The sequence below is a fragment of the Sorex fumeus genome, unplaced genomic scaffold, assembly GCF_029834395.1.
Source record: "Sorex fumeus unplaced genomic scaffold, SorFum_2.1 ptg000024l, whole genome shotgun sequence".
In the NCBI taxonomy this organism is placed as follows: domain Eukaryota; kingdom Metazoa; phylum Chordata; class Mammalia; order Eulipotyphla; family Soricidae; genus Sorex; species Sorex fumeus.
The window spans coordinates 42,502,742-42,624,637 of record NW_026606081.1 but is presented as its reverse complement, the minus strand read 5'-3'; the positions used below and the strand labels follow the sequence as shown (position 1 = coordinate 42,624,637).

Below are 121,896 nucleotides of genomic sequence, written 5' to 3'. Positions count from 1 at the left end.
AGTCTACCTGTGACGTATTCGATATGCCAAACACAGTAATAAGTCTCAAAATGTTACTGGGCCCGTTCGAGGAAATTGATGAACATCGGGAGGACAGTGACAGTGACTGCCTGGTCATTTGTTCAAGGTAAGTATTTTGCCACTGAGACACATCCTGGGCCCTAAATGGCCATTTTATCTTATTACCTTATTTATTTATTTGGCTCTTTGGGTCATACCCGACAGTTGTCACAGGCTACTCCTGGCTCTGCAGTAAGGATTTACTCCTGGCAATACTCTGGAGACCGTATGGGATTTGGGAATCAAACCCAGGTCTATTCCCTGCAAGGCAAACACCCTATCTGTTGTACTATGGCACTGGTCTCCTAGATGGCCATTTTAAAACGAGATTGGAGTTCATCTATGCCAATCAGTAATGCTGCTTGGTTCAAAACAACTGAGATATGCATATCACTAAGCTTGAAAATTTATTAATTATAAGCTAAAAATGATGTTTATTATGTATTTTATAAAGAACAAGATAGGTGTTAACTTAAGGTTTACTTGGATATTCCTAATATTTTGATATCCTGATATATTCATTCATTCAATCCATTCACTCAAATATTTGCTTATTTAGATATAACCATTCATTCAAATTTTCCCTAGATATGTACTGCATGTTAAGCATAATTCTAGGTGTTGCAGTCTTTTATATATTTCAAAGGTTAAAAAAATTACATCTTGGTATCTTTTATGATTTATTGAGTATTTTAGAATATTCAGTCTTTTAGAATTTAAATATTACCTTCCTTCCAAATAGAGCTACTAAATTTTATAAAGGAGACACATAATTTTCTTGAAATAATATAAATATTTTATTTCTTGAAGTTAATGAATAAAATCATGGGATATTCCCCACCTCCCTCCCTCCTTCTTCCAACCTTTGGCTTTAGGCAACAAAGGATAAGCGAATACTAACCCTTAAAAGTACTTCTTTACAAAAATAATTAAGCATGAAGGTGAAAAACTTCTATCAAAAAGGATTGAGTCGAACTCCAGTCCCTAAAGGTGAGAATGGATTCACCTTTGCCCACATCAAAGCATCATTCAGTGAGATAGCAGACTTCCCATCTTCAAGGAAAAATACAGGGCCCTGTAAACAGTGGGAGGTGAGGGAAAAATCAGATTATAGATTCACAGCATGCTTTTAAACTCCCAGAGAAACAATACAGTAAAGTGGTGCTATGTATGCAAAACAAATAGCAAATTTTAAAATGAGGAAAAACTATGCACTTTGAAAGACCACAGTTTGTAGAAACATTAAAGTGCGCCTTTATGTCTTTCAAGATAGAATTCAGTTTCATAAATTTAAAATACCAGTGCTATCCATGAGAACTGTTAATGCTCAACTATTAATTTCCACAGTTAATTCAACTTTAAGTCATTGATAACAGTAGGTATGACCTGAAATAGTCTAAATCACATGGTCTACGTCAATACAGCTAGGGAAGTTATTTAATTTTTTAAAAGCCAGAATCTGTTCTCCACGAGGTGAAAAATATACTACTGAATATGTGTATGCATGTAACTTAAAATCATATTAACCATATGACTTACTAGTGTATTTGTCATTTAATTATATCACTGTCACTGCCACTGTCCTCCCGTTGTTCATCGATTTTCTCGAGCGGGCCCAGTAATGTCTTCATTTTGAGACTTGTTACTGTGTTTGGCATATTGAATAGATCATGGGGAGCTTGCCAGGCTTTGCCGTGCAGGCAAGACACTCTCGGTAGCTTGCTGGGCTCTCTGAGAGGGGCAGAGGAATCAAAACTGGCTCGTCCGGGCTGGCTGCATGCAAGGCAAACACCCTACTGCTGTGCTACCGTTTCAGCCCTGGATAGGAGAACTAAAAGTAAAAACAAAACAAAAAACAAAACAAAAAAAACCCTTCCAACCTATATTTATATTTTTCTGGTGTTTGAAGGAATAACCAAGTTTAAAATGAAATAAAAATATTATTTAAATTTTCTATAAAGTTATTATGTTTCAATATACAGCTTTTTGATAGAAATTATTTCTATACATTGAAAACTGTCATGAAGTACATAGCTTCTGATTCATAGATATTTGAAATGGACATGGAGTTAGAACCAGAACACATTAAATTTCTGAACCAGAACACATTAAATTTCTGGTGAAATAAAAGTATCCAGGAAGGCTGGTACTTCCTCTTAATTATGCACTTTTAGTGTACATTAGAAAATTAGCAGATGCTTTTCTCCCTCTCTTTTTTGGGGTGTGGGGGCATGGTGGGGTTTGGGCAGCATCTGGCCTGCTCAGAGGCCTTGCTCTGTGATCAGGAGTGACCCCTTGTGGTGTCTGATGGACCATATGCGGTGCCGGGGATTCAAACCAGTGTCAGAAGGAAGCACTCGATACTAGCTCTAGCTCTGGATTATTTCTTCACCTCACTTTGGATGCTGAGAGGTTAAGTGCTAACAGATAGCACATCTTAACCATTTGACTATAACAGATGGAAGAAACTGGAAAAGAACAACAGAAAAAGAAGGGCCCAAGTGCTAGACATGTAGACGTGTGTCAGTGAGGTCAAAATGTTACTGCAGATAAATTCTTGAACTGAAAATGTGATTATTTTTTGTTTTGCATTTTTGTGTGTGTGCTATTATGTACAAGCTATTGAATTTCCTGCTTTGGTTCTTATTTTGAATACAAGTCAATAATAAACATAAATATAAGCATGTGCTCAGTCTGTATTTTGGAATGTATTGGTTTGCAACGTCAAATAAAGGTATAGTTAGGGTTTGCAATTTTGGGCAACTTATTTTTAGAACAAAACATATTACTTAGAAATATAAAAGTCAGCTCAGTAAAGGATGCACATTTTTGAAAGGTAGTCTTAGTCCAAATCTATAGTCTCAATGAGCATTTCATGGATATTCAACTTTATTAACTTCATGGGCACTCATATAACTGCTCTTGGCTCTGAGATAATGAAAGCTGCCTTATATTCTCCAGATAATGGAACCCCTGGGTCATATTGCAAGGTTCTAGCATCATTACTCATCATTATTACTTTGATTGTACATCAGAGAACAATTCTTGGGAATTATCCAGTCCTTAAGACTGATCTCAATAATTTTTAATAGCTGGAAAAGTTTAGTTAAGCCAATGCAAGAATATTCATAATACATTAATAACAAACATTTTTCAGGTTATAACTTTGTGTTTAAAGAACATAAAAGGGGGCTTTACAGTTAAATCAATCTATTGAGATAATTCATAACTTATTGAGTATTTATTTCTTTCACTTATTTAATTTCCCTCAGGATGTGATCTCTGTGTGACTTAAAGAATATTTGTTACCAATATTTGGACACAAAGTTGGTTACAAAGTACATCTATTACATGAATTACTTTATGATAATAGTAGAAGGACTATCATTCTACATTTAAAGGAGACTGACCTAGAGGCAGTATGGGCAATATGAACTAGAGGCAGTACGGGCAATAAGCTTCTCTATAAGGTACTTATTTTAATCAGATGATTCTTTGAAGAAAATATGAAAAGAAACATTTACAATTTGTTCCTGACATTAGGCTGTACCTGGATTTTTAATCCTGTAAGACAAGAGATGTGAATATCGGAATGACTTGGAAGATTCGACCCGGTGACATAGTCTGGTCCGACAATTTCCCTGAGTGGCTCTTCCTGCAGTCTCTTTAATAAAGTGGCATATAGCAATCTTTGTGAATTAGAAGGGGGTGTACCTGGAGAGTCTCCTGATGACCTATATTTTCAAGAGATGTCACAATTTTACTTTTATGAAATCACTGAATTATTAAGCTTTGGTTTAGAAATGTCCCCAGTGATTATTTAGGCAGAAATATTTACTCCCCTTAATAAATGGCAGCATATCAACTTTAAATTTGCAAAGGATTTTCCAAAGGCAGGGAATAATAACAATATAGTAAACTGTTATTGAATATATACTGAATAAGTAGATTCATTGTTCAACTGAAATCAATAATGACACATGGTACCTTTTCAATTTTATGTATAATATTAACACCTTCTGTACTCTAATTTTTTTTTATCAGAATCACTTACCTTTCAGGGGACTGTGTACAAGCTCTCCATGCATCCAATTCCTCAGAAAGATGTTCAATTTTTAATGGTACTGACACCTCCCGACGTTTTAATAACTGACTGAGATGAGAGGGAGAAATTAGTACCTGAAACAAAAGACTAACACATAAAACACGCAACATATTATGGATAGGTACAATTTTAGGTATAATAATTTTTGTTAAAAACTATATGTGTGCATGAACATGTGTACAGATGGGTTTATACTTTCATACATGTATGTGCGTGCACATACATACACATATGTGTGTGTATATCACTGTCCTCCCATTGTTCATCGATTTGCTCTAGCGGGCCCAGTAACATCTCCATTGGAGACTTTTTGTTGTTGTTGTTACTGTGTTTGGCATATCGAATACGTCACGGGTAGCTTGCCAGGCTCTGCCACTAGAGCGAGATACTCTCGGTAGCTTGCCAGCTCTCTGAGAGGGGCGGAGGAATCGAACTCGGGTCGGCCATGTTGACTGCGTGCAAGGCAAACACCCCACCACTGTGCTATTGCTCCAGCCCGTGTGTGTGTGTGTATGTATATATATATATATATATGTATGTATATACATACATATATATATATATACTCACCTGCATATTTAGCATTTAAATCTCTGAAAAGTCAATGATGCTTAATAAATAATGGTTTTTTTAACAGTCTGAGTGAGTGAACAGGTGAATAAACTACGTAGTGTATAAGGAATGGTCAGACAGGCCGAGCTAGGTTGACTAGTAGCTATATATGGTTACTGTCAGACATAAATAGTATCTATATTATAACTGCATATTAGGTATATTTTTCCTTCTAAAGAAGTCCTTGTATTCTCTATTTCTCTCCCCTTACATTTCTCTAAAAAATTTTCTTTCAATAAAACTATTTTACCTCATTAAGGGGCCAGAGTGATAGTACAGCAGGAAAGGCGTTTGCCTTGCACATGGCTGACCTGGGTTCGATCCTGGGTATCCCATATGGTCCCCTGAGTACTTCCAGGAGTAAATTCTGTGTGCAGAGCTAGGAGTAACCCCTGAGTGTCGCTGGGTATGATCCAAAAAGCCAAAAAAAAAAAAAATTAAAATAGCACAGTGGGTAGGGCATTTGCCTTGCACGCAGCCAACATGGCCAACACGAGTTCAATTCCTCCGCCCCTCTCGGAGAGCCCGGCAAGCTACCGAGAGTATCTCACCCGCACGGCAAAGCCTGGCAAGCTACCCGTGACGTATTTGATATGCCAAACACAGTAACAACAAAGTCTCACAATGGAGACGTTACTGGGCTTTCTCGAGAAAATTGATCAACAACAGGAGGACAGTGACAATGACAAAAGTCAAAAATAGAAAAAAATTTGGGCTGGAGCGATAGCACAGTGGGTAATGTGTTTGCCTTGCACACGGCCAACGGGGGTTCAATTCCTGAATCCCTCTCAGAGAACGGAGAGTATTCCACCTGCATAGCAAAGCCTGACAAGCTCCCTGTGGCATATTTGATATGCCAAAAATAGTAACAAGTCCAACAACAGAGACATTACTGGTGCCTGCTCAAGCAAATCGATGAACAATGGGAGGACAGTGCTACAGTGCTACCTCACTAAAAAAAAAAAAATTAAATTAAAATGCATGTTAAGGGTAAGAACGCAAGTGAGTGAACACTAAGAATGTACGCCAGCAGTAAACTATCAGAGTTGTGTGTAGAGAGTTGGAAACAAGATTCATGGGATTTAGATAAAAAGATACTAGTTCTCATTGCTATAAGACATTACAAATGTGGTTCACGTTAAGGAAGTTATTTGAAGTTTTGAAAAAGGCTGTTTAGAAATTAAAAAGTACCTAAGAACTTCAGGATAAATTAAAAGTAAAAGCATTTCTGTAAACTACTTCAAGTGGGGGTGGTGTTTGGGTCACTTCTTTTTTTTTTTTTTTTTTTTCCCTTTATTTTATTTTATTTTTTTTAAAGTTGTACATTTACAATTTTTTGTGCTTTGGTTTCAATTATACAATGATCAGATACCCATCCCTCCACCAGTGCCCATTTTCCACCACCATGGATAATATCCCTCCCACCCCCATCCCCCCATCCCCCCGTCTCTGTGGCAGGGCAATCCCCTGTGTTCTCTCTCTCCTTTTGGGTGTTGTGGTCTGCAAAAGAGGCATTGAGTGGCAAACATGTTCAGTCCATAGTCTACTTTCGACATGCATCTCCCCTCCTGGGAGGATCCTCCAAACATCCTTTATTTGGTGCTCCCTTCTCTATCTGAATAGCCCTTTCCTCTAGGATACACGGCTGGCCTCTAAGTTATGGAGTAATCCTCCTGGTGCTGATCTCAGCTATTCTTGTGTATTAATCTCATACTTTGTTACTTTATATCCCCCAGATGAATGCAATCTTTCTATGTCTATCCCTCTCTTTCTGACTCATTTCGCTTAGCATGATACTTTCCATATTGTACCACTTGTATGTAAATTTCATGACTTCATCTTTTCTAAGAGCTACATAGTACTCCATTGTGTAGATGTACCAAAGTTTCTTTAACCAGTCATCTGTTCTTGGGCATTCAGGTTTCTTCCAGTTTCTGGCTATTGTAAAGAGGGCTGCAATGAACAAACAAGTGCAGATGTCACTTCGACTATACATTTTTGCCTCTCTGGGATATATTCCCAGGAGTGGTATTGCTGGGTCAAATGGGAGCTCAATTTCTAATTTTTTGAGAATCGTCCATACTGTTTTCCAGAAGGGCTGAACCAGTGGACATTCCCACCAACAGTGAAGGAGTGTCCCTTTCTCGCCACATCCACGCCAGCATCGGTTGCTTTTGTTCTTTTGAATGTGGGCCAGTCTCTGAGGTGTGAGATGGTATCTTCTTATGGTGCTCACTCAGGTCTTACTACTGCCTGTGCTCAGGGATGACTCTGGATGCAGATAAGGGGACATATGTGCTGGGAACCAACTGGGTTCAGTCACGTGCAAAGCAAGCACCTTAATTCCTGTACAATCTCTCTGGCTTCTGTAGTTTATAACTATGGTCACTCTTGGTTTTAATTGTGCTGGGCTGTAAGAATTGGTGAGAATTCAGACCCTCCCTCCTTCACACAACCACATTTAAATTTGTTTCATACTATCCCAAATAATTATTACCTTTTAAAAAGAAGGCTTAAATAATAAATTTTAAAATTCTGTGTTAACTGTGTGGCCAGTGCCAAAGTGAAATCCTTAGATAATATGGCTTCCTTATCAACAAATTTGCAATTGGGAAGTAATTGATCTGTCTTACAGTTTTTGATGGCCTAGAAAGGATTAAAATTTGAGAGGAAATTAAAGAAAAATCAGTTGAGAGAGAACACCAAAAAAACTATAGCACTGTCCTCCCATTGTTCATCAATTTGCTTAAGTGGGCACCAGTAATATCTCCATTGTGAGACCTGTTGTTACTGTTTTTGGCATATGGAATATGCCACGGGGAGCTTGCCAGGCTCTGCCATGAGGGCGGAATACTCTTGGTAGTTTGCCGGGCTCTCCGAGAAGGATGGAGGAATCGAACCCAGGTAGGTCACGTGCAAGGCAAACACTCTACCCGCTGTGCTGTCACTCCAGCCCAGAAAAAATCCAGAAAAACATCCCCAGAAAAAACTCATGTATAACACAGATACTTAAATAATTCAGTTTGGCTGGAGTAGAGAAATAGAAAAAACTACGGGGAGTAATAAATGGGAAATGTTCACATTTGATTTTGGCTTCAGAATGTTGTCTGGTAGGTGACTAGGAGTCTGGAAAATATTTAGGAAGGGCAGTGTTTAAGAAATCCCAACACAAGGCTGTTTAGAATGGAGAATGCACTAACTGAGAGATAACAAAACAGAGAGATGGAGGACTCTGATGGGTGACAACCAAGCACCAGGGCTATTGAGGTTCTGGAAATGAAAAAAACATGGGATACAGGAATTTCCTAAAATAATTGGACGCTGATGCTGAGGACATCAACATGAAATAATGTCCCTGATCATTTAATTTTGGGTAACAGAAACATCATGATCCAAAACGCAAAGAAGTATCTTTGCAGATTTAAGGCACGAGTCTAGCAAGCTGGACAAGAGACACAACTGGGACTGAGAGCAGGCAATGCCTGAAGATTGAAGTTAGTTATCCCCAAAGAGGTGACAGTGAAGCTAGGAAAGAGGGGGAGCTTTCTGAAGGATGGAACAGAGAGGAGAGATGAGGACTAAAGAGGCAGGAAGTGCACTGTGGGAGTGGGGAAAAGAGAAAAATACACTTCAGGAATAACAAAACTTCAGGGAAATACAATATGTAAGGCAAGACAACAAGGATGTATTTCGTTGAGAAGCTTTTAAAATGAGGGAGTTCTTAAGTTGCTCAATCTAAATTCATATTTTCTTTAATTTAGACATTCTTTCATTTCTCTCACCTTAAGTCATTTATTCTCAATGATATTAAAAGTGACTATTTCTTCTCTCTTCTTCATTATTGCATATAGTCAAATAGGTCACTGAGTAATATTTTAATTCTATACACTAAGTCTGATTATTCTTTCATATCTCTTCATATTGCTAAAAGTTGCCTTTACATTTTGCTTACAATGTCTGCAGAGGAGATATCCCCTCGAGTGTTCTGCTGGTGTTAATTCTACTCTGATGTGACCCAGTTCTTCCTTCACCTCTGTAAAAGGCAGAAGTTTGGCATGAAAGTACTTTGTTTCTCTCAGAAATGTTACAGAATGGGGTAAAAGCTTATCCATCCATACACTCAGCATTTTTTGTCATTTACCTACAATATAACTTAGCACACTAGTAGACTTAGAAATGTGGTTGTTTTTTATTAAACAAAGAAACTAGATTTTATTAAAAAATATCATATTTTAATGACTGAAATTTGGCCAACTGTTAGATAATGTAGAAGTTCTGCGTGTAAGTTTAACCTGAAAGTAATATAGTGAGTTTTCTGCTATTCAAAAATCCCTTTTATTCTGTTTTTCTCTTACCCTAGACAGAAATACTCGGTTTCTCATCTACTAAAATCAGATTCTCACATATCTGCATAGTGAGGTGTAGGCATACAAGCCCTAAAAAATGAACTTTCTTTCTGGAATCACAAGGTCTTGTCAAGAAAAGCTCAGTAATGATCTCTACCACCCACTCTTCTCTGTCCATTCTGCTTAGAAATGGACATAATAGAAATTTCTAGGAACTATGGGTAACTCAAGCAAGAGGAAAAGATGCCAAGAATGTTAGAATCGTGGGAATAATCTAGACTTATGATGGAATAGTCCTGCAAAGCCCCATCCCAAGTGTATCCACATAAGAACAACAAACCCGCATTTAAGCTAGAATTGGGATTTCTATTATTAAGCCTAATTCACTTCTGCTTCACATAATTATCAATGCTTGAAAACATATGCTGAGAGAATAAGTGAATGCCTGCAATATCGACCCTGGTGCCTTCTGTGATACTTTAGTGACTAATCATGTTCACGACAGGAATTTCTCTAATTTCATAATGGAACAGAAATTGGTTTTACCTCGTGTACTCATAGAGAGCTGGGACAATGCTCTGGTACTGTCTTCTGATTGCCAGTAATGCACCAATATAACCACATAATATGAGCAATTCATTTCGCGCTCTAAAAGACAATATATAAATTTTGCAGTTGAAAATCTATGGCACAGAACATTATCCTCAGTTATTGTTATTACACTTGTATCTGCGTATTTGGATGGATATTTACGACAAAAAAATACAGAAATTTTTCTAAACTCAAAGAGAATTTTTTTCATTGCTTTCCATTCAGATATCTATGCTAACACACAAGTCGTCTTGATTTTCATCATTGTTTTTATTTGTTCTTTATATAATTTTTCTCTAACTTTCTCATTTCATAACATTTTAGCAATTTTCCCCTGGGAGATTGTGTAAACTGTAAGAGTGTCATAGGATGTCCATGTATTTTTCGAAGTTTCACAGCACTTTGTTTGCACCAGTGTTCCCACGGGGGCATTCCAGAGTCTCTATTAAAAAAGCATAAATATTCTCTGGGGGCTATAAATTATATGAGCAACCATGTCCTTAAACAGTACCTGAATTCAGGAATTATATCTACTTATTTCATTCTAGTATTTTCAGTTCTTCTGACAACCTAGTATACTTGGTATATAATATGTAGAGATTTGATCCCTCCTTTCTTAAAAGGTTCAAAGTATCTTCAAACTTGGCACTGGCTCTCATTGAATCATTGTGTATGTGTGCACATATTCATGTGCTAACACACATAATATTAAAAAGTGGGAAAACTGACTTGTTATTTATGTTTCAAGTTGAAATCCATATTTTTATTAAGACTAAAATATAAAGCTAATTTTAATAAGGCATCTACCTCTCCTTTCTTTTCTTTTCTGGAGGGGTCATAACTATGTGTTTAAGGATTACACTCCGCTTGTGTTCAGGGATCATGCTTGGTGGGGCCTGGGGACCATATGGACCATAACTGAACCAGACTTGGCTGTGTAAGACACAAGCATCTTGCCTGCTGTACAATCTCTCCAGACCCAACCTATCTTCTTTATTAATATAAACAAAAATAGAGCCATGGTAAAATATTACATAGATTTAGTTTCACATTTTGGAATTGAAATACTCACTCAGTACATGAATGCAAGACTAATTTTTCAGTACGAATATAACTCAGGAGATCCAGAACAGGGTAAATGGTATCCAAAGTCCAGCTCGAACTATTAATGTATTCTGGAAAATTAAAACCAGATAAAAGATCTTTTAAACAATAGTATTCAGCCTTGTTCATATAATCAGTTATTTATTTTTTTTTTTTGGTTTGAGGGCCACATCTAGTGTTGCACAGGGGATAGCCCTTATTCAGTGCTTCAGGGTATACCCTAGCAGTGCTCAAGCACCATGCGATACCAGAGATAGACTTTGATCTGCATGCAAAGCAACGTGTTCTAGCCTGTTGACTATCTTTCTTTCTGTTCCTTTCTTGTAGAGCAGACCCAATTCTATTTTTTTTCTTTAAGTTTATTTTTTTCTTCTTCTTTTTTTTATTGAATCACTGTGAGATAGAACCTTACATAGCTGTTCATGATTAGCTATCAGTCATACAGTGTTCCAACACCCATACCCCAACCTGTGTACACTTCCCAGAACCACCAGTGTCCCCAGGTTCCCTCCCATCAGCCCCCACCCCCCACTCCCTGCCTGCCTCTATGGCAGGCATCTCTCTCTCTCTCTCTCTCTCTCTCTCTCTCTCTCTCTCTGTCTCTCCTTTATGGCATTGTGGTTGGCAATACTGAAAGGTTATCATGTATATCCCCTTACCTACTTTTAACACTCAGTTCTTGACCAGAATAATCATTCCCAGCTATTATTGTCATATTGTCATACTGGTCTCTTCTCTACCTTACCTATCCTCTGCCCCCACACACTTGTGGTAGATTACAACCATTGGCCAGTCCTCCTAGCCCCTGTTTTCCCTGACCTTGGATATTAGTCTTCTACTAAATATATTTTTATATATCACAAATGAATGCAGTCATTCTCTATCTGTCCCTCTCCTTCTGACTCAGCATGTCCATCCATTTATGAGCAAATTAAATGACTTCATTTTTCCTATCCACTGCATAGTATTCAATCATGTAGATGTACCATAATTTCTTTATCCATTCGTCTGTTCTTGGTCACTCAGATTGTTTCCAGAATCTGACAATTGTGAATAGCGCTGAACATCGGAGTGCAGATATTATTTCTGCTGTGTGTTGGCTGAATTCTTAATATAGGTAATTCTTTTCTGGACAATTCTGTCTACTTGTGTGTTTTTTATGGGGTCAGAGCTAGCTTCTTGGAGATCACAAGAGCTCTCTACACCCATGAGTGATCAACACCTACCGGAGCTCAGTTAAATGACACCAGAGATTGACCTTGGGTTTTCACCCCTCTCTATCTTCCCTATCTCCTCCCTAGCTCTGCACTGAATCTTAATTTCTAGATCCCAATTATTTATCAATCTTTGTGCTCCTGGATCCCTACAGATAGTAATATCTCCTTTTTAAATTTATGATGCTGCGTGCTTGATCTTAAGACCTATTTCTAATATGAATGAAAAGATCAAATTAATGAATGGACTTTAAATGATTCAAGTCAAAACTTACCTTTTATGAAGTCAATACCAATTGGAAGAGCTTTTTCTGGTTCTTGACTTAATAAATAATACTTTACAGTTTCAAATATATTGCCATCTGCATGAGCTAACTCAGCTAACTTCATGCATTCTTCTACTGTGGGAAGCTTGCACTAAAAAGCAATTGGTTTAGTGAGGATATCAATAAAATATACAGGAATAAACATTATAACTAATTTATATTTTGATATGTATAGCAGTATGTTTTTCTTACTGAAGTTGCTCAAAATGAATGTAAATACAATAATCTGTATAAATATATAATTGTGGAAGTATTAATAATAATATTAGCTGCAGTGTTAGTAGCTTTTCATCACACAGCTACCATAGTGTCATACAAATAAAAGACAAGAAAGTAAAACATTTTGGTTATGAAATTAAAATTAGCTACAGTACATTTTGCTGAAAGTCAGTTTGCAAAATATGTTGGGATTTGTTGTTTTAGAATAAATAAAATTCACCAGTGTTAAAATTTATTAAATGATAAAATCATAAAAGCCATACACTTATATGTCCCCTACATCATATTTAATTTCCTCTGGCCTTTGAAATAATGCATTTATAATTCCAAGTACAGGCAAAAAAATGCACATACTTTTAAAACTTTAACTTTGGCATCTTGAAGTGTCAGCGCACTTCAAAAGTTTTATTTCTAGATATAGAAAGCAATGATTCCATTTATTTTCCAAAATTTTTTTTGTTATATCAACTTCTGAGGTGTTTCTGCTATTTCTAAAGTTTTAGTGTTAAAATTTATTGGTTTGTTTCAAATCAACCCTTAAAATAAATACTTTCATGCTCTGTCTTACCAGCATTTGAAAACTACTGGGACTTTTGCTTCTATTGTGAAAAAATATCAATGTGAATCTGGAAATGAGGTTTATCTACAATAACAGGATGAGACTTATCTACAATATATTGCAGTCATTTCTTCTTCTTTTTTTGTGTTTGGACCACACCTGTTGATCCATGTTTAGGGGTTATTCCTGACTCTGTTCTCCTGGCAGTGCTCAGGGGACCATATGGGATGCTGGGGATTCTGCACGCAAGGCAAATGCCCTACTGTACTCTCTCCGGCCCCTAAGGTCATCTATTTTCTTCTTTGACATTTCTCACTCTTGTTCCTTTTCTTTTACAAATAGCCCTGACGACTAAGATGGCTAATTTATTTATTAATTCATTTATTTGTTTCATACTTCCAGTTGTTTCATTATTATAAAAATCAAACACTGAGATCCCTCAATTTCTTTCTCTCTCTAAAAAAGTTACATCAGGGATGTGGGCCTTCATTTAGGGTCTTTTAATCACTGTCACTGTCACTGTCCTCCCGTTGTTCATCAATTTGCTCGAGCGGGCCCAGTAACATCTCCATTTTGAGACTTGTTGTTACTGTGTTTGGCATATTGAATACATCATGGGTAGCTTGCCAGGCTTTACCGCGCAGGCGAGATACTCTTGATAGCTTGCCAGGCTCTCCAAGAGGGGCGGAGGAATTGAACCTGGCTTGGCTGGGCTGGCTGCGCACAAGGCAAATGCCCTACTGCTGTGCTATCACTCCAGCCCAGGGTCTTTTAATAAATACAACAAATATATATCTCAATGTATTTAAAAAATATATTCTATGTATTCAGTGCCAAAAATATATTTAATAAACACAACAAAAGAAATGCATAGAATTTAGCATCTATAAATGCTTAAATCATTTTCGATTTAAATATCTATTTGTATTTCAATTGAGTAGAGGGCCTGCCTTGGAGAGATAAAAGCTAGGGAAGCACCAAGACGCACTGAGTCCACATCAAAAGGACACTGCGATCTTGGGCACAGCATATGGTGAAAAAAAGATGATCTCAGATATTCTGGGCTCCCTGCCAAAGTCTCAAAAGTCTTTTCTAGATTTTGACATGTGCTGTCCAGTGGGGGGGGATGGTGGGGGGGAGGGGGAGTGGGGGATCTTCCCTCAAAAGCAGCACTCCCCTTGCTGAGGCAGGGACACTGCAGGGGGAACTCCAGGGTCTGGAAGGACAGATCTCTCTACACTTAAATCTTGCATCATTTCCAAGCAGTTCATCACATTCCTCCTTTCACTGCCAAGTGAATTGTGTGCTTGGATCCTTGCAATGTGGATTTCCTCCCTGGTCAAGCTGGACTACAGTGATAGGTGACTGGCATCTTGACTCTCTACTCATTCATTGCTTTTGCGATATAAGCTCCTAGGACAGAATTGGCTGAAGTTCTCATACCATGAACTCATTCAGGCATGTTCTTACCTCTTCTGAATTTACTTTATGTGCAATATGGGCATAATAACCTTTGCCTTTATGGGTTTCATAAGAACTGAGTGAAATACACATAGATATTTAAATTGAAAATGATTTTGAGCATCTGTAGATGCTAAGTGCTATTTACTGCTTTTTGTTGTATTTATTAAATACATTTTTATTGCATTGAATACATAGAATATATTTTTAAATTGAAATATATGTTTATTGTATTTACTAAAATGAAACGTATTTGTCTCTCTGTGAGGGCTTCTATTTGTGCTACCTAAAATTAATTATAGCATATCATTGAATTCCAAACTGGAATATTCAGTATTGCCCACATACCTTCTCATGAAGATCATTAATCTCTTCTGTACATCCTGGATAAAAAGCACAAAGTTTTACTAACTGTAGTTCATTATTAGGAGTCATTAGAAGAAGATCAGCTGCCAAGTTCCTATTCATGGAACAAGGAGGAAACTTTAATTAAAATAATTTGAAACTAACATTTAGAACGATTTCAAAGAAAGACTGTTATACCTCCTACACTCTCCTATTTACATGAAAATTAGTAATTTCCTACTTAACAATGAAACTCACATAAATGTAAATTATAAAAAATAAAGGGCACGAATAAAAAATATATTCTAAAATTCCAAAAGTTTTAAAAGTCTATACTAAATCTTTGCATTCACAATTAGCTTTGTTATAAAATAATTTTGTCATCAAATGAAGTAATTTTAGATATTCTTTAGAATTATAACGCTTGCTTTCTGAAAGATAATTCTATTTATGTTACACTTGTTTGCCAATAACAGAAATTATATTAATCAGCTCATTATAATCTGTATACTAATAAAGTTCTAAATTTAAGCTTTGGGATAGTTTTCCCAGTTCTTAAACTTCATGTACAAATTAACACACAAATATGCAAATGTAAAATTTAGTTTTTAAGAATTTATTTTTTAAAAATTAAAATTTTTCAAAGTTTTGATAAATGTGACAAATTATTTCAAACGTTTGAAAAGAAGGCATTTAAAAAGAAATAAATTGGAGCCGAGACAGTATAGTATACATTATATAATGATACAGATAAACCGAACTAACTCTAAAATTTCTTTATCAAAACAAGAAGCTTCATTTAGCTGAGAATGCTATTGTTTTGCACCACACACAGTTTATTTAGGGGTGGAGAGATAGCACAGTGCGCAGGGTGCTTGCCATACATGTGGCCAAGCCAGGTTCAATTCAAGGCATTCCCATGTCCCTTGAGTCTAGCAGGATTTGAATACTGAAAATCACCGGGTGCCCCACCACCAAACAAACAAAAGCGACAGTTTATTATATGATTTTAACCTAAACATCATGAGTGATTTTTGTACATAGTCGATGATTTGCATGGCTGAAATTCTCATTATTTGTAGTTATGGTCTATGTGCTAGACCTTATATAATTCATTGGTATTATGTGAGTCTTATTTTGGGTGTGGAGAGCCACACGTGGCAGTGCTCAGGGCTTCCTCCTGGCTCTGTGCTCAGGGATCACTTCTAGTGGGACCCCAGGAACCATATATGGTGCCCAGAATCGTGCCCGGGATCAAACCCGGGTTAGCTGCGTCTGCGGCAAACTTGCCCTCTTGGCTATACGCTCTCTCCCCTCCCCAGTTGTGGACAGTTGTTATCCGGGCTCTGGACTCCCACGCATGCTCTGTCTGACTACTGCTACTGGTCAGTAAGGTACAGGCCTCTTGGGACCACAGCACAACCGCACACAAGTGAGGCAAGTGCCCGAGCCCTGGAGACATCCTCAGTGAAGTAGAAACAAAGAAAAATAGTTAATGAGCACGTCTAAGACTAGGTAAACTAATAATCAAAATATAAATTAAAAAATCAAACTATTTTTTAATAAAACTAGAGTGTACCTGTATCCAACAGATGGAAAGCTAAAAAAGAAATTAAATATAAATACCATGATTAGGCAAGAGGAAACAAGAAGCAAACTTTTACCAGTAACTGTGAAAGATGAGTGACACTCTTTCTTGGCTTATAAAATTATGAATACTCTATTGGGAGTATGTACCTCTTTTAGTACTGATTCTTTTAATTTGTGGAGTACTACTAATAGCTATGAAGTGGCAGATTTCCTGTACAAATCAACCTGATCAGTCCTGTGTTTTAAAATTCAAATTTCATCCGAGTGTCTGGCATACTCATCAATGGGTATTCAAAAAAGGAGCTCTGTAAGACTCCAGAATCCTCTTCCTTTCTTTGCAATGAAAGAGAAGTTTATTTTATATCAAAAGGAACTAAGATAGTTAATCAGATCCAAGATTTTATTTATTTCAGGCTGAAAGATTTTAAACCATCTTTCAAAATTAATGTCTTTTTTTTTTTTAAATGTCACTTTAAGAAAAAGAAATGATCTCATTTAATTTAGATGAAATGATGCTTTTAGCATATAGTTGGTCACCTTTGTAATTAATAGCTAGGTCACATCTCATGCTTTGGGATGGGTTGGAGACAAGTTATAGTAACTGCCATTATGATAATCCTTACAGGGAAAACTGGGTATTTTCAGAGGCTAGGCAGCATTAGATACAATGAAATCTAAGACTGATGGTAGGTCCCACTACATTTTCTTGGGGGGAAGGAACTTATTCACTAAGGCATGGTTAAAATTTAGAGGAAGTATTGGTTTCCCCCATGTTTATAAGACACCTCATTCCCAGTACAATGGTTTTTGGAGGTGGGGCTTTTGAGAAGGTGATTAGGCAGATCCTTTAAAAATGGGATTACTGAAGTCTTATAAACTAAAATTATCCTTATTCACTATATATACATTATGTATATGTATGTATTTTGTGTATAGCATAATTTTTGTTTGTTTTTATTTTCAGGTCACATACAACTGTACTCAGGGTTTATTACTGGTACTGAACTCATGGTGGGGCATAGGGTACTATATTTGGTGCCAGAGAACAAAACCGGGTCAGTTACATGCAACGTATTGCCCTACCTGCTGTACTAACACTCTGGTCTGACATATATCCTTTCTAAAGGTGTCTCAATGTGAAGGACTCTCTGCCCTATAAACAGTGCTCTTCAGAAGGGAACAGAATTGCATTGTTTACTCAGGAACTGTCCAGGGTCTGTTCCCAGAGTTGGGGCAAATGGCTCGCTACACATTCACAGTGAAATCTTTGTTATTACTATTTATTCAAAAAATGACTTTATTTTCCAAGTCTTAAACTAAGACATAAGACTAAACACAGTATACAGATCTATATGTGAAAATGTGTAATCTTGATAATCTGTGCTATATATTCAATGTTTTGATGAGTCCTTCTGTGCTTAATATTATGCAGTTACAACTGGGTAGCTTCAGAACGGATCACAGTAATTTCATTATAGAGCCATGTTAGTTCTCATCATTACTTCAGTCTCATATTGATATTTCCTCCCACAATTTTATCTTATATGCATCAATATGTATAAATAAGTCTATGTTCTCCCAACATATGTCTTTGAAAATCTCATTTATAATATTTAAAAAGTATACAACTCAGTATAAAATTTTCCTTTCCATTGAAGAATACTTACCATGTTGGAATCATCATGCATTTCCTTGCCAATAATTCTAGGGCATAGTGTGTTGCTGTTGCGGCAGAATCTCCTAGGACTGTGCCCACAGAGACGGCCAACTCCAGTTCATTCCCACGAATCAGGTATGCCATAGCAAGCTTGCTCAATAAGAAATATTTTTTTCAGTATTATACAATGATTATCATGATTCCTAAAACCAATCTATCTAAGGATAAATGAAAATAAGAATCTATACTTTAACTTAAAATGTACTTCATTAGTGTGCCAAATGGAAAATATCTTAAAACTATAATACATGTGCACATATTCACAAGCACTAAAAAAGGATTTCATTGGTCTTAGCTCTAATAAAAATCCTAACAACAATATGTAAAAAATAATGAAGGTATTCAGTTTTTAATTTTAGAGCTGAAGACATTTGAGTCTCAGTAGTTGAATGATGTACTCAAAGAAAATGTGAGAAATAAATGGCACTCAAGCTAAGTCTTCTTAATGCATATGACCTCACTGCTGCTTCTCACACATGATAGAATTACTTGTCATATTGTTACAAATATGTATCTTGTGTAAAAATAATAGGGGGAAGGAAGGAAGGCAAGAAGAAAGGAAGGCAAGAAGGAAGGAAGGAAGGAAGGAAGGAAGGAAGGAAGGAAGGAAGGAAGGAAGGAAGGAAGGAAGGAGGGAGGGAGGGAGGGAGGGAGGAAGAAAAGAAAGAAGGAAAGAAGAAAGGGAGGGAGGGAGGGAAGAAGGAAAGAAGGGAGGGAGGGAAGAAAGGAAAGAAGGAAAGAAGAAAGGGAGGGAGGGAGGGAAGAAGGAAAGAAGGGAGGGAGGGAAGAAAGGAAAGAAAGAAAAGAAGGAAGGGAGGGAGGGAAGGAGGAAGGAAGAAGAGAGGGAAGGAGGAAAAGAGGGAGGAAGAGACGAAAGGGTGTTTCAGGGGTGCTTATTAGATATTAAGTTTACTCAGACTTTCAATTAGGTCTGAAAACCAGACCTGATACAGAAAAGTGTTTTTTCTCCCACAAATATCTTAGCACATCTTAAGAGCTTTTCATTCATATCAAATATTTTCAAACGTACCTCAATATCATCTACAGCTAGGTGGCAACATGCGGCCATCACTGCCCGGCCGTCCTGAAAATACCATTCTGCCAGTTCTTTACTCACTTGGTGCAGGAGTCTTGGAAGAAAGAAAGGAGAAATCTTTCTTTATAAATTCTATTTTAAATTCTATATAAATTCTATTAAATTCTATATAAATTCTATATAAATACTATCCCATCCAAGAGTTAAACAGCATTCTATAAAGATCTGGTACCAAATAGGATTTACTTCGGTATCTCTGATTAGGGTCTCAAGTCTGATTTGGGAGGAAAGTCAAGAGAAGTTTTTCTTAGTGGATAAGCTGGTAAATCCCCCAAATGCATACTCCACTGACTGAAGTAAGGTCTTACTTTCAAACTTTGCACCCTTACATAGAGTAATTTATAACTAAGCTGTGAGGAAAGTAAATCTTAGAAGAAATACTGGTTAAAGTGGAACTTAAAAAAATTAGTATACATTTTTAAATGCCAAGTTTAGAAATGGCAGAGAATAGAAGATAAGAACCAAGGAGAAATACATTCGTCCCAAGAGAGATGTTTTTTAACTTGCTGATGGCTCTAAAATTTCCAACATCATAACAGGAGCCAAAAGAATAGCAAGAAGGTATATTAACAGATTTTTAAAAGGTATAAGCAATATGCAAATTTTCTCATTTTAGGCTTGGAAGATAGTGTGGGATTAAGGTGCTTACCTTGCATGCAGTTTACCCCATTCAATCCTTGGCACCACATATAATCCCCAGTGCATTGTCAGGTGTGGCCCCAACCCATTCCCCCAAAAATTCCCCAAATTTTCCATTTGAATTTATTTTTTAATATTATGGCCATGGGATTATGAATGATGTCATCGTGCTGTTATTATGCTATCTCAGAGTGAACCACCAATAGCAGCAGACCTTCTCTTCTCCAATCTTTTTCTGTAGATGATCATTTTTTAGAAATTTTTGTGCTTTATTAGTAAATTTTGACATTTCACCTAGAATCATTTTTAATAATTATTCAATTTTCTATTTATATAGAGAGAGCAGAATAAAAATTTTATGACATTTTTATACTTTAAATTAAGCTGGGGACTTTCACTTAGCTCCTCAAAGTTTTAATTCTGTAGTTTTATAAAGTCTACTACGATGAAAAATCTTTAAACTTTTTCAGTCCCAGGAAACACAGTGAGAGGGGGCTGGAGCAATAATATAGGGTATTTGTCTTACACGCAGCCGACCCGGGTTCGATCCCTGGTATTTCTACAATAATACTACAAAAAATGTTTAGCACTATAGCACTGTCGTCCCGCTGTTCATCAATTTGCTCAAGCGGGCACCAGTCACATCTCCATTGTGAGACTTGTTGTTACTGTTTTGGAATATTGAATACGTCACTAGTAGCTTGCCAGGCTTTGACACGGGGAGCTTGCCAGGCTCTGTCGTGCAGGCAGAATACTCTTGGTAGCTTGTCGGACTCTCCGAAAGGGGAGGAGAAATCAAGCACAGGTCAGCTGCATGCAAGGCAAAAGTCCTATCTGCTATGCTATCGCTCCGGCCCACAAAAAATATATAGTCTTGCACTTCTGAAATTTGTAGAAAGTGTCATAGGTTTTCAATAGAACCTGGGAAGTGGTCTAGGGAACTGAGATTTCTCAAGACTGGGGCCTTGGGGCAGATGGGAGGGACACTGAGGCAATGGATGGAGAGTGTTGTAGAAGACTGAAAATTCTTGTAGAAAATTCTTGTAGGATGATAAAGCATCGTACTTCAAATCAAAAGATGTATGGACTGTGTCTTGGTGCCTGCTGTTCACCCTGAGATACACACTGTAGTAAAAGTTGGACTGTGGTGAGAAACACACTTTGAGAGAAGAAACTTCTGTATGTAAGGATAAAACACACAGCCTTCCAAAGAAGGAAAGCAAACACAGAAAAATGTTGACTTTAAACAAGGACTAAATTGCTCACTCATTAAAATCTTCCTTGTAGGTCTCATCAGAACATGAAGGTCCTTTGGGTGTAGAGACATGTATGCTTTGCATGTTCCCCTCACAAGCAGCCTGGAATAAAGGGCAACCTTTAATTATTCTTTAGCTACTTGTTGGTACCTGGAAAATTCAGACTATTCTCAGTAAATTATACTTAAATCCTGCTTGGGGTTTCTACTGAAATTTGGAGGAAACCTGCAATTTTTAAAGAAATGGAAAACAGTAACTCCACTGTGTCAAAATGAAGCTTTACTAGAAAGAGTTCATCAAACAGATACAACGTTCTTATATAGATGCTCTTGTACTTAAAAAGAAAGCTAAAAGGCTGGAGAAAGAGAACAATGGCAAAAGGTCTTGTCTTGCAAGTGGACAGTACTTAGATGGATTCTATCCTCAGAACTCAGAACGACATATGGCCCCAGAGAACTTCCAGAAGTGACACCTGAGCACAGAGTCAGAAGTAAGCCTTAAGAACAGTCAGATGTGCCTTCCCACCAAAAAAAAAAAAAAAAAAATACCTGAAAATCAAGAAAAATATTTAAAACATATTCAGTTCAAAGCAAAAATTGAATAAAGATTATATTGAAATGTGGGGGTTGAAGGTAGGTAGATCATGGTGGTTATAAAACAAGGCACAGAGGATATTGTAAATAACAGATGGTGTCGTTGTTGGTAGTGAATCTTATCTGCTTTATGAATCTATCCACAAATGCATGCACCATCTACATTTAGTGGTTATACCTGTGCAACAAGCAAAGCTTCTTTAAGTTGACCTCTTGACATAAAAAAATTGACTAATTTTTTCACATCACCAACAGCTATGCAGTAAGGAATAACATCATCCTTATCTTCCTGGATTAATTGATCAGCTCTCCTAAGAAAATAAGAATTTTTTTTTTACAGTATACAAACTTCAGTGTTCCCAGATACATTGTATTTTTCTGAATGAGATCTAAAATTTACAGATTGCATAAAGTCACTTTTAAAAAGACATTTTATAATACAATCATAAATGCAATACCAAAGTTTTCTAAAATAATAAAAATAATAGCTGTTTTCCTTTAGAACACTATATAGTTTCATAGCCCAAATGTGTTGACCATTTCAGGTCTTAAAAATCAGTGTAATTTCCTCAGTTGAGTGAAATGTATTTAACTGAAAATAAGTTACAAACTAGGTCTGCATGATGGTTCAATACATATGTGGTATAAGTATGTCAATTAAAGACATAACACTTTTCAGTGTGTTAGCAAGCATAACAATGACTAGTCTCTAAGTTCAAATAGCTTAAAATCAACTTTTTAAAAATCATTTTTTTAGAACACAAGGATATAATAATAACAAAATGTAAACAATGTAGATGACCTTAAGAGTTTAAAAATAATGATGATGCAAGGTCTGTAAGAAAGGAAAAGAGGTTCCTGACTCAGTGGTTAGTTCTGTCCTTTCGTGACTAACATTATCTGCAACTGACCATGTTGCTTTTTCCCTTCCTAAGTCCCACGTAAGTTCCTAATGACCAACCTAGTGAATTCTAGCTTTAATGTTTAATTTTTGGTTCCTCTAAGAATAATCTATTAAATCTTTCAATTCAATCACTAATCTTTATATGAGTATATAAGACATTGTTTATACTTTGGCCCACTCATTGTTAAGAGTGTCCAGTTAGGAGGCTGGAGCAATAGCACAGTGGGTAGGGTGTTTGTCTTGCACACAGTCGACCCGGGTTCGATTCCCAGCATCCCATATGGTACCCTGAACACCACCAGGAGCAATTCCTGAGTGCAGAGCCAGGAATAACACCTGTGCAACACTGAGTGTGACCCAAAAAGCAAAAAAAAAAAAAAAGTGTTCATTTGGTTTCTTTCCTGTGTTCCTGGTTTTTGTTACAACTATTTAGTTGTAGTCTCATCCCTGTCATATACATAAAATGAAGGTCTAGAAACTTCCAATCTATTTCTCCAGATTTTCAGAACTCTAAAATAAAGTTAGAATTTACGTAGAAACCAACTGTGGAACAAAGGATAAGAGAAAATTGGGTTTTGATTTTTAATTGAGGATGAAACATAGTTTTGTGAAATAAATTATCCTTTACTAATTTAACATACTAAGGTTTCACTGGGATAATAACATTCCCAATTGTCCAGTGATGGTGTGTGGGATTCTTAGAGCTTAGCATAAGGATCCCATCATTTGGAGGTTGGGGTTTGCTGCTTGCATAACTTATCATTGGGAAAGTAGTTGCTGAGGACAGTCTTGATTCCATGCTTCAAATGTGACAAACTTTGATTTATTTTGATTTGTACATATGAATTGCAGCTGATTTTTTTCTAAACCATGTCCTATGAAAGAAAAAAGTCAAAGTGTTTCATTTTTATTGACAGAAGCAAGATTATTATTTATTAAATAGTATTTTATTGATTGAACAGTGGGTGTTACATAGGGAGCAATAACTAAATGTGTGCTTGATAAATAAAGAATTGTTTCGTATGGTGAGTTGTGCTTTATGTTTTTGTATCCTTCAAGAGATCAACTGAAGCATGATCAGATAGAATCTCTAAGTGTAAACTTATTTGGAAGTAAGATCTTTGCCACTGTCATTAGTTAAAATGGGATTAAACTGAATTAAGGTAAACCCTAAACCTCATGTTTTTGATGTCCTTATAAAGAGAGGAAAAGTGGACATAGAGACACACAGGGGACACTACAATGTGAAGGCGACACAGAGGATGGAGAGATGCAGCTAGCAGCCAAATGATTTTATAAGTTGCCATTAAGAATGAAAAATGTGGGGAGAAGCAAGGAGTCTTTTATGTTTTCTTAGAATCTTCAAAAGAAATCAATCCTGTCAAAAATTTTGCCTTAGAATGTGGCATCTAAATTTCTGATAGAATAAACTTCTGTTGTACTGAGTCACTTAGGTCACTTAGTTTTCAGTACTTTGCTATAACTGCTCTAGGAAACTACTACACCATAGGAAAAAATCTTGTTTCTTTAGGGGATTCTAGGGCAGTGGTCTTAGTTAAGCTTGTTCGATGGTAACCATTTTTTTTTTCGATCATCAGAACCTCATTTGTATACACAGAGAAGAAGTGGCAACAATTCAAGTCTTCATGAAAATTTTGAAGATTGCGTCATAGAGTTAGTATTCTATGAACTTCTAAGTCTTTAGAAAAAAAAAGCCTTATCACTTATATTTCAATAGCACATATGAACAGCATAAAATACTAATGACAGGGTGCTGATTTCCATTGTCAGGAGAAAGCTGCCTTCATCTATCTTTATCAGGCCAACTATTAGACTACCAAAAGAAATCAAAACTAATTTAGTTATCATATCACAAGATTTGCTCGAGATAGATTTTCAGTTATGATATAAGACAACCTAAGAATAAAAAGAAATCTCAAAACGTACCATCATATTTATTTCATTTCAGACATTTAAAAAACTCTATTTGGACACAAATGCTCTGTCTTACCTCTGCATTAATTTCTTCCAGTATTTCACAGAGACACCTGGTGCAATTGACAAGGCTTTGTCCCACTAGTAAGAAGGTAAGAGCAGAAACATGCTGATGTCATTGCACTATCTTGAGAAGTGAGTCACTGTCAACAGTACTAGGAGCACAGGGGCATATACTGCTGAGGATGAAATCTGGGCTTCCCAAGTGCAAAGCATGTGCTCCAGCTTTTTGAACCATCTCTCTAATGGCATTAACTCAATAAACTTATATTTTATACACATACACAAACACACACAATGTAAATTTTTAGAGTGCTTGAGTTTCTAAAAATATTTTTTTACTCCAGCTCATAAATTTTACAGGGTATAAATATTATACTTAAAGTAGAATAAGTAAATGTAAATTATATTAAAGAGTAAAGAAAATCCCAAAGCTAAAGATTGAAAGTGTAGTTGAAAGAGGACAAGAAAAAGAAAGAAGGTGGGCATGTGTGGAAAGGAGTTCAGCATATGGCTTGGAAAATATATAAACTCATTTACAACACACTAAAGTAATTTATTCTATGGTATTCTATGTTTTGTATTCAAATACAGAAAATTTACATCACTATTATATTTAATTAAGTAATATCTTCATTTTAATTAATGTGTTTGTTTTTTGCTAATCACTTTTGGAAATTTTCTTATTCTGATTTTCTTTAATAATTGATAATATCTCTCTTCATATTAAAATATTTAAAAATGGAGACGAGAGTGATAGCACAGTGGGTAGGGCACTTGCCTTGCACATGGCTGACCTAGTTTTAATTCCTGGTATCCCACAGGGTCCCCTTAGCCCACCAAAAGTGATTCCTGAATACAGAGCCACGAGTAAGCCCTGAGTACCACCAGGTATGATCCAACCCCCCCAAAATATGTATTAAAAGTTAGCAAAACATATTAAAGAAGTCAATTATTCAATCAAGAATGATTGTTACTGTCATTTCAATATACGGACCTCTCCAAACTAAAGTATTAAATGAAACTGAAAATACAACATTGTGAAATTCAATGAATCAAAATATCATCTTAATAAAAACTCTCCAAAAATGATAGAATTCTACTGCAATCAAGGCTAGAGAAATTGGCAATTAGAAGACATTAAGTCAAATTTCAACTAGATATATTTTAATATTTATTATTTAAATTTATGCCTTAAAAAAGCTAACCTAAAGTAAGTTGTGAGAATGTATTTGTCTAAATTTTAATAAAAACTAACATAAATGTAGATCAAATTAACTTGGAATCCCTCAAGCTCAGTTAAAGCATGGCTTATGAGTGAAAAGAGGAACAATTTTCTAATCTCTATGCATTACTGTTTTAGAAACAGAAACTATTTGTAAAAAAGCAATACACAATTGTTGGGTAACCATATTTCTAAAATATTGTAAACACCGCTTTTTGAACATTATTTAAATTCACTGATGAAACTACATAACTGTAAATGCACAAAGTTACTTATGTGTTACCTATTAAAGTAGATTTACCTTTTATTCCAACTAAAAGTGACTTTAAATTTTGTATGCAGGGGCTGGAGAGATAGCACAGCGGGTAGGGCGTTTGCCTTGCACGCGGCCAACCCGGGTTCGATTCCCAGCATCCCGTATGGTCCCCTGAGCACCGCCAGGAGTAACTCCTGAGGGCAGAGCCAGGAGTAACCCCTGTGCATTGCCGGGTGTGACCCAAAAAGAAAAAAAAAATTTTGTACGCACAAAGAAAGAATGTTCTATTAGAATGTGTTTATTCCTTTCCTCCTTGACTTCGTTTGATTTGGGGGCCATACCTCATGGTGCTAATACCTTCCTCCTGGCTCCGTGGTCAGGTCTCACTTCTGCCAGTGCTCAGGGACCCGATGCAGTGCTGGAAAGTGCACAAGGGACAGCCACAAGCTTATCCCCTTCTCTCTCTATGGCCCAGCTTTTTTGAAAGAGGCATGGGGAGTGTCAGGTGTGCATTCTAGGGATGCCCATCCCTGGCCTCTCCTAGAATTCTGATGTTCTTGATGTTCTTTAAAAATAGTAACATTTACCTCAAACCTTTACTTCTTTACAAGTAAAAATTTTACATTTCTCCTATATTACTTTTTAGTCTGCAATGCTGTATCAATTTTTAGTAAATCACACATTCTATTATTTTAGGTCAAGCAGTGACTCATTGTCTCTAATGGATGGGAAAATTAAAGGGAAAGTTAAATTTAAGTATGACATATTTTAATGTAACTTTTTAATTTTACTTTATAGTATCTGTGTGTTCTTAACATCATACTTTGGAATCATAAAATTATCCAGCCTAGTATTTTTGAATACTATTTTGAATAGTATTTTGGGCTGGAGCCATAGCACAGCGGGTAGGGAGTTTGCCTTGCACATGGTCAACCCGGGTTCGATTCCTGCATCCCTCTTGGAGAGCCAGGCAAGCTACTGAGAGTATCCCACCCTCATGGCAGAACCTGGCAAGCTACCATGGCGTATTCAATATGCCAAAAACAATAACGAGTCTCACAGTGGAGACGTTAACTAGTTCCCGCTTGAGCAAATCAATGAACAATGGGAGGACAGTGCTACAGTATTTTTTAAAGTAATCTATAAAATGAGTTCATGTGCATCTACAATTTACAGTGGTACAAAAAAGCTTTTGAACTAAAGTATGCATGCAGGAAAAATAAAAACTTAAATTTTTAAATTACTGAATATATCCAAGTAACCAGGATCTATCAGAATTCTCTCTGCAATTTTGTTCCATTTTGTTTACGATCCATCTCTCAACGGATACCACCATTCAGAATTATTTTAAAAGCACAGATTTACCCTAACCTACTTTCGGTAAAGTTTGTTATTATGATTCAGTCCTTATAAAAATCAGAATATGCCTTAAGAGTATCTTTTAACAGATGATCCTCAGTGGAAACCTTTCTTCTAGCCAATGTGAAATTTATTCGTGAGAAATAGTGTTAGTAAGTGAATTCTCTGTGGTTAAACTAGCCAGCATAATGATTTTTAAGGAATCACAGCTTCTAGGCTGGGGCAAGGGTTTTCAAACTTTGGCATGCAGGAGAATATCCTGGAGGGAGTATAAAAGCGCAGATGGTAGTGTTCTAGCCCTAGTACTTTTTTCCCCCAATTTACAAAAAATTCTTTACTTTCTTTTTTTTTTTAGACTTACAAGCTTCCGTGATTGCGTTCCAGTCAAACAATGTTCAAGTACCTACCCCTCCATCAGTGCCCATTCTCCACCACCAATGTTCCCAGTATCCCTCCCCCCACCCCCACCCCTTCCCACCCCCGTCTCTGAGGCAGGCACATTCCCTCTTACTCTCTCTGTCCTTTGGGTGTTACGGTTTGCAATACTGGTATCAAGTTAGCCCCAGTATTTCTGATTTTATAAATTTGGGATAGAAAATAGGTGCCTAGCAGGTTCGCAAGGAATTGTTGATGCCACCTGCCTGGAAATCTTTTCTAGTGTAATATATATTCCCAATAACTGTTGGCAACAGTTATTCCAGGTATAATTAGGCCTGGAAATTAAACAAGTTTCAAATCTAGCTCATATCAAATACTTAGACTACTTTGTAATTAAGTCACATTATCAGGGCTGGAGAGACAGCAGAGTGGGTAAGGGGCCCGCTGACCATGTTAGCTGCCTGACATCCCATATGGTTCCGAGAGCACCTCAGGAGTGATTCCTGAGTGCAGAACCAGGAGTGAACCCTGAGCAGAGTCAGGTGACCCCCCCAACACCAAATAAATAAATAAAAATTCACATTACCTCTCCCAGTTCAATCATAAGCTCGCAATATCTCTGAATTTGTCCTAGCCTCAAGTGTATTTCAGCAGCTTCCTTCAGTCTCTCCTCTTTAGTTGGGGCACCAATGCCACCACCAAATTTAGACATCTTGACAGTGGTTAGCTCTTGGGCTTCAGACTGGTTTAAAAGAAAACAGATATTCCTAAATTTTGTCATAAAAACAAATGATCAGAAAAGCATTGCAGCAAATCATGCTTTAACTGTATGTAATAATGGAAATTAAATATTCTTACAAATTATTACTATTTCTTAATAAACTATCATAGTTTTTAAAACATAATATTTTGGTATGGATGAGGAAGAGGGCACGGTCACGGTCACGGTCCTCCTGTTGTTCATCGATTTGCTCGAGCTGGCCCAGTAATGTCTCCATTCGAGACTTTGTTGTTACTGTGTTTGGCATATCGAATACATTACGGGTAGCTTGCCTGGCTCTGCCATGTGGGTGAGATACTCTCGGTAGCTTGCCGGGCTTTCGGAGAGGGGCGGAGGAATCGAACTCAGGTCGGCACGTTGGCTGCGTGCAAGGCAAACGCCCTACTGCTGTGCTATTGCTCGAGAGGCTGAAAATCACTGTCCTCAAAACTCTCAGGCACTGTGGATATACAGTTCAGGAGCCATGAGGTAATGAGTAACAAAGTGTAAAGAAGTAGTGAAAAAGATACATAAGGGGCTTGAGTAAAAATAAACTACTGTCTAACTCTTAAATATTGCCTGGAAACAGCTTTACATGGATGCCAGACAATATTTATAAATCATTATGTGTTCAGTTGGTGATTATACTTCTTTATGAAAGTAAGTTTCGGGGGCCGGAGAGATAGTAGTGTGGGCAGGCTCTTGCCTTGTATATAGTCAACCCAGGTTTGATCCCCAGCACCCTCTACTACAGAGGGTAAGGTGCCTGCCTTAACTATTAAAATATAGTTAAGATTAAATCGAATGCTATTAAATGTTAATGCCATTATTGAAATAGTTACTTCTGAGCACTATCAGAAGTTATCCTTGAAGGGCTGGAGCAATAGTACAGCAGGTAGGGTGTTTGCCTTGCATGTGGCCAACCCGGGTTCAATTCTCAGCATCCCATATGGTCCCTCTCACTCATTTTAACTCTAAGTTTAATCATGAAAACTTAAAAAAATTATTTTAATAGAGAAAAGTCATTTAAAAAAATTTTTGAGACATCACACTACATACTTACAGTTCTAAATTTAATCAGATGTTTCAAATGCATTATTCCTTTTCGGTAATTATGAGGAAGTAAGCTATCGTCTTGCCCTTTGATTACAGCAACTAAATTCCATAAATTGCCACTGACGCCTGGAGGCTGAGGAGACACAGATTTAATGAATACATACCTCAGAGTGGATTGTTACTTCAAAACTATGACATAGGAATATTTAAAGTTAAAAATCAGTGGTAAAAAATAACAATGGCATCATTAAAATATAAAATTATTTTAATAAAATAAACATGCCATTTCATGCTTTTGGTTACCAAAGTAGATTATGTTCAGAGTGACTTGTGAATTGGGATGAGGCAATTTAGTGGTAGGATGATAGTGGGTATAATGATTCATTTGGCTCAGAGAAAAATGTTCATGTTTAATTGCTATAATACTCACTGATAAACATTCTGAAAACCACCTTAGTTTCTTCACTCGAGAATTACCGGTTAACTTCTCTATTTCTTGTTTAATATCTCTTGACACTTTACCACACAGTAGAGGAGGCGTACCTTGTTCAATAGCATAGTCTGGAGAATTGACATAAGTCAGTGAGAAAAAATCACTTATAAAATAAGCGTGTGAAGGAAAATGTAATACATGTGTATTTTCAATACCAGTGTTCCCGAAGATTTCTTCCCAAGATCTGTCTGCCAGAATATTTATATATAAAGGCGTAATTAAAGGTGTTAATGACCAGAGTCTCACTGTGGAATCACGGGAGCAAGAGGCCATCGTGAAAGGGCGGCTGGGATGACAGGTTAACCCTGGTGGGAAGAATAAGCCTATTTGAATTGAAGCAACAGTGGAAAAAACTTTTTTTTTTAGTTCTTTATCAGCTTAGAAGATGAGATTATAGACAACTAGAAGATTCACAGAATGATAATACTTTATCTCAAATTAAAATGGCATTATCTGGGTTTGGTAAATGATCCTTAATTTTTTACTCTCTGACCACTTATTTTTCATTGTATTCCTAAATTTTATGAAAACTAAGGTTGAGCAGAAAAAGAGAAATTTCCTAATGTCTTTTTCTCATGCGCTCTTGACCTCACCCAAGGACTGCCATTCATGAGCTCTTGAACATGAGAATGTTTCCTGGGACTGTAAAAATTTAAAGATTTTTCATTTCAATTGTACCTCATAAAACTACAGAATTGAAATTTTGAGGAAATAGGTCACTATCTTAACTGAAAGTATAAACATGTAATAACATCTTATTCTATTCTCTATATGTGAATATATTAATATATTAATCTCAGTTGATGAAGCAGAAGACAACCAATCATAATACCAACAAGGCATACTGTAATATGAGAGATGGCAATAAGGGCAAGTGGGAGAGATGCTATTAGATGATGAGTGAAGTACCTTTCCATTCAGAATATTAAGGAATGGGATTTTCCTCAGTATTCAGTACCACACTATTTCAACTGGAAAGACACTGCGGCAAAGAATACGATTAAAATGGTATGTTGGTGTTATACTCTAAAAATTATTTTAAATGATTTCTTCTCTTTTATATGAAGGCTCCATGATTTACACTACTGTGACAGTTTCTTGCAAACACTGTCCCAATACCACACTCTTCACCCGAGCATACACTCCCTCCCACCAATGTCTCCAGAACCTACTGACTGACTCGTATTAAGGTATGGGTGCTACAATGAATAAAGTGATGTGCAGATAAAAGAAATATAATTTACCATGCTCAGATAATTATATTACATTTCAATGTTTTATTAAAAACAGAAACAAAACACTCCCCATAAGTAACCAAGAATAAAGAAATGGCTCTATTCTTCATTTATTTGTATGTTATATCACTTTAATTAGCATTCAAAATTCTGCTCCTCAACCTATGGCTGGAATTTGTGAGTGCCTGTAATAAAGGCACAGAGGAAAATCTAAGCTGTGCAAGTAAGTATCTATACGGGAATATGTGATTCAACTGTGTATATAGAAACACAAATACACTTGCAGTCAGGAATCAGATACCACAGAGTTAATTATATTAATCATCTCTTAACTTTGATGATATCTTCCATTAGTTTTTCGGTGCATTCTGATATTTCAATAAAAAACATACAGAGCTTCCAATGAGAAAAGTCTCATTTTGAAATAAAACACTGAAGTCTTCAAAAATACTATATCACTCATGCATTATAAACACTGTCAGTATACTGAAATAACTATCCATAAAAATTTACCGTATACATCTGCACCATGGTCATATACCGTATCCAGACAGGTCCCTTCTCGAGTGTCCCAGGCTTTTATAGTATAGTCCCAGCTGCCAGATATGAGCAGATATGGAATCTCGGTATTCCACATCAATCCCCTCACTGGTGCAGTGTGGCCGCTCAGAATATTTATGCACGTATCTTGAGTATAATCCCAAATTCGAACAGAACTGAAATAAAAGAATATTATGCATAAAATAAGATTCAAATTATAGTCTAAAGTATTAATACATTTTTTAAAAATCTGCTTTTCTATTGAGTCACTGTGAGATAAACAGTTACAAAGTTGTGACTGGGTTTCAGTCCTACAAGGTTGGAACACCTACCCCTTCACAGATGTAGAACACAATGATATTATTAGTATATTACAAAGGCATTTATGTTCCAAGATACATTTTTTCTCCTCTTTATAGCATATAGAAAGGAACATTTAACTAGGCTAGAGTTAACTAGTCCTATATATATTTCCTTTTACTATTCCTGTTGTTGCTATTGTAGCACTGTCGCACTGTCGTCCCATTGTCCTGTTGTTCATCAATTTGCTCGAGTAGGCACCAGTAATATCTCCATTGTAAGACTTGTTGTTACTGTTTTTTGTTATATCGAATACACCATGAAAGTTTGCCAGGCTCTGCCATGCAGGCAGGATACTCTCGGAAGCTTGCCAGGCTCTTAGAGAGGAACGGAGAAATCAAACCTGGGTTGGCCTCATGCAAGGCAAATGATCTACCCGCTGTGCTATCGTTCCAGTCCTAGTAGTGTCAATAAATATTCCATGGTAAGCTAAATAAATTAGGACATAGAAATGACTTTGAGAATACTATTCAGTAATGCCAAAAAAAAAGAAAGAATGCTTTTGGTTGAATACAAGTTGCTACTTGCTAATAGTCTACTTCTTTAAAATTTTTCTTATTTACTTATATAAAATGGGCTGGAGGGGCTGGAGCGATAGCACAGCAGGTAGGGTATTTGCCTTGCATGCGGCCAACCCAGATTCGATTCCCAGCATCCTATATGGTTCCCCGAGCACTGCCAGGAGTAATTCCTGAGTGCACGAGCCAGGAGTAACCCCTGTGCAACGCCAGGTGTGACCCAAAAAGCCAAAAAAAAAAAGCTGGAGCAATAGCCACATGGCAAAGCCTGGCAAACTACACATGACGTATTTGATATGCCAAAAACAGTAACAACAAGTCTCACAATTTGTTGTGAGACGTTACTGGTGCCCACTCAAGCAAATTGAGGAAAACAAGAGAACAGTGCTAAAGTGCTACTTATATAAAATATTATATTTAAAATACTATTATTTAAAATATGACTTATTTGCTACTATAAATGATGTTTATGATTTTAAAGACTAGAAAATGAGATCCCTAAAGAGTCTTCGATATACCCATCGTCAGAGCCACTGCAGAGAATCCCCTCCCTCAGCGGAGACCATCGCACGTGGAAGACTTTGGCGGTGTGGCCACTAAACACTTTCAAAGGTTGATCAGAGCTGGTTGCTACATAATACACACGGACATTTTTGTCTTCACAGCCAGTTGCTATCATGTCTCTGGAATAATATCAACAGCAAGTTAAAATAACAAAAGCTATAGACTCAAAGCTTTAAAATTATTTCTTACTTCTTTTATATTTTGAGGCAGTAGGATCTTAAGAAGAGCCACCAATGGTGGCTGATGAGATTGGCTTACACCTTAAGCAAACCATCAAGTATTACACATCCTAACCAACTGGGAAACGTTTTTCTGTGATAAGGCTACAAAGAAGCGATGCTTCCCAACCAAAGTTTAGAAAGACTTCCCTCCCACCAGGGTTCCTCATGTGATGGCATGTCAACTGACCTGGCTTCCATTCTTTTTGGTGGCTTATCTGTCTCACATAACTAAGGAGTCTCTAGAAATGAATATGTGGCTATAGTCTTTTAATCACAATCACAATCACAACCATCCTGTTGTTCGTCGATTACCTCGAGCAGGCCCCAGTAACGTCTCCTTCATCATAGCCCTGAGTTTTTTTAAAAAGTGCCATATTCAAGGCTCTTTCAGGTTTAGGAGTATGAGACCCATCGTTGTTACTGGTATTTGGCATATTGGGTACGCCACGGGGAGTTTGCCGGACTCTGCCTTGTGGGCAGGTTACATTCGGTAGCCTTTTAATAATCTGGATTATTCTTTGCAAAGTGACAGTAAGATAAGTAAAAGTTTCTACCTTCATAGTAATGATTGAAATGATGTTAAAAAAAATTAGGACTAGAAAGAAATGTGGAAATTCTGTATGTGCCAGGATATTCTCACTGAGAAATATTTACTCAATCATATAAACTTGGAAATGCACACAAGTTGGATCCAATAAAACCCTTCCGAAAACTTTAATTTGTTGACTATTGTCACATGGATTAAATATTTATATTTAAGTCAACATGCATTAAGTAAATCAGTTTATAACTCACATGTGAATATGTAAAATTGAAAATTATCTCTGTCCAAGGTCCTATGAAAAATAGGCCAGTTTCTGGATGTGAAAAAAAAATATATCTTAAGTAATAGAAATATGTACATGTATATATTAGAATATTACATATGTATGAAATCTTGGAAATAAAGCCATTCAAAGAATGTACATACAGACATCCAAATTATAAACTTAAGAGATATCTTATGAACAAACTTTTATAAGTTAAGGATGATTTTCAATGATCTGAGATGCTAAGAGGACATGGATACAGCAATTAGAACACATCACTTTCAATGGTAAATTTAGTGTAGTATGGACAGAGGACAGAGATCTCCAAGCCTGCACAGTTTGGGACTGGACCTGCCAGTAACTAGACAGTTACACCCACCAACTGCCGTGTAACTCCAACAACGGCCAGGATCCAGAGATCATCACACTCAGCTCCTGGGAGAGAACAAGACAGAGTCTCCTACCCTATGCCTGACTGTCTCCACCAGGGCCCAACAGCTGAAGACCACCGAGGCCCAGCCAAGGCCATGCTGGGAGCACTCTCCACACACTTGGATGAGCCTCACGCATAAAAGAACTGACAGAAGAACCCAGGTGTGTGGGACCCGGGGCTGAGATCTCCAAGCCTGCACAGTTTGGGACTGGACCTGCCAGTAACTAGACAGTTACACCCACCAACTGCCGTGTAACTCCAACAACGGCCAGGATCCAGAGATCATCACACTCAGCTCCTGGGAGAGAACAAGACAGAGTCTCCTACCCTATGCCTGACTGTCTCCACCAGGGCCCAACAGCTGAAGACCACCGAGGCCCAGCCAAGGCCATGCTGGGAGCACTCTCCACACACTTGGATGAGCCTCACGCATAAAAGAACTGACAGAGGAACCCAGGTGTGTGGGACCCGGGGCTGAGATCTCCAAGCCTGCACAGTTTGGGACTGGACCTGCCAGTAACTAGACAGTTACACCCACCAACTGCCGTGTAACTCCAACAACGGCCAGGATCCAGAGATCATCACACTCAGCTCCCGGAAGCGCGCGGCCGCATTCGCGGCTGCGCGACATCTTATCATCTCATTCCTAATTTGGTCAAACTGACAGGCTACCAAATGTAACATGCCCACACGGCAGAGTCTGGCAAACTCCCCGTGGTATACCCAATATGCCAAATACCAGTAACAATGATGGGTCTCATTCTCCTAACCCTGAAAAAGCCTTGAATATGGCACTTTAAAAAAAAAAAATCTCAGGGCTAGGATGAAGAAGACGTTACTGGCACCTGCTCGAGGCAATCGACGAACAACAGGGTGGTCGTGATCGTGATGGACAGAGGTTGATTTTCAGTTATACACATCTGAAACTTATATAACGTTATACTGCAATATAAAAATACCACGAAAAAAGAAAAACTTAAAACAAATAAAATATATTATTATTGGTAGTAAAGATAGTAAATCTGAACAAAAGCATCATTTTTTAAAAATAATTTTCTAACTAATAAGCATACTGTCTTAATATCACATTTTGATTTTACTGGCCAAACACTTGTTAATACTACAATAATTTAGAACAATTCTGTTAGTCACATATAAGGAAAATTTCAATTCATTTTGTATATTCAACAAATAATTACTAAATACTAGAATATGCATTTAATAAAGGCACCATGGTTGCGAATTTGGAGCTTACAGTTTTCTTATATCATGCTGCAAATCATATATGGGGAAAATGTACATAATATTGGAGCCACATATCACCTATATCCAATCACTTACTTGTTGTTTTGGCTCCAGTCACAACCAAACACCGCAGCTGGATGTTTGTATTTGTGTAGCACTTTACCATCAATTGTTCGAATGATACTGAAATAAGTATGCCATGTTAAAAAAAAAGCAACAAATTACTCAAGGGTTTCAATTAAAACTAGGTTTGAAATAACAACAGGAGACAACTTTGAAAGTTCATAATTCAACATTTCAGGATAAACATTTCAGAATATATGACACAAACATTTCAGGTATAGAACTAGTGTGTGAAGTGTAAGGAACATTTAAGAGTATTCTACTATTACCTGCTATGAGAATATTTGTCATATAATAATTATAATATACATACAGCAGTTTAATGTGACAAATATTTAAGTAATTTATTTTATAGAAACTAATTGAGAAAATATTTTAGTTATATATTTTAAAACAATGTGTGTATTTAGTTTCCAACTTGAAAAATTTAACAGTTCAAAATTTGTGTTTTAAGCAACATATGGACAATGTTGGTTTTTGTATTTACCAAACCAAATACAAATTATGTAATTTTTAATATATATTTCTTATTTCTAAGTTTTGGCATTATTTTGATATGTTTTATGGCATATTTTTAGTAATACAACTAATACAGCTAGAAGTTTGAGGACACTTTATCCCCGACACTTTAAGTACAAAAGAAGCTCAGCACCCTTCTCTCCTGTTACCACATTGCAAAGGCTGTCGACGGCATTAGATATTAAAATACATCAAGTATAAATAGAAGTATTAGAGTTTAAAATTATTTGGGAAAGGTCCTTTTTGGCAGCTTTAGGACATCAAAACTCCTGAATGTATTGAGGAGTGGTATAGTAGATGCCTAAAAACGTGTGGTTATTACAATTTTTATCAAATAGTATCCTTGTATTTTCATATAAAGAAAAATTAATTATATAACAATAAGGAAAACTCAGTTACATCTTGCTTATTGGTTACCTATCATGTTAGTTAGTAGTATTTTTCAAGTGAAAAGTCATTTCCAACGTCAAAGTTTAGCAGTCCAAATCTGTATTTTAAACAACATAACTACAACGTTGGTCACATGTACTTATCATACCGAATTCAAATGATATAATTTGGATTATATAATTTGTTAATGCCATTAATTTAGGCAATGCTACTTATGAAAATGATTAATTTCCTAATAAATATATTTAGTTTTAGCTACTGCATTTTCAACAGAAATAAAGAATGAGGGTGAGAAAACCGGGCTTAATGTAACATAATCCAGCAGGAGACAAATTTTATACTTTGCAATCACAATGAGTGTCTTTAACATGAGTCCACACCTAGAGTCATGTGCCCACACCCATAGTTACATGATAGCATGAGTTCATCAAAACCTTTTCCTATTCAAAGGCAGCTTTTTATATGTTTTTACTTACAAAGCTACATGTTTCTGACACTTAACAAATCATTGAAGCACATATGCAAGGTGAGAGGAGTTAATTAGTTTCTTAAATAGGCATTTCTCATATGCATTATTTTAGTCCTCCTTGCAAAGACTGCCTGTGACTTCACAAATAATACTACTACAAAACCATGAACAAATTTCTACAGATTTTGACAGCACTTGCTAAATCTTCATTAACTTGTCAGTCTAAACACCATCCGCTGGGAAAGGTGATGAAAATTACTTATTTGTAAAATGTCCTTGAAGTTTCTTTGATACAATTCGGTCTTTAAATTAAAATTCTGTACTATTTTCACTTCATAAAGTAAATGAGTTTATTTTTAAATAATATTGCAGTGTTATTTATGATGGACATATTGTAGCAACATAACATATCTACACGGGTTTTTAAGTAACACCTATGACAATTGATAGAGCTATATAAACAGAATCTCAGTGCTATCATGATACATTAGTATTACCAAACACATATTATATCCATAGATGTGTATCTTTTTTTGATGTAATTTAATGTCATATCACTTACCAGAAGCCATCACCACTGCACGTTGCTATTCTCTTGGAATCTTTATGACTCCAGGCAATGCAGAATATTCCATTTTTCCCATGCTTCAAAAAATTCAAAATACCTATCAATAAGAAGTAATTCACCTCTTTTTTTCTTATTTATTCACTTCTAAGCATTACTTTTTTCCTCTTATTTTTATACTTCTAAGCATTACTTATTTATTTACTTCTAAGCATCACTTAGGATGCATGTTAACATTCTACGCATGTTTGGTGATGCTAACGGACATTTTGGGGGGTCAGTTGTAGAAAGCTACACTGTAATAAAGTGTCAGACTGTCACACTTAAGAAACAAAATCAAGATTTATGACATAAATTGGGTGGCTTTATTTCTTTTTGTGGACATAGATAAGGCAAATTTTCTTCCTAACTTATTTGTAAAATTAGATCATGTTTAGTCTTTCTTTCCTTAATCACAAGCTTGCTTTTTTTTTAACCTCTACAGAGGTCAAGGTGATGATTTATAAAGATGAATGCAAGTGAAGAGTTTCTTTATTCATTCCATTTAGGGGGCAGGGGCTTTGTGCTAGCTCCTAGGAAATTCCTAGGAAACGTCCTTACAGCTCTGTCAATATTTCAGTCAAGCTGGAGCTATTAGTTCTCTACCTATTGATTGTCACAGATTGAACCCATTGAACATGGATCATAGGTCCGGCAGGGAATGTTTGGAAAGGTAAGACTCGATGGCAGACATGTCCTTGATGCTAAGACACAAGGCTGCTGGGACTAGCAGTGTGTCCGCTAGTACTCATGGGCAGATACTTTAGTCATAAAATGCCAAGACAAGATGGCATTAAAGAAATCAACAGACGTGACACCTCAGGAAAAATTAGGCATTTGAAAATAGGTCAAAGGTTTCCTTTTCAGGTTTCTTCTTGTCTTCCTCCTTAATACTCTCAATAGTATTAGGGAATGAGTATTTGACTATGAAAATAGGTCGAAGGTTTCCTTTTCAGGTTTCTTCTTGTCTTCCTCCTTAATACTCTCAATAGTATTAGGGAATGAGTATTTGACTATGAAAATAGGTCGAAGGTTTCCTTTTCAGGTTTCTTCTTGTCTTCCTCCTTAATACTCTCAATAGTATTAGGGAATGAGTATTTGACTATGAAAATAGGTCGAAGGTTTCCTTTTCAGGTTTCTTCTTGTCTTCCTCCTTAATACTCTCAATAGTATTAGGGAATGAGTGTTATCCTGGTGATAGGGAAGGCCAGAAGGCAGGGTTGGGGTGTTGCTTATCTGAGAGTATTGCTGCTATGCAGAGAGAAGGAAGGATATTAACTACCACCTTTCACCTTTCTGGCATATCGAATACCGAGAGTATTCGATATGCCAGACACAGTAACAACAAAGTCTCCAATGGAGACGTTACTGGGCCCGCTCGAGCAAATCGACGATCAACGGGAGGGCCTTTACCTTTACCTTTTACCTTTCACCAAATTTTCCCTTGGAGAACAAAAGTGTTTTTTAGCAATTTGTAAAGTTTTCTTCAAACTACACTTGCTGAGGCCCAGAGATAATACAGTGAGTTTGATTCTGGTCATCATTGAGTCCCCTGCGATCATAGGGTGTGGTTTCAGAGCTTCCTTCACCGACCCCACAACTCCAATCCTAGTGCCTGGACAGCATTCTTGGGCTTGGCCTTGAAAAGACCATTGGGGTGACTTGATATCATGCCTACAGGCCTCTGAATTGAACTGCCACTGGGTTGGCCAAGACTCAACAGTGGGTGCCTTCAACCTCGTAAGCATTCTTGGGAGTCCCTCCAAAATACTACAGTTGCTGTATTACTTTAGAGCCCTCTCCAAATATTAAGGATGCCTGATCCTAACAAAGATAAATACTATATAGGATTTCAAAGCCTCAAACACACATATTTCATGCAAGTTTTATATTGATCAGTTTCAACAGCAATAATTTTCAATAAATGAAATTTCAGGATAATAAGACAATCTGAGATTCTAATAATATTCCTCTTCATTTGTATTTAACCACTCGGCCATCGCTGCCACAGCGGTAGGGCATTCGCCTTACAAGCGGCCAACATGGCCGACCCGAGTTCGATTCCTCCGCCCCTCTCGGAGAGCCCGGCAAGCTACCGAGAGTATCCGATATGCCAGACACAGTAACAACAAAGTCTCCAATGGAGACGTTACTGGGCCCGCTCGAGCAAATCGACGATCAACGGGAGGGCCTTTACCTTTTACCTTTTACCTTGTATTTAACATACTAAATTGAGGTAACATTTGTTTTCCAAATATTACTGCAACTCTGTATCTCATTCCTACTTTGGACAAACTTGCAGGCTATCGAATGTAGCCTGCCCACAGGGCAGAGTCTGGCAAACTCCCCGTGGCGTACCAAATATGCCAAATACCAGTAACAATGATGGGTCTCATTCTCCTAAAGAGCCTTGAATATAATCTCGGGGCTAGGATGAAAGAGACGTTACTGGGGCGTGCTCGAGGCAATCGATGAATAACAGGATGATGAATGAATGAATGAAAAGTTAAACGTTAAGCAGAAGTCAAACGATGTTCTGTACCACTATAAATAGGAAGAGGGGAGTTTATTGTTGAAATATTAGGTTCACAGCAATAAAATTATTTTGCTTCTGTCAATAGCTAATTAGTAATAGTTCTTGTAAGCTGGGAATTGTTCTGAATTTACCCTTCTAATTATTCAATATTTTCCTAAATGATATTGTGGAAGATGATTCAGTTTCTTTGAACCATTTGTGTTCGTTGGGTGAATTTCTATACATCACACTAAGTTACACTCTTCAGAATTCATTTTAGCAGGTGAATTATCTTGGATTATTTTCTGAGAACACAGAACCACATGGATATTAACTACCCTATTAATTGGATTAACTGGGGTTCCACCCAGTGTTACTGGGGGTGCAGGAGGAATGAGTACAGTCATACCAGCGATGCTCAGACAACCAGCAAGCTGTGTGTGGGGTGTGTGGAAGCAAAGATGGATTTCAGGGTGTCAAGCTTGCTAGGCATGTAACCTACTATTCAAGTCATCTTCCTTGCCCTGATTAACTTTTATTATTATTTTTTTTTTTTGGTGACACCTGGTGACACACTCAGGGCTTACTCCTGGCTCTGCGCTAAGGAATTCCTCCTGACAAGGCTCAGGGACCATATGGGTTGCTCAGGATTGAACCTGGGTCAGCTGCATGCAAGGCAAGTATCCTACCTGCTGTAATACCTCTCTCTACTCCTATTAACTATGTTTTAATAAAGTAAATCATTAGGAAGCAGAAACAATGAAAGCTATAATGTTATTTAGCGATAAATATGTCTTACCTCATTAAACCGCTGTACCATCTTGCCCTTTTTAACATCCCAAATGAAAGCACCATTTCGGGAAGTTGCACCAGCAATACAATTTAAATCACCTTAGGAAAAAAATTGTCAAACATTATGGTAAATTCTATACACAAATGCAATTTTTATCAAAAAAACATTTTTTGGAAAAAAGAAAGATAAGATTCACAAAGTAAATCTCCATTTTTATAGTGAAGAATATCAAATGTATGTCAATGAAGAAAGAATATTATGATAAATGTATCTATTATCAAGCTAGATAATTATAAAAATTTTTGATTTATTTTTGTTTATAACCCCTACTGGACTTCTATGGGCTGGAGTGATAGCACAGCAGTAGGGCCTTTGCCTTGCACGCGGCTGGCCCAGCTGACCCGGGTTAGATTCCTCCACCCTTCTCAGAGAGCCCGGCAAGCTACCTAGAGAGAGTGTCTCGCCCGCACAGCATAGCCTGGCAAGCTACCCGTGACGTATTTGATATGCCAAACACAGTAACAAGTCTCCCAATGGAGACGTTACTGGGCCCGCTCGAACAAATTGATGAACAACGGGAGGGAGGACAGTGCAGTGCAGTGCAGTGCTACTGGACTTTTATGGAGAAAATATTGGAATTTTTATAGAATTATATGACCACAAACTATTACAATCTATACTCAGTCTTATGAATGTAGAAAGTACTATAATCTACAATATCTCATGAATGTATAATAATCCAGCAGAGAAAAATATGTATTAAAAAGTTTAGGAAGTAATATATTTTTGATTCATATGAAAAAACTGGAGCGATAGCACAGCGGTAGGGCGTTCGCCTTACAAGCGGCCAACATGGCCAACCCGAGTTCGATTCCTCCACCCCTCTCGGAGAGCCCGGCAAGCTACCGAGAGTATTCGATATGCCAGACACAGTAACAACAAAGTCTCCAATGGAGACGTTACTGGGCCCGCTCGAGCAAATCGACGATCAACGGGAGGGCCTTTACCTTTACCTTTATGAAAAAACTCAAGAAAAAATTTTATCAGGTAAAATGTATTATACCTTTAAAAGCATATCTATACAAATGTTCCTAAAACGATATTGTTCATGATCATGCAAGCTTCTTGTGCTGGTTTTTAATATTGCTACATCATGTAGAAGGACTCAAATCAAGTGCCTGCACCAAGCATAATCTATCCCTAAAACCATACAAAAATGGAGCTGAAAAAAATTTGCTTGTACAGTCACTTCAAGCAAAATTACACTGAGAGGAAAAAGATAATTCATGTGAAAAAAATAGTGAATTCATATAACTATACACTCAATTTTAATAAAATAATTCTTACCTGGAGCCCATGAAATAGAATAAATAACTCCTTCATTACCCGGGGAAGTATATATGGCTGTTAATGTGTTTATATCCCAAACTTTGATGGTGCCATCAAATGAAGCAGTTGCTAAAATATTGGGATCATCAGGTTTGAATTTGCAGTCAAAGATTGTTTCCACGTGTCCCTAAGAATGTAACATAAGATTGTCACAACTACTGGGGTAAATTCATGCTTTCTGTTAAAAAGCCATTGTATATAATCAGGATAATACACTTAATATGGTTAACCAAACATTAATACAAAATTGTTCAGGCAAGAAAGAAACAGACATGTCCCCCTCTCACTTTGTCAATTGGATTTATGTCTTTATTGATCATTTAAGTAGGGCAAAGGAAGTGTCCTTTTAGAACTCAAGCAAACTGGGTGTCTTGTATTCTGTTACAGGAAACAGCAAGGAAAAAGAAGAGTAGGAAAAAAGAAATAGAAAATAGAAAAAAGCCCACAGGGGCTGGAGTGATAGCACAGCAGGTAGGGCATTTGCCTTGCATGTGGCTGACCCGGGTTCGATTCCCAGAATCCCATATGATCCCCTGAGCACAACCAGGAGTAATTCCTGAGTACAGAGCCAGGAGTAACCCCTGTGCATCACCAAGTGTGACCAAAAACGAAAAAAAAAAACTCACAGAACTGGAATCACAGATATAATTAAAAATTCCCCCCATTTTTGTAACTTTGTATTTTATGCAGACTAAGAATTTATTCAGCCATAGTTCCTCAAATTAGCAACTAAATATACATATATGCAAACAACTTACTTTTCATTTTAAGTCAAAATACCTTTTCTAATCATTTATCACATAGGATGATCTATTAATTTATTAACAATGAGCCATTCAGAATTACTAGAGTATATTCTTATAATAAAATGAATAAATATAATGAAGAAAAAAACAAATGAAAAATCTCTTATTGTAAACATGTAAATTTTCTTTCTTTAAAATATCTGAGATACTCTCCAGAAAAACACCCCAAATTTGGCATAAAAAAGAAAAATGTATATGGGGGCAGAGTGATAACACAGTGGATAGGGCATTTGCCTTACATGTGGTTTAATCCCTAGCATCCTATATGGTCTCCTAAGCCCTACCAGGAGTGATCCCCGAGTGCCATGCAAGGAATAAGCCCTGAGCACAGCCAGGTGTGGCCCAAAAAGCAAGGGGAGAAAAGAATCTATCATGGCCTTGAATTCTTGAGTTGTAATTAATCTTTTTCCAAAATTTCCTAGCATGTTTAGTCTGAATTTAGAATACTTTCTCTTTTTGCATTATGATTTGGTTTCTAGTTGGATATTTCAAATATTCCAGTTGAATATCTATCATGATTTTTGGTTGGACACTAGACATATATATGAATTATCATTCTGTAGAATTTTAGAATCTGTATTCTAAAATTAGAATGAACTTTATATATAATTAAATCGCTGTCACTGTCCTCCCGTTGTTCATCAATTTGCTTGAGCGGGCCCAGTAACATTGTGAGACTTGTTGCTACTGTGTTTGGCATATTGAATACGCCACGGGTAGCTTGCCAGGCTTTGCCATGTGGGCAAGATACTCTCGGTAGCTTGCCAGGCTTTCTGAGAGGGGCAGAGGAATTGAACTTGGGTCGGCCTGGTCGGCCACATGCAAGGCAAATGCCCTACCCGCTGTGCTATTTGTCCAGCCCATATAATTATATGTCACATAGAATTATACAATGGACCGATATTCATATACTAATTATATGACATTAATACATCAATATAATTAATAAGCTAAAATTAATAAATTGATTATATAAATAAAATATATTAATGTATTCTACTTATGTAATATACATATTTCATACATATATTCCAGTTCAATCTGATGCCTGGTACCACATGGTCCCCGAGCATCACTAAATGCAGCCCAGGAGGCCCCCAGGCACCCACAGGGAGGTTCTGGTAACCCCTTGCAACACAGCTTGAGCAACATCACATCCTCAGATCTTTGCATTGCACCTCAGATTGGTGGCGAATCACAGGGAAGGGCCTAGGATCTCCTGAGAACCAGCTGACCATCTGGGAGCAGACCCAATCCTGCCCTCAAGAAAACAAATATTCAACCAGTTTCACAGAGAAAAGCAAAAGAAAACATTCTGGGGTTACACTAAATAATATTATATATTAAAGAAAGAATTACCAGAAGACATACCAAGTCCCTAAGAAAATCCCACTTCTTGGCTCCTAAATCATAAAGTCCAACTCCACCATCCAAAAAACAGCAAACTGCATGGCCAGGGGGAAGGGAGAATGATTGGTTCTGAGTCAAAGTCGGAGGTGGAACTGCCTCACTTGTTGAAGATGTATAATGATTTTTGGTCGGACAGTGGAGAGAAACTAAAATGTAAACAGGGCATAAGTAAATACACATGAGTTTCCCATATGCTGGAATGAAACCTCAACCCTTAATTTATGAAGATGCAACTTTGTCTTGCAAGCAGTCGACCAGGGTTTGATCCCTGGCATCCCATATGGTCCCCCAAGCACCATGAGAAATAATTCCTGAGTGCAGAGCCAGGAGTAAACCCGAGCATCGATGGATGTAACCCTTCCCCCTACACCTAAATAAATAAATAAATAAATAAATAAATAAAAACTGTCATCTCGGAGAAAGAAGGAGAATACCTGCCATAGAGACAGGTTGGGCAGGAGGGGAGTGGTGGGAGGGAAACTGGGGGCGTTGGTGGTGGGAAATTTCACTGGTGGAGGGATGGGTGTTGGAATACTGTATGACTGAAACCAGATCATGAACAGTCTTGTAACTGAATCTCATGGTGATTTAATTAAAAAAAATTAGCTCAGAGGGGAAAAAAAAGGAATGATTCTTGATACCTGAGCAAAGTACAAGATGTAAGGTTTGCACACGGTCAACCTGGGTTAGATCCCCGGCATCCCATAAGGCTCCTCTAGGATTGATTCCTGAGTACAGAGTCAGGCATAACCCCTGAGCACCATCAGGTGTGACCCCCAAACAAAACAAAGAGAAGAATGATTTTCATTCTAAACCTTCTCAAAAATTCCAGACTTTTTGATGGCATAAGTATTCGTCATTGGGGCCAGAAAGACAAGACAGCAGGTGAGGTATTTGTCTGGCATGCAGCAACTGGGGTTCGATCCTTGGTACCCCCTGTGGTTCCCTGAGCACTGCCAGCAGTGATGGTTGAGCACAGAGCCAGGAGTAATCACTGAGCACAGCCAGTCTTTTGCTCAAACACCAAAAAACAGAATTAAGTAAAGTATATATTATTTTTTATTATTTATAGACACAATGAAGAGTAATATTTGAAACATATAAAAACTCAGGAAAATGTAGAACATCTACAATTTGTGTTCAAGCATGGTATATTTGCTTCAGTGCTTCTATTTTGAATATGAGGTTACTTATATTACTGACATTTGAATAACAGGTTATAATTTTGTTATAAATCATACAGAGTTAGAATGAGTAGGTGTAAGAAATAAACTGTCTAAAATTTCTATTTTTTAACAATATCATTGTTTCATTTTCCTATGCAGATACTTTGAGATTATCTATTATCCTTGAATGTCATACAAAATTAACCTAGGTTTTGGATATGTTCAATTATATAATGTGAGGTATTATATGGATCTCTGGTTGTCCTTAACATGATATTTTCAGAGGAAACTTTTTAGTTTGATTTCGATTGGGTGCCAAACGTGGTGGTGTTTGGGGATTACTCCTGGATCAGGGGTCACTCCGGGTGGTGCTTGGGGACCATATGTAGGGTGCCAGGGACTGCCAGGTTGGAATTAAGGCAAGTACCCTACCAGCTGTACTATTATTCCAGTCCCCAGAGGCAACTTAAAAATTTTTTCTTTTTAAATACACGTATCATGTGTATGTTTTAGTGAAATGCATAAAAGATACTATTTTAAAATAATAAATTTTGGTATTTTTACTTACATTTTTTCCTTGGGGGAGAACTGAGTACATGCAAGCAGTGAAATCCTGTTTTCTTTAATTTAAAATTGTCAATAGGTGTTGTTCTGGAAACATTCCAAATGCGCAAGACACCCACTTGAGAATCTAGTTAAATCAGGAAAAAATGTATAACAATATAATCAAAGGCATGTTTGAAATATCCAGTCTTTAAATAGGTTTCATTATTGTTTCAGTTTTTATTTTTTTTACTGAGGAGGGGGCACAGCTGGAAGTGCTCAGGGCTTACTTCTAGCTCTGTGCTCAGGGACCATCCACATTAGATCCTACGCTCAGGACTACATGGGATCAAAGTCGGGTTGGCTGCATGCAAGGCAAACACCCCATCTGCCCTTTTATCACTCTGTCCCCTGATCCAGTTTTTGGGATGTGAGATTGCTTTCTTAGCAGCTTTTCTCCCACAAAAATCATTAATAGATCACTAATACAATTTTGTCACAAGAAAATACTCTATAAGTGACACACTTATTAGAGGAAATGGCTTGCCACAGAAACTGTCCCAATATTAAATATTTCTTATTCTTCATAAATCCTCTTGCTCACTTGAAGGCAGATACTACGCAAAAGCCAATTATAAAGCCCCAAACCTTCAAAAAATACTTTTTAATAAACTACTTTAGAAAATACTCTTTGAGTGTCTCAAATGATTAACAAATAACCCATCAATTATACTCCATTACCTACAGAAATATAAACATTTGTCCACACTAAAATTTGTCCACAAATGTTCATAACAGCATGATTATCAAAAGAAAAAATGAGGAAACAAATTGCATTAAGTTTGCTGAAACTTCTGTCAGTGGATAAACAAAAGTTTGGCACATCTGTCTAATGTAATATTATGAAGCTGTTTAAAGCAACCATGTACTCAAACATAATCTGATATGAATGATCCTTAAAAAAAGTATGCCAACTCAAAGAAGCCAGTTACAAAAGGCCATATACTGAATGATTTCATTCACATGAAATGTACAGAACATTCATACAAACTAGGAGTATACAGAATTCATGTGTACACACAGAATATATGCTGAAAAAGAGGCATGGAGAGGATTAATAGAGTGACTGATAATGGGCAGAGGGTTAACTGACAAGGACATGGTGGAAAGTTCTGGAATTAGAGAATGGTGATGGTTGTGCAGCTTTAGGAATATAAAACCACTGAACAAAACATTTTTTAAGCAGTGAGTTCTATGTATCTCAACAAAAATAACAATTGGTATATTAAAAATTCCTAAGTCTATCACTAATCATATCCTATGAAATTAAAGGCAATCAAGGTACTATAACTTTTATAAAAAATCTTATTCATGTGTAATATAAAGAAGTAAAGGATTTCTTTTAAAAATGTTGACAGGACTATGACTTCTATTTTATACTAAGCAAATATGGGAAGTATTTGTCCAGTAGCTGAAAGTACTCTCCCTTAAGAACTCTCTAACATTAAGTAAATGGTCAAAGAGGCTACTTAATTTCTAATAGTTATTTAAAAGTTTTTCATATTCCCATTCTCTGTCACTTTTCATATTTTTGGCTTTGCTTATTCTTTCATGATTAGAAAACCATGAAGCTGCATCATTTCAATTTATGGTGATGAATTTTAATCTCATGTCCAGCCAACGAGTAAAATGTCCAGGCTGACTAGAGAGACATAATTACTGCCTGTAAAAATATCAGTGAGGTTAACAGAGCACACGTTCACCACAAACTTTTACTGGTTAGCCATTGTCATGGTTATCCTAACATCTCTGAAAGTGAACTGTCTCTGTCTTTTCCACATGTATGACACACAGACATGAACATAAGTGTAAACATGTTTGATGAGCTCCAATTTATTGCCAGAAACATGAAAATATGAGCCTTCCTTATATTTGTCATTATTTTAATGAAAAGAGAACTGTAGCACTGTAGCACTGTCCTCCCATTGTTCATCGATTTGCTTGAGCGGGCCCAGTAACATCTCCATTGTGAGACTTGTTGTTACTGTGTTTGGCATATCTTATATGTCAGGTATAGCTTTGCTCTGCAGGTGAGATACTCTCAGTAGCTTTCAGGCTCTCCAAGAGGGGCGAAGGAATCGAACCTAGTTCTGCTGGGCCGGAGGCTTGCAAGGCAAATGCCCTACTGCTGTGCTATCGCTCCAGCCCGAAAAGAGAACAACTGACATTTACTATAATAAAATATAATATTGGTGAGTTGCATGCATTTTACACAAGGAACCAGTAAAGAGGTTTCTGACACAGAGAATATATGCATGCGTAAGACTGGAAATATAGTACAGTGGGTAGGGTGCTAGCGTTGCAGATAGCTGACTGAGGTTTCATTCTTATCACATACAAGTCCCTAAGGCCTGATCCCTGAGCACAGTAGAAAACAAATGGGGAGGGGGAGGGGAAGAATCTTTAGCTAAGAGGGCGTACTTACCACCAGTTACAAACATCCCAGGGGCACTGTGAACCCAGGCCAAACATTGGACAGAAGCCGCTGCACTGGGGAAATTAAAGGTTGTTATGCAGTAAAGTGACTCTGAATCAAGGAGGCGAATTCCAAAGTGTAAATTAGCTACAAGAAGATAATCAGTGGATAATGGGTCCCATTCCAAGGCTGTAATTGGATCCTCTTCTTCGGTCCCTTCAAGTGACTCAGGTCTCAGGACATGTTTCTGGCTTTTGCTACCTATTAAAATATAAAGAAAATAAATTCTGGAGCTGGAGAAATCATAGAGCAGATAGGATACTTGCCCTTGCATGCAGCAAATTGGGGTTTTATCCCTGGTAACACACATGGTCCCCTGAGCCTTATCAAGAGTGATCCCTGAGCACAGAGCCAGGAGTAAGCCCTGAGTACCACAAAATGTTGCTTAAAAACAAAGAAGGAAGGAAGGAAGCAAGGAAGGGAGGGAGTGAGGGAGGGAGGGAGGGAGGGAGGAAGGAAGGAAGGAAGGAAGGAAGGAAGGAAGGAAGGAAGGAAGGAAGGAAGGAAGGAAGGAAGGAAAATGACCAAGTAAATTCTCAAAAACAGAGAAAAAATTAAAATTATATTAATTTTCTCCTCGCTGAACACTGATCTCTGATAGTATGGGGATTACAAACCTGGGATTTGTATGCAGAATTCATAACTGTATGTGAACACAAAGAAATTAAACTTTTTCCAAATAATAAATTATATGAAATTACTTTTGCTTTGCCAAGACAGTGCTACTACCCTAAATATTTTTGTTCCTCAAAAGCTATTAGAAAAGAGATAAATAAGACAGATAACAATGTCACCTAAAACCTTCACAGTGTTACAATAGTATAGAGATAGAGATGTGCTTACCAAAAGTAAAACAACCCATTATGACTCAAAGTGTTGACTTTGAGAGAAGAGGACATTTTGTTGGAGAAGTTGGTGTCAGAATATGGTATAAGCGAAACCCTATCCTTAACCATACTGCCAATCACAGTGCTTCAAATAAAAGAATAAAATCGATTTTGAAAGTATAGTCTTCAGAGTGGCCTGCTGACCCACACCCTAGTTCAGAACTTCTTGGTTCTGAAGTTCTGAGCTAGGCCACTTAACCGAGTCCTCCCTCCACCCAATGCACACATATAAATACACAAATATACGAAGAGAACCAGGAATAAACTGGTTTAAGTCATAAATATTAGGACATAAATTCTATATTGTTACACAGAGAAAGAACCATTTATGATGCTTATAAATTGAGAGAATAAGGAGGTCACTAGTCAGAAAAAGGGGCGGGGGAAGCACACAACAAAAACCTGGGCTTACTATATTAGTTTCAAAGTTTCCAACCCCAAATTTAAAATGGAATATCAGATTTTAAAGCAGGGTTTACTTGAGATACCAAAAATTAGCTTACTGTAAAACATATAAAGAAAAATCACATAGTCAGAGAGACCACTTAAAATGTTTCACCCATATTAATTTGCTAAAAATCCCGTGGAACTAATGAGATCAAGAAACTCAGGCTGGGTTCTTACTGGTTGAACTCTACCTTCACGAAGATGCTCAAGTTCTAACCCCTGGTCCATGAATGTGCCCCTTTTGGGAAAAGGGAATTTGCAGATGAATGGGATGACATGAGCCCACTAGGACCGAGCCTTCAGGATGATAAAGCAGTCTGTGTCCCATGCAGAAGATGGAATAATTATTTTCAAGGAAGCAAAAAGCAAACTCTGGTTCTCCCCATCCAACTCTAAAACAAAGAGAGGAAACTCGTCCACGTTTAAGTACTCACATCAAAAGAGAGGAAATGCAGAAAAGCAGAGAAGAGTGAAGAAGTATATCTACATCTACCTATCTGAGACACGGTTTAAAAGCAATGCTGTGAGGGTTGGGGTCGGGGGGAGGGCACTTGTGACATTCGGTCAATGAGGTGGAGGAAATCAATGCTTGGGTCCCAGGCGGGATACTCTCGGTAGCTTGCCAGGCTAATACAATAATAATCTCTACCAGGATTGATCCCTGAACACCACCAACTGTGGCTCCAAAATTAAAAATATTAAATGAAAATTTAAAAATAAATAAATAGGTCTTGTTTAAAATAAATAAATAGGTCTTGTTTAAAGTGCATTTAAGATAAAATGACCCTAATCAGATGGTTTATGTATATAAAGCCTTTTTACTAAACTCCTCTTGGGGAGCCCGGCAAGACACCGAGAATATCCCGCCTTCATGGCAGAACCTGGCAAGCTCCCCGTGGCGTATTCGATATGCCAAAAACAGTAACAACAAGTCTCACAATGGAGAGGTTACTGGTGGCTGCTCGAGCAAATTGATGAACAATGGGAGGACAGTGCTACAGACAGTGCTACTAAACATTAGAAAAAACATTTCCTAGGGATTTATTTGAATCTTCACATTTTTTACTGTTAATTTATATTTTTTCACCCAATTAGTTTGACATAAGCTTAATATAATGTATCTTGTGATATATACCACTGGAATATATGAAGACTACTGAAATTACTCCAAAATAATTTTCCCTCTTACTTGAAAAACTGTTTTCATGTCACAGCTATATATCCTCTGAAATTTAGATCATTTTCTTAGGAAATGTGCAGAAATTTTTGAAAAAATGACTTTGGAAAGTAAAATTATGGAACTGATATTTATGAACTCAACATATAATGTGCACAGGAACTCAAAAGTATAAAGCTTTATAAGTAAAAATTACCATAAAATACTTTTTTTTGCAAGCAGCAAAATGTTAGGTCATATTTGCTTAGCTATTATATTAAAATTTAGAAGTTCAACATGTCACTTTATACTTCCAAGGTAAGAGATTATATACATTCAGAAAAATAAAATGTCAAAGTTCTTATTGAATTCTTACCTGGTTGAAAAATTGATAGACTTCCATCAATATGTCCAAACACGACTTTCCCCTTTTTCTGAGGGTGCCATCTGAACATGCAGATGTCAGACAAGAAGCTATGAGCCTCCTTGTGCACAGACACACCGCTGTTTGGGCCTGAGATGGTCCAGATGAAGAGGGGGCCTCTGTGGGAAACGAAGGCCACAGCATCCTCTGCATTCCAGCACCAGCTAAGAGAGGCGGGCACCCCTGTAAGAAATTCCAAATAGATCCAGCAGAGAAGGCAGGTTAGGGGGCAGGAGGGCACCATGAAATATTATACCCAGTGTATCATTCAAAAACAATGAAAACACAAGGACATGTTGTTATTACAAAAGCACGTTCCCTTCAGACTCTGGAATTGGACTTAGAAGGTAACTCCAAAGACGGGAAACTTTCGTAGGGAATAACCATAATAAAATTAGGTACCGAGGTGAGGTTTAGAACTCCTCTTATGTTTCATATACTAGGACAAATTCATAGATACTTCTTTCAGTAAAATATATGCCAAAGCAATAAGTACACTCTTAGTATTTGTGCAAAAGATCTACGTTAGCTATTTTAGGTGTACAGATAGTATGGGATACAATTCCTGCTGCAAAGAACCTTAAATATAAAATGATGTGACAGGAATAAACACATAAACAGGTAAATGCTACTCTAGAGGTTCAGTAATAACAAAATTAGTGCTACAATCATGTCTTACTGTAGTTTAGATCCAAGTCTGTACCTGCTTCATAGAAACTAATCATGTCACCTGTTTAAAATTGTTGGTTCATCTATCAAATGCATATAACCAAAAATATGAAATAGAAGTAACCCAAAATAGCTGAACAGCTATTTCATATGAATGCTAACAGAAAATACAACAATATTTTTTAAATTCTTTTAAATTGTAACACCTAATACAAAAGAATCATTTCAAATTTGAAGCGCTGTGATCTAACGATAGGGTTACATGCATATAAACTACTCAAACCTCCTTTTCCACCATTGTCTTCCAGTCACATCTTTTTCCCCATCCCCCACCTGTCCCTGGTATGCTCAGTTCTGTAAAAGTTCATTTTTAATGCTCCCACTATTATCATGATCAAATCAATTACATATAAGATAGGAATATGATAAATCTGAACACCGCTGATTGATCATTTGAGAATCATCTGTGTTTATCAGATCACAGGGATTTAATGCTCCGAAATCTATTTTTAACAAGCTCCCAAATCTATTTTTAACAATTCTTTTAAAGCAAGATTTTGAATGGATCTGATGTGCAAAATATTTAGGAACATTAGACTCCTGTCTTGGGAACAAATTGGATGGACTTTTAGACCCTGAAGAATCTGTAGCATTGAGACATGTGGAATGAACAGCAATAGCATCCCAGGGTATGGGACATACAGAATAAAACGCTGTCCACTGACAGTAAGTTCTGTTTGCACCAACAGTTATCCATGGGGTAGGAGCTAAATAAGTATTTATTGAACAAACGAGTGAATACAGGGATATCTAGTTAAAATCAAAAGCAGTTTTAGAAAGATTTTGCCAATGAATGATGAGACACTTATGGATAAAATACTTGGAAGAAAGCTATATAGATGCTGGATCTCTAAGCACACATTTCAATAAAGGCAAAAAGGAGTGGGTAGGTAGCAGACAGAAAGATGCAATTATAACAGAAGACACTTCTACTGCTTATTTTATACAAGAACTTCTAGAGCATTCTACAAGTTCAGCTCATTTAATCCTCATTCTCACATCCTTTGAAAAAGTTACACATTACTTTTTCACTGCCAATAGTATTAATTTTCTAAAAGGATAACTATAGAACTTTTCAAGTTGATGACTTTGCATTAAAAAAAACCCTAATAGCAATATTAGGTTTTTAAATAGATTACTTTGACATTAGGAAAATAATAATGAAATAAAAAATCTAGTCAGGTTCAATTGCTGGTTGTGAAAGTTCAAATACTGACCTAAAAATATTTAGGGGCTGGAGAGATAGCAAAGGAATAAGATAAGGCTCTTGTCTTGTATACAGCTTGCACAGTCCCTCTGAGAAAAGAGCCAGTAGTCGTAAAGACAGCTGGGTGAGGTTCAGGATGCCACCTCATGCCCAATGTGGGCTAATGCACACTTCTATTTTGTGTAAACTGGATTCTAAAAGAACAAAATAGAGTCTAAGATTGTTTAAAATATAATCATTCAAAATAAAAATAACCCAAATTGCCCGTAATATTTTTTGCAAGTAAAATATCAAAACTTTTTATTTTCAAACTAAGATGATGTTTTGAAATGGTATTGGGAAATGATTGATGTCTGAATGTTTCTACTGTTGTTGCTTTGTTTTGGGGGCTACACCTGACAGTACTCAGAGATTACTTCTGATTCTGCACTTCGGGATCACTCCTTGGTGGTTCTCAGGGGACCATACACAGGTCGGGGATTGAACCTGGGGATTGAACCTGGGTCGGCCATGTGCAAAGCAATTGCTTTACCCACTGTCATAACTCTCTGCCTCTGAAGATTTTCAAGGAAGTAAAAGTTTGCAAAATGTATCAAAATTTATACCACAGTTATTATTTTTTTACAATAGGAGTCTAATGAGTCTTTTTAACTGTATATATATCAATTATATTGCATACAGTTGAAAAAAAAAATCTATTATGAATGGATGCGAAACAAATGGTGTTTGATGACAAATTAGCAGAGAAATTCTATACTGCATTAATATATTGTCTAAACTGTATTTTTCATTTTGAGAAAAAAATTTAATCCTGAAATTAATATCCTTGTCTAGATTCCATGAAAACAATTTCATAGTATAGCATCACCAGCTTACTTCGCATAAAGATGGGGAGAATTTAAAGTATTTATTGTGTTTTGTAAAATTAATCCCAAATATATATTTAAAATATAAAAATACATCAAAAACTGGTCAATATTTTAAAAAATGGAAAATCCTGTTAACCTTAGTAATTTAATTAGCAAAGGAATAGGTGAAAAGAAAACATAAGGAAATGGATGAGGCAATTATTTGCAATTTTTATATTACATAATTCTGTACCAAAAGTAATTCTCATTGATATTTTAAAAACCTTAAAGAAAAATTTTATATTAGTGGACTACTAGACTGTTAAAACATATTTTATTCAGAATTTGAACAAATTTAACTCACTGTCAAAACTGTGGGTCACTGGCCATTGCATGTGGAAATAATTATGTGCCTCATAGACATACTTGGGGATGAGGTTCATACTATTTTTAGCTTATAATTAATATTGCTCAAGAAATATTTTAACATTTTATAATATAATAGTTATGTTTTGTGTATATTTCAATATCGCTACATGATAAAATTTGAAAGACAAAGAAAAAGAAATATACCAAATATGTCTAACACAGCAAGAAGTTCTAAAAGTCATTGTCATTACTTTAGAATCAAGATTTGAAAACAATTACCTATGAACTATCAATTCTGTTGCTTTACATACTGAAAAGAGCATTAAGGAGAAATATTAAACAGTATCAAGTTAGTGGTTAGCATCTTTCAATTATAATCTAATCAGTTAAAATCATTATTTTTAGAGAAAAAGCTGAATATAGAAAATAAATATATAGTAGATTTAAAAATCCTAATTGATAATTGAGCTGATCTTGATGCTCAAAGAGACTGAATTTATGACTGCAGAGATAGTACAATGGGTAGGGAGCTTGCCTTGCACCTGGCAGACCTGGGTTCCATCTCTGGCACCCCGTTATGGTTTCCCCAACCCCACCAGAACGGATCCCTGAGTACAGAGCCAGGAGGAAGCCCTGAGCACTGCCAGGTATGGCCCCAAAACAACAAAAGAGAGAATTATTATAGCATTTAACACAAAGAAATGATTATTTAATTTCATCTTCATTATAGGGCAAGATGCTAGATAGTGTGATGGTACTCAAATTCACTAACACCTTTGTGTGGAGTGAAACTCTCTACCTTACCTAAGTAAAAACTGAAGGTTAAATTACAGGGTAAATGAACCTCCAGAGAAAAAGGGATTATAGGAGGGAGAAAGGAAGAGAAGGAGGGAGGATCAGAACAATGGGAAGGAGGGAGGGAGGAAGAAGAGTTGGGAAAGAGGGAGGGAAGATGAGAAGGAGGAAGAAAGAACTCATACTAAGACCAGAAATTACTGAAATAAAAGTATGTGTTTAAAAAAAGCACATCCCCGTCATAAATATACCTTTTGTGTTGTCCAGTTTAGCAATGACCTTTTGTTCTGCAACATTCCAAATGATCACTAAATTATCGGTACTGCCACTTGCAAACAGATCAGGGTTATGTGGGCACCAAGAGAGAGCTGTGATTGTTTTTTTATGTTCAGACATAATTGCGTGAAGTTTGAATTCATTATAACGGTGATCCAACTAAAAAAATATATAAATGAAACGTTTCAGTACTTCTTTCTTAGATAATACATTCCCCACAGCAGAAACACTGCTTTTTAAAAACTATATTCATGGAAATTATGACACCTAATAACAAGATACAAACACATTTCAAGCCCTGCTTTACTTTCCGGTGTAGTTAAATTAGCTGTAAAAAAGACAGTTTCAAAAATTAAGAAGTAATTTAAACATAAAAATTAGAATAAATGGATATTTAAATACATATAATAATGAATTTTATCCATATTTTCTGTAACTATAAAAGTAAGGTAAAGGCCCTCCCATTGATCGTCGATTTGCTCGAGCGGGCCCAGTAACGTCTCCATTGGAGACTTTGTTGTTACTGTGTTTGGCATATGAAATACTCTCGGTAGCTTGCCGGGCTCTCCGAGAGGGGCGGAGGAATCGAACTCGGGTCGGCTATGTTGGCCGCTTGTAAGGCGAACGCCCTACCGCTATGCTATCACTCTATTTAAATTCAGAGTTTTGATTGGTTTCAATTTTCCATTTATATTTGAATAAAAACTTAATTAATAGTAGTTTAAAAATTATTTGTTATAGTATTAGGATGTTTAAGGGTCTAGACCAGTGATATCATCAGACCAACCTTATTCTGCTTTGGGGATGGGCAATACTGTGTTATTAAACTTAATAAGAAAAAAGAAAGGTAAAGGTAAAGGCCCTCCCGTTGATCGTCGATTTGCTCGAGCGGGCCCAGTAACGTCTCCATTGGAGACCTTGTTGTTACTGTGTCTGGCATATCGAATACTCTCGGTAGCTTGCCGGGCTCTCCGAGAGGGGTGGAGGAATCGAACTCGGGTCAGCTTTGTTGGCCGCTTGTAAGGTGAACGCCCTACCCGCTGTGCTATCGCTCCAGAAAAAAGAAATAATACATAAATTTTCCTTTTATAAATGTATCATTACCTAGTTAATTAATTTTACTATTTAATTTGTTTTTGATTCTATGCTATTTTGTTGTATCTTTACCTTTACTACAGAATGAACATTTCATATGTTATTAAAAACTTTTTCAAATCATGGCATCTCTTTGTACTAATATTTTTTTAACTATACTTATAGTAAAGTCCTAAAGGTACTAACAAACCCTTCAGAGACCTAGATCATGAACCACAACTATCTTGCCAGTCCTAGCCAGTACCCTACATTCTTTCTCTTCACTCTGATCTTCTTCACTTACTAATACAGCAAAATCATTTGAGCTTTAAAGATTACGCTTACTGTTCCCTTAACCTTAAATGTTCTCTGCCTCCTGATTGCTCGGAGTTATTCTTTTCCTCCTTAGGTCTCAGGTGAAAAATCCCATGTATCAAGGTTTTTTAAAAAGTATTCTTCCATTTTTCCTTTATTTATTTTTTTAAATTGAGATACCCCTGGTTTAAAGAAAGTAAACATTTAAAAACATTTAATAGAAGGGTGCTGGTAAATCTATTCCAGAATACTCCCTAGAACCCAACCCATGATTCATATTTTCTGTTTTTTTTTTAATTTGTTTTGGGTGTCACTCAGCATGGCTCAGGGCTTACTCCTGACTCTGTGCCCAGGGATCTCTCCTGGTGAGGTTTGGGAGAGTCTCTGGGGATGTGAGATAGTGATTGAACCTGGGTCAATGTGCAAGACAAGAGTCTTATGGGCTGGCCTCAGTGTCTCTCCAGCCCCATGAGGATTGGTTTTGACATTCTTGCAGAACACATCTCTTCTAGAAACATTCATTGGTGAATTTGCTTATTCGTTTATTTCTTAACTCCTTTTTCTTTTTTTTTTTTAATTTTATTGAATCACCATGAGATAGTTACAAACTTTCATGTATGGGATACAATCACACAATGATCAAACACCCATCCTTCCACCAGTGCACATTCCGCACCACCAATATCCTCGATATACCCCCCCTTTCCCACTTTTCCTCTGCCTCCATGGCAGACATGATTCCCCATAATCTCTCTCTACTTCTGGGCATTATGGTTTGCAATACAGACCCTGAGAGGGTATCATGTTTGGTCCTTTATCTACTTACTGCATACATCTCCCATCCCTACTGATTTCTCCAGCCATCTTTTTCTTAGTGATCCCTTCTCTATTCCAGCTGCCTTCTCCCCTTTGCTCCTGAGGCAGGCTTCCAGCTATGGAGCAAGCCTAACTCATTCTTACAGCCCAGTCCTTACAAAGTAAATGAGTCTTGTGAGAATTTTTGCCTGACTTGTTGATAGTTGCATTTCTAATGCTTCTAATGCTGGGCTTGGCTAATAGAAGACATTCAGTTAATACTGAAAAAATATTATTATGCTATTGCTTAACATTAAGCACTTTATTTTTCTATCATGAATAATACTGCAATAAATATCTCTTTTATAACAGTTCATTCTAATGATCTGATTATTTCCTAGGGCTTTCTCTTTCATATTTTCATCTTCCTAAACAATAGATGAAAATATCATTAAAGAAATTTGGCATCAATGGAATTTTAATCTAAAATAGATTTGGGGGCCTGAACTAAGGACGTCTCTACTCTGGTTTGCTGGCCAGCTTGACTGGACCCCCCGGAGCACAGTGTTTTATGAGACATAACTCTGGAGACAGTGCTGCAACTATAATTTTAAGTGGCCCGTTTAAATATTTAACTATATCTTTAAAAATACGGTATTAGGTTTTAAATTATTTAGTGATTTTAGTTACCTAGTACAGATACTGAGAATATATTTAATTCGCCTAATAGAGAAAATACCATATAAGTCAAAAATTCATATGAGTCGATGATAAAAATCAGCACTAAGTTGTTGTAGTAGATATCAATGTTTTTCACTAGCACTGTAGAACTGTCCTCCCGTTGTTCATCGATTTGCTTGAGCGGGCACCAGTAATGCCTCAAAACAAATTGTGAGACTTGTTGTTACTGTTTTTGGCATATCGAATACATCACAGGCAGCTTGCCAGGCTTTGCTATGAGGGAAAGATGCTCTCAGTAGCTACTTTCAGAGTACACAGTAAAAATTATATAGTTACTATAATTCACTGATTTAAAGAAAATTTCCAATATCATTCACAAGAATCATTTAGTAGTTCATAAAAATTGGATAACATATCAGATCATTATAAGACTATCAGATTTTGTACATTAATACAAGGCATTATTTATTAAACACACTTTGAAAATATTTTATTTTCTATTTATGCAGCATCAACTTCACAGTACTTTATATTGTCAGATTTAAAACAATACTTTGTAATTTGAATTAAATTGATAACAAGGCCACCGTTCATGATGACATTTTCCATTTGTGTACTATGATGTAAGGTATAAACATAATCTGAAGTGAACTGTCAATTGAGTTCATTTCTACTAACTTTTAAATCAGAGTAACTTTTACCCTGCTGCAATCTGAAATGACATGCAAACTCAAATGATAGGTTGCACATACTGCTAATTTTAGCTTGATCTTCCTGAATATTCAATTTATTAAAAGTCATCATAAAGCCTGACACATGCAATTAGGAAAAAAATAACCATGTTCTGCCTTTATCCACTGTTTCTTACCTTCCTCACTCCTTAGAGGAATAGTTTGCCTTGCCTGATAAGTTCCTCTTCTTTAGGAGAGAAGAAAAGACAAGAAGATAGAGACTTAAGACTAAGGGAGATATTATGCAGAAGTTTGGGAGTACATGCAGAGTGAAAAACGGGGGTAAACAGGAAGCAAAGGAACAGAAAGATCGCTGCTGTGTTAATGGGGGCACAGAAAGTGAAAAATCATGTCACATGAAAATCACGATTTGACTGCTGCATATTTCCACAATCTTATTTTTGTTTGCTTGTGTTTATTTTTTTACCATGCCGGCAGTGCTCAAGGGTGATTTCTGACTCTGGACTCGATGCCTAACCCCTGACATTGCTCAGGGCACTATCTGCTGTCCAGGAATCCAACCAGGGTGGTTTGCATGCCAGGCAAGCACCTCACTTCCCGTGCTATCTTTCCAGTCTATCCACAATCCTGAGGTGTGTACTACATAACATCCTACTCTTTTATAAAAAGTTACTGGTAGCTTTAGTTATTAAAATTATCGTCTTTAAAAATTTCAATGAACATTGAACCACTGGTGATTAAAAGTATAAAGTGGTATTTTTTAACTTTAAATTGAAATTATTTAGTCTGTCTTTCTTTCTTTCTTTCTTTCTTTCTTTCTTTCTTTCTTTCTTTTTTGGGTCACACTGGGAAGCTCTGTGAGTATTACTACCACTATACTCAGAAAACTATATTCTGTGTCAGGGATCAAACCTGGGTTGACTGCATGGAAGGTAAACACCTTACCTACCATAGTTTCTTTCTCTCTCTCTCTCTCTCTCTCTCTCTCTCTCTCTCTCTCTCTCTCTCTCTCTCTCTCTCTGTCTCACCGAATCAATTGGTGTTTCAAAACCAAAAAAAAATTCAAGAAATATTTGAACATTAATATTCGTATATTTGAGATTCAAGAAATTCAAGCAATATTCAAATATTAGTAAATGTCTACTAAGTGTCAGTGAGTAGGAACTTGAGAATTACGAGATGAGGAAGGCTGATGTTGGGTACGGGGGAAATGCAGAGAACTTAAAGCTGTGTGGTCCCTTCACTGAAAAGCAAGAGTGGACTAGAAAAAGTTGCTATGTATCTTAGCTGAGATTTCATCACTGAGAAAATAAGCTCTTGACAGTCAATGCAAACTCACTGGGACATCAGTGTAAGTAAAGCAAGAGAGACTTTGAGTGTGGGAAAATGCTGTTTCCTTGGCATGCTTGGTGGACAGGGTGGATGGACATAGACAGGGAGATGGTCACCTATAAACTTGCAGTCAGAAGTCTGGGTGTGCACTTAGGGAATGCAGAGCAACTGAATGCTGAGAATTTAAGAGCTGGGGGCCAGGATTAGGGGCATCTGACTCTGGCTTGCTGACCAGCACGGTTGGCCCCTAGGGTGTAACTCCAGGGGCCTGTGAGCACTGTGGAGTGTGGTTTTGGTCCTGTTGGTCCCCAACACTACTGGGACAAGTCTTCTGCAACCTCAGGTCCCATATCATGAGCAGTGGCACCTGAAGCCTAAGCACTGCTTAGGAGGTTCTCCGGGGAAATTTGGATTGACACTGCAGATTTCAAAGAAGGAAAGTTAGGGACTGTAAACAGAGAAGACAATGAGAAGACTCGGGTTAAAATATTTCTCACATTTGTGGTTTAGATGAATGACTAGTGACCTGGAAGGATTGACATTATTGACTTAGGGAACTTGAAGGATTGACATTATTAATAATAATAATAATAATAATAATAATAATAATAATTTTAATAAAATGATCTTTAAACCCCCACTGACTTCCACTGAGAAGACATCTTTTTTTTTGGGATCAAATTTTATTGAGCAAGGCTTTGAAACAAATGCATTCATTTAGTTATATGGGAGTAAAGTTGAAAAGAATCTTAAAAGCACCTGCTCACTGTTGATAAAATAAATTCTTGAAGCGATCCTTTTATGGGAAGAGGTACACTGATGACAGAGTCAAGAGTTCAAAAATAAGTTAGTAGGATGGAGTCCGTTTCGAAGAACTTCATGTGTCAAGCCAAAATAAGGTACATAGCAGCAGACTGAAGACATCATTCTTGACCAAACTTAAGCATTGGGCTTTTCATGTGACAGGTAGCAGGGAATTAAAGAGAAGTCTAAAACATTCCATCTTCCTGATGACATTAAAAATCCCAAACAATCAGTGTGATTTAGGGGCTGGAGTTCTTGTATAGGGAGTAGAACGCTTGCCTTGCACACTGCAGACCAGGGTTCGATCCCTGGTGTCCTACATGGTTCTCTGGGCCCCTCCAGAAGTGATCCTTGGGTGCAGAGTCAGGTGTCAGCCCTGTTGGACCACACTGAGTGTGGCCCCAAATATCCCCAAATTAATAATAAATAAAAGCGAATCAGCATGAGTTACCTGATAGATATAGATGGCCAAGGTAGCACAATAGGCGAACCTGTCTCCATGGGCAGCACAGACATCTTTGTTCCAGGGCTGACACCCGGCAGGCAGCAGGCCCACTTGTCTGACCTGCGACATGTTCGCCTTGCAAAACAAAACGAGAGACACATCAGTCACTTCCATCACTCAGTTAAACTTCCTCTTTATTCTCCACACCATTCGGCCCTGAAATTGTGTTTTACTGGTTTTATTCATCTCAACTCATAGTTTCAGAAACCTGGAGTTGAACCCTTCCAACTCTACACAGCAAGGCAGGGACATTCAAGGAGGGAATGTCAAGTGACAAGCGACATTGGGCTAAAGGTAAGGAAGGCACTAAGCAGTGGCGGGAACTGAAAATGTAGCTGCTTTTTGAGGGCTTTAGTATCATGCTAGAAGGACAAACGGCACTGCCACGTTTATGGAACCTCGCAGAGAAAAGTAAATATCCACATTACAATTCACATGTTCGGGTTTTCAACACTGGTAAGATATTCAGGGTAGAAGAGCTGAATTGAAAATCTGTGGAGACAACAGGACAGGGGCGAGAGGATGAGAGTAATGACAGGACTGGGGCATAAAATGTCATCACTTTTACATTGATGCTTAACCTACACAATGCAGGTGTATTCAAACTAAGTTTGAATACACCACCAGCTCGGTTCGCTGACAGCAGCTGGGTATTATTGAACATCTGAATGAAACCTGTTTATGTGACACGAGAGTTGCTGAGCAATGCAGACGGTGATGTGAGTGGACCAGGCTGTCTGAGATCTCAGAGGCCTGAATGAGCAAAAACGTGTGAGCCAGAGTAAGGCATTGACTTTAGATGTCGCTTTTCTTCTAGCAAAATGATTATTTCTTAAATGAGATAACTGATTTACATGCATTAGGGCCTAAGGTGGATCCCTAGTAACTCTTGGGCCCTAAGCACCAACATGTGTTGTACGCTTTCAGAGAAGTTTTAGGTTCACAACAAAACCGACTGGAAATTAGGATTCCCACATACGACCCGGTCCTAATACACACAACCACTGTAACTACTTAACAGTTCCCACCAGAGAGGACAGTCATTATGGTGATGAAACTGCATTGACATATCATTACCCAAAATCCAGAGATATATATCTCTTGCGGTCTATTGTTAGTGTTATACATTCTTGATAAATGTAATATGAACATGTGTCCACTAATGAATATTCACAGCCCTAAAAATCTGTACACTGTATGAGTGAAATCATAGTGAAATCTTTCTTCATCTGGCATATTTCACTTAGCTTATCTTTGAGATTCACACAGTGCTATTGTAAATGTCAGTACTTCGTAATGTTTGTAGCCTAACAGTATCTCACTGTGTACATAGTTCACATCTTCTTCATCCAGCTATCTCTTAATAGACATCAAGGTTCTTTCTAGATCATCACTATGGAAAATAATGCTGCTGAAAGATGGAAGTGTAATATTTCTTAAAACTAGGCTAATTCTTCCAGTCTACTCAATTTTTTTAAATAAAGTTTTTTGTGATTTTCTATGTATATCATGATATCGATTTGCTCGAGCGGGCCCAGTAACATCTCCATTGGAGACTTTGTTGTTACTGTGTCTACTACTCTCGGTAGCTTGCTGGGCTCTCCAAGAGGGGCGGAGGAATCGAACTCGGGTAGGCCATGTTGGCCGCTTGTAAGGCGAACGCCCTACCCACTGTGCTATCGCTCCAGCCAGCAGTGATCACTGAGCACAGAGCCAGGATTAACTCTGATTACTGTAAGGTGTGGCCCATAAGCTAAAAAAAAGTAAAGTAAAGGCCCTCCCGTTGATCATCGATTTGCTCGAGCGGGCCCAGTAACGTCTCCATTGGAGACTTTGTTGTTACTGTGTCTGGCATATCAAATACTCTCGGTAGCTTGCTGGGCTCTCCGAGAGGGGCGGAGGAATCGAACTTGGGTCGGCCATGTTGGCTGCGTGCAAGGCAGACACCCTACCCGCTGTGCTATTGCTCCAGCCAGCAGTGATCACTGAGCACAGAGCCAGGATTAACTCTGATTACTGTAAGGTGTGGCCCATAAGCTAAAGAGGAAAAAAAAGAGTTTTTTAGAAGAATTTGTACACAGAAAACTAGAAGATGATGTTGAAAATAATAGAATAGATAAGAAAAGGATTTAAAGAGTGTCATGATATCATTTACAAGTGGAGGTAATTTTACTTTTAGACACTCTTTAAATCCTTTTCTTATCTATTCTATTATTTTCAACATCATCTTCTAGTTTTCTGTGTACAAATTCTTCTAAAAAACTCTTTTTTTTTCTCTTTAGTTTATGGGCCACACCTTACAGTAATCAGAGTTAATCCTGGCTCTGTGCTCAGTAATCACTGCTGGCTGGGTTCACATAGCATATGTCTTGCCAGGGATTGAACCTAGGTTAGCTACATGCAAGGTACATGCATTACCCATTTTGCTATCTCTCTGACCCCTCAAATGTCTCACTCTTGGATAAATTCAAGACATTTAATTCCTCTTGGTATGATTCTAAATAAAATTGTTTACTAATAACTATTTTGTATAAAAATATGACAAATTTATGTGTCAATTTTGTATCCTACAATGTTACTGCATTATTTCTAATAGTTTTTTTTTTAAGTTCTTTGTGATTTTCTATTTGTTTCATGATATCATTTACAAATAGAGGTGATTTTACTTTTAACATTCTGTATATCCTTATCTTATCTAATTACTCTTACTGGGACTTTCAACTCTATACTTAGTATAGCAAGGATGAACACATATGCTTATCTTGTCCCTGAATCTCAAAGAGAAGAATTTAGGGTTTTTCTTTTTTTTTTTTTTTGCCATTGAGAATGATGTTGATTAAGTGTTTGTCATATGTAGCCTTAATTATGTTGGTAAAACAAGATAAATAAAAGTAGTTACTCGTAATATGTTACAGATCTAGTAATTCATATAAAAACCCTTTAATAAATTCCCTTTTATAGCAGCATTAAAGAACAGATTGCAGTTATGGTAAAGGTAAATATTTCCCCAGAAAAGCACCTTAACTTTTATACTATCTTTCTGACCCAATAAAAATATATTGAATACTTAAAATCTACAGGAGCTGCTCCAAAATCTTTTCAAAGAAGCATATTTGTTTTATGTTTGTTTGTTTCCTGTACTAGGCATTAATGTCAAATATTCACACTCAAAGAAATGAGCTTTTACTACTGAGCACACTCCTGATGCCAGAACTCCTCTTTATGAAAATTAGATCATCATCCTTGTCCATTCTTGTAGAGAAATACATGAATTATATTTAAATAGGAGATTTCAGTTTCAACATTAAAATACACATACTGTGTTTAAAGTAAACACATAATACAAGCAAGATGGTAAAATTATATCTCTTGAGTATGTGTATGTGTGTGTCTGAAGTGGTCTCAGATTAAACTATTATTTGTATTAGTATTTACTATTTATCATTTATTATTATTTGCTATTATTAAACAATAAGCTATTTCATCAATTATGGATGATAATGGAATTTAGAATGGAAAACTACTTCCAAATATTAAACCATTTATAAGAATGCTTTAGTATTCACAATATGATAATCATTTTCCAGTTTCTATTTTTACTGGCTACAGAGATAATTACCAGTTTGTTTCACAGATTAAGAAAAATAAAACCTGAAAAAAAAGTTCAAGATTTTAAATTGCTAAGAATTGCAATCAAATCAGTAATTAAAAGCAAGTAAAATACCAAGAAAGTGTCTTTGATATGATTAGCATTGGGGCCTAGAAAAGAGAAAGAAAATTTAGTACAGCTGGAGCAATAGCACAGTGGGTAGGGCATTTGCCATGCACGTGGCCAACCGGGGTTTGACTCCTCCACCCCTCTTGGAGAGCCCGGCAAGCTACATAGCAAAGCCTGCATAGCAAAGCCTGGCAAGCTACCTGTGACGTATTTGATATGCCAAAAACAGTAACAAGAAGTCTCACAATTTGTTGTGAGATGTTACTGGTGCCCACTTGAGCAAATCGATGAACAAGGGGAGGACAGTGCTACAGTGCTATAGTGCTACTATATATCTTAAGTAACATATATTGTTGATCTATCATGGAGAACAATTCAGTGGAACTGCATAAAGATATTCCAGATCTTTTGTTCTATTCATTAATGAAAAGAAAAATCCATATAGTACCTTCATTGAAATAACTATATCTTCCATTAAAAGGGTGAAAATAATGAAAGCCTCATTATTATTAGCTTAATTCATCTTGATAAGAAGCTATTGCAATATATCAGCATATGTTTTTAAAACACTATGAAAAAGTTACCATAGTAACAATGCAAATGATTTGAAACATAATCGATTGCCTAAAAATTTATCAAGTGAAATTCCCCTTTTCTTCAGACTCTTTTACATTTTAAAAAAATATTATAATACACAGTATTATTATACACATACTCTATTTCATTAAATAATTTCTTTAATATAAACTTCTTTCTTGAATTATAGCCATTTCCATAAATTAATCTGATTAGAAAGAATTCTATTTCATATTTAAAACATAAAGACAAGCTGAAAACACTAAAAATAAAACAAAAATATGATTTTCTTCAATTTAATTGTAGTTGCCCTTACACAGTATATTATCACCTTTGTTTTACTTTTAGTTACCTTATTTACCCTCAAAAGTTTGCAATTAAAAAATCTACAAAACAAATGACAAGAAATATAGCTACATGAGAAGAAAAAATAGCAAAAAATAATAATTACAACAGAAATAAATCTTACTCTTTGTAGTCCTTCATACCAATCATCTTGCTCAAACCAATTTGAAATGTAAGTCATCCAAGCCATAGAATGTTCCTACTTTACTCAAGGCAATTGGAAACGGCATCAGAATAAGCAGCACCTAAAGTAACAACAATGTGTTTCAACCAAACAGCTTTATCAAAACTGCCTTGTGAAATAGTTTAGTATAAGCAGCTACAAGTGCACAAACATTTTAACTAAAACATGTTTTAATGATTCATAAATAATATTATCACAGTAATATGAAATCAGAAAAGGAAAACCTACACCCAACTAAAAAAATAATATATTGTTGTAGAGTATACCAAGAATGCTATAGCACATATCTTGTGAAGCGTTCAGTTTTTGTTGGTGCATTTTTTGTCGAAATGATGAATGTAATCAATGTAGAGAAGAATTAAGTAGAAATCATCTGCCTCACAGGCATTTGGAGGGGTGGGAGGGGGGGTACATTCTATGGATGATGGGATATTGGAAAGTAAAAAGAACAAAGACTGGGCTAAAAGTAAGATCAAGAGAGAGAGTCTCCAGTATGACTTTGAATCTGATCCATGGAGTGCAACAAAATTAACCTTGAGCCAAGTAGAGGTGAAAGGCCAGAAGACTGTCATAAAAGGAACAATCTTCCGATTTTTCTCTCTCCCACACCAAGAAACTTTCTTCCCATGCAACCATTCTGTACCACAACTCTTCAAATAAACCCCTCACCATTTGAAAAAAAAAAAAGAAGAAAAAAGAAAAGTGTTTTTGCAATGTCAGAAAAGTTTGTATTAGCATCCAAACACACAAGTAACCTGTGGTTTGATGTGGGCCCTAAGTTTCATAGTCTTCCACGCAGCTGTAACTTTGCATGACCTCATCACAGTTTACATCCCTGCCTCTTGCTCGGGACTTACCATATCCATAAAACCTTGCTTTGTTTATGAAGAAATGCTGGGAATAGAAGAAGCCAGAGAGCTCCAATCCTTGGTTGTAAGACTTGGCAAATCGGGTAGAAAAAACCCACAGCTGTACTTGGGTGCATGACATAAACGTATTTTTTTGTATTTCTGAGTTTTTGGAGTAGTTAGTAACAAGAAAGTTTTGTGACAATAGCTGACACATGACACTGAGTCATATTTTGGGTCAGCATTCATATGGGTTTGCTAGTTTTGATAGGGTCAACTCCTTGAGGTGCTTGGGATCAAACTCGGGGTCTAGCAAGTGAGGCTTGTTCTGCTCTGCCAACTTAGCCACAACCCAGCCAGAAGGCAGCATTCTGGTCCAGGAAGCTATGCATAGTTCATGGAGATCCGTTCAGCAAATCAAACTTTTCTTACATTACAAAATGGAGGGGTATGTGTGTGTGTGTGTGTGTGTGTGTGTGTGTGTGTGTGTGTGTGTGTGTAGTTAATGTATGAAATAAGCACAATTGTTAAGGTTTACAATGTTATGACTATAAATCCATGTCCTATAAGTAGAAGTATTACATGATTTTTAAAAACTAAATTTAAAAAGGTATTTATTTAATTAAAAAATCCTTTTCAGTCTCTAACAATCACTGAAAAAGTTAGAAGGAGCCAAGAATATAGCTCAGTAACCATCTTTGTTTATTTGTTTCTTGGCAAACTCCCACAGCTCTGAGCTCTGAGCTCTGAGATCACTCCTAGCAGTGCTCAAGATAACATATGCAGTGCCAGGGATCAAACCCAGGTCCTACCATATGACCCACTGTAATATCTCTCCAGCCCAAGAATAACTGCCTTGTACGAGTGATCGATCCCTGGCACCACTAGAAAAATTAAAAGTCAATATGAGCTTTCCAGAAGGAAAAAATATACCAGTAAGCACATCTGTGTGATTCGTTCATACATGTGACATTTTTTTCTATTCTCTTACCCCTCTCCCTTGGTTAAAATAATTCTTTAAATTCCTTTTGTTGGGAAAGGCAGGAATACCTAAGGGGATAGAGCAATCAAAAGCAAATCAGAGAGGGTTCTGATCAACGAGAGCAAATCGTCAAAGGTAGCCGTCAACATCCTAATAAACATGAGGAATAAAGATTAAGACACAGAACAGGCATTTCCTGGCCTAGAATTAAAGTATTAAAAGGCAGGGTAGGATGGGGTTGGGGGGGAGGGATACTGGGATCCGTGGTGGTGGGGAAACGGGCACTGGTGGAGGGATGGGTATTTGATCACTGTATAACTGAAACCCAAGCACAAAATCTTTAAGTCTACAACTGTACCTCATGGTGTCTCACTAATAAAAATTAAAAAAATAAATAAATAAAATAAAAGTTCTCTGTGATTTTAGGTGAATCTCTTTGTATCATTGCTGGAAATGCTTATTTTTTTTCTCTCTCCTGACTGTTTGGATAATAGTGTGGATGTCCATGCCGATTAAAATCCTAAACACTGCAAAATGACCTCTTAAACCTCTTACCTGAAGCTAGGTCTCAGTCATATTCATTTTAATCCTATATTTAGTTTTTTCCTATCCAGTTTTACCTGACATCTCAAAGAAGGATACTGATTTCATACTCCGAAATGTTGATATTTGCAAACTATTCCCCCGCTACCCCATGTGCGCGCTAATCTGATTTGTAATCAGAGGCCCACGCCTTTGTCATCATTTGACACTGTCTTTTCCCTTATATGTCACTCTACATATCAGAGATGTGAGAGGTCATGGGGGGGAAAGGGACTGTCTTTATCCCCCTGATTTATAATGAGTTTACAGGATAGATTTCAGGGAAAAGGAAATAAAGGCAGAGAGGAGTCATGAGCCGGGTTTCTCAGAAGCATTTACAATGTTTCCTTGGTGCTAATTATGCTAATGAGCAGATTTTGCTGCTACAAAAACACTAAATTGCACATTTCTGTTGTCAGGTATGTAATCTAAATAACAGAAATTATACACCAAGAATCCACAGCACGGCTTTCTAATACTAACAAAATTAGACGGGGAGAAAAAACCTGAGATGAAGTACTCTACATAGAGACATTGCATAATTGAATTATATTCCCTAACTACATTATCTACTGGACAATTTTATCTTTTTATTTTTCCTCATAGTTTCCTGACCGACTTACTTTCCCCAGAAGGGTACTTCAGAATCCATCCTTTCTTTGAGTTATCATTCTAATACTTCTTTAATCTATTAAGTATTTTTAGAAGCAATGAAGGGTCAAGTAGATGAAGCAGATTAACACAAAGAACAAATAATACCATGGTAGAAATACTAGCAGATAGTAAATGCTGAAGGAAGCTGAGATGAACTAGATTAAGGATACACATGATCTCTGGGGGTTCAGAGGGATCTTAGGGAATTAGATGACTTGTCATGAAAATGATTAACAGTGGATCCCTGTCAATGCCCACACCCATAATAATTAACCTTAATTATTAATCTCTATTAATCTTCCTTAATCCTGATGATTCCACTTGCGTGGGTCTCTGCTCCTAAATAATGGAAGAGATTGGCTTAAGCCAAAGGTTCCCATTTCAGCAGTTCATGCTTTGAATGTGCTCTGAAAGTGTTAAGGTCACGTCTTTAAAAGCCATTGAAAAGCTCAAACTTGTGTATACAAAAAAATCAAGACAACTGACAACACTCTTCAGTTATGATTGCATCCAATCACTAGAGCACCAGGACAAAGTAAACGTGTACTTTATGAATGCTTAGGGCACTGGGTATATTTAATATGTAGTTATTAACTATGTATTTGAGGAATACAGTACTTGAGGAATACAATTTTTAAGTCTGAGAAATGAAATTTAAAAAAGGAAATGAACAACAAACCACCCAAACTTTTTAAATCAATGGATTAATTTATTACTTGAGTATGGCAGGAGTCAGTATCTGGAAAGTGGAATATAAATAGCATTGAGCTAAAATGAATGCACAGAGAAAAATGGAAAGGGGAATAAATCATAATAGCAATTGAGAAACTGACATTATATGCAGAAAAGTTGAACATTATATATGATGGCAGTCTAATAGGTGAGGAAAGGTGTGCAAGAAGAAATAGTGACAAATGGGACTGGGCAAGTAAGCAGAGAAAGAAAAGGATGGAAAATCTTGTATATCCTAAGGGCTGTGCATTTCAATTAAAAGCTGTTTCTAACTGGGATTATGGCAGCAAGTCCCTACACAGTGAAAATCCACATGTAATTTATAATCTTGCATTTTGTATGCACAGGTGCTGCCTATAGGATTCACCCTATGGATATATTCAGTTAGTCAAATAAGTAACGCAGAAGCCAATTTGGAGATTTCAAACATGTGTTGTGCACGGATCAAATGCAGCCACAGGGAGTCTTTGAACAAAACATTTGAAATGTTACCCGATTGTGTTATCTACAAATACTACTTGGGTGCTTTTATGAGAAAGTCTGCTGGGGACAAGCAAAACATAGAGAAGTAGGTATAAATAATGAGGTGGAATAATCTACTGGGAAGTAAAGGAGCAGGGCTCCAGGAAGACTTCTAAGATCCTCAGCTACCTCACTAGATAACTGCACCATTAACTGACGGAGGAAACTTAGCAAGGGCTGGGTTGAGAGTGAAGCCTCATTAAGCTATGCTGGCAACAGAGTATAAACATCTGGGGAAGATATAGACAGTCATGGACAGAGATCAGGGACCCAAAAATGAAGACCAGCTATACATAAGCATTTCAGATAGATTGTTATATGTGAAGAGGCAATAACAAGTGTAAGTGACAAATAGAGGAGAAAAGAAGCCAAAGAGATCAGAGAATACAGTATGCTAAATGCTAAAGAGGACATTTAACATCAACAGTTAGAAAGGGCCAGGAGGACTGATCCATGGTTGGAAGCTTGCTAGAAGTAGTTGGCGGGGAAGGGGAGAGCATTTGGACTAGAGAAAGGACCATTAGGACAATGATAGTTGGAAATGATCACTCTGGACCAGAACTGAGTGCTGAGAGGAGATTAAGGGATATACACCGATAACCTTTCAATATCGGTATTGCAAACCATACAGCCCAAAGAGAGAGACAAAGAGAGCAAGACGAGTGCCTGCCATAGAGGAAGGCTAGGGACTGGGGGTTGGCGGGAGAGAAACTGGGGACACTGGTGGTGGCTAATGGACACTGGTAAAGGCATGGTGTTGGAACACTGGATGACTGAAACCCAATCGTGAACAACTGTGTACCTGTGAATCTCACAGTGATTCAATAAAATAAACAAACAAACAAAACCATCAACTGTTAGAGCGCATACCAGTATCTGAGAGGCCTGAGCTCAGCTCCCAAACCCTGTTATACCACCGTGCCCCACTTCCGCCCTGGCAGCATTACCTGGTGTAAGCCAGAGTGACTCCCTGGGCCCATGTATCACTGGGAGTGGCCCCGTGAGGTCACTCCCAATATTTCAGAACGACCATGAGGACAATTACTTCTCTTCTGTGGGAGTTTAAAAGTCAGATTTGTATCAGTTAATTGGTAACTGACTAGTAACTGATAATTAATAGTTGACTAACTGACTTACTAGTCAGTTATCAATTTCCATTTCATTTGATTTATTAGGAGCAGTAGCAGCCAATTCAAAGTTGAACCAAACCATTCTCTTGAAACATGTTCTTCACTTGCCAGCCAGAAAAGTGTTCTCTTTTGGTTCTTTATTTAATCCAGTCCCTACGCATATTTTTGTTTTTTCCTTTGACTCCCCATAATTTTCTTGAACTCTAAACCTATACCAGAGATCATTCATCAGATCACTTCTTCATAATAGTTCTCTTGGGATCTCATCCAGTTGACATACCACCCTGGCATGATAAATGTATACACCAGGGGCTGGAGTGATAACACAGCAGGTAGGGCCTTTGCCTTGCACATGGCCCAACCCGGGTTTGATTCCCAGCATCCCATATGGTCCCCCGGGCATGGCCAGGAGTAATTCCTAAGTGCATGAACCAGGAGTAACCCCTGTGCATCACTGGGTGTGACCCAAAAAGCAAAAAAATAAATAAATAAAATTAAAAAATAAATAAAATAAATGTATATACCAGATTACCAGAATAAGATGATAAACATCCATCACCTACACTGTTATTATCTACTTTTTCTCAATATCTACTCCTTTCAAAACTCTCAAATATCCTTGAGGGCACAGTTCCTAGTGACTGAAGTCAGAAAGAAAAGAAAAACTACCACATGATCTGACTCATACTAAAACAAAACCATGTTCATGAGAAAACATTGTGGCTGAGGTGAGGTTATAGGGTGGGAAATCAGATAAAGGTAGCCATAAGGTAGAAATAAGCTTCTACTTTTAATATAAGCAAGTTCTAGTTATGATAAAATAGAAATTCACTCCCCCCCACCAATTTGGATGTTAAATAGTATCTCAAAGTTAACCTCTGCAAAACAAAACTTTTTGATCTTCCCCATAAAATGTATTCTGACATGATTTTTCTAATTCTGTAAGTAGCCACCAATCTTGATTTATTAGTAGCAGTAGAAAATCAAGTATAACACATTTGTTACCTGGTGACTGAAAAAAAATCATGACTGAGAATAATGAATACATAACTCATGTTTCCTTAATTTGACTTCATATGGATCTTCTAATAATAGAGGTACTGAAAATAAAAATTATTTAGGTAAGGTGTGTTTGTTTTTTAAGAATATGATACAGACAAGTAAATAGAGAAGGGCCCCCATGGCAATAGAATTCTAGGATATAATAAAACCAACTAGCCTTAGGACCATCGGGGCCCACCTTGTGAGCACAGGAACTAACGCCTCATAAGACCCTGACCTGGTGCCAGCAACAGACCCAGAGAAGCTGGATTCTCCCCCCCCCCCCCCCCACCTCCGCCAGAGAAGCTCCAGCAGGACCAAAAGGCCAGGAAGAGGAATTTCAAAGGAGGCCATTGACCACTCCCAACCCTACCCCCTTGAAACCGTCCCCCCCCAATCAACGGACTCTTAACCTAGCTAGAAGCCGCACTTGAGGCAGCTTGGGAAAACCCTATGACGGCCACCTTGAACAAAGGAAGGGAGCATATATGTGGAACATGTGAACAGACACTTGTGCAGATAAGACCTGACTTTGCACAGCAGCCCAGAAGGAAAGCCTCTCAAGAGGGAGCATCTGGGCAAAGTTGGCAAGAGCAGGGTATGAGCCAGCAACAGGTATTTGGCCTTGTGCCTCACTGGACCTCCTGGTCACATGAATCCAAGACACAGAAGCTGCCACGTATACTTAGCAAGTCATCCTAAGTGCAGCATCTAGCCTTGAGTGGGATTGGAATGGGGCAAAGCAGAGTTGAAGAGGTGATAGGCCAATAATGCTACACTTTCTGTGACTGAACCATCCTTTTAAGCTGATCCCCCTATAAAATACGTGTGCATTTGGCAATAAGGGAACAGCCATCATCTTGCTCTGGCCTTCACAAGGGCTCACCACAGAGTTTATCTTATTCCCAGACAGCCTGGGGGTGGCAGAGGCAGATCAGGAGAAAGTGACCAAGTGACCATCCCTCCTCTACATCTCACATAAGCCTCCTGTGGGGACCACCTATTTCCAAAACACTATACCTACAAATTTAAACACACTTAAGGGGTGCAGATAATTACATTACTCATACATTATTAATAAGGCTTTATTTTTCCAGTAATTGTACATTTCTTAATCCATTTACAGTTTTTTATTATTTATAAAAAGTAAAGATTTTAATGATTACACTTTTTGGGAGCCAGAGCAACAGCACAGTGGCAGGGCAATTGCCTTGCATGTGTGGAGCAGGTTCCTCCTCTCATGGTCTCCGAAGCCCTCCAGGAATGATGCCTGAGCACAAAGACAGGAGTAAGTCCTGGGTACCACCTGATCTTACCCCCAAACAACAAAATATTACACTTTGAGATTCCAAATGAGTAGTTTGACTTCCCCATACTTCCTTCAAGACTTCTTTTAATATTATATACAAATGGGAAAACATTAATTTGGAATCATATCTCAGTACTCAACTGAATTTTAAAAGCTATAAATATTGTGCTTCCACTATTTATAAACACCCCAAATATTATCTGAAAGCAAAGAGAAATACACTCTCCTACATTAAAAGACTTAGAAAACAATTTTCTCTTTAATATCTCTTAAAAATTATTTGAATGAAAATTATGGCTATGTCAAACATAAGTCAAATGTGGAACTGCATAAATGTATACTACATGTACTCTTAGATAAATTCATGTAGTTTAAGAAAATGTATTGAGCGACCACTAAGTCACTCTAATCATACTAAGATCTGTATAGTCATAGATTATTAAGGATGAAAGGTTTTAAAGAACTCTAAATTGGCACACTTCTAAGTACTTTATTTCTTGGGTCTCTTTGTATCAGAGATAGCCAACAAACTTGATGAAAATGCATATTCCTGGATCATACCTTAAATCTAATAAACCAGAAACTCAAGGAAGAATTTTCTTCAGGGTGCTTCTCTAACAATACCCCAGATGATTTATACTAACCATAAATTTGGAGAACTACTGACTTAGTTCAACAATGGTAAAGACAATTTAGCAGAAAAATCTGTCTCTGACATCTCCTACGCAAAGAGATTAACCTAAATTTCCATTATTTCTAAATTTACCTTGCCTATGCCTGGCAGAGCATTTAAATAGTCCCAACACATGTCAAGGCATGATGTTCTTAAAAACTTAGATGATACAACAGGTCACAGCAGGACAGACTTAATCTGCATTCACATCCTGGATTCGGTATGAAATAGAGAAGAATGAGGTGAAGGCTGAGAAGCTCAAGAATCAGGGTCGCCTGTCCTGAAAGGGAAAGGGACCGACGTTCAATCGGTGCAGTGCTGAGCACTCCTGGGTATAGTTTTGGGCTCCTTAAGCTCCCTCAAAGGAAAGTCCAGACCGAGCATTGAACCACCCAGCCCAGCTGGCCCAGTATCACAGGAACAAAGAACACACAGTCTTCTGAAAGGAAGACTGAAGGCCTAGGACACTTCCAGGTTGGGCTTATCTCAGACCACATATACGATCATATGAATTCTAATTTGATGAACAAATCAGAAATTATATGTGAGAGCAAGACACTGAAGGCCTTTGTTCCACCATCTATTTACATTCTTATCGTAGCATCATATATGAATATATTAGATATTCCTCTTGAGTTACAACATAGAACTTATTTTCAATTTCAACTTAATTTTCTCCCTCCCTCCCTCCCCTCTTTTGATTCAACCCTCCCTTCCTTCCTTCCTTCCTTCCTTCCCTCCTTCCTTCCCTCCTTCCTTCCCTCCTTCCTTCCTTTCATCTTCCCTCCCTCTTTCCTTCCTTCTCTCCTTTCCTTCTCTCTCTCCTTCCTTCCTCCTCTCCTCCATTTCTTCCCTCCTTCCCTCCCTCTCTCCTTCCTTCCTTCCTTCCTTCCTTCCTTCCTTCCTTCCTTCCTTCCTTCCCTCCTTCCTTCCTTCCTTCCCTACTTCCTTCTCCCTTCCCTCCTTCTTTCTTTCCTTTCCCTCTTTTCCCTCCTTTCTTCCATTCCCTCCTCCTTACATCCTTCCCTCCTTTCCTCCCTCCCTTCCTTTCCTTCTTCCATCCTTCCTATGCAATTTACCTTTGAGTCACTCCCCAAGCAGAAATACTCCACTTTACTTCTACTTGAACCAGACAGTCAATGGTTCTTCAGTATAATCATTCTGAGTCAGCCAAAGTAAAAGGAGAGAAATACATATTTTCATCCATAAAAAAGTGAACAAGTTAAACATAAATGTTCCCATGAAAGACGCCATAGAAGTAAACGTGTCATTAAAAAAAGATATGAAATTAATGACATTAATTATATAATTGAGTATAGCTAAATACATAGTAATACTTTTACACAGCCACCTGGGGTTTGATCTCTGGCATCCCATATGTGTCCCAGAGCCCACAGGAATGATCCTCGAGCACAAAATCACAAGTAAGTCCTAAACAGTGCCTGTTGTGGTCCCCAAACAAACAAAATATAAGTAGGATTTTTCCTTCAAAGAAAAACTTGAGGACTTATACCATAAATTATACCATAAATTTGAGGACCGGCCCTAATTAATGTTTTGTGAACTACATTTTGTCTGAGTTCTCTAATCCTAGCAGAACTTCAGGTTGATCTGTCTGTGACACTCAGGGTTCCAATTTGGCAGGGCAGTTATGGAGGCTGGCATTTTCACATTTCTGGGCACAGAAAGTAAAAAAATGTTTTGGCAAGTCAATTGAGAAAAACCAGAAAAGGAAAACAATAAAGGCTAAAAGCTTAAAAAGAAATAGCCTAAATAAAAGGTATTAAAGGAAATAACCTATATAAAGACACCAAATTTAATTATTTCTTACATATATACTCATATGCTGATATAAGTCCTAAAATTTTCATAAATGAGAGCCAGAGTGATAGTATAGCAGAAAGAGCTTTTGCCTTGCATGCATCTGATGAGGGTTTGATCCCATGTGGTCCCCTGTGTACCACCAGGAATAATTCCTGAGTGCAGAGCCAGGAGGAACTCCTGAGTATTGCTGAGTGTGACCCAAAAAGAAAAAAAAAAGCTGTATCATCCTAGACAGGACAATCACATAGAATTGATAGCTACTAATCTATTTAAGAACTCATCTGCTAAAAGTTATATCCTTAAACAACATAAAATTTTCCCTCTAAAAATGAACTAATATAATTACTAGAGAAAGCAAGCCCTTTATATCCAAAATGCTCCCAGTTAAACATAGATGTGAGTTTGTTGTTTGTAGAACATGTCAAGTACATATAAAGTTTCAATTGTTTCATCATTTGGGGATATTACCAAATCTGGGAGAGATCAGAACCAATGGCCTAAGAATATACCTTCAAAGGGACATCACAGATTCTACCTTATATCAGAATCACCTGATAAAGTCGCATTTCTGGAACCCCTCCCTCAGTAATTAGGATTTGATAGAGGGCCAGCCCGAGAATCTGCATTCCTAAAAAGCTCCTGAGAATTCTGCAGCTGGTCAAAGATAAACTTTGAGCAATACTGTTCATTGCATATGGCAAAAAAATCTAGAAAATAAACAGACTCATATTCAAAATTTTACATACTTTATAACTATTATACAGCCTTCTGTTGTTGCTGTTGAAAGCTTATTCCTAATATTCTGAACATTAAATTAGGGATCAGTGACTATGTCTGCTTATGTAACATGGAACTACACTAAAATACAGCATTTCTTTTTGTTTTTCTTTCTTTCCTTTGAGGTTTATCATTTTAAGGATGCGATATAGAATTTCCAACATAACTGTCTCTCAAAAGCACAGAAGACTTTGCAGCAAATCTTTAAAAATACACAGCATGATTTTTTCCCTTAAGCTCAATGTTGGGGATCAAATCTTTTGAGCTTCCCTGAATACGACCAATAAGATAATCTCTCAGCAAAGAACAGTGATGAATTCTCTCCCAAATATCTAACTGTAGATTTATGTTACTTCCTATGCTATGTCTCAATCTTTTATTAGAAAGCAAGATTTCTAGAGTTCTAGGAAATAATTAGGCTACTAAATCACACTCTGTAAATACATGCAAAATAAAAGAACTTTACTATTATTTTAAATATATATTTAAAAAATATCTCTCAAGTGGCAAATAATGTGACATCTGACTGGCAAGTGTCATTTGTGGCCCCAATTTCAACTTGCCTGTTTTTACAGTCTAAGATTCCTTGAAATGCTTGAATTACTCTTTCACCTTCATTCTCTCCACATTAAAATTAGGTCTGAACTACCTGAATTCTGTTTTCTCTTGTGACAATCATGTTTCCCATGAGAACTTCTGATATTTTTTATGAGACAGGAAATCATTTATTTTTTTAATTTCGGGATACAAAGCCAAAAGTCACAGCCACTTGTGGGATAGTACTAACCCTAACGACTTTTTTGAAATTTGTTTTGGGGATCCTCACATAGGTGCGATCAGGGACTCTTCCAGGCTCTGTGCTCAAGGAACACTCCGGTCATTGCTGGGAGATCGTGTGGGGAGACTGTGTGGTTTCAAGATAGCGCCCCAACCTCCAGCAAGAAAAGTGGAACTCAGCCAGGAACCACGAACTACCAGCCACAGATCTCTCCAGCCTCGTATTACCCTTAGAACTTTGGTAACCAACGTTACAATTCCTTCTGGAACATTTTAAGTAAGCTCCTGAGAAAGGACTACCTTAGAGTTTTATTTCTCTGCAGAGTACATTCTTTAGGGAATTTCTAACATTCTCTTCTGGTATCCCTATCTCATTTGCTGGCCATGAGTCTCCAAGGCACAGATACATCAACAGCGAGAGAACAGTTTGCACGTGACTCTCAGGGCACACAGCAAGTCATACACCCCGATGGGCCCCATCAACTCTCAGTGTAATATTTGCTTCGGGTGCCAAAGGAGACAGAATTAATAAGAGATGCCTCCAGTCTCCTCAGATGATTCCCTTGGATGCATATACACTCAGTGGAACCTCAGTTCCTTCTGATGAGACACAGGGAAGCACATAGTCTCACTTTAAAATAAACATCCGGGGCCGGAGCAATAGTAGAGCAGGTGCAGGGGTAGGGTGTTTGCCTTGCACGCGGCCCACCCAAATTTAATCCCCGACATCCCATGTGGTCCTCTAAGCACCACTAGGAGTAATTCCTGAGTGCAGAACAAAGAGTAACCCCTGAGCATCGCTGGGTGTGACACAAAAAGAAAAAAAAAGAAGAAAATAAAACATCAGCTAAATGGAATAGACAGCACAAAATTAAAATAAGATGGTGCATCAATTATAGAAATTATAGCATTGCTTGTAAACATCCATATTACTTATATTGAATAATCGACAGTAAGCTTTTTTTTCCCTCTGTGAACATTCTGGGATATATCAGGCTTCAAATAAAGGCTAAAATGGATTTGAAGGAAATGCTTCAAACTTTTCACAACAGTCTTTGCTATGGAGTGTAGACTGCAAAATTGCGTAGTCTGGAGAATTCACACATTTAATTGATAGTGACAACCTAATTATTCCTGTTGGACTTCTCATATCCATCAACAAACAGAATAATTCCTATTGGATTTCTATTACTTATCAACAAACAAAACAATAACATGAACAGAAATTAAGCTGTGCTCTTTTCTGAGTGACTTAAAAGTTGCTCCTAGCTGATCTATGTTGAAGCTCAATTACACAATGCATAGTCCTTAGAAAATAACAAAGAGACTCTGGTCCAAATAGTCCTACCCCTGGGAGTAGAGGAATTTGAAAACACTCTTTTGTAAACTAAATCCATTTGTTATTTTTTAATATATGAAATTATGATGTGACTTAACAGACAAAATTTCAAAGTCCATCTTATTTTCTGTTCTTACAAAGAAAGAAAATGAAAATTTCTTTATAAACATCCAAGTAAATACAATTAATACTTAAGGAACTACCCACAGGTGAATTATGTGACTATCAGGCAGGAGAAAAATCAGGCGTACACAAATAATGGAATCCAGCTTGTGATTTCAATACACAATTAGTTTATGGAGTTCACTTAAGACCTCCCTTAAGAACCTTTATTTCCAGGCATGCTGTTTGAAACAGGACCTTCGCCCATCCCAATTTTGCTAACTTTCCTGGAACTCAACGCAGTGACAGTTGGTAAGGTACTTGCCTTGCCCAACGGTCATCAAAACCCTGCATTTGCAATTTGAGTTGAAAGCATGTGTCTCCAAATTTTGTTGAGCTATCTGTCAAGTTGAGCCCGTAGTTAAAGAAAGATAGCCCACTAGTCCCAGATATCTGTGTTCAATCAAAGGCAATAAAATTAGGCCCCTTTTTCCTGAAATCAGAAGGATTTCCATAGCGGGGTGGGTAAATCTCCATATCAAGCAGAAGAATGCTAAAACAACACCTAAAATCATTCCATGTCTTTGTCCTCTGCTCATTAGATGGACATTATTCTTTTCGTTTTGGATTTTATAGTCTCTGAGTCTTGGCCGTTGATGGGATTACACGGCGCCAGGGGGCCAGGTGGTGGGTGTGACCCCCGTCTACTGGAATTTGGAGGATCTGGGTGGAGGATGCTCAACTCCAATCCGAGTAGGCTTGGAGATCTCGGCCCCAGAACCCGCGTGGATTTGTCCCTCTGTCAGTACCTTCATGTGTGCGGAGAGTGGTCTCAGCATGGTGGTGGCTGGTCCTGGAGGTCTTTGGCTGCCAGAGCCCTGGTCAGGGCGGGGAGGAAAGCTCAACCCGCTCCCCTCCAAGGGGCCCCGGTGAGGAACAGCCAGGCGCGGGGGCAGGAGACTGCACTATTTTCGTCCGGGAGCTGGATTTTATAGTCTCTGAGTCTTGGCCGTTGATGGGATTACACGAGAACAGTGCAGTCTCCTGCCCCCGTGCCTAGCTGTTCCTCGCCGGGGCCCCTTGGAGGGGAGCGGGTTGAGCTTTCCTCCCCGCCCCGACCAGGACTCCGGCAGCCAAAGACCTCCAGGACCAGCCACCACCATGCTGAGACCACTCTCCGCACACATGAAGGTACTGGCAGAGGGACAAATCCACGCGGGTTCCGAGATCTCCAAGCCTACTCGGATTGGAGTTGAGCATCCTCCACCCAGATCCTCCAAATTCCAGTTGGTGGGGGTCACACCCACCACCTGGCCCCCTGGCGCCGTGTAATCCCTTCTATGGCCAAGACTCCGGCCTTATCAGGACATCTTTTTATGACATCTTATTATCTCATTCCTACTTTGGACAAACTTGCAGGCCATCAAGGTAGCCTGCCCACAGGGCAGAGTCTGGCAAACTCCCCGTGGCATACCAAATATGCCAAATACCAGTAACAATGATGGGTCTCATTCTCCTAAAGAGCCTTGAATATAATCTCAGGGCTAGGATGAAAGAGACGTTACTGGGGCCTGCTGGAGGCAATCGAATAACAGGATGATGAATGATGAATGAATTCTTTTTGTTGATAAGACTGTTTCTTCTTGGAGATGCTTGAACAACAAATTTAGATATAGGTACCTGGAGGGGATTTTGGAAATTACCCTCACCACCCCCAAACAATATAGTCTGCAGAGAAACAAAACCTAAAAGCAAAACTTTTTCTCTTAAAAAAATCAATTTTTTTTACTGAATCATGTGACACATAGTTACAGAGTTGTTCATGATTGGGGTTCAGTCATACAATGTTCCAATACCCATCCCTTCACCAGTGTATGTTTCCTACCACCAAAGTCCTTCCTGCCACACCCACTCCCCCTTCCTCTTATGGCAGACACTTTTCTTCTTTCTCTCTCTATTATGTTTACTCTTTCTGTCTGTCTGTCTCTCCCTGTCTCTGTCTGTCTGTCTGTCTCTCTCTCTCTCTCTCTCTCTCTCTCTCTCTCTCTCTCTCTCTCTCTCTTCTCTCTCTGTGTGTGCGTGTGTGTGTGTCTTTCTCTCTCGGTATTATGGTTTGCAATACACAAATCATTTTCTCTCACTGAGGATGACTTCAAGTGTTCCAAAAGGGTCTGTAACTCTGTTTATGAAACTTATCTGAGGGTGGTCTTTCTCTGAAGGGGACCATTGAAATGTTGCAGTGATTAAAGATGCATAAACAATATCTATCATCAGCCCTCATGAAGAACTGTCACTAAAAATACCTATGGAAGACTCAGAGAAGGGATGAAACTTAGTTTTCCTAAGTGATCCAAGTTATCACTAAATTACATTCCAATTTAATTACGCTTAGGGCCAGAGAGCTAGAACAACGTTGGTAAGGCACTTGCCTTGCCCAAGGCCAACCCGGATTCTATGAGCTGCACCCCTAAGGATTCTCTGAGCACTGCCTGGAGTGATCCCTGAGCACTGCTGGGTGGAACCCACAAACAAATATCTGATTACAAATATTTTCAACTCTGTTTAAAGATAATGTTAGTTCTTGGAATCACTACATAAAGAAGACAAAAACATCCTTATTATTTACACAAATATGATAGAGGAAATGCAGCAGAGAGTACAGGCAGGGGCCAGAGAGGCCAGAGCGATAGCCCAGCGGAGCAGGTAGGGCACATGCCTTCTACACGGCGGCTGACCGGGTATGATATCGGTTCACCACCATATCGTCCCCGGAGCTCACCAGTAGTGATCCCTAAGTGCAGAGCTAGGAGTCAGATGTGCACCGCTGGATGTGGCTCAAAGACACAGAAAACTAACTGCTTTCAAGTATGCAGCCGGCTCCAGTGCTTGCTCTTTTTATAAACTTAATGATCTGCAAGGCAAAAACGCTGGCCTTTGTTTACACCCAAACGGGGGAGGCTATGCTTTCCTGAGGGACTCTCCTGAGACTGTCTTTTGTTCTGTGACAATCTCCGCCTCACTCTCAGCTTCCTAGGTACCCCCAATAGTACCACTCTCCACGGAGGTAGGTAATGTACACAGGAAGCAGCGAGGGGCGGGCACGTCGCAGGCTAGAGCACCGGGCACCCCACAGACACCCATCACTTCAAAATCCGCCGACAAAACCCTGTACCCCAAGGAGGGCAGCACCTTCTCCACCACACTGACCAGTCGGTGGCGGCGATTTGTAAATCCCCGAGTGCGTGACTTCAGAACTCCGGGGATTAGCCCAGGAGGCATCGACCTGTGCAGAGCTCAGCATGCACCCAAACCCGTTTTGCAGAGCCTCTCACCCATGCACAAGACGCCCAAAGAGTCTGCCCCTGCAGCAACACAGCTCCTGGCCCGGCCCGGAGGCTCCTTACCTGGGGGAGGTGCCTGCAACCCCGGACAGCGGACGGTGCTGAATCGAGCGAGGCGGCAGCCCCAGCACAACCCGCCCCAGCCCACCCTCCCCGCCGCGGGCGGGACGGGGGTCCCCGGCAGCCTATCACAGAGAGTCTCGCCCTCTTGGCACCGCCCATAAGATCACGTGATCACAACATTGGCCGCTCATTGGAGAATTCCGGAAAAAGGCGGAAGCGGCGGGTGACCCCGGGAGACCGAGTGCTGGAGTGTTGGTTACCTGGCAACGGGGACGGAGCCGGCCAGTCTAGGTTCCCTGGCGCTGGAGCAGACTATTGAGAGGCTGCAGGTGGAGACAAGCAGAGAACCTCCTAGTGTTCTTTCTTACCCCCCCCATACGTTCCACGTTTGGGAAGCCCGACTTTCTGCTTTCCTGGGGAAATTAACCAGCAAGCAATCAATGAAATCAATTGGGGTGCTTCTTGAAGGGGTAGGCAGGGCTGCCCAGGGGTCACTCAACTGGAGTCAGCACATGGAATGCGCGTGGATGCAGAAGGAAAAGTCGCTCCTGGGCTTCTTTATTGTCTGATGGGGCTGGAGAAGCTCCAGGGGCGCAATTATTTCTGTTTACTGGAATGCACCCCTTAGTAGTGTGCAAAACTGGTGTGCTCTTGCTGGTGATGTAGGCAGGTAGGCAGATAGGGAAAGGCCCTTAGCAATAACATTTAGGTCAATAGAACTTATGGGAGGAAAATCCTAAAACTGATCCACCCTGTGGATACAGAAAACAGACCTGATAAAACCTTCAGCCAACACTGAGTAGGTTGGACCCCTCCCCATGAAGTTCTTCAACCCCTCGACCTCTCCCTTAATCTGATTAAAATTTGATCCAGCCCGGAGAAGACTCCAGATCTTCCGGATCAAGATAGTCTGAGAAGAGCCTTTAAAAGATACCTTCAACAAGCCAGAGCCCATATGCTGCTTCCGGCCACTAGGCCGAGCACATGTGTCGCCCACATCTCCCCTTTTGAGATGTGTACTTTTATGTTTTTGTGTCTAATGCTGATACATGTGTAGAGGCTCTCTCAGCCCTTGGAGAAGCCCGCATTCTCTCTGGAGTCCGTTATTCTCTCTCCCTCACTTTTCTCCCTCCCAACCTTAAAAAACCCTCCAAATAAAATCTATTTATTTCACTGCTTATCTACTCCTGAAATTCCTTTCTGCTAGGCGAAACAAGAACCCAGTGACTCTAGGTCCTGGGTGTCAGAGGCAGTTGGGGAGAAAATGACCCTCTTTCTCCTCCCTGCTTCACGTAAATCACCCGTGGGGCCCACCAACATCAGTGGAAGCTGGTTTTACAGAAATGCTTAGCACCATTATTTATAGGTTTTCTCCAGATCTCAACTGTCCTCATCCCTATGACCTTTGTTAAAAGGTGGAGGGTGGAGTTGGAAAACCCTTCATGTATACGAACAAAGAGATTTATTGGTTTTCATCCAGTTTTGATTATGTGGCAGGCTGAACAGTTAACAAGTCCATGGCCTAAATCAATCAGGGAAATTCCCTGGGTTTAATCCTTACCTTCTTATGCCCAATTAGGCCTGTCTGCTTATTCTTCCAATGGATTACCTGCAGTTGGTTCCCTACTATCTACTGACCAATCAATCTGTAAATGTAAAGAAAAACACCAAATATATTGCAGACTGAAATTTCCCTCTCAACAGAGAAAAACTTGTTAAAAGCTAGAATCCGTTTTTTTTTTTTTTTTTTTACAATTCCATGGTTGCAGATATTCTCATACAGGGCCTGGTGACTAGCACATCTTCCATGCAAATCTGATGGACAAATAAATTAGCACATCGTGTTCCAAAGAAAATATGAAAAGCAAGAACCAAACAAAATTCAAACAAAATGTTAAGTTCCAAAATAGGGTCATAAAAAATTTCTGTGAAATGATTTCACACGATGGCAGTAAAATATTTTTAGGATATTCAAGAATGTTTGCAACAAGTTGATATTTGATCAGAACTTAAATCAATAGCATTTAACCTGATAAAAATGGGAAAAAATAGTTGATGTAGCCCCAACAGCAACTCCAAAAGGTCAAAAGGGGGGGGGTGGGATGTTGCTAAAACATCACTTAAACAATTTTATTTAAACAATTGTTTAAAAATTGGTTTTGTTTACAATTTGTTAAAAATTGTTTTAAATCATCAAAAATGATTTAATTGTTTAAAAATTAGTTTTGCTTAAACAATTTTCTTTAAATTGTCTTAAATAATTAAAATGATTTAAACAATTTTCACTTCTTGCTTCTCAGGAGGAGATGGCAGTGTGTAGCTAAATTTATGAGGGGAGAAATAAATTGGCATAAAATTAAACTGAAAACATGAGAAAAGCAGATAATGGTGAACATTGAATTCTATATTTGAACTTATCTTCTAAATCCAAGAAAAATGCTATTTTTAAAATCAGGGTTTATTCATTTCTTTGTTTGCTTTTTGAATAATACCTGGCTGTGCTCAGGGGCTACTTGCAATGAAGTGCTCAGGAGTCATGTCTGGTGGTACTCAGGGTACCATATGATGCCAGGAATAAAAGTACACATGTAAAGAATGAGCTCCCAATGATATTTTTATTATTTTTTTTAAAGATGCCTTGGAATATTGAGGATGAAGAGAAACAGAAGAGTTTTGATTGACTAAGAAAACATAAGCTATAGTTCATGGGAGTGGGGGAATGCTGAGGGCTTAAATTAACAATCAAAATAAAAATGACAAAGATGGCAAAGAAACATATCTCTAAAGAGAGATATCATTTTCATGTCTGATCTATAAATGCCAACCACAGTATTAAGTGGTGAGAATTACATAAGAAGGGAAAGAGTTATTGGAGACAAAAGGTGGAGTTTGATTCATTTGAATGGCCTTGTAGAACTACCTTCTTCGTAGATGCTTCAACATTCCCCTTAGTAATCAGAAAATCAAATGAAACAGTGTCTGGTTATGCATTCATTATTTAGAGAAAAAGGTATTGAGGCCTGGAGAATTAGAGAATTGGCCAAGGTCATGCATCTATCACGATCACAATCATGACCATCCTGTTGTTCTACAACCATCCTGTTGTTCGTCGATTGCCTCGAGCAGGCCCCAATAATGTCTCGTTTGTCCTAGCCCTGAGATCTTTAAAAAGTGCCATATTCAAGGATCTTTAAGGGTTAGGAGAATGAGACCCATCATCGTTACTGGTATTTAGCATATTGGGTACGCCACGGGGAGTTTGCCAGACTCTCCCGTGTGGGCAGGTTACATTCAGTAGCCTGCCAGTTTGTTCATAGTAAGAATAAGATAACAAGATGTCCCATGGTCGTGAATGCGACTGCGTGCTTCCAGGAGCTCGGTTTTATAGTCTCTGGGTCTTGGCCGTTGATGGGATTACACGACGCCAGGGGGCCAGTTGGTGGGTGTGGCCCCTGCCTAGTGGAATATGGAGGATCTGGGTGGAGGATGCTCACCCCCGATCCTAGCAGACTTGGAGATCTCAGCCCCAGGACCCGCATGCCTTTGTTCCTCTGCCGGTACCTTCATGCATGTGGAGAGTGGTCTCAGCATGGTGGTGGCTGGTTCTGGAGGTCTTCGGCTGCCAGAGTCCTGGTCAGGGCGGGGAAGGAAACTCAACCCGCTCCCCTCCAAATGACTAGTCAATTTGTCTTCAGGACTAAGCACGTCCTCTGACATCAACAGCCTTGACTAGATGTTCAATGCATCTATACTAGTTGTCAAATTGAGCAGATGCCAGGGTTCAAATCGAATGCTTTTCTCCCTTTTAGCCTGATTTCGTTAACCGGTTGTGAGTGGGGGTTTTGATAACCCTAGCTGTAGTTACATCTAGTGCCCAGAGACATTGTTCAACCTCATATCAGAAGAAAAGATCTCTTTACACTGACTTCGCTATATGATGTTCTCCTCTCACAAAGAATAAGAAATGTCAATCATATGGCTGACTGAAGTTCTCAGGACAATCATTAGCTCTTAACGTTTCCAGGACATGGAGTTCTTCATGATTCAATCTGAAAGCATAATGATTAGAGAAACCAAATGACTAGTCAATTTATCTTCAGAACTAAGCACGTCCTCTGACAGCAACAGCCTTGACTAGATGTTCAATGCCAATCAATGTGGCAAGTGCCATTTTAGTGTAAATTCTAAATTGAGTACACCAGGAAGGTGCTCCTAAAACTAGGAAAAAATTAGCCAAAAAAGCTTAAGATTCATTTAGATGAAAATATTTTTCATGTAAAATTAGTCTTTTATTTAAAAGACTTTAGTGTAACATTGGCCAGAGAACAACAAAAAGGATAAGAAGGTAGATCAAAATTATGTGCAGTAAATAAAGCAAGAAAGCAATATTAAAAAGAAATATTTAAAACTTGTGTGTAGGGGCCTTAGGGGCTAACTGGAGAGGGTAGAGCACATGTTTAGCAAGCAGAAGGACCTCCATCTCTATCTGATACCACATATCTACCCCAACACCATCAGGTATTGCCTGGTGACCCAGAAGCAATAGTGGGAGTAGACCTCCAAAGATTTTTAAGATTAAAAAAATTAAACCACAAAATATTTGATTTGGACATATTGAGAGTTGATTTTAAAAAAAGAAAGTTTAGCCTTTTCCTTGACTTTGACAGAAACCCAGGTTTATACTACTCATTGGACAATGTTCCTCTTATATACTACTTTCCACCAACTCTATTTCAGATAGAAAGAGCTTTGGTATAAAACACAGGAGAACTTTCTTTTTGATTTCCTCTCCTTATTCTGACATTGTGATTGACAAAGTTGTCTCAGGCATTCAGTGTTCCAACTCCAATCTCCCACCAGGTTTATTTTCTCTTCACCAAAGATCCCAAGTCTCTTTATGCTCCCACTGTCTCGACCCCTTAGCAAGCTCATCTTAAAAATGACTTATTGCACTAGTGTTGACACTTATGGTTTTGACGTACATGGTTACCGTGCCTCTAAACCATTGATCCAAGATTCTTGATCACTGCGCTCGTGTTATTTCCCAACTGCCCGCTCTTCCTCACGCCATTCCCTGCTGAGCTCTCTCATACTATAATCCAGGGCGAAGGGTTAAAATACAGACAGGTTTAATTGATGTAATTGCTTCTTTGAGCCTCCCTAGTGGCTCTCATGGGCAGTGTGTATGACTCCTGATGATTCTTGGCCAACTGACTCATTTCAGGTGATGTTAATACATGAGGATATGGTGATGCTCTGAGCCTTCAGTGCCTGGAACCATCAGGACTTCTCTGGAGATGCTTGGAAGCCACTGGGGCTATGACCATGACACCCAATGGTGCTTGGGGAGCCATGTGGTCCCACATGTTGAACCCAGGTCTAGAAAATTCAAAGCATGCACCCTAATCTCTTTACTATCTCCTGGACTCCAATATAGGAAACTTCTATATCGAATATTGATATAATTCCTGAAATCCAACCCAGCCCCCAAGGTGGTACACATGTCTGTGTGTAATATGTGAATTGCTGCCTGTGTATTTCAATAAAATCTAAGGGCATGTATTATAGACTGACACATGTGATGGGTTAGGCCCAGACAAAATAAAGCACAGTTCAAATTATGAATTCAAGAAAATATGCCTTAGATTGTTTTGTTATGAAAACAAAATAAGATGTTGCTAGGATGAGAGTCCCACATGAAACGATTTGCTGACAGTATCTCAGAAGACTTTAGGACCTAAGACAAGAATTTTTTGTTTCATAGATAAACTGGCACCATTTATTTCAAATTACATTTTGAATTTTACTGTGTGACACCATGATGAAGGTGACTTAAAATTTTTTCATTTGTTTTAAAGATGCAGATGTTCATAAACAATAATAAGTAAAACCTGGACTCGTACAATTCTGCTCAGGGTATAGACAAATTTCCTTTGGCTGTGCTTTCTGAGAGTAGTTGTAAAATTAGGCCTCAGAGGATTTCTTCTGTGTAATTGTATTCCCAATTAATTTTCATGTGCCAAGGAGAAATAGGAGAAATAGGGAGGGAGGGTGGATGGTAGGGGGAGAAAGAGAGAGAGAGTGAGATTGAGGCAGAGAGAGAAAGAGAGAGAGAGAGAGAGAGAGAGAGAGAGAGAGAGAGAGAGAGAGAGAGAGAAAGCTCTGAATACATATTTCATTAAGAAGAAAAACAATATATATTATAGTTGTACCAAGTTTTTCTGCATTAAATTTCTGACATATTGATTGACTGAAGGAATTTATAGTGCAAGCTTTTCTTTAATGCACAAAGAAGTATTGAATTAATTTTAAAATGGTATTTTTTGAATATTAGTTTTCTGGTATGTGGGCCTTAATCATCACACTCAGCTCCTGGGAGAGAACAAGACAGAGTCTCCTACCCTATGCCTGACTGTCTCCACCAGGGCCCAACAGCTGAAGACCACCGAGGCCCAGCCAAGGCCATGCTGGAAGCACTCTCCACACACTTGGATGAGCCTCACGCATAAAAGAACTGACAGAGGAACCCAGGTGTGTGGGACCCGGGGCTGAGATCTCCAAGCCTGTACAGTTTGGGACTGGACCTGCCAATAACTAGACAGTTACACCCACCAACTGCCGTGTAACTCCAACAACGGCCAGGATCCAGAGATTATCACACTCAGCTCCCGGAAGCGGAGATGTAAGGCTACCAAATGTAACATGCCCACACGGCAGAGTCTGGCAAACTCCCCGTGGTATACCCAATATGCCAAATACCAGTAACAATGATGGGTCTCATTCTCCTAACCCTGAAAAAGCCTTGAATATGGCACTTAAAAAAAAAAATCTCAGGGCTAGGACGAAGAAGACGTTACTGGCACCTGCTCGAGGCAATCGACGAACAACAGGGTGGTCGTGATCGTGATCGTGATCGGGCCTTAATCCCTAAATGCAATAAGAGATTGTGGAAAAGTAAGCAATAAATAAGTCACTCAGTTAATCTTGAAGAGTTGTCACTTACAAAGATTGTTTTGTTAACTGTTAAAATTTTTAACTTTGTCACCAGAGAGATAAATGTTTCTGTTAAGATTCTTGCCTTGAGTGCAACCAACCTGGGGTTGAGACCCCACACCTCATGATTCCAGGAATACCACCGGCAATGACCCTGAAGTAGGAATGGAAATAGCTCCAGAGCACCCCTGAGTGTGGCTTTAGATGAAATTTTTTTCTTGTCTTTATATTCAATAAATGGGCTGGAGTGATAGCACAGCGGCAGGGCATTTGCCTTGCGCGAAGCCAGCCCGGCCGAGCCGGGTTCGATTCCTCCGCCCCTCTTGGAGAGCCCAGCAAGCTACCAAAGTATCTCGCCCGCACGGCAAAGCCTGGCAAGCTACCCATGACGTATATTCAATATGCCAAACACAGTAACAAGTCTCAAAATGGAGACGTTACTGTGCCCGCTCGAGCAAAATTGATGAACAACGGGAGGACAGTGACAGTGTTATATTCAATAAATAAGTACTTTACCATGATGATTAACTTTTGCAAAAGCTTTATTTTTTATCCCAAAATAGTCTGATCATGAGGCAATATCTTTAGGGATTAATTTGTATGTGCTTTAATGGCCAAAGCAGTTTAGTATGGATGATTTAGTATGGATGAGACATGTCTTTTGTTCAGTTATAAGCATTTTTTCTCATCTAGTAAGAAATCATATAGGCAGATGTTATAATCAGTTCAAAGAAAAATCCCAAGTCTCACAAATTTACAAAGTGTGTAAAGGAATATTGAAATGAATTTCAAATAGAGGCCAAAACTGTATTTCTTGAAGTCACTTAAGTCTTTATCAAACAGGACCAATTTTACAAATTGATTATCTGGAATTTTTTTTAAAAGATGTAAATTGAAGTGCAAGAAGTTCAAAGAAAATGACAACTCAAGACTAGGGTAATCTGGGGCTGGAGAGATAGCACAGCGGGTAGGGTGTTTGCCTTGTATGCGGCTGACCCGGGTTCAATTCCCAGCATCCCATATGGTCCCCTGAGCACCGCCAGGAGTAACTTCTGAGTGCAGGAGTAATCCCTGTGCATTGCCAGGAGTGACCCAAAAAGAAAAAAAGAAGAAAAAAATTAGGGTAATCAGAAGCATGGGCTATGTGTTGTTTTTAAAAATTTTTTAACAAATAATATTGGTGATTTTTTGTGAACTGATTTTGGAAATTCATTGAGGTGACAAATACCTAAACATTTTAAATTTAAATGTGTTGATTGATTTCTAATGACCATAAGATTCACTGGAAAAATAGAAAAACATTGAGTGTAAGAAAACTTAAGGAGAATTTAAGGATTAACTTGAGAAAGCAGATGGCATGATTGTAAACTGGAATAATTAAATCACTATTAATGTATTGAAAGAGAATGGAGAGATGGGTCTCTGGAAAGAAAGATGGCGGCCGCACGGGAGCCTTGTGGACAGCAGGTTTGAGCCGGGGGTGGGAGCGGCAGGGACCTCATGGGAAGGGGGGCGTAATGGGCCGTCCTTCACGCCCGACCGAGGTCGCCAGATGCCCCCCACGAGCGGCTCTCCGGCACGGCCACGGCCCCAGAGCACAGAAACCAATCTCTTAACTATCTAACTTTTAATAGAAATTCTTCCAGGGTTAATAAGTAAAATAGCAGAAATCCAAAACCTATTGCGGCCGCGCGACATCATTTTATTCTTAAACCAAGTTGTAGAAAGCAAATCATTTGACAACGCTGTTTCAGCATGTCTGATTGGGGGGGGGGGGGGGTCGTAAACTCTAAACAATAATTGTGCATCTTCTATCGAAACAATGTATCTAGCCAAAGTAGATAGAGTATTAACTAGAACTCATCTGCCTCACAGGAATTGGGAGGGGTGGGAGGTGGGGGTCTATTGGGGTTCGGGGTTAAAAATAAGTATTGGTAAAGGGAAATGTGTTTGATATTTACATGACTGAGACCTAAACCTGAAAGCTCTGTAACTTTTCCCACAGTGATTCAATAAAGAAATAAATTATAAAAAAAAAAAAAGAGAATGGAGAAATTTATTCATCACCTCTATTCCAAAGCGTTTGTCGTCAAATGTATTTGTTTCCTCTCTGAGCTTTGTTGATGGTGGAACAAGTGATTGTAAGATAATTGCATATAATGGGGAAAATATTCATTTCTATGTATTTATAGGGACCACTCCCCACAGTGCTCAGGAGCCACCACTATACCTGGTGGTCATGGGGCTGGGGGAGCACTGGTTCTAGAGTCAAACTCAGGACATCGTGTACATGCAAGGCATAAGGCATATGCCTCATCACATGAGTCACTGGCACTGAAAAAAGGGTACTGCAATGACTCTTAGCTCAAGGATGGAGTCTGAAAATAAGGTTGCAGACACCAAAAAGACTGCAAATCATCTTCATACAACACTTCTACTTTTCTAATTATTTTTAAGGGTCAGTTTTGAGTTGCCACTAACGACACAATTGCATCTCCAGGATCGCTGAATTTCTGTGTGGGGGGGGGCAGGGTGGTCTTCCTTTGACCTAGTTTGCTTCGTTGCTTTACCTGAGGAGATCTAACGGTTCTTCTGAGAGTCGTGGTACCAACTAGGCACTTAGATCAAACCAGTGGAACCCAGCCCTCAGCAGCTGTTCTAGGGGCTAAGGAGAGAAGCAAAAGCACCCCCAAACTCATGGCAGGTTTGGACAGCACGGAGCGTTTGCTTGATGTGTGCCCTGGTGTTGCTTCCTCCAGAAAGGCGAGGAGACAATGACCCACCTCTTCTGCTTCTGCAAGTGGGTGCTCCACCCGCTCTTCAGGGATCCCACCCCTTCCCCTTCAGCCCAGGAATCACCCTCCTGGCTGCATCCCAAAGAACTGCTTTAGGAAGGCACCTCTCTGGGATGCAAGGGTAGGATGGAGGAGAGCGATTTTCCCCAGGTCTGTCTTCTAAAGGAGAGAAGTGCTTGTATCCTGCATTTTAGGGACTTCCCCCCGCCCTCTCCCCACCTGCCCCCCAGTAAATACCAGCACAGCTTCTGACTCAGCGAAGTAGACCATAATTAAGTTATGTTCTGGGCAGTTCTGAGCCCACGGTCCCTCTCCAGGGCTTCCACAGTTGCCTAAGAATTATCCAATCTTAAGAAGCAAGGGAAGCCCCTGGTAAACTTCATTCCCGCACTCTTATCCCAGATTACAGCCAGCAGACAGAGGCATTTTTTTTCTCATTCCTAGTGGCCAGTCCTTCGCTGTTTAACTGGTAAGATTTGCCTGGCTACTGCAGACAAATCCCGCCCGCACGGCAAAGCCTGGCAAGCCCCCCATGACGTTATTTGATATGCAAAAAACAAACAAACAAAAACCTAAAAACAAACCCAGTAACAAGTCTCACAATGGAGACGTTATTGGTGCCTGCTCGAGCAAATCGATGAACAACGGGAGGACAATGCTGTAGTGCTACTGCAGGCATATGTAGGTTTGCAAAAACTCTTTGAAACTCTTTCAAAAGTAATATACGTGGAGGCAGGAGCTGGAAGCATGGAGACAGTGGGGAGACTGAGGTCATCCCCAGCAGGCTGTAGGTGCACGTGGGGGGTGGGTCTGCAGGGGGACCGAGGTGGACACACCTGGTAGGGCTGCCAGTCGCCAGGGTGATAGCCAGGGTGATAGCCAGTGGGCTGGGTGGCAGGTGAAAGTCCTTGAAGCGACAATCATGCAGTTCAGGGCCTGGCACAACTCTTCGTGGGATTTCTACCACCAGAACCTGGTCAAAACTCGTAAGAAGAAAAGAAGATTATTTATCAGCTGACCCTTCAGATTTTCCCTCAAAATCAGAATAGAATCCAGGCTCCAAAGTGTGTATTTAAAACGAAGTGCTTTGTTTGTTCTCTCTTCTCCCAGTCCCTGAATTGGATTTCCGTTTCAGTTTCCCTGTGATGTTCTGACGTATTTTTGGTGTTCTCCTGGCCTTGTCGCGTGCCAACATTGTCATGGTTTTGGCGATTAGTAGCCAGCTTGAAACCTCTTTCCTTGCCCACATATTATCTGACTATTTCCAATGTAAAGTATTTTAGAGACCTCTTCATAGCGACGTAAACATCCGGTTCCTATTGGGGAAGGAATGAAAAAGGGGAAGTTTTATCTTCTGGTTATAGGGCAGAGATCTGTGTAGTCTGAATAAATGACCCAGCAGTTAGCTTAAGGTCAAGTCTCTCATCTACAAAGAGCTATGGTACAGAGGTATACTTGCCTTAGCATTCAGGCTTGAGAACGTTTGTAGAAACTGGTATATCGCATAAATGACTTATTGAGCAAGGTTTTATTTATTTATTTATGTATTTTTTTTTACTTTTTGAGTCACACCTGGTGATGCTCAGGGGTTACTCCTCGCTCTGTACTCAGAAATTACTCCTGGAGTTGCTTGGTGGACCATATGGGATGCCAGGGATTGAATCTGAATGAGTCACCTGCAAAGCAAAATCCCTACAAAAGCTATACTATCACTATGGCCCTTGAGCAAGGTTTCAGTCCTGTTCGTTGGTTGAGGAGTATAGCCATTAAGTGAAAGAGAAGGAATGACAAGAGTCATGTTATTTAAAAAACAACAACAATGGGAGCTTTTTGGAAAGCCAGGTATGAGATAGTCGTGACGTGACGGGGCGACTGAAACCTCATGGGAAGGGGGACGTTCCTGGCTCGTCCTTCACGCCCTACCGAGGTCACAATTGCCCCCCCCCCCCCCCACGAGTGGCTCTCCAGCTTGGCCATGGCTCCAAGCCACAGAAACCCATCTCATATTATCTGACCTTCAGCAGAAATACTTTCAGACTTAATAAGTAAAATACCAGAAATCCTTAGGCAACCTGGATCCGAGTTCGATTCCTCCGCCCCTCTCGGAGAGCCCGGCAAGCTACTGAGAGTATTCGATATGCCAGACACAGTAACAACAAAGTCTCCAATGGAGACGTTACTGGGCCCGCTCGAGCAAATCGACGATCAACGGGAGGGCCTTTACCTTTAACCTTTACCAGAAATCCAAAATCTATAGCAATAGCGGCTGCGCGACATCATTTGGTTCTTGTAACCAGCTGTAGAAAACAAATTACTTCACAATGCCTTTTCAGCAGGTCTGATTTTGGGGTGTAAACTCTAAATAATATTGGTGCATCTTTTGTCGAAACAATGAATCTAATCAAAGTAGATAGAGTGTTAACTAGAATTCATCTGCCTCACAGGCATTGGGAGGGTTGGGAGGGGGTATATTGGGGTTCTTGGTGGTGAGAAATAAGTACTGGTGAAGGGAAATGTGTTTGATGATTGCATGATCGAGACTTAAACCTGAAAGCTTTGTAACCTTTCCCACAGTGATTCAATAAATAAAAATAAATAAAAACAACAACAAACCCTGAGTGTCTCTTGTATTCACAAATGGTTGATTCAAGGAAGAGTGAGCTATCAAAAGCAACACCAAAAACCCCAATAGCCCAAACAAACAAAACCAGTAAGATACTGCACTAAGTTTAGCTTCTGATAAAATTAATGGAAAAATAAACAGACTTCAAAGAAGAAGACTTAGAAGCTCTTAGAAGAATTTCTCAACAAATTTGGAGTTGGGGACTAGATCAATAGCACAGTGGCAGGGCGTTTGCCTTGCACGAAGCCCACCCGGGTTCGATTCCCAGCATCGCATATGGTTCCCTGAGCACCGCCAGGAGTAACTCCTGAGTGAAGAGCCAGGAGTAATCCCTGTGCATTGCCAGGTGTGACCCAAAAAGAAAAAAAAAAAGAAAAAAGAAGAAGAAATTTGGAATGAATATAATCCAATCTTCAGAAATCTGCATTCAGAGCGAGAATGGAGTTAATCATGGAATCTAGAAAACTTTGTTCTAAAGCGCAGACTTTAGACAGGGTTGGAGAGACGCTCAAGGAGGAGAGGAGCTCGCCTTGCCTTGCCTGGCTGAGCCGGGTTTGATCTCGGCACCTCCAGCGGCCCCAGGAGTGATCCTTGAGCACACAGTCAGGCGGGAGTAAATCTGGAGTAGCACCGGGTGTGGCTGAAAACCAAAAGGCAGAGGCAGCTGCGGTTTTACTACTGTTGTTGAACAGCAAGAAGAGCTAAAAGCACATTTTGTAGGTGCATGTTTGGAACGAGCTCGGGGAAGGATGCTGCAGTTTTCGGCAATGTGCTTCTTTGTTTCCAGGTCAGCCCTCGGCGTGCTCAGGACTCAGTCTGGACTCTGGATTCAGGAATCACTCCTGGAGGGGCTCGGGGAACCCTACGTGGTGAGGGTCGGCGGGTTGCAAACGACCCGCTGAGCTGTACCACCTTTGGGTCCACCCATGATGTGCTTGAACAAAATGCAGTCGTGATTTTAAAGGAATTCGTGCCGTATGGAGAAGGCATAGACCTTTGCATGAACACGTGGAAGTTATCTAAGCCAGGGAAATGATATCTAAACCAGGTGAAAATGCAACAATAGACAAATGAGCAAAAAAAAAAAAGGATGACGTACCTCCACGCCGGGCGAGCCCGGCCAAGCCGAGGGCGCCGGGCGCCACCTAGCGGCGCAATTTATATGGCGCTCAGACCCCATCAACTAATAGAACTTTTCTCTTTTTCCTTTTATTTTCCTTTTCTCCAAACTTCACCCTTAAAAATTAGTTAAACGATATTAGCTATAGAACCTAAGTTGAATACATTCAAATCCCTGGCTTCTTGGAGTCATTGTCTAAGAGGAGAAAGTTGTGTGAAAAAATAATGCCAGTTGTTGGAGAGCTTTTGCCCCCATTTACAGACGGTCTGGCTTTGATAGGATAGGTGATTCTTCAGAGCCCTCATTTTTGAAAATTGAAGTTTCTAGCTCCTAGAGGAACTTTATCTATAACTTGTAGATTCTGTAGGTGGTGAGGTCAGAATCCTTACAGATATCCTGTGGTTAATTAACCCCCTTCCTCTCCAGCCTTTAGCTCGAGTACACTCATCTTGCATCCCATAAAGAAGGAAACTATGGAATGTTTACTTTATTACCCGTCATCTAGCTAAACAATCTAATCTAATGCAATTTTTTGGTTTGTTTGTTTCATTTTGGGGGGTCCCGCACCTGGGGTACTCAGGCTCTGCACAGTAATGACTTTTTTTTCTTTTTGGGTCACACCCAGTCACGATCAGAGGTTATTCGTGGCTCTGCACTCAGAAATTACTCTTTGGCTGTGCTGGGGGAACCATATGGGATGCCAGGAATCAAACCTAAGTCGTTTGTGTGCAAGGCAAGCACCTTAAGCACTGTACTAGCTCCCTGGCCACTAGCAAAACGTAATTTTATTGGCACAGGTGATGGTTAATTTTCTGAGTCAGTTTGCGTGGGCAAAGGAATACCCAGACTATGTGACATGATTTCTGAGATGTCTGTGATGTGGATCCTGGAAGAAGTCAGCCTTTGACTTAAACCATCCATGGTGCTGATGTGGATGGATCTCAACCGTTTTATTAGGAATAAAGGCAGAGGAAAGGCGAATTTGCTCTCTGGAGTTGGAGTTGGAGTGCAGACATTGGTAGTTTCAGTTCTTCGGATTTCAACTGGAACTTACTGTCTTCCAGGTTTTCAGGATTTTCAGTTTGTATCTGACTTACACCCATGTTTCTCCTTCTCCTGGGCCTCCAACTTCCAGACCATGGGCTGCTGGGCCTTCAAATTTTGTGCGCCAATCCCTCTTTTAATCAATTGATTGGTGCTTCTCTGGAGACTTTTAATGTAGTGTGTGTGTGTGTGTGTGTGTGTGTGTGTGTGTGTCTATGTCTGTGTGTGTCTGTGTAAACAAGAACATGACATTTCTTGATAAGGGAACAGACCCTTTTTCCATTTTTACATGGGAAAATACAGGAAGAATCAGATGTATCTGTGATTGAAGGAATTTGTATGACAGGACTCTGAAATTCTGAAACCAGAGATTGTACTGGAAATGTAAGTTTATCTTCCTATTTCTGCTCTAAAGAACTGGAGATGAAGGCTAGCAGGGCCTTTTGGGACAAGGGGAGAGGGAGGGAGACTAATGTAATTCTTCTATAATGCAAACAAGTGTCTCACCCTGGAATGTAAACAATTGTCTCTGGGAGAGGGGAGACAATCTCTGTATTTATATTATATCAACATCCATTCAGTGAACCCTGACCTCTAGAGACATGGAGAAAATCTGGGTCGCTGGCCTGTGGCCTCCTAACAACACTGCAGGACCTCAGAAAATCTGTCTCGGGCAGACCACTTTTTGACTGTGTGATACTGTTTTTTGACCTCCCTTGATGTCTGAACTCCCACACTTCTTATATCCTTCAAGATGCCTAAATAGTTTAGGTTTGGATTCATGTTTATTTAAACTCGCCCACCTACCATCTGCTACCAACTTCTCCCCAAAGCTTAGTCTTTATTTAGTTTCATTATTGTAGCTCTCTTTATTACAATATATTGATTGCATTGTCCTCCCTCGCCAGATTTGTTTGCTGGAACCCAGTCCCTGTGTAATGATAGTCACATTCACACTTAATCCCGAGTTCTCTGATCTACCACTCTAATTCCAATAGCACTGGCATCTTCCACGACAATTTTCCTGTCTCTCCTTCCACCATATGTGGGTACAGATGAAAAGAGATAGTTCCCCCAGGAAGCTATCTTTGACCGGACACCAAATCAGCACTTTTTTTTTTTTGGAGCTGTCAGCTTCTACAAATGTGGAAAATAAATTCCTGCTATTTAATTAATGAGAGAGAGAGAGAGAGAGAGAGAGAGAGAGAGAGAGAGAGACAGGGGCAGACAGAGACAGACAGAGACAGAGTAACCACAGTGTGTGACTCAAATAGCAAAACAAAATGAGCAAAAATTAAAGGCAAAAATTTGAAGAAGACGTCATTTAGAGAGAAGAAAAGGAATTGTTCATTTGATTCCACATTGCTGCTTTGTAGCTTTTGGGTGCAAGGAATTTAGCATTTCCTGTCTCTGTTTTAGAGTCTGTCTGTCTTTCTGTCTCTCTCACACACAGATGCCCCCCCCCTTTTTTTTTGTAGAATCTAAGACATTCTTTAAAGATCTTCAAGCCCAGGTTCTCCCTTGATCCTGTATCTTCCTTATCTTGCTTGTCTTTATGCCTCTCTGCTTGCTTTTCCCACTTTGGAGAAAATCACGTTTTTTGTTGAACATGGATTTCCTTTCTTTCTTTCTCTCTGTTCAGATCTTTCAAAGCAAGTTTCATTCAATAAAAATTACCTTGCTTCACTCACTTATACACACACATACGTACATACACACACACTCACACATACACACATAATACACACACATACACAAGATCTCCAAGCCAGTATTTCTGAAAATAAGATTAACAAAAAAGGAAAATAACCAAGGCAAGCGCTTTATATTTTAATTAATTTTTTTTAAAAAAAACTTTTAAATTCAGTTTCCTGGAAACTCTGAGTCAGAACTTCACGAGACTCAGACTTCTAAGGCCGGTTCCTAGCTGTGGGAGTGACCAGATTTCCCCTTTTGCTCCTAATTTTCCTGGTTTTAGCATCAAAACCATTGCCCATGTTCTGATACTCCCTTGGGGTGAGCTAACCAAGTTACCCAGCGTGGAGATGCTTAAAAACTACATGCAGAATTTGTTACTGAGCTCTAACTCATGTAACAAAAAACAATTCAATTAAGCCTCAGAAATAGAAGAGATTTACGTCACCATTTCACATACACCGGTTTTGTTCAAAGACCCTTGAACGCGGAAGCTCAACAGTCCATTTCTGACGTTAGGGCGCCATCTGCCGGGAACATGCTTCAGCTGCAGTCATTTGCCCACCGCTCACGCCTTGAATCACGTTTTTTCTTTAAGGCCCTTGAATACCTTTCAGGAATGAAACGTCCTTCGTATAAAGTGTCTTCCCCGATGTTATAGCTAGGAGGGAAGCTCCCTGTCATTACACCGCAGATGTATTTTATCAGGCTTTGGTATATGCCACATCATCAGCCACGCAGCGAGAAATGCATTGCTGCTGCTTTGGGTCCCAGGGAAGGAGAAATCTGTGCTTTCCTCCGAAATCCGTAACAAGGCAGTTAATTAAAGCCTGACTCTCTTTCATCTTTGCATCCATCGTTGCATATGTCTTTCTTCTGGATTTCCAGGGTTTTTTTTCATTGCTTTTTTTCACATCTGTTGAGATGCTGCCTTATCAAAGAGCCCCCCTCTGACTACTTGATGGAACTCTTCTATCAGACTAATATCAACTCTTAGTCTGATATGCTCTGTAACTTTATCCTACTCATTCAATGTCCTATAGGGCCAACGCCAGTGTGAGCAGGTTCCTGGGATGATACATGCAGTGTTTCATCAGAAAGCACGAGGACTTGGAGGTTGGGGGACACAGACAGCAGCTAGTAGAGGGCATGTGGTACCCAAGATGAAAATCAGGGCCTCGGAGTCTCCCTCAGGTAAGATAGGTAAGTGCTCAGCCATTTGAGCCATCTCCTGGGCCTCCCTATAATTAAACCAGTTTTAAATTATCAATCCATTTTGTTTGTGGTTTAATCCATGCTACATGGTTCTCAGAGGCAACTCCCAACTCTGTGCTCAGAAATCCCAAGCTTCTGTATACTCCAAACCCATTAAGGCATCTCTCTTCCAATTTTTATCCCATTTTAGTCCTCCATAGACCAGTCAAAAAGACCTGCTGTCTACTTCTCTCTGTCTCTATTTTCTCCCACAACACACAGGCTTTCACCTCTATCTGTGGTATCTATCCATCCTCAATATCCCATCAGAAACTTCAGAAATTTTGCCTAGACTGGTCTTCTATTTACAGCATCTAGGACAGGGCAATAATAGATATTCATCAGTGCCCAACAGATACTGATGGAATGAACGAAACAAACAAATGATTGATTTTTATTAGCATGAAAGACAGCCAGCTGCCAAAGCTAATGCATGGGTCCTTGAAAAGTTTCAGTTTTCAAGGAAATTGCACTGCAGATTGTCCTTTCACAAGTAAATGACCCAGTGACCTAATTTCACAAAGTGGAAATAGAGTGGTAATGGCTTTGGCAGGCTGGCACATGTTGCCTGTGAAGATGGTCTAGGGTTCCAGGTACCAGCCTGGGGGAAAGTCATTCTCCAGAGTATCCTCAAGTCACATATAAATTCGACTGGGCAAAGAACCAGGAGATTAGGTCTAGGAAAAGTGCCGTAAGCTTCAGGGTGACTGACTAATTGAAGAACTCAACAGGCAAAAGGATGGAGGATGAATGACAGGAAGCTTGGAAGGTGTTGGAAGCATTTCTGTATTGTGACAGCTGTTTAGGGACTTAGTACCTATGTCACTATAGGCTGGACCATTGTTGTTTTGTTTTATCATCTTGAAATCAGGGAAATGAGTATGACAACCAATGTGGATTCACATGAGCTAGGTTTTAGTGTTTGCCACATTGTAGCTTTTGCATAACAAAACATCAGGAACATTGCAAGATCAAGTGTGATATGAGTAGCACTGTAGCACTGTCCTGTTGTTCATCGATTTGCTCCAGCGGGCACCAGTAACATCTCCATTGTGAGACTTGTTACTGTTTTTGGCATATCCAATACACCACGGGGAGCTTGTCAGGCTCTGCTGTGCGGGTGGAATACTCTTGATAGCTTACCAGGGTCTCCAAGAGGGACGGAGATCTAACCCAGGTCAGCAGCATGCAAGGCAAATGCCCTACCTGTTGTGCTATCGCTCCAGCCCCGTGGTATGAGTAAGTGATGATATCCAAACTGTAAATGCTCATACATTCTGTCTGCATCTAACTTCAGATTATATACAAAAACTTCACATTAAAACATGAAAAATATCAACTTGATCATCCCTTATTCTCCCCTGTTTGTCTACTCCACTAACTCTGACAAACCAGCTTCAAATTGGTCCTAGACTAGTGTGGCAAAGACTGCTCACTAGTGGTGGCAATGAAAACTCTGACTTAGTTGAATACTGTAGAAGAAATCCTTTGAGATACAGGGGTTTTATTTTCAAGTGCATTTTCTCCCTTTATTCTTATTATCCTTCTTATAAGTGAGTACAATTGCCTTGAGCTCGATCACGACCATCCTGTTGTTTGTCGAATGCCTCAAGCAGGCCCCAGTAATGTCTCCTTCATCCTAGCCCTGCGATTTTTTAAAAAGTGCCATATTCAAGGCTCTTTCAGGGTTAGGAGAATGAGACCCATCATTGTTACTGGTATTTGGCATATTGGGTACGCCACAGGGAGTTTGCCAGACTCTGCCATGTGGGCAGGTTACATTTGGTAGCCTGCCAGTTTGTCCATAGTAGGAATGAGGTAATGAGATGTCTCTTCAGGGAGCTGGGTTTTATAGTCTCTGAGTCTTGGCCGTTGATGGGATTACACGGCGCCAGGGGGCCAGTTGGTGAGTGTGACCCCTACCTAGTGGAATTTGGAGGATCTGGGTGGAGGATGCTCAGCCCTGATCCCAGCAGGCTTGGAGATCCCAGCCCCAGGACCCGCATGCCTTTGTTCCTCTGCCGGTACCTTCATGAGTGTGGAGAGTGGTACACCCAAATAAAATCAACTAGATATTTTTCTTACCTCAAAATTCACCATATTTTCTTGCCATTTGTTGAATAGAAATATATTCCAGTATACCCCTGCTCACTAACTCTGCAGCTGCTCAGCAGAGCACTCACAAGTAAAATTTTTTACTCCTGCAACATTTTATTATTGCTTTCTATTGTGCTAATCCCAGTAACATAAAACTTAAACAGTTCAAGAATAATGTTCTAATGTTTCTGTGTCATATAAAATTATAAGCATGAAAGCTAGCTCAATTTTATTTTAAATCAAAAGATAAGAGATCAACATTCAGAATGTATCAGTTCTATAATCAGCAATTCTAACCCTCATTTGAATGATCAAATTCTAGCTCCTTTAAAGCACTAGAAATGGATAAGGATAGGACCTGAAATTGAATGTCATAAGGTCAGGAAAATCTCAAGAACTGTCTTTTATATTATTTTAGAAAATAGTAACAATCATAGCTGGCCCTATATCTATAATTAACCAACAGTATGTAAACCAAACAAAGCTTTTTGGAGCTACGTTGAGTAACAAAGGTTAAAAAAATTATTTTGATGCATAAGACTGTCATTTAGTTTATGGGGAAAAATGAAGGTATGTAAATGAAGGGATATTTATTTCGAGTTAGTTTTTAATTGCTTACATACATATTTGGCTGGAGAGATAGCACAGCGGTAGGGCATTTGCCTTGCACGTGGCCGACCCGACCAACCCGGGTTCAATTCCTCTGCCCCTCTCGGAGAGCCCGGCAAGCTACTGAGAGTATCTTGCCCACACGGCAAAGCCTGACAAGCTACCCATGATGTATTCGATATGCCAAACACAGTAACAATGGTCACAATGAAGACATTACTGGGCCTGCTCAAGCAAATCGATGAACAACAGGAGGACAGTGACAGTGACATACATATTTGAAGGTACATTTGCATCAATCTTCTAGAAACTTCAATGGTGTAGACTTCCTGGTATTAGGTCTCTGGTTGTGACTTTATAAATCACATTCATCATAATTTCAGGGCAATTAGCGATTCTTCTTTCTCTTATCCACTGACATGAAATAAATACTAAACCTTTTTATTAGATTATTATTAAGCTTATTATATTTTATTCTTCAAAGAATGTTTGCCTTCTCAAGTGACTACATTATCCACATACGTTTTTATTTCACTGAAACAAAAATAAACACAATTGTCATTATTTAACACATATTAATTATCTTGATTTTGTCAACTGCCAAAATAATATCCTTTAGAGCAGAGCAAAAGCCTTAGTTGCACATTGGCCTCTTGTTATATCTGTCTCATCTGTTTAGTACGGGATAGTTTTTCTTTGTTGTAGTAACCTTGATAATTTTGAAGAATGTAGGTCAGTTCCTTTTCTGAATGTCCTCAGACTTGGTTTTCCTTTGTTTTCATGACTATATTCACCATTTGTGTTTGGGGCAGGAATCCTAAGAAGTATGAGTGTTCCCTGTGTATGAGATTCATGATGTTGGTGTCCTATTGATAGTGATAATAAATCTTATCTCTTCATGACGGTGCTGTGTGCCCATTTTGTCCATGTGCTTGTACACTTTTCTTTGTAATTAACTTGCATATTACAGGAGATAATTAAAGTACATAAATTTCTTGTTACTCATCCAAATTTCATCTACTCCTTTTAGCATCTGTGGCTTAATCTTTTGAAATAAATTATTCCTATGATGACTGCCAAATGGTGATTATCTAATTGTGTAATAGGACTGCTTTAACCAAAAATAAGATATTTTATGTCATTGTGTTTTTCCTTCCATAGCTCAATTATTTCCTTAATGGATTTTTGTGCCCTTCGTTCTTTTCACGCTTCTTTTGTGGAAGATATCCATAATAATTGCCTAGGTCACTTGGTAAAACACCATTGCTTTTAGAGTATGTTTCCTTCTTATAATTATCTGCAATACTTATATCATTATAATAATTTTAGAAGTAATGGTGCTCACTGTTTTAAAAGTTCAGCTTTTTATATGTGAAAACGGTCAAAGATATTAATGTTTTCCATTCACTGACTAAGGGTGTGATTTTTTTCATAAAGCTTAAATTTACAGGGTCTGGGTCAACTTTTTACTTTGATATTAGCAGCAGTTAGCATAAGCTAGGGCAGAGGTGTTTAATTTGTTTAAATTTCTCCTTTATCTTTACCCGTCAGAGCTAGGAATGTAGTTAAGATTGCTTGTTAGAGGCTCTCTTCCTTCTGGAGAAGTCTGCATTGTCTTTCCAACTCTTCTCTCTCTACCTCTATACTATATCTGATCTATGCATGAATTTCAGCTCTGGGTATATCATTGCTAAACTTTAATGACCCTATTTAAAGGACTATTAATCCTCTTTTAAAGATACTTGGATTTGGGGCTGGAGCGATAGTACAGCAGATAGGGTACTTGCCTTGCATGTGGCCAACCTGGGTTTGATTCCCAGCATCCCATATGGTCCCCCCGAGCATCACCAGGAGTAATTCCTGAGTGCATGAGCCAGGAATAACCCCTGTGCATTGCTGGTTGTGACCCAAAAAGTTAAAATAAATAAATAAAAATACATGATTCATGAAAAACAACAAGGAAACACTGAAAATTATTAGCAATATTTTGTTTTAGGCCACACCTGTATGTGCTCAGGGCTTCCACTGTGCTCTGAGCCCAGGGATCATGACTTACAGGGCTTGGGGGACCCTGTGGAGTGACCGGGATCCAACCCCATCAGATCAGTCGTGCTCAAGGCAAGCACCCTCCCTTCTGCCCCATCGCCCCAGCCCCTGAGAATCATTTTCTGAGGAAATGGGAAACAAAGACATAGATGAAGAGGTAGCTCTGTGGTAGGGTGAGCCATCTGCATGTGCAGGGCTTCAAGTTCAATGCCCAGACACTCCACCAGGAAGTACCATCACTGGCAGCTGGGCCTATCTTACCCCTGCCTCCAAGAGCCTATGAATTCTGGCACAATTTCACTGGATGTGAACAAATACTACAATCACGTGTGTGTCAGTATCATAGCCGAGCCTCTAAGCACTGCAGCTCAGTGCGGGCAGCCTGTGAGCATTGCCACGTTAGTTAGGGGTTAGTTAGGAGTGTTTTAAATAGCAACTCGGAAGGGAAGGAAAAAAAATGAAAAGGATAAACTGAGGGAGATTTATTTATTTGTTTTTATTTAAAATTCTTTTTATTATTTTTGTTTGGTGTGGACTTTGGGCCACATCAGGAGTGCTCAGGGGTTACACCCAGCTCTGCACTCAGAAACCCCTTCTGGTAGTGATGGGTAAAATCATCTGGGTTGTCGGGGATCAAACCCAAGTTGGCTTCATGCAAGGCAAACACCCTCTCCGCTGTACTATGGCTCCAGCCCGTTCCCTCTCTTTAAAAAAATGTTTTGGGGACTTGTACTATCTCCACAGCCCACAGTCCTCTCCTTTAAGTAAACTACAGCTAACTGAGACTTGGAAAGAGGAGGAGGCTGAAATGAAGGACTCATAGAGATCAGGAGAAAGCCTGACAGCATTCTTTGAAAAATAGCATAATGAGACTCCAGAGACTTTCCAGTATCTTTGTGGGAGGATTTCTGGGATGCCAAGGTTAAGTGTGCTGCCCTCCCAATGGAGGTTATATTTGTTAAGTTATAATTTTTGAAAAAAAATCAATTTTTGGTTATCTGAACTTGAGCGGGGCTGGAGCTATAGCACAGCGGTAGGGCATTTGCCTTGCACGCAGACAATATGGCCGCCCCTCTCGGAGAGCCTGGCAAGCTACCTGTGATGTATTCGATATGCCAAACACAGTAACAACAAAGTCTCCAATGGAGATGTTACTGGGCCCGCTCGAGCAAATCCATGAACAATGGGAGGACCGTGATTACCGTGATTACCGTGAACTTGAGCACCATTTTTGATAGTTATTAAGCACTGATAAAATATGGGAACTAAGACTATTTAAAATTACTTGTTAGGAGTGTTTTAAATATGTAAATCTCTCAGTTCTGATTGGCAATGAATCTAAGTTGGAAAATAAAGACTAATACTTCCAAGAGCTGGAGCGATAGCACAGCAGGTAGGGCGCTTGCCTTGCACACAGCCGATCCGGGTTCTATTCCTCTGCCGCTCTCACAGAGCCCGGCAAGCTACTGAGAGTATCTTGCCTGCATGGCAAAGCCTGGCAAGCTACCCGTGACGTATTCGATATGCCAGACACAGTATCAACAAGTCTCACAATGGAGACGTTACTCGCTTGAGCAAATCAGTGAACAATGGGAGGACAGTGCTACAGTGCAGTACTTCCAAAGTGGGGGAGCACATTTATTATGGGAAATTATCGTTTTACCCTGAACAAATGCTTGAGTGGAAGGAAGCTGAGAAAACTTCGTATCAAGCTAAATGAAGATGAGCAGGTTGAGCTTCAAGACATGTGTTGTGAATGCAAGCTTCTCAAGAAGTTTTCTACATACCTTTTTAAATTTTTGAGTTTGATTATAATGTCTAGGTAAAGGATTTTAAGCCAGGAAATGACACAACCACATTTGCATTTCGGAGATGACCAATTGGTCTGCAGAAGAGAGGAAAGAATGGCAGTGGAAAGGCATGGGAACCTCAGAAAGGAAGTGCATGCAATAATAGGATGGGTGACAATAGTCCGGTCCTGCTTTCTTGGGTTTCACTTCCAAACCCTCTCCTCCTGCTCTGTTCCAGATGTTTCCATTACAGCCTATAGAACCCAAAAGAGTAGAACTCTGATCATCTCTAACAACCTAGTTCTTTCACAATTAAATAAGCTTTTCCCGCGGTATTCAGACCACAGGGCTCTCAGAATGTCTCTTGTGTTCTTGAGCAGAACTCAAGAACTGAGATTTACTCAGAGATTTGATAACTCCTCTGCCTTTGCACAGCAGAATTACATCATATAATTAAAAATTCACCACAATAATGTAATCCTATCAAGGCTGCTGAAAGGATTGAGCTATGTTTATGGAACATGGTGCGCTTTTCAAGATTATTTGCAGGATTATTTGCCGTTGGTTTGACCTTGCACACAATGTCCTCCTAAAATACTGTGCATTCTCATGATGTTCTGATAACCTAAAGTAAATATGTAAAGGGAATCAAAATAGCTTTCTACCAGATGGACGGCTATCAGCACAAAAGACAGAACTGTAGCTCATTGCAGTCACTGCACTGGACATCTCCAAAGAGGCAAATGAATACAGACACTTGCACGGGCTTATCTTTATTAAAGAAATATGTGAGGTGTGACTGAAATGTTGTGTCTTAAATGGGGCTTTGAAGCCTGACTCCATAGGTACACATGCAAAATGAATCTCCTTATTTTGCAGTTCACAGCAGGGATATTAGAACTGGAAAAGACCAGGGATGTCTTGTTCTTCTACATTAAGTGTAGAGTGCATTTGAATAAGACTTGAACTATTATATTTCTTGTGTCCTGAAATAATTTATTGTATCCAAAATGTGTTTAAGTCCATGAAATTCTTCAATGATTTTTTCCCCTGGAGTTATTAAGTCAGTTTTGTCCTTCCCATAGTAAAGTGAAGAACATTTAAAATTGTTTTATCTTTGAAAACAATTGCATCTTATTTACATCCAGTAATTGGACCAAATTTCACAATGGACTGAAAGTGAAGTTTCTTAACTCCCCTTCATATCCTTTGGGGGTGTACAGAACAGCACATTGTTAAACAAGTTTATTTATATGCAAGATCTGTATATCATTTCAACTTCTTCCAGTGCCTCTGTGATGATCTTAAACTTTGAAAAATATCATTGGTCTTGTACATTTATATACATATATATATCTCCACATCTATAAGACATGCATGTGGTAATTTGTAATATATCAACTGCCATTTTCTAAATAAAATTATAGATAATGGTCATATTTCTCATTTATTTCACATAATCTACATTCTTAAAAAAGATATTATGGACATGTTTTTCCTGTTAATTTTGGGAAAATGTTCCGTGTGTGCAAGGCAAATGCCCTACCCGATGTGCTATCTCTCCAGCCCCAAATTTTACAGTTTTTAATGAACATGTCTAACTTTTAGCAACTCATTTAAAGATAACTATCAGAGATAACTATCAAAAAATATATATACATATATACATATATATATTTCGGAGAGCCTGGCAAGCTATCGAGAGTATCCAGCCTGCACAACAGAGCCTGGCAAGCTAGATGTGTTGTATTCAATATCCCCCAAACAGTAATAATAACAGGTCTCATTCCACTGACAATGAAAGAACCTCCAATACGTTGGGATAGACGAGTAAGGAGAGGCTGCTAAAATCTCAGGGTTGGAATGGAGACATTACTAGCGCCCACTTGAGTTTAGTGAAGAACAACGGGATGACAGTGATGACAGTGATACAGTGATCAGAGATAAAGATAACATAGAAGTAGCACAGGGTTAAGCTGTCAAGGCATTTTACTTGCCTGTTATTGAACCAAATTCCACCCATGATACCACATACAGTCCTGGAGCACCATGAAGAGTGACCACAGAGCAATTCTGGTTGTTTCCCAAACTCTACTCCCTCCAATAAATATATGATTATTAATGAGTAATAATGTACAACTTTCCAATGCTGCTATGCTTTTTTGGGGAATTTTTTCACTTATTCCATTCATTCCATCTCGTGGGGTTATTACATTTAAATTGTATGTGTGTGTGTGTGTGTGTGTGTGTGTGTGTTAGCATTCCCTCTATCTTCCATACTACAATTCAAGAAAGCATGTGAACCATGCAGACAGAGAAAGAATGGTGTGTAATGACATTCCTTGACAAAAAGGAGCATCCCACTGGTAGTCACATGACCTCAATCATGTGAGCCAATCAGACTCCTCTATAGAGAGAAACCAAGGTACTGAAGGTGAACGGATTTTTGTATCTTGGAGAGAAGGTTTGCCGGCTTGGAAAAAAGGAGACTATGGTATGTTAATACCAACTTCTTTATAATACATGGAAAACTGAGGTTGTCCCTGCAGCTGTGAATGACAAGGGTAGAGATGAAGAAAGAGATGGAAATTGGTTAACTTAGTTCAGATTCTAGAAACTTTCATACCTATAGGCAGTTCCATAGTTTACCATTCCAGACTACAACTTTTGCTTAAAATGATCCAAATTGTATTTTGCTGGACATGTATTAGATTTATTGTTTTCTTATTCAGTAACAGGAATGGGATGGAGGGGCTCATGCACCCTGTCTGCATTCGAATCTTGTTGCTTTGCGACCACAGCTAGCTGTAGGTGGTGGGAATTCCTTCTGGGTGTGCTCAGGGGACCGTGTGATGCAGGGAATTGGACCTAGGCCTCCTACTCTTAGCAGCTGCTAACCTGTTGAGCTCTCACTCTGAGTCTATTTCAGTAGATTTTTGTTGATAATGTCAGGCATCAAAGCCAGGGCTTCACCCAGGCACAAGAGTCCAACCACTGAGCTACATTCATAATCCTTAGAAACAATTTTTATATTGGTCACTGGTTTCTGGTTTGTTACTATTTGGCTTACCTAAATATTCAAGTTATTTGACTTTTCTGGAAATTGGTTTTTAGTAAAGTGTCCTCAACTCTTTTGATGTGTTTTAGAGACTAGGCTGCATCATTAATCTAATTATTCAAACACTTTCTTAGATACTGTTGTCAAGGAATTTTGCAGATGCAGTTCAAGTTTTCAGGATATTGATTTTGGGGATGGAGGTTTTGGGCCACATCTGGCAGTGCTTGGGGCTTACTCCTGGCTCTGAGCTCAGGGATTTATTTCTCTTGGTGGTTCTGGAGAACCATTTGGGGTGCTGGAAACTGAACGCAGTTCAGCTGTAAGCAAAAGCAGGTGCCATACCCACTAAACTGTCTCTTTAACCCCCAAGCAATTGCTTTCAAGTTACTCAAGTGTGAGTTTATCCTGGTGACTCATCAGATAGCTTCTAAAGAAGGTTGTAGAACATCCTTAAGTGCTGGGACCTCTAAACTGGTCGGGTCCTCAGGTAACACCATCCTCCTTATCTTTCCTTCCTTATGGATTCTGTTGTGCTTTAAGGGCTTCTACAACTGCACAGGCCACTTCCTTATAATACCTGCTACTCACTCTGCTTATCTAGCTGAATCCTGGCTGACACAGTACGTGAAATGGTGAAATGATACAGTTGTATTGCTGTCAGCATTTCATCACAGAAAGTGCCAACTAAGCTTTCCAAATGTCTCTCATTTTCTTTTAGCTTTCTATTAGAGTTCTACTGGAAAAGCTTCTGTGATTTGCAGTGTGACTGGGAGGTTTCCATGCTGTTAGTTCAGAGCACTTCTCTAAGAGTCTGGGTGAATCTGTAGCGGTGTCTTCACCCTGCACAGAGCCCTTTGCACCCCATGTTCCCAACACTCCTTACAGCTGCATTTTGAAACTAACTTCCGAGATTCCTCTCTTATTTCTCCATAGCACTAGACCCCTAGAACCACTGTTATGGCCCCGTGACAAGTTTATACCTTATAAAGAGTGGGGAGGAAAAGATCACTGATTTTGAAGTGGAAAAACATATGCCACAGCTACAATCTTCTGCCTTTGAATCCCTGGCTGTCGCAAAGCATAATAGAATGAGCTAGCTGCAGCAGAACAGGACAGACTGGTTAGGATTCTGAGTTTGTGTTCTCTCTGTTCCGTGTGGCTTTGTGCTTATCTATTTCTCAATTGTCCCCATGTTTATGATGGAACTCACTCACCTCACTCTAATCCTGTTTGTTTCGGCTTTACCCCATTTTCATTTGTGGGAGACTGCCTTTTTCTTTCTATTATTCTCGTAGTATAAAATAAACAGATCACTTTAGTATTAATTTATTCATCAGTGATAAACTTTACACTTGGTCAATTCTGGAAAAAATAAGCACTGTGGCACTGTAGCACTGTAGCACTGCCCTCCCATTGTTCATCAATTTTCTCGAGCGGGCCCAGTAAAGTCTCCACTTTGAGACTTGTTGTTACTATGTTTGGCATATTTGGCTTACCCGTCACGGGTAGTTTGCCAGGCTTTGCCATGCGGACGAGATACTCTCGGTAGCTTGCCAGGCTCTCCGAGAGGGGCAGAGAAAATAAGAGCTGCAACAAATACTGTATATTACCTATCTTAAAACAGTAAAACATTAGTCAAAAAAGATAACTTTCTAAAAACAACAGAATTACTGGATACAGTTAATAAATTTATTACTGACCTTCATAGCAAATAGACCTTCATAATTGTCACCACAACATATCCATTGCAATCTGTTTTTTTGAAGCCCAAAATAGGAGTTTAATATTCTATCATGTAATTGTGGAAACATAAAATTTTGATTTTCAAGTTGCTTAAAAAGTCGACAGAACTGAGAACAGAGTGATAGTACAGTGGGTAGGGCACTTTCCTAGCCTTCAATTCCTAGCACCTCATATGGTCCCCTGAACTGGTCACTCCTCCTGAGCACAGCTGCGTGTGGCCCCCAAACCCAAACAGAACAACAAAGGGTAAAGGTAAAGAGAGCTGCGGTGTGTTCACCTGCTGTGTGTTGGTGCACCTTTGTCTGAAGCACAGAGCCTGGATACTCTGTGTACACTCATTGTCTACCTGTGGAAACAAACCCTTTGAAGACCATTTGCCTAAGGATGCTAAGTGAGGTGGGAAGGACCCTGGGAAAATGGTGGTGGGAACTTGGCACTCTGGTGGTGGGCTTGGTGTAGAAGCACTGCAAACATAACACAGTAATATTGGTATTATCATAAATCCATTTTTATTAGGCTTATTCAATATTATTTAATGTATTAAAATAAAAAATTTAATAAATAGAACAAATATAAGGGCAGTGTTGGTGGGTCTTTAGCATATTAGTGATGGTAGAGGTGCATTTACTGTTTTGATGTTTTTATCCATAGTATAATCATTATTGCAATCAAGCTACCATAACTACAAAAAAACCAAAAACAGACAACAATGTGAGAAATATAGTTGTAACTACTGAATCTTAAACTTTTCTATAAACTGTTTTTCAGTCAGTACATTAGATACTTCTTTATTTAGTGCTCAAAAAGCACTTTTTTCCTTAGAAAACAGACTTTATTTAGTGAAACAGGAAGGAGGGAGAGTATGCAGAGAATTTCTCAAATTATGGGAGGGGTCTCCTAAAGCAGGACTCCAATTTATTTATTTTGATTAAAAATAATTCTGCAATAAGCATAAGGTATGTTTATATAAAAGCAAACGAAAAGAAATACAAAGACCATTTGTGTCATTTCCACATTAATTGAGGTCACCAGTTGACACGTTACGTATTGGGCACAAAAGTCCAAAATGAATTGCAGATCTCGATATTAGACCTGAACCTTCAATAAATTATACTGAAGAAACATAGGTAGAACTGGTTATGACATTATATCTAGAGACATATTCAATACAATGATTCAGTGCCATTGGTCAAGGAAATATAAGTAAAGATAAACAAATTAGTAATTTATCAAATTAAAATGTATATGTACCACATAAGAAGTGATCACCAGGATAAAAAGACAGCCACATACTGGCCACCACTCGTCTGATAAATGAATAATGCCCAGGATACAAAACACACGTGTAAAACTTAACAACTTAACAATGGTAAAAGAAGCAGCCCCATCAAAAAATAGGGAGAAGATATGAACAGAAATTCCTTAAAGAGGACATAAATACAGCTGCTAGGTTAATGAAAAATGCTCTCCATCACCTATCATCAGGAAAATACAAATCAAATGACAGTGAAGTATTGCCTCAAAGCAGTGAGTCTAGTATGCATACAAAAAGAAAAACAACAACTAGTATTAGAATGAGTTTGTGGGGAAACAGACCCTTATCCACTACTGGTGGGAACATTGACTGGTTCAACCTTTTTTGGAAAACAATATAGACTTTTCAAAAAACTAAGAGTTGATATTTCATATGACCCAACAATTCTACTTCTTTGCATCTACCCAGTGGCCTCAGAACACTATTTTGAAAAGACATTCACACTTCTATGTTCATTGCAACAATATTGCCAATAGCCAAGATCTGGAAGCAATCTGAGTGTCCAAGAACAGATGACTATATAAAGAAACAGATAAATGTACACATCACATACACACACACTGGGATAGTGCTAGACTATAAGGAAAAAACAAGATTACCCAGTTTGATGCTACATGGAAGGAATTGGAGGGTGTCTTGCAGAGTGAAGACAGTCAGAAGGAAATATTAAGATACAGAATGACCAATCTCATGTGCGGAATTTAAAGAGACAGTGTGAAAATGATAATTTATCAAATTCACATAACCTGGGAATAGATTACATAACTGACATTACCAGTTTTGGAGGTTGGGATGGGGTGGAATGGGGAGACACCTAGGGGGCTGGAGGAAGAAAGCAGGTACCTTGGTGGAGGGCGTGATGTTGCCATATTGCATGGATGAACCCCCATCATTAATAGTATTGTAAATCACCATGATTCAAATAAAAAGTAATAAGCTAAGGAAAAGAAACAGTTACAAAAAACCTTTATTACATGAAACAGTCATAAAAGTCTTCACAAATATGGGATATTCAAATGCACAAGATAGATTTTAAGGTGATTCACTATGACAGAACAACAAAGTAAACATATCTTATTTGAGTGGTACTGAGGATGGGCCATCAGATGATGAATACAACAATGATAGCAGCACAGAATCTTCCAGATACAGAAGACTGTATTTTGTAAGTTTATACTTCGCATCTTTTATGCGTGAGGCTCATCCAAGTGTGTGGAGAGTGGTCCCAGCATGGCCTTGACTGGGGCCCAGAGGTCTTCAGCTGTTGGGCCCTGATGAGGACAGTCAGGCACAGGTGTGGGACCCGGGCTGAGATCTCCAAGCCTGCACGGTTTGGGACTGGATCTGCCAGTAACTAGACAGTTACACCTACCAACTGCTGTGTAACCCCAACAACAGCCCAGGATCCAGAGACTCTCACACCAAGCTCCCGGGAGAGAACAAGACAGAGTCTCCTACCCTGTGCCTGACTGTCTCCACCAGGGCCCAACAGCTGAAGACCTCCGGGCCCCAGCCAAGGCCATGCTGGGACCACTCTCCACACACTTGGATGAGCCTCATGCATAAAAGAACTGGCAGAGGAACCCAGGTGTGTGGGACCCAGGACTGAGATCTCCAAGCCTGCACGGTTTGGGACTGGACCTGCCAGTAGCTAGACAGTTACACCCACCAACTGTCGTGTAACCCCAACAACGGCCAGGATCCAGAGATTATCACACTCAGCTCCCGGAAGCGTGCAGCTGCATTCGCGGCCGCCCGACATCTTATCATCTCATTCCTACTTTGGACAAACTGGCAGGCTACCGAATGTAACTGGCCCACACGGCAGAGTCTGGCAAACTCCCCGTGGCGTACCCAATATGCCAAATACCAGTAACAATGAAGGGTCTCATTCTCCTAACTCTGAAAGAGCTTTGAATATGGCACTTTTTTTTTTTAAATCTCAGGGCTTGAACGAAGGAGACATTACTGGGGCCTGCTCAAGGCAATCGACGAATAACAGGATGGTTGTGATACTTTGCATCACTCTAGTAAATTTTCTCAAGTGTAATATTTTTATTATGATGCAAAAATCAGTAATAATGTATTAACTTTATATGAATTCATTCAACTAATTTAATTAATAGTGAATTAATTTTAAAATTAATGTAATTTTTTTCTCAAACCATAATAATTGATCCCTAACCTGTCATGAAAAATGCTGTGCGCTGATTGGACTCTTTAATTTTAAAATGTCCCCAAGAGTATTTTGTGCATTATAACCTTGCACTGAAGACAGTTTAGAGACTTAATTTCTTCTTACTCTATTTCCTCACCTGGAACAAGCACAATAATGATAATAATAGCAACTTTTAGGTTGTTCTGAGCATCCAGTGGGTTTGTATAGATTTTAAGTTATGTAAATATGACTTGAAATAACCTAGCAAATTATAAAAACTCAACAAAAGTTTTATTGCTATGCTTAGTTTTATTAATACTATTTTAAGTTACACTTTCTACATATTTTAATTTAAGCACCACGATTTACAATATTAAAAATATTAATGTTTCAAGACTACCATGCATACCATCATGATCATGATCACGATCATCCTGTTGTTCATCGATTGCCTCCAGCAGGCACCAGTAACATCTCCTTTGTCCTAGCCCTGAGACTCTAAAAAGTGCCACATTTAAGGCTCTTTTAGGGTTAGGAGAATGAGACCCATCATTGTTACTGGTATTTGGCATATTGGGTTAGGGTTAGGGTTAGGGTTAGGGTTAGGGTTAGGGTTAGGGTTGCCAGACTCTGCTGTGTGGGCAGGTTACATTTGGTGGCCTGCCAGGTTGTCAAAAGCAAGAATGAGATAATAAGGCATTTGCGTCCGTGCTTCCGGGAGCTGGGTTTTATAGTCTCTGGGTCTTGGCCCTTGATGGGATTACACGGTGCTGGGGGGCAGTTGGTGCGTGTGACCCCCGCCTACTGGAAGATGGAGGATCTGGGCGGAGGATACTCAGCCCCTATCTGAGGATACTCAGAGGATACTCAGCAGGCTTGGAGATCTCAGATCCTCCAATCTTCTAGCTCAGGGCCTTGTCCATGACCCTTAGAAGAGCCAGTAACAATGCGTTGCCCATTGCTGGAAGGTGCCCAATTGTGGCACCACGAGTTGTGTGGAGGGAGTATCTCATTTAAGGGGGACTGATTTCTTCTGTGGTTCCTTTGTAGTGATGAGTTCCCAGATCCCAATAGAAAACCAAGATCATCCACTGTGCCCTTTAGAAATCCCTGATATCCACCAGCTCCTGGCCTGCATTGATCCTCTCAGCCAAGATCAACAGCCGGGGCACTTAGCCAGTGTGGTTCAACAATGAGGTCTATATGACTAAGTTCTTTGGATTTGCAAACTCCCCAAGGTGGCCAATGTGTCTTTCAGACCACAGAATCCTGACATTACTGACTTGGGAGCTCAAAATATATTAACTTCAGGGGGTCTCTTGGGGGTTTCCACGGTGCCTGGTGCCTGCAACTTGCTCCAAACATCGATGTTAATGGAAGCACACCATACCAGCTGCCAAAGCACTACCAGCCCTCCACCAGATTATAGGTCCCCTTTGATTTCACACTTAGAAAACTTCGTTCCATAGGGTGACTTTCAGGATTGGCCAACTTTTATTCCCTCATAATATTTCTTTATATTCTGCATACGAGAGAGATCACTCAGTATTTGTATATCCTATTCAATTCACGTAGCATGGTACTTTCCTGTACCATCCAAGCTGCACTACTATATATTTTTAAAGCTATAGTACTTATTTCTTAAGCATATTTTTTTTTCATTTCATCATCCTGTTATTCGTCGATTGCCTCGAGCAGGCCCCAGTAACGTCTCCTTCATCCTAGCCCTGAGATTATATTCAAGGCTCTTTAGGATAATGAGACTCATCATTGTTACTGGTATTTGGCATATTTGGTATGCCACAGGGAGTTTGCCAGACTCTGCCCTGTGGGCAGGCTACATTTGATAGCCTGCAAGTTTGTCCAAAGTAGGAATGAGACAATAAGATGTCATAAAAAAAAGTTCTGATAAGATGTCGCGCGGCCGCAAATGCGGCCGCGCAGTTCCAGGATCTGGATTTTATAGTCTCTGAGTCTTGGCCGCTGATGGGATTACACAGCGCCAGGGGGCCAGGTGGTGGGTGTGACCCCCGCCTACTGGAATTTGGAGGATCTGGGTGGAAGATGCTCGACTCCAATCCGAGTAGGCTTGGAGGTCTCGGCCCCGGAACCCGCATGGCTTTGTTCCTCTGCCAGTACCTTCATGTATGTGGAGAGTGGTCTCAGCATGGTGGTGGCTGGTCCTGGAGGTCTTCGGCTGCCAGAGCCCTGGTCGGGGCGGGGAGGAAAGCTCAACCCGCTCCCCTCCAAGGGGCCCCAGGAAGGAACACCCAGGTGCGGGGGCAGAAGACTGCACTGTTCTCGTCCGGGATCTGGATTTTTTCTTAAGCATATAGTGGTGCATATGATATAGTGGTCCATGAAGTAATGGTCTATAATTGGGAGACACAATACATAAATGAATAGTGGTTTGATGAAAGGAATATAAAAATATACTCAAGTAGTCAACCATTTCCTTAGGAACAGAAAAGGCAATAGGTTTTATTAACTTTGGGGAATGTGCTTACATCTTTTTCAGTTAGAGATCTGTTTTTTATAATAGGTGTATGAAGAGTTATGGCTCATACATAAGAGTTTTAATGCAATTTGGAAATTTTTTTATAAAAACAGCGACCATTAATACAAATAATAAAAATCTTACTAACTCAAGGATGATTTATTAATACTAGTTAATAAAGGAAATGACTTAAAAATCACTCTACAGTAAAAATATGACAAATATGACAAAAATACAGGAAAAACAGCAATATTCTCATATTTGTTGAAAATTGTCTTCAGTGAAGCAGATGTTGGAAAACTGATTTCCCCATCTGAACTCTGAGTTCTATAATTATGTGTACCTAAGAAGCCAAAGTTCTGTCTATAACTCTACTGAGACACGCTTTTGAATTTTGAACATATACTTAAAATTAGTTTAACTCAATCCGATAAAAATCTACTGGAAAAATTATCTTGAAGTCCTAGTAGTTGGCACACTAATATTTGGGGAATTTTTATATGATATGACATCTTATCAATCTGCAGAGTATATAAAACTGACTCTTGGTCTTATGACTTTGCAGATTTATGTTAGTTCACTCACTATTAAAGAGATCAACATATCTTTTTCTTTTCCACAGAAACTTTAGTGAAAACGGCTTTATGTGGAACAATACATACCTATGCAGATATTATATGGTCTAGTTTAAATATACAATTGTATTTACCATTTGATCATTAAACAATGTAAAATAATAACAAGCATTAATACATGAGTTTTAATTTATAGGTATACCTGAAAATATATATCTGATAAACTATATGATAACTTTTTGCTGTCCAAAATATACAAAGAACACTTATAACTCAACAATAATTTATAAAAGAGCCACATTTTAAAAAATGGACAAAAGATCTGAATAAGCAACTCACCAAAGAAGACCTTCTTGATTTGCAATTTATTCTCTGTAAAATGTGGGAAAGAGGAGAATGAAGAGAGTCAGGTTATTTCATGCTAGTAGGAGGTAGTTTTATTAAGCAAGGGAATATATATATATATATATATATATATATATATATATATATATGACTTAGATATCTGCAAGATGATCTCCACACCAACCTATCAGAATTTTAAACTTTTGGAGAGATTTTTATTGGGTTCAGATCATCACTCTGAAGGGTGCATTCTTGAAATAGATCTATTGATAGAAGCGAGTTTGTATGGCTACAGCTCACAGGTCAACCAGAAGTCCCATTCTTTCAACAACCATTTCTAATATTCCTCACTTGTGTCCTACTCTTCAAACCATATGTTCTTCTTTTCTATGGACTACAGCTGAGATGTTAACCAAGAGTTTCAGTTGCATGGAGGTGCTCCATTTGGAGGCCATGTAGCTATATTAGAACAGAAACCACAACAATTATGAAAGCACACTGAAGAGAAAATGCAGATTAAAACCACAATTTCCAAAACAAGTTACTTTTTTAAAGTCCAAACCTACTGATCTGACCTACTGATTTGTTAATTAGGGTTGACTCACTCCACTTGGAGCATTCCCTTGTGTCCAAAGGTGACTTAATGATGATACCTTAGCAGATTCACCAGGCAGAGGCAAATGCCATTGTGATTAGTTAAGGACCCAGGTGCTTCATGGTGAGCCAGATGCAGTCATGGACCATTGGGTGATTCTTCATTTATAAACACCTACCTGCATTACAAGTTGAGTGAAAGTAGATGAGATTTCATTAAACACCACGTGCTTTGCAGCACAGTCCAGTAAAGCAAAAATGTCAAGAGATCAAGTATGCTCTCAACATTTGACTTTACTTGAAGATCATGAGCTTCAAGGAGCCCAAGGAGAAGGTTCTGGAAGGAACTAGCCATGGATGGAAGCTGAGCAAGAGTGCAAGCTGCGGTGCCTGCTTGCATGTCTCCATAGTGGACTTTCTGAACAGACGAGGCAGCAAACTGCCAAGCATTTTCTCAAAGGGTTTCAAAGTACTGAACTATCCAGTACCTTCAGGAACTTCAAAAGCATGTGTCCAAAATGAGCACTATGCAGAGCACCCCACTGAGAGAAGATTTTTGATGCCAGCCCAGAGTATTCCACTCATCCTGGCTTGAACTTTCAGAGGTAGAACAGTTCCTCTGGTGGCAATGTAACTTCCCCCAACTTCTTTGTTTTCAATTCCAAGTTTATGGAGGCAGAGAGGTTGTCTTATAGAACTGACACACGTTTTTACATATGCTAATTTTGTGCTTAAATACAAGAGCAAAAAAAAATCAAAGTGGGGTCAGAGAGATAATGTTCCTGGTACAACACTGCAAGTGACTGACCCAAGCTAGATCCCAGGCACTGCATATAGCCAGAGCACTGCCAGCTATGGCTCTAATATGGCTGTAATAATGTTTTTGATGCATTCATTTATGATCAATCCAAAGAGAAACAGCATCATTTTTATTATTGGATTTAATTGTTTTAACAAACAATTTTAAAAATTAACCTGTTGAAAAATCCTTACACATCATCGAGAGTATTTATGAACTGTACTTTTTCTGGGGCATTGCTGCTTGGGTTGGAATCTCATCTTTCATTGCATGTATGGTTTTGCATACATGGTTTATTTCTTTGTGACTCGTTTGTTAATCTGTAAAGTAAAAATAAAAGTATGTTGTTTGGAAGTTTATAGTGATAGGGCCGGAAAGATACCACCACAGCCTTGAAAGTGGCCAACCAGGGTTTGATCCTGAAAACTATTTATAATCCCCTAA

The 121,896-nt window shown here is 38.8% G+C and overlaps 1 protein-coding gene and 1 non-coding gene across 3 annotated transcripts; one reads left to right on the top strand and one right to left on the bottom strand.

Annotated features, from left to right (window-relative positions):
• Positions 1-917: 917 nt before the first annotated feature.
• Positions 918-67,657, bottom strand: WDR17 (WD repeat domain 17). Of its 2 annotated transcripts, none has more exons than XM_056114004.1 (30): positions 67,547-67,657; positions 62,730-62,858; positions 56,561-56,744; positions 52,314-52,544; positions 49,397-49,648; positions 46,937-47,059; positions 45,164-45,348; positions 42,945-43,113; positions 41,604-41,695; positions 38,248-38,330; positions 36,281-36,367; positions 33,431-33,595; positions 32,008-32,210; positions 30,415-30,564; positions 30,197-30,327; positions 29,774-29,899; positions 28,537-28,692; positions 24,749-24,813; positions 22,012-22,144; positions 21,251-21,342; positions 19,280-19,379; positions 18,200-18,339; positions 16,522-16,542; positions 14,946-15,057; positions 12,308-12,449; positions 10,787-10,889; positions 9,670-9,771; positions 4,115-4,213; positions 3,611-3,794; positions 918-1,135 (listed from the first exon to the last, which is right to left on the bottom strand). In XM_056114004.1, exons 1-30 carry the CDS (start codon positions 67,610-67,612, stop codon positions 1,016-1,018), a joined length of 3,945 nt encoding a protein of 1,314 aa, XP_055969979.1. In that variant the 5' UTR covers positions 67,613-67,657; the 3' UTR covers positions 918-1,015. The 2 variants fall into 2 exon arrangements, with proteins under 2 accessions (XP_055969979.1, XP_055969980.1); XM_056114005.1 differs by lacking the exon at positions 67,547-67,657 and adding an exon at positions 60,319-60,368 and having other exon boundaries at positions 62,730-62,832.
• Positions 43,260-43,382, top strand: LOC130023825 (small nucleolar RNA SNORA27). Its single transcript, XR_008792495.1, has one exon. It is a non-coding gene; the product is annotated as a small nucleolar RNA SNORA27 (small nucleolar RNA).
• Positions 67,658-121,896: the final 54,239 nt, after the last annotated feature.

What these genes read in the sequence shown, in the direction of transcription:
- WDR17 (XM_056114004.1), bottom strand. Translation starts at nt 67,612, where the DNA reads ATGGCTTGGATGACTTACATTTCAAATTGGTTTGAGCAAGATGATTGG. An exon ending in TGCAGTGGCTCTGACGATGG is followed by an intron (nt 32,211 to 33,430) that starts GTATATCGAAGA and finishes CTTTTATTTCAG; the next exon opens with TTCTGTTCGAATTTGGGATT. An exon ending in TGGAAGAAATTAATGCAGAG is followed by an intron (nt 22,145 to 24,748) that starts GTAAGACAGAGC and finishes TTATTTTCTTAG; the next exon opens with GAGAGCTGATCAATTAATCC.